The 143,292-nt window shown below is 35.5% G+C and overlaps 10 protein-coding genes across 17 annotated transcripts in view; 7 read left to right on the top strand and 3 right to left on the bottom strand.

Annotated features, from left to right (window-relative positions):
• Window positions 1-8,521: 8,521 nt before the first annotated feature.
• On the bottom strand, window positions 8,522-32,932 carry LOC142610236 (insulin-degrading enzyme-like 1, peroxisomal). The gene is made up of 26 exons (XM_075781997.1): window positions 32,602-32,932; window positions 32,427-32,502; window positions 32,264-32,331; window positions 32,049-32,140; window positions 31,887-31,960; window positions 31,756-31,799; window positions 27,632-27,683; window positions 27,061-27,183; window positions 26,857-26,969; window positions 26,556-26,718; window positions 23,137-23,229; window positions 22,851-22,936; window positions 22,658-22,744; window positions 21,914-22,017; window positions 20,028-20,130; window positions 19,801-19,896; window positions 19,523-19,712; window positions 19,258-19,319; window positions 18,060-18,164; window positions 14,192-14,393; window positions 11,692-11,900; window positions 11,004-11,128; window positions 10,868-10,919; window positions 10,704-10,790; window positions 9,392-9,514; window positions 8,522-9,161 (listed from the first exon to the last, which is right to left on the bottom strand). The coding sequence occupies exons 1-26, from the start codon at window positions 32,722-32,724 to the stop codon at window positions 8,910-8,912; spliced, it is 2,904 nt and encodes a 967-aa protein (XP_075638112.1). The 5' UTR covers window positions 32,725-32,932; the 3' UTR covers window positions 8,522-8,909.
• Window positions 32,933-40,736: 7,804 nt separating this feature from the next.
• LOC142610913 (cycloartenol-C-24-methyltransferase-like) lies at window positions 40,737-47,732 on the bottom strand. 2 transcript variants are annotated; one of them, XM_075782900.1, is made up of 14 exons: window positions 47,642-47,732; window positions 47,411-47,493; window positions 46,741-46,807; window positions 45,730-45,803; window positions 45,523-45,607; window positions 45,353-45,408; window positions 42,989-43,043; window positions 42,771-42,818; window positions 42,465-42,548; window positions 42,215-42,331; window positions 42,045-42,128; window positions 41,794-41,919; window positions 41,268-41,365; window positions 40,737-41,045 (listed from the first exon to the last, which is right to left on the bottom strand). In XM_075782900.1, the coding sequence occupies exons 2-14, from the start codon at window positions 47,491-47,493 to the stop codon at window positions 40,991-40,993; spliced, it is 1,032 nt and encodes a 343-aa protein (XP_075639015.1). In that variant the 5' UTR covers window positions 47,642-47,732; the 3' UTR covers window positions 40,737-40,990. The 2 variants fall into 2 exon arrangements, with proteins under 2 accessions (XP_075639015.1, XP_075639014.1); XM_075782899.1 differs by lacking the exons at window positions 40,737-41,045; window positions 41,268-41,365 and having other exon boundaries at window positions 41,439-41,919.
• Window positions 47,733-51,258: 3,526 nt separating this feature from the next.
• LOC142609622 (protein TEEBE) lies at window positions 51,259-53,371 on the bottom strand. The gene is made up of 3 exons (XM_075781252.1): window positions 53,129-53,371; window positions 52,380-52,877; window positions 51,259-51,979 (listed from the first exon to the last, which is right to left on the bottom strand). Exons 1-3 carry the CDS (start codon window positions 53,214-53,216, stop codon window positions 51,459-51,461), a joined length of 1,107 nt encoding a protein of 368 aa, XP_075637367.1. The 5' UTR covers window positions 53,217-53,371; the 3' UTR covers window positions 51,259-51,458.
• Window positions 53,372-70,335: 16,964 nt separating this feature from the next.
• LOC142611406 (leucine-rich repeat receptor-like tyrosine-protein kinase PXC3) lies at window positions 70,336-73,953 on the top strand. The gene is made up of 2 exons (XM_075783523.1): window positions 70,336-72,969; window positions 73,123-73,953. Exons 1-2 carry the CDS (start codon window positions 70,635-70,637, stop codon window positions 73,446-73,448), a joined length of 2,661 nt encoding a protein of 886 aa, XP_075639638.1. The 5' UTR covers window positions 70,336-70,634; the 3' UTR covers window positions 73,449-73,953.
• Window positions 73,954-74,754: 801 nt separating this feature from the next.
• On the top strand, window positions 74,755-76,893 carry LOC142609531 (uncharacterized). Its single transcript, XM_075781133.1, has 2 exons — window positions 74,755-75,566; window positions 76,506-76,893. The coding sequence occupies exons 1-2, from the start codon at window positions 74,913-74,915 to the stop codon at window positions 76,668-76,670; spliced, it is 819 nt and encodes a 272-aa protein (XP_075637248.1). The 5' UTR covers window positions 74,755-74,912; the 3' UTR covers window positions 76,671-76,893.
• A 1,893-nt stretch (window positions 76,894-78,786) lies between these two features.
• On the top strand, window positions 78,787-82,547 carry LOC142609572 (zinc finger AN1 and C2H2 domain-containing stress-associated protein 13). The gene is made up of 2 exons (XM_075781185.1): window positions 78,787-79,157; window positions 81,486-82,547. Exons 1-2 carry the CDS (start codon window positions 79,059-79,061, stop codon window positions 82,260-82,262), a joined length of 876 nt encoding a protein of 291 aa, XP_075637300.1. The 5' UTR covers window positions 78,787-79,058; the 3' UTR covers window positions 82,263-82,547.
• Window positions 82,548-85,293: 2,746 nt separating this feature from the next.
• LOC142611220 (protein SEMI-ROLLED LEAF 2) lies at window positions 85,294-98,184 on the top strand. Of its 6 annotated transcripts, XR_012839982.1 has the most exons (21): window positions 85,294-85,633; window positions 85,789-86,107; window positions 86,529-86,603; window positions 88,676-88,791; window positions 88,958-89,072; window positions 89,222-89,350; window positions 90,870-90,917; window positions 91,637-91,833; window positions 91,936-92,132; window positions 92,273-92,568; window positions 92,911-93,060; window positions 93,158-93,559; window positions 94,064-94,213; window positions 95,332-95,407; window positions 95,808-95,935; window positions 96,167-96,367; window positions 96,470-96,610; window positions 96,674-96,799; window positions 96,928-97,149; window positions 97,454-97,635; window positions 97,831-98,184. XR_012839982.1 is itself a non-coding variant. In XM_075783267.1 (20 exons), exons 2-20 carry the CDS (start codon window positions 85,961-85,963, stop codon window positions 97,573-97,575), a joined length of 3,096 nt encoding a protein of 1,031 aa, XP_075639382.1. In that variant the 5' UTR covers window positions 85,294-85,633; window positions 85,789-85,960; the 3' UTR covers window positions 97,576-98,184. The 6 variants fall into 6 exon arrangements, 5 of the variants coding, with proteins under 5 accessions (XP_075639382.1, XP_075639384.1, XP_075639385.1 ...); XM_075783267.1 differs by having other exon boundaries at window positions 96,928-97,164; window positions 97,411-98,184; XM_075783269.1 differs by having other exon boundaries at window positions 97,411-98,184.
• LOC142609322 (uncharacterized) lies at window positions 97,659-100,271 on the top strand. The gene is made up of 4 exons (XM_075780893.1): window positions 97,659-97,721; window positions 98,800-98,918; window positions 99,410-99,516; window positions 99,818-100,271. Exons 1-4 carry the CDS (start codon window positions 97,659-97,661, stop codon window positions 99,967-99,969), a joined length of 441 nt encoding a protein of 146 aa, XP_075637008.1. The 3' UTR covers window positions 99,970-100,271.
• A 23,016-nt stretch (window positions 100,272-123,287) lies between these two features.
• LOC142610349 (calmodulin-7) lies at window positions 123,288-125,363 on the top strand. The gene is made up of 2 exons (XM_075782153.1): window positions 123,288-123,550; window positions 124,716-125,363. The coding sequence occupies exons 1-2, from the start codon at window positions 123,475-123,477 to the stop codon at window positions 125,087-125,089; spliced, it is 450 nt and encodes a 149-aa protein (XP_075638268.1). The 5' UTR covers window positions 123,288-123,474; the 3' UTR covers window positions 125,090-125,363.
• Window positions 125,364-131,621: 6,258 nt separating this feature from the next.
• The window catches only part of LOC142610833 (protein root UVB sensitive 1, chloroplastic), a 15,145-nt gene continuing 3,474 nt past the window's right edge, over window positions 131,622-143,292 (top strand). Inside the window, exons 1-6 of one of the 2 annotated variants that reach the window (XM_075782778.1) lie at window positions 131,622-132,071; window positions 132,288-133,332; window positions 133,441-133,497; window positions 133,714-133,912; window positions 135,099-135,214; window positions 142,974-143,150. In XM_075782778.1, the coding sequence (XP_075638893.1) occupies window positions 132,301-133,332; window positions 133,441-133,497; window positions 133,714-133,912; window positions 135,099-135,214; window positions 142,974-143,150 (1,581 nt within the window). In that variant the 5' untranslated portion in view covers window positions 131,622-132,071; window positions 132,288-132,300. The remainder of the gene's footprint in view (window positions 132,072-132,287; window positions 133,333-133,440; window positions 133,498-133,713; window positions 133,913-135,098; window positions 135,215-142,973; window positions 143,151-143,292) is intronic. The other variant, XM_075782776.1, reaches the window with a different exon arrangement.

Consider the following 143,292-nt stretch of genomic DNA (forward strand, 5'->3'; position numbering starts at 1 on the left):
ATGTTTGCCTTTGATTAGAAAATTCGTCCTGATTAAATCACTTTGTACGTGGTGGAGTTGGGAGCGATTAATCATTCTAAATCAAAACATATTGGCCATCTCCAATTCATCACCTTCTGGCTTATGCCCATGTAAAGAAACTCAAGCATAAGTCGTCAACCTTCCTTTACCAGTAGAGCCTTTTTGAAGGTATGGAGATCCCTAAAGTCCATGCCCTCATGTGCCTTGACTTGTCTCCAATTTAACCAATAAATCTTTCTTTCAGCTTGCCTCTAACCCCACCAAAATTGTTGATTATCCTATATTGAGTTCCCATACAAAGTCTGTTTGGTAGCTTCACAAAGTAGCTCATGGAATATGTTGATTTAGTTTAAACAATAGCCTTCACCCGGGTCTCTTTGCTTGTTTGAAATAGAAGCATTTCCTTCGAACTTTGTATTTTCTTCCACTTTTTAATTTTTGTAAATGCCTTCATTTTTATCTCTTAATTAGGGACGGCGATGAGGTGGGACAAGCCAAAGGATGAGCGCATTACTGCCGCCCCGCATGGTTGTTGTCCTGCTCTGTCCCCACCTCACAAGGCCCCATGGAGCCCTGCTCCACTTCACGTTGGTTATAATTTCTTTTTATAATACTTGTCATAATAATATAAATCATACTTGAAATTACAATTAAATTGTTTACTTTAAATTAAACTAATTTTTACTAAGAACTAAATAATATAATCTAAAGTGTTTAGAGAGAAAACACTAGGTTGGAGAGAGGGTTTAGGTAAAGAGGGTAAATTGAGTTAGTGTCTTCTACTTGGGCATAACCATAGTGGCACCATACTCGCTGGAATTGGGCCTATAGGAGCTAATTTATGACGTACTTTCATTTTCATGCTGTATTTTTATAATTTAGACAATTTTTGTACTCATTCTATTTTGACCAAATTTGGTTGTAGCCTAAGGTTACAACCTCCTTTGAAAAATATTAACATTGCTATATTTTGTGAAAAGCTAACAATTGGATTGCATGTTCCTTATATTCTTACACACATGTCATTTTGTGTCAATTGGATGTTATTTATTATATGATTCATAAAATTATTTTTTATGCAAAGTTTTCTTTATGCTCTTAATACACATGTTAAATTTTATGTCAATCAGATGTTATTTATCATATGATCCATAAACTTATTTTTTACGAATAGTCTTAATTAGATTATAAAAATTTTCAATTTAAACAAATTGATTAATGACATAACTATTAATCTTTGAACTTCTGAAAATTTTACAAATATAGAATATATAAGAAGTAAATGTAATCCTCCAATGGAAAATTTGATTGTAATATAAGGTTACAACAATTTACTTAATATTTTTTTATTAGATGTGAATTTTGACAAATTTAGTCAAACTTTATCTTTTTTTTATAAATTTCATATATAGATACGATATTATTTCAAATTTATGACATCATCTTCATAATGAATGTTCTTTATTATTAGATCATTATACCAGTTAGTTTATATATTTCTAATATTTCTAGTCAACGCAACTCTTATTTTGCCAAAAGAAAAGTGTTCATTATCTTCTCTCTTTTTTTCTTTTTTTTAGCATTCACAACCATGGAAATGAGGTTTAAAATTGGCGTGCTTTATTATGGTGTGATTCCAACTCTTTAATTTATTTTCGAATTAAATTTTTGAGGAAGTAACTTTATAGGACAAGTGCTTACTCCTAGCATGTCAGGATGGGGCAAATGTCATTTCCTTTTTCTTTTTCTTTTTTAAGTTTAATTTTTTTTAATTTTAATTGGTTGTATCAGCATTGCTTAAGATTATATATGAGGTAAATGGATTGGTCTAAACTCTAATGCTTATACTCGACTTTGCTCCTCTTTATCCTTCTTCTTTTTATTTTATTTTTAAATTTATAATTTTAATTGAAGTAAGTGGAGAGGTAAAATTTTTTACATGGTAAAAAATTTAAGTAATATGATTTAGATGCAAGTCTTTTGTAATTTTTTTTTTATCAAGATTTTTGTAACTCAATTAATATCTTGATATTTTCAATAATAATATTTGTGGGGGAAATAAGTCCAAGAGTACGTATTTATGTGCATATTGGGCCGGAGGCGAGAACATTAAGTAGTCTGAAGATGGTTATATATCTTACTAAGAGTCCATGTTGGTATATAAAGAAATAAAGTTTGATCATAATCATCCGAAAAGGTGATCCGAGGAGGAATACCTCCTCGTCTCAGCTACGTAGAGGTCGGAATGTATTGTCTACCACCCAGAAGCAACGTCCCATGAGACTCTGTTAATAAAGATATGCACCACGAGAACATAGGACAAAAGAAAACCATAAAATATCTAAAGGGAAAGCTGCTACCACCGCATTGAATACTCTGCAGCTAACTCTCTGGCCGCATTAATGAGGAGGTGATGCCTGTGCATCAGTGTGCAGCCTTACAGCTACTCCCAAAAGTTTCAGGGAGGTGCAAATGGGACAAGTAATCATACTAACAATTTGATACATAGTTGAAGGATAGAGAGAGGAGGAAGGATGGTATAAAAGGCAGAGGAAACCTCCAAAATGGGGAATCGAAAAATAGAGAGAAAAATATTGTAAACTAGATAACAATATTTGTAATCTGTTATTAAGTGAGAGAAAAACATATTAGGTGGAGTGAGCCTCCGATAATTTACCTTATATAAACTTGTTTCTATTGTGATCTTGGCCCATTATAATTGGTATACAAACTCATTAGAATCTAGATTTCAAACACACCCTCTACAAATTTATTGTATTGGACTCTTTGAGTCTATTTCCTCACTATTTTGAGTTTAGGTACAAATTGTGCCCTTACAATATCTATAGTCGAATTTCCATCATAATTACTGAATTATATAAAAAATATATTTCTTAAATTTAATTAAAAATTTTATTATATAACAAAAAAAACTAATTAATTTTTGGAAAATGTTAATTTATTTAAAAATTATTTTTAAAAATATTTTATTAAAAAATAATAAAATAATAAATATTATTAATAACTTTTTATATTTCTTATAAAAAAGAATGTAAAATTTTTTTTCCTATAATTTATTAACTATTGTTTTATTGACATCCATTAACACTGTACTAATTACAACCGCATTTCTCACGTTATTGTTCGAGACAACAGATTTGGAATGGCTCATAGCCTGTGCGTTGGGTGGTGTGTGCGTTGGTTGGTGTGATAGGTAGAGTGTTATTTATTATTTATTAATTAATTAATGGAGGTCATAACCTCTTCTCTGCGCTGGTTCGTGTGGTAGGCAGAGTGCGGTTTCGGAATATCACAAGTCCCCATTCAAATTTTGTTATCTTAAAAAGGAGAAGGTTAACTAGCACCGAAAGTCAAAATAAAATGGTCAGAAAAAGTCAAAAAGATTTCAAATATTACTTACAAAACTAAAAAAATTGATATAAATTAAATATATAAAAAATTATGCAGGAAAAAGTAAAAAAATTTGTGCGGGCACCACGCGGTGCCCTTAACACAACTCTTTTTAAAATAGTAAACCCTAGGGCCTAGACTAGACAGCGCCGTCAATATGAGAAGTACGCGTAGCACCGAAAGTTGAGTAGGTCTTTAGTTGGACTTTCACGAGTCTAAAGTCTTAACACGCCAGCTGGGACTTAGTAAAACTTACTGTATTTATTAATCATAGAATACACAAGGCCCCTGCATTTTGCCTTATTTTTTAAGGCGGTCCTCAAGTTTTTTTTAATTCCATTCTATCCCAAAAATAAATATTCTATACTTATACAACTTCTTGCTTTCATTCTTTTTCTCTTTACAATTTCAAAACAATTTATATCAATTTTTTTTTTTTTTTTTGTAAGGTCTAGCTGCGAGAATGAGATATAATTTCCAATCCAATTTCAATCCCAAAATCATCGGTCATCCAACCTATTGACTTTGAGAGTTTGTAGTAAAAAAACTACTAAATTTTACTGTCTCAATGTTGATAAAGTTTTTTTCCAAAAAAAAAAAAATTTTGATAAAGTGGTTAGACATAGAATAGCTTAAATACTTAAATGTGAGTACAACTTAACCGTGGTGAGTGTACTCAAAAAGAAGACTAAAAAAAAAAAAAAAACAAGAAGCTAAATGTGAGTACAACTTAACACTTGTTTGTGTGACCAAAACAATAATTAATGTCATCTTAGTAATGGAATAATTTTTAGGTACTATAGGGTATAGTGAATTGTGCTTCATTCTCTTACATTCATGATGAGTTCCACTCATTAAATACATGGTAGAATCTACCATGAATGCGAGAATAATAAGCACAATTTCACTATATTCTGAGAGTGTCTAAAAAATTTTCGTAATAACAAGTGAGGATATAATCTATAATCTACGGGTATAATCTACAATTTATATATTATATAAAATAGGATTTTTTTTAAAATTCTCAATTAAAATATTGACACATCATATAATAAAATAAATATTTTCATAGACTAACACAACTATAAAAAATATTAGTTAATAATTACCATAATTATATGTTAAATAGTTTCATATAAAAAAAATTATAGTAAATACCTATTAACAACAACTATAATTATCAAATTTCATATTTTAATATTTTATATACAAATTCAATCATAATAAGTACTTATTAATAACTATACTAAGTATCAAATTATATTTTATTAAACTTTCACGTCCATTGCACTGTTCTATAATTCATCTATCCTACTGTAAAAAAACAATTTTGCTTTGACAAAACTTAAACAAAAACAAATCAAAGTAACCTTAATGATGTGACATATTTTTTTCAACTACACTATATTTTTGGATTGAAAATTTAAATACACATGTAACAAATGTGATTATTATTGATAAAAAAATATTTAAAAAATGATTATAAGGTAAGTTATGTTATTTTGGACAACATTTGTATCAAAAACATGGTATAAACTCTACCATTTAGCTAATTAAAAGCCACAATGTGGGTATATAAGTGGTGCGCTTATTGGTTTGAGGCGCGTGACCTAAATCTAAAAGTCTCATATTCAATCCACCACATTATCAATACATGGAATTTTCGAAGTATTTCATAGAGATGAATTGAAATAACCTTAATAAAGGTTTCTCAAAAAAAAGAAATAACCTTAATAAAGGCTGAGAAACTATTTTCTTATTTATTTTTTAAAACCCATAGAGTGGGTATAAATTAATAAAGAATTTGTAAAAAAAGAAGAATTAAAAAGCAGAGAGGGGAAAAGCGCAATAAAGTAGAAACAAGGAGGCATGTGCAAAAAGACCTTCCTAGAAAGAGGAAGGAAATAGGGAGGAAGGTGAGAAAGGCAAATGATATAAATATAAATGTATGTTATGTTACTTTCTCCTCAAAACGCATTCAGATCTCTATCTCTCTCGGCAACCCACCCAAGATAATATATAGCAGAAGAGAAGAGAAGAGATCGAAAGAGAAGAGAAGTATGTCAAAGTTTGTGGAGCTTTTGGACATGGGGGTCAGAATAGCCGCAAGATTTCACTCCCACTGTCCCCATACGGCGCGCATGTACTACCACCCTCCCGCAGGCCATGAAGATCATCAACAACACCATGATTTTCATAGCAAGGAGGACTTTACTGCTTGGATGACGAGTTGTAGTGCCAAGGGCAACCCAGCTATTGGCTCTAGATTTGATTCCACCGACTTTATTTTTCTTACTGTTGTCTAAAAAGAAAAAGAAAAAGAAAAATATCAAACAACAAAATTTTGGATGTAAGGAATGGAATTCTTTAATATAATCTCATTCTTATTCTTTTTTAGTTTAGTTTTTGCTCTTCTCAATTTTATTAATGTTTTTACATTTTTTTGTTTTTTGGTCTCCATTGTCTTCCTTTTTTTTTGTCCCGCCTACCGCTATTGACTTTGAGGCTTGTGCTTACAAGTGCAATTTAAATTTTTTTTTTTTAGTCTCCATTGTCTTTTATTTTCTGTCCCAACTACCCTTATTCTAAAGGTTACGTTTGGTTGGATGAAACAGGAGGATAGAAATAAGGGGAGAGAAAATAGAAAGAAAAAAAAGTGTGTTTGCCTGTTTGATTGAGAGTGGAAATGAGGAAAGAAAATAGTGGGCCAGATTATGCATATTACTCAATTTTAATGTTTTTTACAATTTTTTGTGTTTTGGTCTCCATTGTTTTTTTTCTTTTCTTTTTCAGGCTTTGATTTCGTTAATGGTTGTGACTTAGTTAGAACTTAGAATTCATTAAAAAAAAAAAATTGATCTTTTTAGATTTTTTTTTTGGGTGGGAAATTCATAAAATTGGGGTTTTTAGATTTTTTTTTTGAGGGAAAATTGATGTTTTTAGATGATAATAAAATTAATGTGCTTTAAAATAAATAATATTAGCATTTCCCATTATTTTTTGTTTTTTTTGGGTGTTTTGTAAAACTATTTATTAAAGTTGTTTTTTCATCCCAAATCAAAAATCCTTCTGTTTGGCATTTCTCCCCAGTTTTTTCCACTAAATTTTCATTTCTCTTCCAATAAAAAATGACCACCTCCCACAATAGTTCAGCACCAACCGTAGAACCCTTGCACCACCACCATCACAAACTCATTGAACAAACCCAAAACTAAACACAAACCCAATAATAGGAGTGTCCACCGGTCGAGTCGAGACGGGTTAGTGCTTAACCTGCACCTAACTTGATCTAATCAAGTGGAGGAAAACTTGGAAAACTTGTCTTGCCTTTGACTGGAGAGGAGCGGTGGACCGGGCTCTTCATGAGTGGCAAGTGGTTTGGTTGACATCGACTCATAGTGCTATTCACAAGTGGCACGTGGTTTGGTTGACATCGACTAATAGTGGAGAGGTGAAGAACTATTTAAAATGGCGAAGATCTATGAAAAGATCTCATTAGATTCGGTGAGATCTCTCCAGATCCAGTGAATAATTGAGTTCATCGATAAAGATCTCATTAGATTCGGTGAGATCTCACCAGATTTAGTGAATAATTGGGTTCATCGTTGAATTTGGTGAATCTCGTTGGATTTGTGGGGTTTTTGCTAGATCGAATAAGGTTGAGTTGGATTTTGGAGGAAGGGACTCGTTGTTGCTAGGTTTTGAAGGTGGACACTCACTAGAATCATCAATCGATCACAAATTGAGTCGGGTGGGTTGGGTTTGGCGGGTCTTTAGACACCCCTATCCAACAACCCGCCACCATTGCTAGAGAGAGAGAGAGAGAGAGATATACATATATATATATATATAATAAATTAATAGTAATAACAAATATTACTAAAATTCCATCAACTTATTTACAAAATTGCCACCCAAAAAAAAAGTTATGAAAAGGGGAAACAACTCCAAGGTGTTCTCAAAAAATTGTTTTGTAAAGTAAAATTTGAGAACAATAAAACAAGTGCCAAACAAATCAATACCGGTGAAGTAAAACATTTTTTTATTATATGAAAATAGAATAGTGTTTTCAAATACACTTGCCAACAAGCTATATATATTTTATGGGAGTGACGGACTTACAGGAAATGAATACACTAAAAATTCCACCACTACTCAAAAGAAATCCAAAAAATTATTAAATTGAGCCATAATCTCATTATTCTTGAGAGTGGGAAACCCTACAAGGATGATGCAGTCCATTATCCAGCAGAATTCTGCCTCATTTCCACAATGGAATTTCAACAAAGTTTTGTGTCTACGCATACAACATGCACTAGCACTAGTAGTACTTTGCTTATGGTGCACCACAACGTCCGTGCGGTGTGTAACGTTCGTTCGTGTGAGACTCTGCAACCAAACAAATGTGGTTGGAGGCAATCTCAGTCTAAGGTGTGATACAAAAGCCTCTATGGTATTGAAATTTCTCCATGAGCACCACACGCCCATGGTTTTTGATGATCAAGATCGTGCGTAGATGCATCACTCCTTATACTCCACTCATGTCTATAACTCGCTACAATAATTTTTATGGTTTTTCATAACCCTTTTCATATATCCACACTTCACTCATTAGTCTAGTCACTCCTAAATTCGAAAGGATTTGTCATTGGGATGATCTGATCTATTTGTGCCACACGCATAAATTTGTGACACCCTTGAGACTTTACTAGGATGTTAATAACATTCATGCTCTAAGAAAATGATAAAATACTAGAATAATGCTAAATTATTATTCACTAGAAAATATTTATAATTTGGACGTATAGAGATGTAACCTCACTTGGCAAAATGACTCTGGCTGAACAACTCTCAAAGTAGCTAATACTTTCCGATTTCGGACTTATGTTTTTAGGCGTTCGACCATCTGTTCAAAAGCTATTCTATGTGGTCTACTAACTCTGCGTCACTTGTTATCAACTTGTTGGAAAAAATATATAAAGTAGAAGTCAATGTAAAAATATGGCAGCAAGAGTCAGAAATTTATATAATCTTAAATGGCAAATTTTTGTGACAACTAGCCACAAGAACCACTTTGACCCACGTCAAATAAACAAAAACTTTCGAACGTCATCTGTCATTTATTTGCTATTATTATAAGTCCAGAAATCAAGCTTTAAAGAATAATTCATATCTGGCCAATTACCATACTGCAGTGAATTTATTTGTAGCCCAAATTTATTCATTTTTAAATGTTTCTATTGTTTCTAAAGTTAAAAATATAATCTGTGCCATTTCTTCAAAAGAAAAACCATATAAGATGATTTTGGTGCAATGCAGGACACAAGTTTTCATTGTTGAGAACAACTGAGACCTGCACCGTGCTCCACCAATGGACTTCCTGGACCAATTTTGCGTTGTTTTGCAGAATTAGGCGTTGTTTCACCACTTTGGAGATTTGAGATGATTCTTCGCCAACTTTGTTGGAGCTTCACTATCTACAACTTGGAATGATCGGAAACTCCTCTGAATGAACCATAAAGAGATTGTGATCTTCTGAAAGAGAATATATCATCAATTTTCATAGAGTAGGGTTGCACCGGTTCACTTTTCTCTGCGGTATACTCCGAATTATGTAGGTTTCCATACACTCCTATACTTAATGTCTTCCTCTGAGGCGCACCAACTTTTATACATTCATTGAAAAAATCTATCAATTCTTGTTGTGTTAGCTGCCTTAAGGCTGCCACCTGTTTCAACATCATCCACAAAGATCAACTACTTGATTCTGTAAATCTTATATGAAGAATAAATTGTCAACTCATTTATGACGTTTTGCCTCTCCAAATTCAAAAATTTCCAAGAAATTCTTTATACTATATTATTATTATTATTATTATTATTACTACTATTACTCTGATACTAGGGTAGGACTACTTGGAGCCTCGACAAAAGAGGATCAGATAGAAGATGTTCATACCTCAGATTCTCTCCTATCAAACTTGAGGGTCCCATCAGAAATTTCTCCCCAGTAAAATCTACATTCTTCTCTTAAATTCTTGTGCTTTTCAAGCTTCATATCAATTAATGCATTCACATTGCTCTGCATGACAAGCAATTCAGCAGTCAATTCACCGTGAAACCAAATCAAACCAGAATTTATATGTATACATATATATATATAATAATAATTATTATTATTATTATTTAATTTCTTTTTTGCTAAGTTAAAAACCAGAATGATGTTAAGGCCATCCCAATCATCAAGCCTCTAAAAATTCTTTCCTTTTGGTTCACATAAAAACATCAAGATTTGAACCCAATTCCATCTATGATGTTCCGCCCAAAAAAAAATTACAATAATTAAACAATAATTTATCTAATTTACACCAAAAAAGGACCAAAAAAAAAAGCAATAACTAAGCCTTAACCCCAGATTTTGGGTTCAATTATGGATTTGCAACAAATTAATCTGGGTCAACAACTTGTTTTTATCTCTACTATTATATCCTTCCAGAGTCTTGCTTTCTGTCATCTCTTTCATTAACAATCCTTTTAATGTGATTGCTAATGTCCTAATATAGCCATACCGAGGCACACAGCCATAATGCTCATCTGTCCAGCATCCTAATCTGATGATCATTTGGAACACAGATTTTATAAAATTGCCAAACCACCTAGCACTGAGGAAGTTCTGGCTGTCTTTTTACTTGGGGTATAAGATATTGTGATCTACCAAATGGACACAAACAATTCATTTGACAACCTTTTAGTAAAAAATGTTCTCAAATGTTACATTATTGGCTTGACTGGCCAATAAGTGGCTATTATAAATAATTACTCAAAATATATTTTAAAATCCACTTAAAGTCAAAAGTCCATTCTCGCGATTAGAAACCCTCCATTTTCATGTTGAAAATAATTGATATGCCTTGACAAACATGAAAAGAAACTCTTGAACTCTATGAGAATGTAAATTGTACTTTTCTAATTACTCTACTCTGAATCTAAATTATGTGTGCACAAATTGTCATCCTAAAGATGATGCATGAGTCATTTCCATTATGAGGAGATTAAAGGTTGTCATCCACAGAAATGCTGTTACATATCTACCACCTATATCTCGAGTAAAGAAACATCACCTTAACATGGTGAACAGGTCATGATAAAGCCCACATACAGACAAAAATTAGATGTATTAAATACTAGTTCTCACCTTAAATTCTTCGTTGGTCGTCATGATAAAGCCCACATACAGACAAAAATTAGATGTATTAAATACTAGTTCTCACCTTAAATTCTTCGTTGGTCATCTCATAAAGTTTACTCTCAAACATCTTGAGAAATGCCTCAACTCTCAAATCAATATTTCCAGGACCCTGTTCATGTTAAGAGAAAGTATATGAGGATTAGGCAAAGGGTCAACATTGAAGAAAGAAAGGGCCACACTATATACCTTCACCGTGGATTGGATGATAAACTGTACTCCACGAATACCAGAATCATTCCTACATTGAGTAAAAATTAGATATTGAAGAGAAGGGCAGATATCCATGCAGCTGTGATAATGAGGGGGAACATGTTTTACAAACCTCTGCATGAGCACAGTTATGTACCCAAGTTGCTCAACTGATCTAAGCTGGTGGAAAGCTGGTTGCTTCGCAATAAGTGCAAAAAGCTGAAGCTTCACATTCAGCACAAAATCATCACGATGAACCTAGACATTGTTTCAACAGGATTGCATAAAAGAACAGTATCAGAGCCACCACTGTGATATTACATCCAGGTCTCAAGGATATAAATTTTTATAATGATGCACTAAATAGAAGTGTGCATTACATGTTCCATTCTTAAAACAATAACATACCAGAGGTGTTGGTGCTACACACATGCTTCCCATCCCACCTTTCTATGCTATAAATCAGTTTGTCTTTCACTTTCTCTTAAATGTGATTAGCTTAAAGGATTGTATGGATTAGTAACAGCTAAGTGCGTACCATTAAAGTTTTCCATAGGAGTCATTAAGTCAAAATATAAAAAACTTAAAATTTTCGCAGAGAAAATGGCAGCTTAAAATATTTTGCCAATTTCAGACAGAACCTTGTTGAGGATATTTTACCATGCTGCAGTAAAGCAGGAGAGAATAAAATGATATAGAAAAGTTAATTGCTGACTTCCCCTAGGAACCATTAAGTTTGTGACAAACTCAGAGAGTAAATATTAAAATAATAAATCACTCCAGCCTTAAACTGAACCACACCATCTTTTATAAGCATGTACCTGAATATAGTGAACAAGGGCAGAATTCTCGTCATTTGGATTAAGGCCTTCTGCAGGGTAGAAGTAACTCATGCCCCTTTCAAGTTTAACAATTCTATTTGTCACATGTTGGGACGGGAATAAAGCTTGGCATAAAGGGTCTGGACCACTAAAGAAAACGTCTTCAATACACTGAATCATCGACTCTGCTTCACTGGTTTCAATGTTTCCTGGGGGGGGGGGGGGGGGGGTAAGAATAGTAACGAAATGAATTAAAATCAAGACAAGGATGTTTGTTCATAATTGTAAAACCCAGAAAAAAAAATTTTAATTAGGTACTTCAATAAATTCACTTTGGGGTTAATAAAAGATTATATTATTATTATTGCTGTTGTTGTTTCTTTAGGGGTTTCTAGAAAAACTAAGATAATAATCCCTTGTTAGTTACTAAACTCATCAAAGTTAACGTATGCTATAGAGAGTTCTATAGAGGAGTCTCAAAATTCACAAAGGAGAGGAAATTGTGGTGGAACATTAAAGCCAAGATATATCAAAGCATCCAAGAACCCTAAGGTAAGAAATTCTAATAAGGACTCTAATCTCTTCACATTTCCATAATCTAGGGTTTTGGAAATTGATTTTTCAAGATTTTGAGGATTTAAGCACATTGATTACATAAAACCTCATACGTCGATTTTGGATTTTAGGTTTAGATCATTGACTTTAGGATGTTAACAACTTAATTTTTTAAGGGAATTAGTAAGCAAATTAAGCCTAAACATGATCTTAACATTGAATTTTCAAATATATATATATATATATATAAACATATATATGTGTGTGTGTGTACTGCATATCGAATTCTACTAGAAAAATTTGAGTGGGAACTTGATTTGGTTCGTAAAAAGGAATTAAAAAATAAAAAATAAAATTCTGGAAAGAAAAAATCTGGGAAATTGGATAAAGATACAGAAGCTAAGGGTTCCTTGCTGGCCACATGGTTGCAGTAGAGTGAGGCTCACTCCTTCACCCAATTAGGCCTGAAAAAAGCCCATTATGGCCCACTTGCCTAGAATAGACTAGTGTACTTGCCAAGAACCTTGTAGCTCAATTGGTACTTTTTGGTGTTTCTAATGAAGATGTCTAGAATTTAAATCCCCCCTCTCCCAATTATTGAATTACAAATAATAAATAAATAGAGAGAGAGAGAGAGAGTAGTGGACCCCACATTGGGCCAAAATTCATCCTAAAACATGTGATTTCTAAATTATTATAAAGTTTAGAAGGCTGTTTTACATAGGTTCTCTCAAAATGTTTAGGTCAAATTTTAAGGTAGTCTTTCTACAGTTCCAGAAGCAAATATATTTTTGGTACTTTTTCAATTGAGGTGCTTTTAAGGGAAAAATTCAAAACACCTCAATTGAACGATAAAATTTGTATCATTTCAAACTCAATTGAGCAATATAGTTCCTTTTGAAATGATAAAATTTTGTATTAAAATGGTTTTAGCTAGCACATTTTTACATCCTTCAAATTTGGAACAAGCATGTGAAGTTAAGTGAGAAGAACCGAAAGTTTGAATGAAATAGAAATATAAGAAGGTTTTTTTTGTTAAATGAGATGTTATCATATATGATTTTGGATATGGCTACAATGAAAATTGATTTGTTTTGGGAAAATGAACAATTACAGTCTAACTATGCTTTGGACCCTACAAATGGGAATGAATGTTGGTATAGTAGTTACTTCGGGGGCCTATCACAAGGATATAGCATGACCAGTTGACCAGTCATAACTATTTATTATATGTAATGTTTTAAAACGTTTGTGCTATTTAAAAAGTTAGGTGAATTTTTTATATTATTCAATTATTGTTAATTGCTTTCAACTGTGTGATTAGTAGTTCTAAATGAACTTAATTATTGATTACAAACCTAAGAACTTTATTTACTGTGAATATGATGTTTTTATTACTGTATTTGATCCAGATAGTTAAGGCTAGTGGTAAATTAATGATTTGTTGAACTCGCCCTTTTCTTTCTCTTTTATAGATCTTGAAGAAGAGCAATCATATTGGACTAGTGTTGTGGGTGGTGTGTGATAGGATCTTAGGCTAGTATCAATAAGTGCTATGTGTCACATTTAAATAACTTTTAAAATTTGTATTTGTGGAACTTCTACTGGTTGTAAGGAGTCTTCAAAACAGCTTCTATTTATTTCCTTAGCAAATAAGATTATTTGAGATGAAACAGTTATTGTAATTTTATTGGATTTGAATAATTTCTAGAACCATGTTTTGGAGGAGAATTATAGCATTTGATCAAGGGCTCTAGCTCAGTTGATAGAGCACCTCGTTTACAGGCACACCAATAGGGCCTTGCACACCGAAAGGTGAAGTTCTTTCATGCCGCGGCTGCTGTCACATGCCTAACTCATACGTTTGGGATCATAATGTGACAATAATAAAGGATGGATGTTATTAAATAAAATTTGCATAAAAAATTAAGAGACTTATAAGAACCTGCTATATAACACTCAAGGAAGGCTCTTGAGAGCATCATTGGAACGAATTTTGCAAGATCTTCAGCTTCAAGATGAGGAAGAACGCCAAGTTCTTCCATCCAAGGCCACGCGTGGTCTTGTAGTATTAAGGAGCAATAGTACATAGCCTGCTGATAGGGTTGTTGGAACTTGTAATTTTGATACTCCTTTGTTACCGTTTCCTGATAAAGAACATGCGGATATTATGTAATATGCTTTTGTCAAATACACTGCTTGAGATTTTTTATGGAACCCATAAGTTATAGGCTCTATGGATGAACCCTTCTCTTTTTAATAAGATAAACTAAAAGGGAAATGGTTTAAGCCCAAATGCACAGGATGTCTACAAAAGACCATACCTTAAAGAATATAGCAATTACATGATAAAGAATAAAAAGAGAAAAAAAAATCAAGAAATTTAAATTTAAACAGAAAAAAAGGGCCATCAAGTGGAGAAAAAGGCCTCCCAGGGAACATGGCATCATGGAAACATCAATGAGCCCATAAAATATATCTAGGCATAAGGAGTTGATTAGAAAAATTGAAAACGCATGAGATATCAATGGGACTGTGTCGTGTATTATTACTCAGATTATTATGAACACCCCCCCCCCCTCCTCTCCCCACAAAAGCCTGCCAAAAAAATGTAAATAAAGTTTGACCACCTTCTTGTGTATGATTATGTTCATAACTTTAACATGGCCTCCCATATCCTTCCACTTCTGGCTAACATCTTAGTGCAAATTAGCTAAATGAGAATAATTGGAAACCAAAAGGGGTGTGATTAGAGAGAGATGTGGGCGAGTGAGTATACGCAGTCATGTGCATCTTGTATGACTAACATCCAGTTTAAGAAGTTGACAAAGTATTTGATTAGACAATTTACATCATAAGGGCTGTGATAAGAATAAATGGAAACCTAGGTGTCAAATAAAACTTCATTATACCATAGAGGATATTGTGCATTTCATTCTAATAATTTTCAAGATCTGGCCTGATGTACTATGACCCTAGAACTATGAAGCACGGGTGTGTTTCCAGATTCGGGTGCGGATGTAGGACTCAGCAATTTTTGAAAAAGTAGGGTGCGGGTGAGGCAGGGTGCGGCGATTAAAAAATTATTAAAAATATTTTTATTTATATTTTATATATATTGCTAAGCATAAATTATAAAATTATGTTTTGAAAATACAATTTTATGATTTTACAATTATAATTGAAATTATATTTTTTAAAATACAATTTCACAAAATATATGCAAAATTATGTGTAACTAATTATTTGCAACAATAATTAATCTATATTAAAATCCCAATTATAGTGCACAACTTCAGTTTCATTGGTGCACAACTAAAAAAAGCCATAGTGTTTCTACAGTTCTTCCCCACACACCACATCAATAAATGCCAGACCCACTCTCCTCAAAAGTCAAAACGCACACCTCCACTCCACACAGTGACATCACTCTCCTCTCCTCTTTCCAAAAAAAAAAAAATCTTCCACACTCTCCTCTCCACATCAGAAGAGATTTTATCCATCCTCGTCCTCAACTGTCTTACATCGGCGGTGAGACTAAGATTCTCATTCTCGCCGTCGATCTCAACTCCTTCATTTCCAAACTCTCCGCTCTCTGTATAGGCGGCGCCGATTCCGACTTGTCGTTCAAGTACCAGCTCCCCGGCGAAGACCTCGATGCTTTGATTTCGGCTGATTCGGCGCGAGTCTACACCGCGTCGGCGCGATTCGGAAAAAAAAAAAAAAAAAAGGACGCGGCACCGACACACAGGCAGCCGCGTCCCTTGCGTGTCGCTGCGTCTGGCCACGGGTGCGGCGGCTATTTTTCCGTGTCCGTGCAACACCCATGGAAAGCTTCCTTTCATGAATGAAGCTCTTGACAAAAGAAACTAATCGTTAATCTTTGCCCGTATCAAGCTTGGTTAGTTTGAGACCTCTTTCCAAGTTCGTTCGGTTGGAGGAGTGAAAAAGTAGGAAGATAGAAGAAATTTAGTTTTCTCCCATTTGTGTTTGGTTGGGAGGATAGAAAACTTATTTGTTCAGTTGAGAAGAAAAATGAGAGGACGAAAGATGAAGTTGGTATAAATTTACAACTATGTCCCCCATTAAATTTTAAAAAAAATAGTAACACATTTTTTTATTAAAAAAATTGTGTATGGACACTTCAAAATTTATTTAAAAAAATAGCACAAGCCAAAGGAAGATGAACACACAAAAAAAAACAAACAAACAAAGAAGTAGAAAAAAAGAATAAAGGAACCAAAAAAAAAAAAAACTGGCAAGAATGACGCTTAGAAGAAGAAACAAAAAAAAAAAAGGAAAAAAAAATAAGAAAGAAAGAAAGAACCTGGCAAGAAGAATGCCCATGTGCAAGTGCACATGGGCATTTTGGTCAGCTCAAAGATTGAGCTTTTCTCCCCATTTTGGGGAGAAAACAGCCCCCCACTTTTTTTCCCTCCCCCCTCCCAACCAAACAACCACTAAAAATGCTCTCTCTCCACTTTTCTCTCCTCAATTTTCCATCCTCCCTAAAATCCCTCCAAACAAACATAACCTAAAGAAGGAACCATGAACAATAATATTCACAAGACATTGGTCTCTCTAATTAAAAGGAATCCTAATATCTTTGAACTTGGGCAATGAACAACTCAAGTTAGTGCTTTTATATAATAGAACAAAAAGTTCACATTAAACAAAAAGAAGCAACAAGTTTCTCTTTTATGCATATTGGATACCCAACACAAGATCATGGAAGAATCTTCTCTGGATGAGCAGGGGGACGATTCTGGAGAACTTTTTTTTTTATAAGTAACGAAGAATTGTATTAGAAAAGGAAAAACCCAAGCACAGCGGTGGTGTACCAAGAGAGAAGTACAATCAAGTCAAAATACATTGATCAAACAAAAATAAAAGAGGAAAACAAGGCGGAGTTTGTTGCCAAGTGTTTTTGCAATAAAGATTGCATCGATATAGTTCTGTTTTCAAAAGTTTGCCATCAGAACTTTGAGATAACCTACGAAGCATGGACATGGACATGATACAACACAAGACATGGCTACACAAAAATTATTGAAATATTAGGACATGACATTGTGGGGATACCAAAATTAAATAGATATTAATTTTAGGACACAACACTGGGGATATCAAAATTAATTAATATATATTTTTAAACATATCTAAAATCAAAGGAATATTGTTTTTTTAAATAACAAATGTTTTTCTCCGAACTCAACAAGGACACGCATGCAGAAGTGACCCTGTCATTGGACATGGACACACCAGGGTTTTTGAAGTGTCCTACTTGTGTTTAGAGAAAAAAAATTTTAAGGAATTCACATTATCAGCTGTACAGTATTGTCAAAATCTAAAGCAGGAAAAACGAAGATAAAGAAATAGAGACTAAAACTAGTTCAATAGACAAACATCAATCTACAGAAACAAATCCAAATGATTGATTCTTAAGCTGATCCATTGGAAAAATTACTTCTATGTTTCGACTGGAAGGGTAATGGGCTCTCTATGCATATGTGACTATGTGACTATGTGCATGGAATTATTGAGGAATGTAAGGAAAGAAAAGGAATCCATGGACCAGGCCTCATTGTCACTGTAAAACCATGTGACCAATGAAGAGTGCAACATAACTAAGCCACATCCAATGGGAAAACAGAACAAGTAGATCACGTCAAAGGCTAGAATACTGTATTCAATAATCGTGCCACACATCTGGCACGTGATTTACTTGTATGCTCAGAGCACTTGCAGAAGCAAAATCAGCAAAATTTGCAGGCGGCAAACAGTTGAGATCTTTTAGGAAGAATGGGAATTACCTTTATCACAGAAAACCTATCAGGTTTTACTTTGAATGTTGCAATTTTTTCCACTACACTTTCCAGTAAAATCCTCAGTTTGTGATTGTAACCAACCAGAGTCACCTAAAGAAGTAAACCATACGGTTAAAACAAATAGCATCATGCTTCCACAGATTTTTTTAGAGAGAGAGAAGTGGAAGGGAAAGATAAAGAAGAGTAATTACAACTGTGATGGTCATAATAATTTTCAGTTTAAAAAATTTTATTCCAATCATGAACATAATGCAAAATGTTAAAATTGAAATAATACAAAATGTGGAAACTACTTTTAAGTCTTATGAATCCAATTCCCTTTGAATTTTCTCAATCAAAATACTTCTATTTACCAACCGGTCCAGCCCAAATCGCTTATATTATTAATGAATGCACACCAAGTGGGTCAAACCCACTACCTCACCCAACAACCAATTATTATAGGAGAGAGTGTCAAATGAGCTATAGTTCATTAGCATTGAAGTGATTTATCAATGAAAAGCATTTACAGAATCAGATTATCCAAACAACTCAAAAAGCTTAATAGTTTTGGACTGTGGGAATGGTTAATAGATATTAGATATTCTCTTTAAAGGCCTAGAAGAGCACATTTTAGAAGCTCTATGACCTAAACCAGTTGATATCACCTTATATCAACCCATTTTAGACCCTCTTTCCAGATTATGAGTCACTCCAGTTAGTCCACAAACATAATGATTCCAGTTCCTTTACTGTATTAAAACTAAATTTTGTCTGAAATAGAGCACTCAGAAACTTCTGTGAAAGTTTCCTTGCTAAAATTCCGAACTTTCATTTGATGATCTGCCACGTACTCCAATCATATTATCAAACTTTAACTTAAACATATATGTATTAATCAAATCAACAATCTACTATTTTTCTAGATATGCAATCATCATATGGACAACGCTTTTCAAGCTTCCTTAGATCCCTATGAGATAAGTGCATTCCAAAATATTTAAAGTTGAGTATCAATTTGGAGTATAAGAATTTGAAACCTAAAAAAATTAGAAATTTTGAAGTTACAATTGTTGGAATTTACACCCTGAGGTAAGGTCAATGCAAGGAGAATCTGGGAGAACATAAAGTATTTGTGTATGAAAATCCAACACATAAATAGAAAATCAACCTATAGGAAATTGACAAAGTTTTGTGAAGATACCTGGAAACCACAATCTGTGTGGCTTATGCCATAATATAGACCAGCAACCTGAGCATAGTATGCTGGAATAAACAACTAAAAATAAGCTCTTCTCCAAAAAAAAAGCCCTCAAAATATAGCATTGAATCTTCTATTTACAGGATATAGTATTAAAATAAAGTTGTACTTCCCTCTTTCTGATAAAAACTACTCAGGGAAAAAAATAAAAAATAAAATAAGAATCCCCGTTTGATTTAAGTAAATCTTATGAGCTTCAGCTTCTTACCATATTCATTCAAGCAATCCATTAACAACCGTGTGAAAATATCAGTTAGAACTTCTGCTTCAGGAGAGTTGCCAGCATGGGGACAATTAAAATCTATCTTAACATATGCCTTAGGCGTAGAAAACATTGTATCAGGCTTGTACCATAATCTGGAATATGATGACTTTCTTAAGAGAACTGGAAATTTGACCTGTTTCAAAGTCAATAAAAAAATTAACAGGAAAAATAAAAGAGAAGAGACAAGGTCACATGAAATTAAATTTTAATATTTATCATACGTTCTCTTGAGCGCTCTTAAGTGACAAGTCAGTGGGAATGAACACATTGGGAGCTGGTAGATGCAAATTTTCATTAGGAGCGCAAAGCATCCATTCCTGTAATTAAATATATATAATTTAAAAGAGCAGTCAATATTTACTTTCATCACAATTTGAGTTTCTAAAGGACATGACAAAATCAATTGAACAAGCAAGATAACTCATTTAAGTCCAACTCGTCTACAAACCTGAATCATGGAGCTCGTAATTTTCTCAATGGAATATGCAGTTCCATACCATGGCTCAACCTTGTCGGTATGACCTTCAAATTTCTTTGATTCCCAAAAGATTCTGTAGAAACAGCTCATTAGGAGAACTACTATGACTCAACCATAATGGAACATGCAAAATGCAAAGGACTATATTGTATAATGAGAAACAACCAAATCCCCAAGTATTAATATCCAGAATAGAAAGGACTGAATACTATAATCATATGAGAAATTGTAATTAACATTGATAAAGTTTGAACTATATGCAAAAATTCTTATGGCTGCATCCATTCCATTTTAGCTGAAGATAAAGCAAACTTAAGAAGATCACAAAAACATGGCTACACCTTTCATCCCCATTTCCGAATGCAACCATCAAATTTTAAATTTAGAATTTTGGCAAAACTGCTGAAGGGTACACATCATTTCCATTGAATTGAATCTGCATTCTTAATATGAGCATGAGCATGAGTGCACAATTATAAGACTAGTGCCATTCTGGCAAAGAAGTGATGTGAAATTCCTATATAAAATTATGTGGCAGCCACTCAGCATGGTCAGGGCGCCAAAGAAAAGGGGAAGGCTGTCTATTACAAATGGCCTACTAATGATACAGATTTGTACAGTATTTCCTAATTATAATAAGGAATCCAACTATTGGTTTGAATGTATTCTGGTTATACACATATTCCCGGTAGTTTTGAGTATCTTTTTAATAAATAAAGGCTTTCTTACTTTATCAAAAATAAATAAATAATGCATATTAGAAGAGAGAAAGCATAAATTCTAATCAATTAAAGATAGGACCCTAGATCAGGGTCGGTCACATGTATTCTTCTACTCCATTCTATTCTGTGCGAGGTCATAGTCTCTATCACTTCCTTAATTGACATGTTCTTTTTAACTACCTCTACTAATGTTATTTTCAAAAAATTAGTGTTAAAAGAACCAAAAACAAAGGAGCCTACAAAGGAAGGAAATACTATAGTTTATTTTTTATATAAGTGCAAAGGAAGGAAATACTATAGTGGAATGTACAAATGTCCCATACTTCAGATTGATGAGAGAAAAGCAGATAATTTAGTCTTATTCAATGTTGCAAGTCAACTTGTATTTTTAATGGGTCAATGGAATTTTATTTTAGGTGTTATTAGTTTTTTGTTTAGTTACACCACATGAATTTGTTCACCATGGTGAACATGATGTACTTTGTTCAATAAAAAATTTATTACCTATCAAAAAAAAAAAAGATAAGATACCAGTGAGGCAAGGTTTTATTAGTTAATTAAATCAATTAATATTTTATTTTAAATCCTAGAGTCGAGGGTATTTTTGTAATTCAATAAGTTGGCTTTCCTAAGTCAAATAGATTTAGGTTTAGTTTTAGTAGTCTATATAAGGGTGCTCTTGTTCACCTATGGAGACAAGTTTATGATAAATAAAATTTCAATTAGAAAATTTTCTAATGATCTAATATCGACCCCACCCTCGGTGCTGACTCTCATGTTTTCTACCCATTTTGTATTGATTTGTACGCTAGGTTTTTTTTTTTGTTCTTTTTCATATTGCATCAACTTGTCAGGGATCATCCTAGCGGTTGGAGGCTTGGGATTAGTTGTAGACCTAGACATCCTAGGTTCAATCCCCACAAGGAGTTCCCTTGTATTACCTAATACACGGTTTTGGTGGGTGGGGTTGTGTATCTTCCCAAGGGTGGGTCCAAAGGGTCCTAGGTTGGTGAGGCTCCATGTCATTAAAAAGTTTATTTAAAAAAATATGATGCTTCAATTTTGGTTTGTCCTGCATCACAAATATGCTACTATAATATATGCAGCTTCTCTGAGCAGTAATAAACAACTCACCGGATTTTGTCAATAGATAGCTGCTCTAGTACCATTTGGATACTGCCTTGACTAAACATAGAAGGCAAGGATGAGCCCACCAGCCAATCTTTTGGGGGATATATCTGCAAAACAATTTCAAATAATCAATTAAAGGGGGGCAAAATTATTAATGTGCCATTCCCATGCAATCAAGATTATTGTAACAGAAATAGCAATTATAAGCTCCAACTTCCTTATTACAAGCTACAATGCTCTCCCTGCCCAACAAATAGACAGAAAAAGGAGCAAACAAGTTTATAAATGTCAATCAGGAATAGAATATAATTTATTTATTTTTTAAATTCCCTAGTTCTAGATCAATTAATATGAACCCGTTATAAGAACTGTGAATGCACTCTTCCAAGCTTCAGGTATGTGAGTTAAGCAAGGATCATTCCACTTTATTTACCCAAGAAGAAATACAATGTTCTGTTTTGGCTGGACCCTTCAACCAGCCGAAGCTTAGTTGACAAAACATGACCTAGGTACAGTTTTTGATAATAGGCCTAGGATGCACGGACACGGGTACAGGTACAATACGACAACATAAGCAATTTAAAAAAAATTATAACATGATATGGCAAATAGGACAATCCTCCCAAATATTAGCACAATGTTTATAGATGAACTTTAACAAACAAATTATAAAGACCACTAAAAGATGATAACATATATAAAGCAAAGCAAAAGAAGTATACAAATAACAAAAATTGCCTACATTACCTGCATATTTGATGCAACATTGACCGCATAATCAATAGGACGAATCTTGTCCTGATAATGGAATTTTGTCTCGCAAACAGCTGAGAGCTTCATTAACATATTGACTTAGTTCTATGAAAAACCATAAAGACAAACACAAGATTTCATATACACATGCATACATAAAAACATACTAACTATATGCACATAATACCTCATCAAATATCCATTTGCAAATTCCGGACTGCTTTAAGAGGTCAATATATTTGAATAGCAATCCAATAATATCTTGCATGTGCTCTGCAGTTTAACAGTAATCGATCAAATATATGATTATATGATCCAGATTATTAGCAGCTCACCACAGTATAAAATGTAGTATGTACAAAAAGTTATGTACCTGTGTCATAATAAAATAAGTCATGCTTATTGAAAAATCCAATAAAAGCTATAGGGGAAAAGAAGAGAGAGAGGGGTGGGGGGGGAGCAGAACAACTAACCATGACCAGCATCAGTAAGATCAATTACTACTTTGAAGAATGAAAACTCCAAAGTCCATTCTGCTTCACCTGCAGACAAACCCGTTGCCCATCCTGGAAATTTTTTTTTTTTTTGGGAAGGGGTGGGGGGAATGGAGGAACTGAATTAGACGGCCTTCAAAGATTATGAGCTTAACATGGACCACAAACTGATAAACAAGCATAAACATAACCTAGAAACTATAATTTGTACACAGTTAACTCAAGCAAGATCATCCAGAGCAATTATGTTAAATGCACCTCATCACTCCCATAAGGTAGGCAGGACAGTCAAAATATTAACATTCATCAATCCCATGCATAAATATACTCCTTCTTTAGGCACTACGCTTTAAATCTTAGAATCTGAATTTGTAGTTCCTAACTTCATTTGATTTCCTTCAAGACTGACACATCCCAGAAAAAATTGCGCCTTAAAATTCCATAAACAACCTTCTTCTAAAACAATCTTGTCCCTTGTCCACTTTGAACATGTTTGCAGCATCTTGAGTGACATATTCAGCAAACAGGGACTACTCTTAGGTTTTGCTTCAAATGATCAAACTAAATTTTACTTTTCCTAGTTTACTACTTTATGAAATTAAAAATAAAATAAAAATTAAGCTATATATTTCCGCAGAGAATCTGTTCTTAGTTGCCCATCACTTAGCTCAGCATTTTTAGTTCATTGGAGGTCAGTAGGCCAATGGTCTACAGAATGATAAGTCCCCCTCCCATCACTAAAGGTCCATCTTTAAAAAAGTGTGATTTACTCAAAGGTCTCCGGTATGATGCCATTAGGCTTTACAAGAAAACTTGTCTTCACCAGTCAAGTCATGAAATGACCGATCAAATGGTGCTGGATCTTGATATGCTCCAGATCCATATGTGACTATAAGCAGGTAAGTCCCTGGCATCATAAGATGCGCCTTAACAAATTCCAGAGGAGAATCAGTCCTTCATTGTTGGCACCCAGATGGTGTGCTGTATATTAAATATGGTCATAGGGTTCTTGACCCTGTTCTTATCGCAAATGAATGCTTGGACAATAAATTGAAGATTGGTATTCCGGGTGTGATTGTTAAATTGGATATTGAGAAGGCTTATGATCATGTGAATTGGAGTGCCTTATTTTACCGTAAGGAGAGGATGGGTTTTGGGGAGAAGTGGGGGAGATAGATGAAGGTGTGTATTTCTACTGTTCATTTTTCAGTGCTTATTAATGGGTCTCCAGCTAGTTTCTTGGGTAACTCTCGTGGTCTTTGCCAAGGGGATCCCCTATCTCCACTCCTATTCTTGTTGGTAATGGAGGTGTTGAGTAGGTTGTTGAAAAAGACAGAAGATGGAGGTTTTCTCAGTGGATTCCAAGCAAGTCTCAATGCACGTGGAGATTTGCATATCTCTCACCTTTTGTTTGCTGATGATACTATTCTTTTTTGTGACGCATCTAGGGAACAATTATTACATATTCGTATGGTTCTAATTATCTTTGAAGCTATCACAGGCTTGAAAGTAAATGTTGGTAAGAGTGAAATTGTGCCGGTTGGTGAGGTTGAGAATTTGGATGCCTTAGCTTGTATTTTATGTTGTAAGGTTGGCTGTTTTCTCATGTCTTATTTGGGTATGCCCTTGGGGGCTCATTATAAGGATTCTTCGATTTGGAACCCTATCATTAAAAGGATAGAAAAAAAGCTCGAAAGTTGGAAGCGGTTATATTTGTCAAAAGGGAGTAGACTTATTTTATTGAAGAGTACTTTATCAAGCCTTCCCATTTATTATTTATCTTTGTTTACTATTCCACAACATGTGGCGGACAAATTAGAGAGGATTCAGAGGAATTTCCTTTGGGGGACATCTACTAATGTCTTTAAATTTTCGCTTGTTGCTTGGAAGAAGGTTGTGTGGCCAGTGGAGGCAGGTGGCTTGGGGATCCGGAAGATTGGGCTATTCAACCAAGCTTTGCTTGGGAAGTTGGCTCTGGCGATTTGGGAATGAGGTTACACGTTTATGGAGGCAGGTTATAGCTTCCAAATATGGAAGGCCAGTGGGGAATGGTGTACTAGAGTTGTTAGAGGGACACATGGATGTGGTATGTGGAAGAACATTACAAAGGGGGCTAAGAGCTTCTTTGGTCATGTGTTGTATGCGGTGGGTGAGGGTTTTCGTATTAGATTTTGGCATGACCCTTGGAGTAGCCCTACTGCTTTGAAAGATTTATATCCAGTACTGTTTGTTGTTGCTATGGATAAGGAAGCTAGGATTTCTGATATGGTTGATTTTGCACCTAATGGGGGTGGTAGAAGCTGGAACTTACTTTTCCGTCATGAATTTCAAGATAGGGAGACGGCAATTTTTTATGATTTCTTTGCACATATCTCATCCAAGTTACCTAGGGGGGTGATGATACCATGATATGGCAATTGAATCGTAGTGGTGTTTTTTATCTGAGCTCTTTCTATATTTTATTGCTAGAAGCTCCGTCGGTGTCTTTTCCTTGGAAGAGCATTTGGTGTGTTAAGGTACCAAAAAGGGTGGCTTTTTTCTTATGGACAACTGGTACGGGTGGTATTCTTACAATAGACAACCTTGTTAAGAAGAATTTACCTCTTGTTAATTGGTGTTGCCTATGTCGATGTGAAGAGGAAACTGTGGATCATTTATAGCTCCATTGTAAGTATGCTCATACCTTGTGAAGTCCTTCATTTGTTTAAAGTTCAGTGAGTGATGCCGAAGACTATTGTTTCTCTTCTCTCTACATGGTGGAATTGGTTGGGGATTCATTCTTCAAATATTTGAAATATGGTACTAGCGTGTCTTATGTGGTTAACCTGGAAGAAGCGCAATGCCCGAACTTTTGAGGAAATTAAGAGACCTGTAGATTGTGTGAAGTCTTTGCTACTTAGGACTTTGTTTGAATGGTCTCGTATTTGGGGGTTTACACATTGTCTCTCTTTGTTTGACATCCTTAATTCTGTTAGTTTTTCCAATTGATTGGTTTGTATTCATTTCTGTGCAATGAGTTTACTATAGTAAATTCATTGTACTTTTATTATCAATAAAGATTGTTATTACCTATTAAAAAAAATTATATATATATGGTCATAGGGTTGTTTATGTGCTGCAAGTAGACCGGATGCAAAGCTTTATAGAATGTTGAGAGATGGCAATTATTAGTGAAGGTCACAGTAAGTACAAAGCTGAAACATGTTACTAATCCTCATTTTTTAATAAATAAAATAGACACAACATCTCAACGCTAAAAAGAAGTGGCTCAATGTGTAGCAATAGAAATAATTATTATATGGGAAAGTTCTAACTACATCAAAATGTCAACTTTTTAGAATATACAAATGAAATCTGCTAGAAATTGATAGTATGAAAAATGGATATGCAAAACCCACCCAATGTCTTCAAGACGTAAAACAAAGATCCTTCTCCTTCATGGCCAATAAGATGACCAAGATATCTGCATGGCCCTTCCTTGTAATGTCTAATCTCCGGAGTAACTGGCCATACAATTCTCAATTTATGACCTTGTTTTATTGGGACAGTTCTGACAAGTATCTGAAACAAAAACACAGCAAAAAACAATCCATACAGAACGTAAAAACTTTACTGCATATGTTCAAAAAAGTTCCTCTAGAAGTTCAATACATGCAACTTTAGGTTAGCATGTAGAAAATTTATCACTTGTATGCATACCTGTAAATGTTCTGATGTGCAAGGCTGACCAGGACAATGGAAACAACTTCGGTCAGTGTTTCGAATGTCCTGGAACTTGTCCTCCACCATGTTTTGAATTTTATCAAGCTTTTCTGTACCCATCACAAAGGGATTCTAATTGTTGATGATTAAAGAAACTACAGCATCCTCAAGCACAGAAGTACTATAGGAAAAGTTAGTTACCTTTTGCATATATAACCAGGTGCATGAGGTTGGCAGAATAATTTTCTTCATAAAATTTAATAAGCTCATGCCTGGTATCCAATCCTTTTGCTTTTGGTCTAACCTCCAAAGTATCCCAGTTCCCTGCACACATGAAAGATATATATATATGTAGAACTTTTATTGATATAAAAAAAAATAGACCACATACACAGGATGTGTGTACATGAAAGATATTTAGCAACCATAAGAGATGATATATATGGTGAACTACAACATAAGGGTAAACATCAGTGTTTCTTATAGAATAATCAGTATTAAATTAATAATTTATATTTCTTTTCATTTTTTGCTCAAGAACCAGAAGTAAAAATGAAAATAATGGACAGCTTCTTTCTTCACACTTATTTCGGTCCAGTGGTCCTTCAATTTCAATAAAAATTTTGTAACTTTTCACCAAAATGAAAAATGACTTCACATATCAGAAAAAATTATACATGCCTACACAATATATGAATTAAACTATGAAATTAAATTACAACTTCGAATTAAAACACAAATCTTCCAAGAAAATAATAATTAAACTACTGACCTGTGCTGAAATTATGATATGGATGGCCCTCCATAGTTAAATGTTTCTGAAGCTGTACATAAGCAACAAATTTCACATGGAGAATGCAATTAGAAGCGTATTTTTCACATGAACACTACCAGTACCACTATAGAAACTAATCAACATGGTTTGATTCACATGAAAATGCGATAATAAAATGAACAAAAATACATAATTTGTAATGGTGGCCATTAAATTTTCCTCTATGCAACTTAAGCACTAGTTTATCTTGCTCAAAAGCTGAAATAAAAGACAACTCTAGCAAGAAGTTACTGCCATTTCCTTAGTCATTCTAACTAGCATAGGAACACCAAGTCTTTAATGGTCCAATTGGTTGGGTGGAAATAAGGGAGGATAGAAAATGGATGAAGGAAAACGGAAGTTTTCTAATGTTTGGTTTGGTGGAAATGGGATGGAAAATGGAGTGGGAGGAGTTTTCCATCTAGGCCCACCAAAATCCATCCTCCCAACTGAGCACCCATAATTTTGGTAACTCCCAAGAATTTTAAATTCTCAACTTAAACTCTTGCCAACTGAACACAACCTAAGAGACACTAGAGGAATGATTATCTATGACCCAAATAATTAGGGAATTCATCTTTATTTGATTAAGTTAAGATGTTAATCAAGACAAGGAATTAGAAACTTCCGTAACAAAGGAGGCTCAAAGTGCAGCCTAGTGCCTTAAAAGGGGAAATCATATCCATTGGAGACTACACACCTTAGCAGAGACATCAGAAAATTATACGAAATACCAGATTCCTCAACCCTTCATGACTCTTTCCACATAAGGTTACTTGATGAAACAAAATTTATCAGAAATGCTAATTGTGAGATCCCACTATTGCTCAATACTAAAAACCATGAAAACATGCTTATTGTGAGATCTCACTAGAGCCCAAAACATGAAAACCATTCAAACATTGATCTTATAATAACCTTCCCATTTTTATTTGAGATTGCTACTTATAGGGAGGCATCTGTGGCTGATATGCAGCTTACCAGGGATCAGCTCCTAGCTTTATTTGCAGGGACCTTGTTTGATTAGTCTTGTGCATGGAGTTTTACTTCTAAGGAATCCATTCCACTGTTTTTAGATTCCCTATCTTCCTGTACATAATTTTCTTTTTCTTTTTTTCTGTTGTTTCTACATATTTTTTTCTGGCTATTTCATTTTTCTAAGGAGGTATTCTTCTCTTAATACAAGTTTTCTAACCTATCAAAATAAAAAATAAAGATAATTTAAACTGAGTACTTGATGTTTCCACACAATCAAATGTAGGTGGACTCTGCTGCTCCTCCCCAAAATAGGCACAATGGGCTAGACTCCAAACAAGGGAGTATTGTTTACCAAACCAGTTTCTCCAACCAAAAGTAGCTCTAAAACACTGTTGGAGATAACCTAATTTTCCAGATGCAACACTGTTGAGCCTGTAAAAGCCTCATTATAAAAAATAAACATTACATATACCATCGCTATTCAACCTCCACCTCATGGAATCAGGAGCCTCATTACTTGGAATATTAGAATATACATATCTAACATAGAGCCTATCAACTCCAACTCCCAATTAAAAACATCACAAATGAACATGATACTCAATGAGCACGTCCTCCCCTTATTTTGAGTCTCCAAGTAGGAGCTAAATGAGGAATATTTCCCAACTACAATGGCATACAACTCAAGATCATGCCATAACCCTAAACCCTAAACTCACACCATAGATCATGCCATAACCTGATGTTATTAACATCCCCTACAGCATACTATACATACCTCACAAATTTATCCCAATCCACTAATACTCTTCCATAAACTACATCCATGGCTGCCCCTTACATCCTAGGAAGCACGTGTGCGGATTCAGGTTCGGGTGTGGGTGCAGTGCGGTGCGGCAACTCAGTAATTTTTTAAAAAGTATGGTGCAAGTGCGGCGGGATACGTTTATTAATAAATTATTATATATATTTATTTATATTTTCTATATATTGCTAAGCATATTTTTTCATATAATGGTAAACATATACCAATTTAAGAGCAATAATAGATAAGGAACTTTTGAGATCAATTTAAAATTTATAGTTGATATTTAGGGGGGTAAATTTTGCAAAATAATATTATTAATTAATGATAAGTAATTATTTAAATTGATACAATTACCAAGTGGTTTGGCTAATATTAAGCTAAATGATATAAATGGTTGAATTTAATATAGTGTTAAAAAAAATCATAATAAAGATATTCAAATTTGGGGGTTTTACAATAAATAAACAAATGTATTGGGATATTTATAAACAAGGAAGCTTCCAAGAAGCTCCATTGCCAAGTCCCACCACTACCAACGTGCATTGCTTTATTAATAGCACATTCCAAGGCTTTATTTGAAAGTCAACAGTAATTTGTCATCAAACTTTTCCTTTTTGAAAGTTCCAGAGGAGAGGGTTTCGATGGTAGCAGCCAGCCGTTGAGCTTCATCCACCACATCTCCACACCATCTTCTTCTTTTCTTTTCTTTTTCTTCTTTCCTCACAAATCATTTGGTAGCAGATTTTTATTCTTCTCCTTCCCTTTTTTTCCTCACAAATATTTTGGTAGCAGATCTTTCTTCTTCCTCTTCTTATTCGGACAGGATCGGACCGAATTGGGGCTGTTTCAGCCCGAATCGGAAATAAAAAAAATAAAAAATAAAAAAGATTCACCTCGGACGCGCGTGCCGCCACGTCGACAGCCACACGGCAGTCTGTGCATGTCAGATGCAGGTGCGGCACACCTAAAGCCGCACCCGTGCTTCCTAGCTTACATCCTATGTAGACCATTGATCCCAATCCTCCCCATACTTTCAAGCCAACAACTAGCCTCCAGAAACAAGTACCTTTAACTCCATGTCGCCATAGCCATTTACCCAACATGGCTTGATTAGAAGTATCCAATATACGCAGCCCCATACTCTGATTTTCAATTGGAGCACAAACTATATTCCGATCCACAAGAAAAAATTTGAACTCATCACTCACACCACACCCACAATTTTTTTTTTTTGCAATCTCCAATCTTTAGTCACAAATGTCAAGATAGTAAACAACGAGAGATAAGTAGGTAGATTGGATAGCAAGCTCTTTAAGAACGTCAAACACTCTAAGAAGACACCCTTCAAGACTCAAATACTAATAGCTAAAATATTGTTTTCGTCTATAAAGTTAGCATGGATTTCAGTTTTCGTCCCTAAAATATTGAAGACCAATCCCAAATTCTTGCTATGGAGAATCATATCAAGAGGAGTATTGTGCTGGCAAATTGGTGTGTGATCAGTGTGATGTGTAGAAGTAATGAAGAAAATCTGGATCATTTGTTATTGTATTGCCCAATAGCTATGGATTAACGGAATTTTAGATTTTGAATTTTTTGAAGTGATGAGTGAAGTAGTGATGCCTAAGACAACCATCGGTTTATCCCAATGTTGGAGGCGAAGTTCAAAGTTTTTTAGTACTGGAGTGTTGAGTCATGAATGTCACCCCTTATCGTTTAATGTGGCATGCATAGAGGGAGAGGAATAGGAGGGTGTTTGAAAATCAAGCTTTATCTATGGAGAGTGTCAAGTCACAATGTATGCCTAGACTGAAGGTATTGATGATGGGCCAACTTAGCAATTCAAAGTTCAATAGGGACACCCTTATAAAAGGCTTCCTATCACCATTGATGAAACAGGGAATGACTAGTAAGTTGGGTTGATCCAACTAACAAAGTGTGGCCCGCTGGGTTAAGAAATTCAAGTTGGGAGCTGTAAAGGGGGCTGACCCAAAAGGGGAAAAGAAAATAAAAAAACCTCATGATGAAATTGGAAAACACTACAAGGCCAAATTCAAAAGTGGCTTATAAATATCTGACCATACAGGCCGTATGGTGTATATCTAACCAATGAATTACATTAACAATGCTAGCACCATAGATATGAGAGTAGTTTCTACACTCATTTCAAAGATCTACTTTTCCTAAAAAACTATCTACAGCCTTGAATTTCACTCATGTAGCATTTAAGAATTAAGATTGATATATCCAGCATCTTGAAGTTATAGATATGCTTAGCAAAGGCAATAACCAGTACCTGGTTCATTCTCCATGCATCAGACAACAAGTTTTTCTGATTCTCTGCATGAGAGGGGGAGAGAGAGATGATCAACAATAAATCAACAAAGAGGGAACTAACGGTGTTAGAGCCAGGAAAGAAGAACAAACCAGAATCAACAGCTTTGATTTCCCTTGTGGTAGCATCAGCTGACATCAAAGGTTTAATGAAGAACTGAGCAAATCTGAACAACAACCAAAAAGAAGACATTGTAGGGTTACATTTTCAGGGAACAGACAGCAGAAAGCAGAAAAAGGAAGAACAGAATCTACCTGTCCAAAGCCTCTTCAAAACCATCAGTATTAACATCAAAATAAAAGTTTGTGTGCTCTGAAGATGTAAAAGCATTTGTGCAGCCTCCATGCTACGAATCAAGAAGATAAAAAAAAGCATAGAAATTTGGGTGTTAATTATGCTAGGATGGAAGGGTATACTATTTGAATCTTGTTAATTCTATTGCTTTTAACATAAATGAAAAGAAAAGTACCTCAGTAATGTACTTGGAGTAACTATCTTCCAAAGGATATTTCTCACTAGCAAAAAACAGCATATGCTCTGCATACAAACAATTAAAATATCTATCTCTAAGAAATTCAAAAATGAAACCCATGGAAAAATTAAAAAAAAAATAAAGAGAGAAAGAGAAAAACCAAGAAAATGGGCGAGTCCTTCGAGGCCTGGGGGGTCGCTGAAGGAGCCAACACTGACACTCATGGAAGCAGCACACTGAAACAAAGAAAGAAAAACCCTAAGATTGAGATTGAGATTAAGAAAAAGAAAATAGTGAATTGTGAAATTGAAAGAGAGGAATAAAGGGGGGGTTGCCTTATCGGTATCGGGATCGGCGATGAGAAGGACCTGGAGGGAGTTGCGGAGGACGATCCTCCTATACTCCCTGGTGTCCGTTCGTGGCTTCACTATCTCCACTTCTTCCTTCCCAACCGCCATCTTTGATGATCAGAGTCGCAACTTCGCTCGCCCTGCCCTCAAAGACTCAAAAGACTTAAGAGGAGACCGAGACCGAGAGCGAGAGGCTTTGGTTTTGAATACAGGGGCAAAATAGCATTTGACGAATGAATAACTAACGGGGTCCTCTACTTTTGGAGTTTGCTACCACCTAATCCTATCACTATCACTCTTCAATGTAATTTGATTTGTTAGCCATTAGAATCAGAAGGGCATATTTATACGACACTTTTTGAGTTTGACGCTTTATTTCCAATATCCTTTTTCTTTTCTTTATTTATGAAAGGTCATACAATTTATTATTTTAGCTACATATGTAACTCTTTTTTTTATAATCGAACTAGATTAAGGACCTTCTTAACAACAACAACAAACAAACAGTATTAAGAATTCTGGATTATTCTAATTTTTAATAAATGAAATTTTTCAGATTATTCATTTAAAATTATTTGGAATACAAATTGAGTTCAAATTTATTACCAAATTAAATTACATATTCAAGTATAGTTTATTTTTCTTGTTTAGAAAACAACTTGTTCACAAGTTAACTTGATAGGTTTTTTCTTTCCAAAATATCCCACTCCCACACTCAGTTGTAAACTTGGAAACTTTGGCAGCAGCATGTAGAGGACTTGAATTCACCCTAGAGCTAGGCTTCAACAAAGCAATTCTTGAGGGAGATTCGATGATCGTCATGGCTGCATTGAGGGATCTTTCTCCTTCACCGGCTTCATATGGTTTGTTAGTTTGGAATGCCCAATTGATGGCACGTTTATTTACTTGTATTTCTTTCCAACATGTTGGTAAAGTAGGGAATAATATTGCTCACAACTTAGCTAGATATGCACATCATGTCACTAATTTTTCAGTTTGGATAGAGAATGTTCCTATCCAAATCTTTGCGGCTTATCAGGCGGATTTGCCTATTACTTAATAAAAAACTTCAAGTTCTTCCTTCTCAAAAAAAAAAAAAAAAAACTAGCACTAAAAATATCTTATCTGTTTATAAATCTATGATAATAATGATAACTAAATTATCATTAATATTATGTTATTTGAATTAATTAAATAATAGTATATTAATTTTTTGGCTAAAATGTAAAACTAACTCTCTAACTTTGCGTTCGTTCATTTCAGTCCTCTAAGTTTTAGATTTATTCAATTAAGTCTTTTCCGTTAACTTTTATTAAAAAATTTTGAAAAAAAAAATCTGGAAAATATTTTTCAATTATTAATTGAATTTTTTTAATTTAAATAATTTGAAGAAAAATTTATAAAATTGAAAATTAACCACAACATATAACAAGAGTTGATGGAAAAACCTTAATTTAATAAACTTGAAAGTTAGAGGACTAAAATGAAATCTGAAAAAACTTAGAGGAACAGTTTTGCATTTTACCCTAATTTTTTTATGAACTTATAAAATTTAAGATTTAAAAACCTTGTATTGTTAAAAATTGTATATAACTTTAGTAAAAATTGAATTATTTATATCATTACTAAATTATAAATAATAATGTATGTTATGAACTTATTTACAAGCTTATATAACTATATTCCAAGTTTATTCAAGTATGTTTAAATTATTTATACATAGGATATTACAAAAGGCAAGATCAACACATACCATATTATATATATATATATATATATTAATCAAGTCTCAAGCTCAAAGGCTTATTTACAAGCACATTATTATATTTGAAACTCGGCTTGTTTAATTATTGAGCCTAAACTTTGGATTGAACTTGTCTCATTCATTAAATAAATCTACCAAAGCAAGTTTTTTTCTCAAGCCAAGCTCAAACTGTTCATAAACAGCTCAATTCTTTTACAACCCTTTCGCTTGAGCCATCACTAACACCACTTCTATTTCATCAATTAAAGAAAGTCATGTCAATAATTGTGGAAAAAACATTATATTCCTAAACATGTTGTTTCAATAATTGGTGTGCTCTTGTAAATTTTAGGGAAAATTACATTTTATTACCTAAACTATACCCCTAATTACACTTTGCACCATAAACTTTTCAAATGCATGTTTTGCACCATAAACTATGATCATTGTTACACTTTGTATCTTAACATCAAGTTTGGTGTTAACTTAGAAGGACAAATATGGCACCACATGAAAAAAAATTTAATTACTCATCTTCTCAATTATTTAAAAACAAATGATAAATTACACTTTAACAACCTAAACTATACTCCTAATTACACTTTGCACCCCTAAAATTTGAATTCCATCCAAGTTAATAGTAAATTTAATATCAAAGTGCAAAGTGTAACAAGGATCATAATTTAAGGTGCAAAACATGCATTCGAAAAGCTCAAGGTGCAAAGTGTAGTATTGGGTATAGTTTAAAGTAGTAAAATGTAATTTTTCCAAAATTTTATAATTGATTTGTTGATATTCCGAAAGTATGTAAAAATACTAACATACTTTTTTTTTTAGAGGGAAATACTTTCAATTTTATTAATCAAGAATACAGAATATTAGACCTAGAAGATGGTAAAATATCTAGTGGAACACGCTCCATCTAGGCTAGTAAAGGAAAAGAAAGTCTTGCTCTCTAAGCTAAGGCATGAGCAACTTTATTACCTTGCCGTACACTATGAGAGAAAGAAAAACTCTGTAAAGAGTTTGCACAAGACCAAAAGTCTTTTATAAGATGTCCCCCTTGGGAATGTTCCATACCCCTGCTCTGTAAGGACTTTACAACCGACTCAAAATCTCCCTCGAAGATAGTAGATGTGAAACCTGTTCCATGGTGAAGCTCACTGCTCTCCTTGCTGCCAGCAACTCCAGGGCTTCCACTGAGGGTGGTTTCTTGATCTTTTCGGAGAGGGCTGCCATAATAGCACCTTTGGAATCTCAAATGAAAATACTAACATAATTAAATGAGGAGGTTTTAATTTTTTTTTTTAAATACAATAAGTTAAATATTTTTATTATTTAAAAAGTCAGCAATTCTTTTTATGTATGATTATTATTAAAAATTAAACATTACCACACATTTAGTGTAATAGACACTCCATAAGTACAAGCTTTTGTGGGAAGGGTTGAGGTTTAAATCTCAAGAAAATAATTTATATATATACACTTAGATTAGACTAAAGTAAAAAATTTATCTCTTCTTACAAGTGACTTTGATTTTTATTTTTATTTTTATTTTTTTTGCATGGGCTAAAATTGTGTTTTGAAGAGTGTGCCTTTTTTTTTAGGGGAAAGTACACAAAACCCCCGATGTAGATTTTTTTGATGGGTTGGGAAAGTACACAAAACCCCCAATGATTGTCACACACTAGTTATTGTACTTGTACACTCACTACACATAAGGTTGTAAATAAGTCAAGTTTTGTCGATGAGTGCATGTTCAAGTTAGGCTCATTGGGGAAAGTCAAAAGCTCATGACAAGTTTAAAAATAACGTTTGAGCTTGAGCTTGTGGAAAAGCCAAAAAGCTTGACCTAAGCTCAAGTTTAAGCTTGATATTAAGCTTGTGCTAATTCTACTTGTGACTAGCCATTATTCAAATTAAAATTTTACATAATTAAATTCATTCATATATCCTTCCTTGTCTACATTTTCAATAATTGTTCAAAATACAATTTTTACATTTACGTTAAATAGTGAAAAACTAGAAAAATACTTGTTTGTAACTATTATGAATGAGAAAATACTGACATGTGTCATAACTTTACATTAGATGATTGATGGAGAAGGATCATATGTAGCCCACTTAATTAATTAATTTATTTTTAAATGTAACTAAAGTGTGAAGTGGTTCTTGGTTAGTTTAGAGGGAAGGAAAAAAATTAAGGTAATAGGTAGTAGTCTCATGTTGGCCATGCTATGAGTATATCTAGCTAACACATATAAACTTATAAATGAGTCTATGCTTAAATTGTTTTATATTAAGCCTTATAGTTCACGAGCTTGTTTGTGAACAATTTTTTTGCTTGGGCTTGGCTTGTTTATTAAACGAGTCTAAAATTAAGGTTCAAGTTTGGGTTATTTATAAATAAACAAATATAAACAAGCTTTTTATCAAGCCAAACTCAAGTTATTCATGATCAATTTGGTTCATTTACAGACCTAAGTGTCTACAATGGAGCTGAAATTGTGTTTTACAGGGCGTACCGTGTATATGGCAGTGTGCAACTTGCGTGCAACAATATTTTCCCTGCAATTGAGATTCAAATCTACCAAGTCAAATTTGTCCCACACACACATTATTATTTAAAAAAAAAAGAAGAAGAGGATTCCTCTAGATTTATAATTTGTACCACGCCTGCTGATTCTCTACAATTCAATACCTTTCTAAACGTTGCGGGTCTTACAAGCTACAACCACAAATAAAAATATAAATAAATAAAAATAAATTGAATCTACAACCACATGTGTCAAACAAAACAAAAATCCACCCAGTTGCTAGCTTTTCTATTTTGACTTGAAAGACACCTTATATGCATTAGCCTCGGTACAATGCATAGCATTAAACATTGATATAAGAGGAATTAATATAAACTCACAATCAGGACACTAAAGAGGGATTCTGCAGAGATATACCTACTCAGGAATCGCACTTCACAATAAAGATTCTAAAACAAAGGAATATCGCCTTTTAACTGAAATATTCAGCCTTCCTAATAAGGTAGTGAAAACCCCCTACGTAGATTTTTTTTTTAATGGGTTGGGAGGGCATATGAGCTCATTCTTCTCATAGACAATGATTATCAAACGCTAGTTATTGTACACTCACTACACATAAGGTTGTAAATGAGCCAAATTTTGTCGAGTAGTGCATGTTCAAGTTTGGCTTATTGGGGAAAGTCGAAAGCTCAAGCTTGGCTTAAACTCGTAACAAGTCTAAAAATAATGTTTGAGCTTAAGTTTGTAGAAGAGGCAAAAAATTTGACTTAAGCTCGAGTTTGACTTGATATTAAGCTTGAGCTAATCCTACTTATGACTAGCCATTATTCAAATTAAAATTTTACATAATTAAATTCATTCATATATCCTTCCTTGTTTATAGTTTCAACAATTGTACAAAATACAATTTTTACATTCACGTTAGATAGTGAAGAGCTAGAAAAATGTTTGCTTATAACTATTATGAATGGAAAAATACTAACATGTGTCATAAATTTACATTAGATGATTGATGGAGAAGAATCATATCTTGCCCACTTAGTTTATTTATTTATTTTTAAATGTAATTAAAGTTTAAAGTGATTCTTGGTTAGTTTAGAGGGAAGGAAAAAATTAAGGTAATGGATAGTGGTCCCATGTTGGCCATGCTATTAGATATGTGTAATGAGTATGTCTAGCTAACACATAAAAACTTATAAATGAGTTTATGCTTGAATTGTTTTATATCAAGCCTTATAGTTCACGAGCTTGTTCGTGAACATTTTTTTTTCTTGAGCTCGGCTTGTTTATTAGATGAGCAAAAAATTAAGGCTCAAGTTTGGCTTATTTATAAACAAACAGACATGAACGAGTTTTTTATTGAGTCGAATTCGAGTCGTTCATGATCAGCTTAGTTCATTTATAGCTCTAACGGTCTACACACACTGTCACATGGGCTAAAATTGTGTTATTCAGGGTGTATACGGCAGTGTGTAACTTGTGTGCAATAATATTTTCCCTACAATTGAGATTCAAATCTACCAAGTCAAATTTGTCCCACACACACGTTATTATTTATAAAAAAGAAAAAAGAAAAAAAAAAGACGATTCCTCTAGATTTATAATTTGTACCACGCCCGCAGATTTTATACAATTCAATACCTTTCTAAACGTTGCGGGTCTTACAAGTTACAACCACAGATTAAAATATAAATAAATAAAAATAAATTGAAGCTACAACCACATTTGTCAAACAAAAATAAAAATCCATCCATTTGCTAGCTTTTCTATTTTGACTTGAAAGACACCTTATATGCATTATCTTTGGTACAATGCATAGCATTAAACATTGATATAAGAGGAATTAATATAAACTCACAACCATGACATTAAAGAGGGATTTTGCACAGTGATTAGTTTTTAGTTGAAAACGTTGAAGAACACTGTGGGAAACCCAAAAAAAAGAAAAAAAGAAGGGGATTCTGCAGAGGTATACCTACTCAGGAATTGCACTTCACAATAAAGATTGTAAAACAAAGGAATATCGCTACTATTCCTAATTACTATATGCAATATGCCTCTCTTTCTCCAAAAATAACTCAGTGTGTGGATAAGTTATGCTGTAATTTCCTTTGGGGTTTTACTGATAATAAGAAGAAACTTCACTTAGTGAATTGGAAGAAAATTACCAAACCCAAATAGTATGGAGGTCTTGAGCTGCAATCTGCCAAGGAAAAAAATATTGCCCTCCTAGCCAAGCTTAATAGGCGCTTTCACCAGGAGAAAGACAGCTTGTGGGCTCGTGTCCTCTCTCATAAATACAAACCTCAGCAAAAGGCAGCCCCTCTCAAGGCCTAGAACCTGTTCTACCATTTGGACAGCTCTAAAAAAAGGAGAAAAAGTGTTCAAAAGTGGCACAAAGTGGATTGTAGGGAATGACAGCAACTTGACCTTTTGGTTTGATAAGTGGATGAGGGAAGGACTGGTTAGAAGCCTCATTATGGGTCCTTTGAATAGGGGAGAGGATTCTTTACTGCTCAAAGACATTGTTCATAACAATAGATGGGATTGGGGGAGGTTATCTTTTGTTTTTCCAGTGGGCTTCTGTCAAAAAATTAACAACTCCGATTCCCATTGTTGCAGGTGGTGCAGACTGGTTATCTTGGTCATCTTCCCCCAGTGGTGATTTTGAATTAAAAGAAGCTTATAGACTAGCTTGCTTGACGGAGAAATCTAACCAATTAGATTCCTTTATGGGAAGTTGGGTTTGGGAAGTTCTTACGCTTCCAAAAATCAAATGTTTTCTTTGGCAATGTGCTCACCAAAGCATGCCAGTTAGAGCTATTCTTACTGAGCGAGGCTGCAACTTATCTTCATCGTGTCCCTTGTGCAATGAAGCCACTGAATCCATTATACATGTATTGAGAGATTGCCCTATAGCACGCCTACTTTGGAACTCCTTTCCACCTCCAATCCAATCTAATACCTTTTATGGTGTTTACTTGGGAGATTGGTTGTGCATTAACTGTAAGTCCCAACAGTCCTCCTTGTTGGGCATTCTGTGGAGTATTATGTTCTCCTTTGGAATTTGGAGTATTTGGCTGCACCAGAACAATGTGATTTTCAGAAATGACTCCCCTCATAAGCCATTGCTAGTTGGAACGTTAGCTAAAGCTACTGAATATGCTTTCCTCGGCTTCAATGGAAGACTGAGGCGTAGCTTCTCTAGCATTCAAGTCAAGTGGCTTCGCCCACCAGAAAATTGGTTCAAGCTTAATTCCGATGGTTCTTCCTTTAAAAATCCAGGGCATGCTGGTGGAGGAGGAATAATTAGAAACTCCAATGGTGAGTGGGTTAGCAAGTATGCTACAGCTATCGGTACCACCACTACTGTTGCAGCAGAACTTTGAGCATTGAGAGATGGTCTTAACCTTTGCATTTCGCTAAACCTTCAAGCGGTGGAAATTGAACTTGATGCCAAGCTTGTTTTTGATCTTATTAGCAAAGAGGGAAGCCAGCCTAACAGCAATGATGTATTAGTTGCGGACTGTAGTGAGGGACTCAAGAAAATACCCAGAGTGAGAGTTCTTCATTGTTATAGAGAAGCCAACAAATGTGCGGATGCCCTCGCTCGAAGAGGGGCCCTCCTTTCCCAAGACTTTGTTATTTTTTCTTTTCCCCCTTCTGATGTACCACTACTGGTCAGTCTTGATGTATTAGGGGCAATGTATGAGTGAGTTCGCTCCAATTGTATTGCTGCTTAGTTAATGATATTTCCTTTTTCTACCCAAAAAAAAAAAATCACCTTTTAACTGAGATATTCAGCCTTCCTAATAACGTAGTGAAAACATACGAGGGGCTTTTGATGAATAGTGGATTTAGATTTTACCACTTATCAAGAATACTACATGGTTCACAAGGCAATTTTCTTAATTCTGCGCTCTTGGTGTTCTGTTGCTTATTTGTACTAGATTTGTTGAGGTACAAGCGTACGAAATGTTGCTGTAATTTGCCAAAATCAATTTTTAAGTTACAAGTGTTCAAGCAATGCAATAACAAGAATAAAAATATAATAAGCCCTGTGAAGCTTCAGTTGCACATGACAAATTCTGGGCTAGGAATGAGGTTTTTGGACCAAGAAAAAGTACATTGGTGAGAAGATCCCTTTCCTAACAATAAACAAATAAACATAGATTATCAATACCTTACACTGAGATGGGATATGAATGTGATCATAAAGGTGATGGAATGTAAACACACACACACACACACACACATATATATATGTATATATATTCATGCACCTCTATGCTTTTAAGGTTCATATTATTATATGGTGTGCGAATAACGGGCCTGAAGAAAACATGGGACATGAGTGCAAAGAAACTCACCATCCACCTTCAACAAGAGCGTCTGCTGCTTGCTCCAAGAAGGACTGAACTCTTTGACTGCCCTCAGGAGCAAGGCCCAAGAACTCTAAGGTTTTGACCTACAGGTTTAAAAGAAAAAGTCTGTTGTAGATTATTCCAAAATTTTGCAGATAAGAAAAAAAAATTGGCAGCAGCTTGGGGTGGAGGAGGGAGGTTGCTCAAATTATGTCTTCTGATCCTCACTTCTTCAATGTCACCAGTACCTTCACTAACACATTGACAGGTTCTTCCTTTTGTTCTCCTTCTTATGCTTTCTCCACCATTAACACAACAATGCTACAGTCATTCCAACCACCAAAAAAAAAAAAAAAACAAAGAAGACAGTATGGAAAGAGAAAATCGATTTCCTTGTTCCACTTTTTTTGTTGCAACTCTTGAAAAAAAACAAACATTGTAGTGTTGTACTGCCTTTAAAGCCTTTGCTGATGCAGCAAATAGATCGTATGAGGTAATTACTAGCAAATAGGACAGGTTTTAGCATTCTTACCATGTTTCGAGTGATAAAACGTCCAAAAGCTGTTACTCGGAAGCTAGCTAGTGAGAACTGATTTTTGTCCAGAGGCAAATACCAAGGGAGAGGCGAGTTGACAGCAACATCCTCCTCCCATATGATCTTTACACAAATTAACAAAACATTAAATGAATGCTTCTCTCATAATTACACTAAAAAATTTGTATTTCAAAGTTCAAACAAGGAGATAAGTGAAAAAGTGAAACTACCACAACCATGCTACTCACCTCAAAGCCTGCAACTTTCAAGGCTTCAAGACATTGTCCCATTGAATTGATGCCAGGAAGTCCATTGCCAAGCTCAACTTCACCCTGTTTCCATGAATATAAGCTTGTTCTCATAAGTGCATTATTACATATTACAACAAAATGGAAGAACATTATTGTCCCTATATGACCTTAATCCTTTGGTGTTCTTGATTCAAGGGATCAAAAGAATCAGTTATGCACCACTCATAAGCAGCAAAACATTGGCCAGGCTTTAACACTCTGTATATCTCTTTGTAACAATCAACCTACTCCATTCACAAACAAAGAACAAAGAAAGTTAAATGTCAAAAAAAAAAATGATGAACAACTAGATGGACAAGACCAGAAAAGGCTAATACTAAACATCAGTAGCCTTTTTAGACTCCTTTTATGACATACCGCATCTGGTGCATGGCATGTGGATTCTATTGCAAATATTGCATCAAAAGTATTGTCAGAAAATGGCATTTTCATGAAGTCTGCCTGAATCAACAAAAAGTATAACCCGCAAAGTCCAACTTCAGTCAGTAGCTATTATTAGTGTCATATTAGAAGTAGCAGTAATTTTATGAGCGAACAAAAGCATAGGCAAAAACACTTTAAAGAAGTAATTCTCTCTTGTGAAAAGTAAAAAGTTCACCCAGCCCAGCACAAAAAGGAAGGACGAAATAAAAATTCATCTTCGTTAGATTAGACATCTCCAACCTTAACATAGTTGCAGGCCTCATCCACCTCTGCAATGCGATTTAGTTCCTGTGAAGTAACCAATCTTCCAAGCATTACTAACATATGACAAACATGACTCAAACCATTTGCATGAATGGAAAAAATTAGTAAAATAGAAATAGACAAGGAGGAGAAGGGTAAGGGGAGAGGAAGAAAATAAACTCATATATTCTATCCCAATATGAAGTTTCATGTACCTTTCCTCTAGTTATTTGATATTCGTTGTTGTTTATCCCGGTAATTGATGCACCACTACACAAAGTTTAGCAAGAAAAAGAAAATAACCAGTATTTTCAAACAGATTCAGTTGATAAATATAGAAAACAATCAAAAGAAATTCTGTGATTTCAGAAACGTTGGTGAAAACCTCTACAGCAGAGTTGAAAGCACTAGCAACCATCGGTTATCCTTCATCACACAAACAATCATTTAAACAGTGAAAATGAGGATGTACATTATGGTCTTCAGTTTTATGTAGACATAATTTCCCTTTCTCGATAGGCTAAAATACAGAAAATGAAAGCATTTGGTAAATTACAACCAAATTTAAATAATTTACCAGGAGCATACTTACTATAACTCAGAGTAACTAAAAGAGAAAGCTGCATGCCACTTGAGAAAATCCTAATGGATATTTGATGATAACATACCAAACAAGTATATGACATTCTTCCTTCCAAATGCAGGCATTGGTCCTTGGAGATACTATTATGATCCTAATATCCCACATGGATTAAGTGTAAGCTTAACCGTGTATTTATAAGCTCTTGGGCATCCTCTCCTTGCTAGCTAGTTTTCAAGGGTGAGTTCTACCAATGGATTTGTATTATTTGGTATCAGAGCCAACCACCATGTCGAGTAATCAGACGTAGCTCATTGAGTATGGGATCAAATGAGTTGCGGCTCTGTGGTCGGATCTCGGAGGGGGCAATCTAGAGGCTAGATTAAAATTACTGATAGGTGAGTAGAGCCACCAAAAAGAGGGCTACCATCGGGTCAATGTCATTAGAGTGACACTTGTAATTATAAGCTCTTGGACACTCTCCCCTTGCAAGCCGGTTTTTAGGGGTAAGTTCTACCCATGGGTTTGTAACAGATACATTAGATTTAGAAGTTAGGTCGGTAGAAAACAGGGGGCTTAGGAATGAATGTTGTTTACACAAGCTCTGTATCTTTTTCCGCTTTCTATTTGACAAGCTAAAACAGTTTTGATACCATGTTAGGAAAGGCAAGACATAGCTCTAGTACCATGATAAAGTATATGAGAAAATATAAAGAAGATAACACGATTCAATCCTAGAGCTTACATCCATAGCGGAAAGCCCTTGATGGTTACATTTTTACTATTAAGCTCTATGTTTTACAATGACCTAATTTGATCGTATTTATAGTAAGCTAAATCCTAGACTTCTAAATACAAACCCAAGGTTACAATACTTGCACTACAAGTAGGATTATGATAAATTTGTTTGTACTCCAAGTAATATTAAGATCAATTTACTTGCACTACAGGTAGGATTAGATATAATGAACCTAGACTAGAATTATATACCAAACTTGGGCCTTCATAGCTCTAATATTCCCTCCCCCCCCCCCCCCCCCCCCATACTCAAATTCAAGGTGGAAGCTTGAAGACAACCTGAGTTTGAAAAAAAAAAAGAGGTGAAACCTTGAAGGAAATTGTGACTGAATTGGGTATGGAATGGACCAAGCATGACCAAATTATATGAAGCATAGATGACAAGCTGGAACAAAGGCTGGACACAAGTGATGTTGGAGGATTAAATTCTGAGAACAGTTCATTCATACCTCTGGAGGTTATTAATCAAATGCATGGACTAAAAGACTTTGCTTGAAAATGATGGAGAGTTTTGAAATTTTTGTCTCTAAGACTCTAACAGAACAGTTGTAACCTCTTCAAACTTGCGTGTCTCCTTACCGACTAACAAGGTAGTCAGCACAGTATCATATGAAGGTAAAAGCAAGGTTGAAGGCAATAAGGCTTAATGGCTTAATCCTCCTCCCCAATCTTGGCTTCCACACTAGACAACTGAGCAGTCAATTTGTTAAAAGCATGTAGAAGATATGCATTGTGCTTTGTCATGAGAAGTCCAATCTCCTGACAAAAGCAATAGTTTAGACTTTAAATGTTATTAGATCATGCCTCTGATTAGTAACCTGCACAAGATCAATGTTTATAACCAAATACATCTTGTAAAAGCCGGAAACACAAAGATAGACAGGACGAGAAATGTATTGGACATGCTATTACCACAAAAAATAAAATAAATAAAAAAAACTACTCTTTTTTCTTCTTGGTATAAAATATGAATTTCTAACTATATCTTTAAAATGAAGAGTTTCCAATCCAGTACCATGTATAATTAAATGCAAGAGCCATCATCATCATCAACAACAAAAAAGTCTTAGTCCCAAAGCTTTGGGGTAGATTATGGATCGTCAACAGAACAATCAAAGTTGGTCATATGTATTTTTTTTCACCATGCTATCCTATCCAAAATCATACTCTCTATTACCTCCTTACTTGACAAGAAAGTTACCTAAATCTAGCAATTTCTCTCAGGGGCCCACCAATTCCACATCCTACATCCAGCACCTGATAATGACAAGAAATTTACTCAATGAACAAACTTGCATTGGATGGGAAAGAATTGTGTTATCTTAGATAATATTATTTTTTAAATTGTAGTAATAGGATAGTGAAAGAAACCTTCTGTCCTGGCTTCAAACCCAGTTGCAGAGCAACAAAGTGCTCATGTCGCTTGATACTCTCTCTTAATGATTCTCCCTTCCATCTGCCAAAATAAGATTCTCACTATTTATTTTTAACAATCTTCACTATGTAGTTATATGCAATTGCATGTATGCATAGAGATAGGAAAGACAAAGGCAACTTACGCCAATAATTCATCCTTACCTAGCTGCAAAATGGAAAGATTCACCCCAGCCATATTCATAAAAGCTTGTCACAAGATCATAGTATTTGTTAACCTAGAATTGAAAGGGCATTACAATTGATCAAATGACTTATCTTTACCAGATCAGAAATGCAGACGCATCATTAATGACGATATGTGCATCATAGTTTCAAATTTGACAAGAGTCAATGACATCCACCCAATATTGTCCAACTGACAAAAAATGACCTACTATAAATTCAGAAACTTAGAAATATAGTATTCAACCATAGACGGTTATCTGAAAAGTTTAAAATTCTGAACCATTTTAAGAATTGTTTATAAATACACATCAGCAGTGATGTATTACATAATGAGGATTAAAAGGAGATCCTGGTAGTCTCCTTCTCTTTATGCATTTTATGTAGAAGAAACAAAAACTGAAGCCTAAATCCAGTGCATGGATGCATAAATGGATGATAAAGAGCATATACAGGCATTATCAAAGAACTTATCAAGTTCACATTCAAATGATCAAACAAACCTTAAACCTATGAGGCCACTTTTTATTTCCCCAAGGAGAAAAATGGAAAGAGAAAACAGAATTTAACAGTATACATATCATTTTCATCAACAGTACTATTTTCTTGCAGTTTGCAAACAGCTACATAAGGGATAATGAAGCATATGGCTTGTCTTTCAAAGTACATCTCCATTGGATAGGTTCATGATAGGCACTTACCACTAATGATAATACCAGATGTTTGAGACAAAAAGTTGGGATGGAAATGAAGGAATGAAATTTTAAATATATAATCATTTAACAAGTATCCACAATCATTTGATTGTAAATAGCCAACCACAACATCACAATATATACTGGAATAATCTTTACTTGTTTCATGTCAATCATCAATATATGCACTAGAATATATTAAAAGATAAATCTCTGAGATGGTTAGTCTAATTAATATTAAATAAATAAATAAAAAAGAAGCTCAACCAGCATCAAATGAAGAAAGTTTTCTTACCATGTCCGTGTAGTTAGCTTTTCTCTCTTCCTCATCCCCTCCATGATGTGCGTGATACTTCTCATATCTGAATTCCACACCAAATTTTTTTTTTTTTTATCACAAAACAATTATACCAGCAAAATGGAAGCAGATTGTGTGCATTGTGCTCAGACCGCCAAATTCTAAAACATGGGCGTGGCTCAAAAGTATCATTTTTTAGCAATCCCTGAAGAATTAGTCAATATGTTCCATCTGACATAACACAAATTGGTAAGATTATTTTGTTTCAACGCCACTTCTTTTACTCTTTTTTGATAAATAAACCCCACCACCTTTGCTCTTACAAAAAGAAACAAGAAATTAAAAAGAAAAGTACATTGTGCGCTGTGAAAGATTTATATAATCTCACTTATTATTTTACTCATACAAAAAGGATTGGTACATTATGCACTGTACTTTTTTGAAGACAGACCCAGATGAAGTAATCATTGTCTGAGAGTTGAATGAATTCAAAACCAACAGGAGGCTAAACTATTATAGGTGCTTCAAAATACAGTAATATTTGGAGATACTTACATTCACCACTGCTTTTGAGAACGCTACCAAAGCAAATTTGACATTCCAAAAAGCAAGAAAAGTACTCTCACTCTCAGTATAAAAACCAAAAACATAGCACAAGGAAAGGTACCTTTGAACAGTTGAAAGCACTTGCTCCTTCTGAAGCTTCCCGCCAACCCCAGAAGCAAGATCCAGTGCTCCAGATTTTGACATCTGGAAACAACAACACACCGATGATCTATTCTACCATATTCATATTCATATTCATTTATCAACAAACAAACAAAAAGACTGAGTGAATACTATAGAGCGTGACATGACATTAGTAGACAGCATTTTAGTTACATCTTATTAGTCTTACATTGGATTTGAGTTTTGAGATAGACACTGCTTTCCTCTTCAATTGCGAGTCAAACGCATCAAATTCAACTACCTGCCGTTTTCCTCTTCCGTCCCATCGTTGGTTTATGCTCCTGGACCTCACCAAATTGGACCCAGACCCGGTAACCGGCTTGAATCCAAACAAAAATCAAAGATTTTTTATATCCCGAGTAAAAACGTGTTAACCCGAGACCGAACTCGTTTTTCTTAAGATCAAGTCAATCCATCCGACCCTTTTTTAACATTGTTTTTATTTTTTATTAGAATTATACTAGCAAATCACTCCAAGTATGAACTCAACTATTTCAAGGTAATAATTACTTTGAATCAAATAGCACCTGATGAAACACGAGTTCGTCAGTTGTAGTGAGGTCGTCCAGACGGGACCAGACTGATGAATCATGAGTTCGTCAGTCATAGTGAGGTCGTCCAGACGGGACTAGAGGTCTGCTTGTGTCGCGACGGAAGAAGAAATTCTCCAGAATGGTCACCGGTGTGGTGCCTGCCACAACGTCTCCGATGCCAAAGTTAGTACAAGGGAGTTTATAATAATAGACTATAAAAATGATTAGGGATATCTTGTCACTATGTTCATACCTTCTGTTGGCAATGCGTGGGCTTTATATATGTTGTTCCAGATTCTAGCCGTTGTGGCAGTTATTGTGGCTTTAATGCCTCTTTCAGTAACGCTTCTTGCTGAGTAATGAGGTTTTAATATTCCTTCAACGGTTCGTCATTTGGTTACTATGTCGTCCAGGGGTATTATTGGTGGCATTGAATGATCCTGATATCCTCGTCAGTGACGTGTATACTTGTTTAGGCTCGTCTCAGAGAGTGGTCTCGTCAGTCCCATCAGATGTCTTAGTCTCGTCTGTAGTTGATCTCGTCAGTCCCATCAGATGCCTTAGTCTCGTCTGTAGTTGATCTCGTCAGTTCCATCAGATGCCTTAGTCTCCTCAGTAGTTGATTTCGTCAGTCCCATCAGCACCCATCACAAAGTTTTCTTTCTAATATGACTGAGGTAAGAAAAATAGAAAATTCAAATAAATTGAACTTACAATATAAATTTTGAGCGTATCAACTATCAAGTAGCTTAGATTTTTTTCATAAAAAAAAAAAAGTAGCTTTTTTTTTTTTTTTTGCTGAATATCAAGTAGCTTATATTGAAACAATATTTCTACATTCTTTGGTATGATAAAAATCATAAAATACTTAGACATGTCCATTTGGATCAATTCTGTGTTTTTACCTTTTTTTTCTTTTTTTACCAGCGCCTCTTATATTGTTCATGAGACATGAACATTACATTAAGACAAAGTTATAGTGTTTTCAGCAGTGAATAGTAACCTTGAAATTATTTTTTATTGTTTTCAACAAAATAAGCGATGTCCAAACACATCCTAAAACTCATAAGATCCTTATCATTTGTCAGTCTTATATACTGCAAATAAACCAACATCTCTTTCGATATCTCAAAGCATAACAAAGTCTGTATATAAGATGACAAGAATTGAAGGAATACGTCGCAATTGCCCAAAAGAATACCACCAGAGTTATGAGCCTTTATTGTTCATTCTTTTTTAAATCTTTTTTTTTTTGTAATGTAAGAAATTTTTAAAACACCAAAACAACATTGTTTTGGCATACTTAACGGCAAATCACCTAACTTTCGTAAAGATGATATCATTAGTTAACTTTCAACTGTGTCAACTTAAGAGTGTATGCACTATTTAACTTTAATTTTGAGTATTTTGTTATTTTTTGACATTCAGTATTTTTTTTTTGTTCATTTATTATTATTTTGCATGTTAAAAAATATAAATCAACTTGTAACCTGGCCTGAATATGGGTTAATTGAGTTTAGATTAACCCGCTTTCGACCCAAACTCTATTAATCCAACCCGATTCAATTGCTAGGTCTATTTGCTCCCAATTGTCTTTAGCCTTAAACTTAAGCCCATGTCCTTTTTTATTTTTAGTTTTCACCTGAAACTGTAACAATTTTTTTTTTTTTAAATTGATAATTGGGGTGGGGAAGACTGGAAAGGGATGTGAAGATGTTTTGACTAAAACACTAGGAGATGTTAATTAGGAGATGTTAATTGGCTATTGTCAAATAGTAATAGAGTTAACTTGTTCATGATTGTCCACGCAATGAAAAACTGTCTTTGATTCTTTCCCCAAATTCAAATTACAGCTTTAACCCAAAAAATCATTTCAATTCCCTTTTTTTAACTTTATTTATTTATTTATTTTTAAGTTTACTATATATCTCTATGAATTAAAGGCTACGTTTGTTTCATATGAAAACCAGTTTCAAAAAGTATTTTACACCATTGTGTGTGTTTGACACTAACTAAAAATATGGTCAAATTGAAAATGTTTTACACTTTGACCGTAAAATACCCCTTCTCACTCGTAAAACCATTTCAATAGTTGTTTTACCTTCAAACCACATTTTGCAGACTGAAAAAGTGGAGAGAGAGAGAGAGAGAGAGAGATTAGAGTCACCATCATAGTCGCCACCGGAAGCTCATCGACTCTGCCATCTAGATCGTCACCACCCAAGACCGATCTCGTTCTCGAGCCACCCAAGACTGAGCTCGTTCTCAACATCGTTCTCAACACACCGATCTCGCTCTCCCTCTTGCTCAATGTCCCCGATCTAGCCGCCGCCGTCCTCCATCCACTTTGATCTCTCTCTTTCCCTCAATCTGTCACTCTTTCTCCCTCGATCTCACTTTCTTCCTCTTACTTAATGTTTTTATTTTGATTTTTGGTTGTGTTAAAGTGTATATTTTGAAATTTTTTGTAATAAAATTTGTTTGGAAGCTAAAAAAATGGCTGAGAAAATGTGAAAAATTTGTAAGAAAATAACATTTTTAGAATGTTACCAAACACGGGAAAGAGTTTTCCGAACTATTTTCCATTGTAAAACCAAATACCTGGATTTCATTTTTCTTACGAGAATTCATTTTACACTCGGAATTCGATTTACAAAAAGCCAAAAGCAGCCAAAGTCTCAACATTAGTACCATTGTATTTTGCCTAATTCTAGTACCACACTCTTTTCAAATTTTCCTTTGTTTACTTAATTCAGTTAATTGTCAGAGTGCCTCCAGTACCAAGACTAGTTGGTCTTTGTTTAGCAAAAAAAAGTCTAGTTGGTCTATAGCCTAGGTCGTTTCCTTTTTACAGGTCCTCAGCCGATGAATCCCAGGTCGTCCAACCTCCTTGCTCTTTTGGAATTATTGTTGTGCTTCTTATTCTCAATATCCACCCACCTCTACATGTGTTACTGAGTTTCTACTGATATTCTCATTCCATGTCGATTCATATGGGGCTTTTTTTTCTTTCTTTTTTTCATGCCAATATTACATAACATTGTTGATCTATGTAGTTTCAAACGCACCAAAATTCAAATTTTACTGCAAATGTCATTCATATGCAATGTCGTACTGCGCAATTGGGGATACATTTCATAAAGTGCATCTTTTGACTGACCAGACAAAGAGGAGAAGGGAAGATGGATATGAAGAATACTACATCACAACGCACTAAACTATAGTATCTTTTTTTATGAAAATAAAGAAAAGCTTTAGAACCCTGAGCATAGTATTGTAACCTGTCGGTCAGATTTTAAGAGAAGCTCAAACCAAACTATGAAGATAAATAAAAACTATATATGAGCTCAGATGACCTTTCTAGACATTAAGAAAGGTGAAACATTTTGCGGTTACAATTAAATTTATTCCAAATTCCCCTGTATTGGTGATAAACAATTACCAGACTAGCAGCTAATAGACAGGAAATACCCTAATATTATCCAAGATAGGGCCACACATTTGACCATAGTCATGAAGCCTTGTGTGATAGTAGGCACTGAAAAATGTTATCCTTGTCCTGGCGGAAATTGCTTGGAACTTGAAACTTGCAGTTTTAAACCCACCCTTTGCTTGTGATTCATATGGAACTTTAAGAGTTTCCTTAGCAGCAAAGGCTTCTACCATCATAGAGCCATGGCAGGCATTCTTTGCATCTCCAATGGTGAATGTGAGGTTGTAGAACTTGTTGGGAACTGTTCTAATGATTTGGGCAATGGCACTTTCTCTCCCTGCAACCAATTCAATTGCAGCGAGTCCTGAGGGTACGAAGAAGTGCTTCTTGTCAACGTACTTCACTGGTTTGAGGGACTCAATGATCCACCCGGGAAGTGGTGATATTAGGTCTAGTTTCTTGGGAGGGAGGAGGATTCCAGTTGAGAAGTTCTTGAACACATGGGGGCCAACTTCAAAGTCACTATTTTTTACTAGGTTACCTGCATGGAGGACACAAATTATCCAAGTTAAAATTAAAAACTTTGATCACGTCTCATAAAGTGGAGTCTACGTTTAGCACTAAATTTCTTTTTCTTTTTTTTGAAAACAGCACTAAATTTCATTTTGTTTTAGGTGGCATACTTATTTGGAAACTACCCTAATTTTTTATTAGAAAAGGGGGACAACCTGTTAACCTTCATCTAATGGATAAAAGAAAAGGCATGATGATTCATGAATTGTTTTGGGCCTAAAATGTGTCCACATTATAAAACATATGCTGAGCAGATCAAAAGTTCAAAGGTAAAGAAATTTAAGCCCACCAAAAAGTAAAAGCATGAATCATAATGTCAAAGCAATCAGACCAACCCAAACCAAAGATGAAGGAATTAGGAAACGTGCCTTTAGAATACTTGAGAGGCAACAGCTCCTTGATTGCAATAGCATCCAAGAGGGGTCCACAAGTGGGGTCCTCCTGAACCCCGGGGTTGTGAAATGTGACCTTAACAACCTTAGAGGTAGCCATGAAAGCCCAAGCATAAGTGTCACCCCCATCGCTACTATAAAGGGTCTGAATAGAAAGGTCTGCTGAGTAACCAGGGACCGAGATCCTTAGAACCTCGTCTTGAGCACAGGTCCTTGTAGCCCCAAATGTGAGAGAGTAGATTGAGCCTGGATTGACGGTCACATTCTGTGAGATGGAGGCCTCATTGCCCAGTCTCACCGCGTGGACCCCACGAGGAATGGCAAAGAAGAAACCACCTGGCTGGGGGCCACCTGACACGTACTCCACCAAGCCGTTGATTTCCCATTTTGGGAGAGAGTATTTCCCTATTATCACTGTCTTCTTCAGGTTTGATTTTGCTGGTGATTCTTCGAAGTCCCCATTTGGGAGGAGGTCTAAACAGCAACACACACAAATATGAGAACGAAGGAAACAACTAATAATGCAGAAAATACTATTACATATTCATTATGGCAGACAGCACACTATGTCTATGTATAAACTCCCTTTTGAGAGTGTCGTTTTTATCATTAAAAGTTATGCTATATCCTTGATTTGTTTCCCTTTGAGGGGGCAAAAATTTCTGCTTACATAAATGACGTACAAGTACAATATGAACAAGTGAAAAAGAGTTAGCGCTGATTACCATCAAGATGTAGAGGTATAGCTGCAGAAGCAGAACCGTTGCACAGAGAGAAGAAAAACACAAAACAAAAAGACAGAAACAAAGCCATATTGTTTTGCGGTGGAAGAAGCAGCTAGCTAGAAAGTTTTTTAAATAGACCAAGAAAAAGAAGGCTTTAAGTAAGTAAGTGGGAGATTTTTTTAAAATAAAAGGCATAGGGTGGGACAATATTTATATGCTAAAGTTTGAAAGAAAGGTGGAGGCAAATAAGAAGATAAGAAGCCCCATGTTATATGGCCACCAAATTAGGCGGGAAATGTGTCGGTCTGTCTCTGTTTTTTTTCCAAAATTCTGACTCGCTTTTCCAACTAGCTAGTTCTTAATACGTATGTTACACACCGACACCACATGAGTCATGAGTCATGACCCTCCATTGGTTTCCGTGATTTGCTGCTATGATATTCTCTATTTCAAGTTCAACTAATTCAAATTCCAATCACGTGCCATGACGCTTGTCTCTTGATTATAGGGTAATTATAGTTTAGATCGATTATCACACAGATTATAGATGTACGAGTTTCGTACAAAGTTTGACGAACTAAAAAAGAGGCATGTGCAAAGCTTTGGTTTCAGCAGTGATGTAAAACGGATTCGGACAAATTAATAGATTTGTTTAGCCGAGTTTGTTGGAAGTTTGGAACTCATTTTGATTTTTACAAACTTACATGCCATGTGATTGTGATTGTGATTTTGATTTCTTTATTCAAGTCAATCTACCTTAGATAGATTGCTTTAGCCCATTGGGCTCTTTTGTTTAAGAAGGTGAGGAACTATCCCAGCCCCTTTCTGGTTTAGAGGTCCAGTGGGCTGATGGGCAGCTCCTCTTGTTTTCTGCATTCTGTTGTTCTTCAATAAAACTTCTTATTATTAACCAAAAAGGAAAATCAACCTTGATTGATCCGGTTCCGCTGTTACGAGCCTTAATTTATTGTCTATGCGGAACATCATGATCACTTTTAGTTTTTGATAATCAAAGTAGTATTATGCATAGAAGCTAATTTGCCTTCCTGATATACAGTCGGGAATGAGACCTGACAATCCTTGAGGGAATCATACATGTGCATTAGATGATGAAACAAAGATGTAAAGTGATTAACAAAGCAGTAATAGTAGACAAATGGAAAAACTACTAAGTGTTGAGACTTGTTGATGTAGTCAACCACTGCACTATTTGATTTCAGCTTCTGCAGCCGCTTCGCTTATTGATCAGATCGATCAGCTTGATCCTAAAGCTTCTAAGTTATTGTTTCAGAGTAGTCTTTTGTACTTCCTCAAAGCTCTCTTTCTAGCTTAAAATCTATTACATAATAATTGAAAAGCTGGAAAATCCTTGATGATGCCAGGCTTTAGCTACCCGCAAATTCACAATTCTATCAACGAGAATAGGACTATGATCCGTGTTGAGTAGACACCCCATTTGTATCAATCAATGAATTAGGTACCTGGCTTTTTTCAAATTTCCAGTTTATCTTTATCTTTATCTTTATCATGCCATTCAAAATAGAGTTTTTTAATGGTAGGATTGGCATTTCTCCATATTTTAACGTGCATATAAGTTTGTGGAAGTAATGCCACAACTGATTCCAGTAGCAGATGATGTATACCAGAATAATATTGTAAAATAATACCACTTCATCAAGGAAAATAAATAAATAAACAACTTATTCTGATATTTGGGTTATTAATTAAGCCCAATACTTCCAAGAATTTTTTGGGTTTGGCCTACGGTATTGGACCCCATACACAATGGGCTGGCTTTCGGGCACTGACAATCTCGATTAGTCTACTAAAACAGCAGTTCGAAATTGTTTTTTTTACGGTAGTATGGTACACATCAGCCATGTCCAAATTCATTTGCAAAATTGTATCCAAGAAAAAAAATCATTATCAAGAGAACATCAAGAAGGGTCTGAAAGCACAATGAAAGTTTCTCTCTTTTTTCGAATTACTCAACTTTTATTAGAAGAAAATAAAAACACCCACCCGAGAATGAAACCCCATCTCCCTCACACCCCAAAAGAGCTACAGGTGGCCCAATTGGCCAAATTATGGCCCAAACAGTTGCATCCTGACACTACATGATTACAAGTCCAAAACCTAACAGAAATAAGAGCTGATGTCTCAATACATTATTATTATTATTGTTATTATTATTATTATTATTTTTGTTGGGTAGAAGAAAATGCGTAGGGGGGGAAGAGTAGCAACCCTTATGCGCCCAGGACAACATGGAGAGAGATTGGCAGTGCCACTAGTGAGAATTAGAGAACTCAAACCAAAGACGTAAGTTTTGTTGTCCCAAGACTTAGCCACTGGAGCACCTGTTACATTGGTAAAAATAATGCATTTGCTTTAATAAAGGAATTTGTTATTACGTAGTTACGTTTACAATCGTCCAATCCATCACTCTTTTTTATCTTTTTGCAAATAAGTTTGAGTGAATTTTAGGCCCTGTTTGGGGAATTATTTTGTCTGGAATATGAGTTCTAACTTGTAGACTTAACCCATCCACCATACAGAACATATAAAGGTGCAAAATTGCGGTCATGTATCATGTATGGGGGCCACTGAAAACTGGGCATTATATAAAATTCGGAGTTTCTTGAAGTGACACTTACAAATTTGTATTAGCCAATAGGTAAGCTGATGTCTGCTGGTCATATAAATTTTAATCCAATCAAATGCTAATGGTGAATTAAGATAAGAAATTGGTTTCAAGGTAACTTCAAAATCCAGAAAATACTTAAAATGGTATTTTCTACTCTCGTATTTATTATAAACCTTACCATGAATTTAATGCAGAGATCTCATTATAAATGTGAGAAGAGCGAACACTATCTACCATGCTCTGAAAGTACCTAAAAATTACTCTCAAAATACACCCTAAGAATTTAAATCCCACAGAGGAGGCTGAGGCTCCCATGACCCTGAGTTGAAACTGGAGAGAGAGGACCCCTGATGCCCCCAAAGGGGTGAGACAATCCATGATACAAGGCTCATGATGCATGTCTAGTAAAGGGATGGCCCAATCTCAATCAATAGAGATTCTACAGGGAAATCGCATTTGCTTTTTCAGTCCCTTTATTTATTTATTTTTTTGTGGTCATATGGATGACAATCTCCTAAAGTGGCTTCCCCACACCCATCACCCATGCACATGCCATTGGTATGAGGTGGTGGGGAAAGGGGAGTGGAGTCATGTCCTTTGAAAGTGGAAAGGTGCCAAAGAGAAAAGCTGGGATATCTATGCCTATAGGATCTATTTTACTTGTTCCTTTGTGTTAGTACAATTAAGTGATTAACACGCAGCACAGGGGATGTAATCACAATTATTATTGTATGTTTTCGGGGGTGTTTTTAAATAAAGGACCCTTTCAAGTGAATATTAGCAAATAAAGGCCCCATACATTTCATAAAGAACTATAATTAAAGTTGCACCCATTTTTGCTTATGATTATGGTATCTAGCTTTTTCGCTCAAAGTATTATTAGACAAACATATAATTCGTACAAACAAACTCATTACGAAACTCATTTTTATATTTCATTTCAGAATCTAAAGAAATAAGAGCCTTAAGACTCACCTTTTTCCTCCTAATAACACTACTATATTAATAAAAGCTTACACGAGCCTAAGAATGAGAGACCATCTACCTCATTATTTGTAGAGCATTCTTTTAGCCAAAATTGGTCTGAAAATCTTTCTTCTTCTTTTTTCCAATTTCAGCTAATTTATTGTTCAAAGCATTTATAGAGCATCCACATTCATTTTTCCTAATTCTATCCTATTTTACCATTCAAAAAGTCACTTTATCAATTATACAATACAATTTTGCAACACTTCCACATCCAAACTTTTATTTTCCTATCCTACTCATTAAAATATTATTTCTACACAATAAAATAATATATCAAACAATCATCATCATCTACAATACAACACATTATTTATTCTTTATTTCTATTCCAGAACCACAATCACTACCACGGTTGCAATACACACACCTGCCACCACCACCACCAGCGGTGACCCACACCTCAACACCAAAAAAAAAAAAACCACACCATGAACACAACAACACCACCTCCACCCTCTCTGTCAACACCAAAAAAAAACCCACAACCAAAACAACACAACCCCCAAAAAAAAAAAAAAACCCAGACCATTAACACCACCCTCTCCGATCATCAACACCACAAAAAAAAAAAAAAAAAAAAAAACACAGCAACCCACCTCCACCCAGCACCACCAAAACGACACAACCCACAATCACCGTGACCCACACCTCAACCACACCCGATCCACCGTGATCCGTCGAACTTGAAACCAACCCACACCACATACCCAGCAACCACCACCGATTTACGCCGGCAAACTCAGACCCACGGTGAGCACCCCCTGATTTCGTTCAACCACCCAATCGCCACTCCAAAATCCATTCCAAAAATCCAACCTAATCAATCCAAACCAACACCGATGCATGTCGCCGCCGTCAACCAGAGAGAGAGAAACCAAGCCACGTCGCCGCCGTTAGCCAGGCCGATCTGCCGTGGTGTGGTGTTTATGGGTTTTGGGTCTGAAGACTGAAGAGAGAAGGAACAGATCAGAGAAATAACGGGAGAGAGAGAGAGAAAGGAGAGAGAAAGAATATGAATTGTTTAATAAAAAGGAAGAGAGAGAGAGAATTAAATACTACTATTTTCATTTACCATTCAGCTACAGTGCATTCTACATTTAGAATTACGCTGTAGCTGAATTGCAAAAAAATTTGCAATTGTTGGGTTTTACCATAATCGATGGAGTGCTGTTTTTGGGCTTCAATTGCAAATTGAGCTTACATTTGTCATATGCCCTATTCAATGTGGATGCTCTTACAGTGATGATTCTAAAAATTATAGTTTTTAGCAACTCATGTTCTATTTTTTTTTACGACTTCATTTAAATATTTTTTCTTTATTATTTATTTATTCTTCCTCTATGTTTCTTTGTCTCTCTTCCTCCTTCCTTTTCTACACCAACAAACTCCCGCCTCCTCCTTCCCAACCTAGCAAACCATCACCCACTGCCAGCCACCACCATCGAAAAAAATCCGCCACCATTAAAGATGAATGGACCACCAAAATCCCACTATCAAACTATTGAAAATCTGACCACGAACCAAACCAACACATTATACCATCACAAAAATGGATTAACTTGATAGAAATCTAGCGTGAATATTCTATTCTTGCTTTAATTGAGGCCGATAATCATTTTATCCAAAAATAAAATCTCAAAAAATAGTTCTTTATTTGCTAAAATTTAATTTAATTTTTTATTTTAAAAAAAGCCTTGCACTATGTATCTTTTCTTTCACACTGTATTGGTCAAGACTCAAAACTACATAAATGTGGAACCGTTACAATCCTACCACAATGGCCTTAATAAGAGATTGATTTGGAGTTGGCACTCCACAAGGATGGAACTAGCACTAGAACTAGAATAGAACTGATTTATCCGAAAGGAGTGGCACCTTCCGCATCCTTGACCCTACCAAAATGGTGTTTATTTATTTATTCCTGAATGGTGTTTAACTGTTTATTCTATCCTACCACAATGGTCTTAGTTAAGAGACTGATTTGGAGTTGTCATTTCATAAGGAATGGAACTAGGGATGGCAATGGGGAGGGGCGGGGCGAATGATGGGATCTTCGTCCCCGCCCCGTATAAATTTTTCTTGCTCCATCTCCGGCCCGCCCCGCCCCGCATGATGGGGAAAATTTTTTGCCCCATCCCCGCCCCTTAAGGCACCGCGAAGCCCCGCCTTACACCATAAAACTTTATTTCTTGTTAATTTACTCAATAACTATTACCATTTTTTCAAATAAAATAACATGTTTCAATATTAAAAATATACTTGAAATTATAAATAAATTTATCCTATCAAATCAAACTAATTTTTAGCAAAAACTAAATAATATTATTTAAATGTTTAACAAGACAATGTCACAACAAAAATCTCATAGTATGACACAAAAATCTCATATTATGTTAATGATGAAAAGTAAGTTGAGAAAGACATATGAATCATGTATGAAAGACAAAAAAAAGAGTTAAAATTGGTACCTTATTTTTAACTTTGCTTGAGAGAAAAGAGAGGTAGAACCACGTTAGGTAGAATAAGATAAGTTGATGATAATTTTGTTTAAATAGTAGGATTTTAGAGTATGAAAAAATTACAACTTAATCCTTATTAACGCGGGGCGGGGCGGGGCAGGGCGAGGCGGGTCTAAAAAGTGTAAACCCATCCCTGCCCCGCCCCGTGGTGTGGGTCTAAAATCTCGCCTCATCACCTTTGCAGGATAGGGAAAACCCGCATGGGGCGCGTTAAGCGGAGCGGGGAAAAATTGTCATCCCTAAATAGAACTTGAATAAAATGATGGTTTGGAAGATTAAAAAAAAAAAAAAAAAAAAAAGCCAAACAAAGGACAAGCATTTGCCCTAAATTGAACAGAACAGAACAATTACATTCCCTCTATTGATTAACTCCTTGGAAAGCTATTGTAGTCCCACATCGCCAGAACACTTTCTCACTTTCTGCCTTATATGCTTAAGCTGATGGTACACTACTCTCTTCGGCTCAAGCTTATAAGGCAGAAAGTGGGGAAGTGTTCTGGCGATGTGGAACTACAATAGTTTCCCAGGGAGTACGTAAATAGTTTCCCTGGGAGTACGCAAATAGTTTCCCTAGGAGTACAAAAAGTAACCACACATATTACGATCAAATTTACATTTTATTCCTATATCAATAAAAGATAAATAAAAAGTAAAATATGTAATACGAAAGTTATATGTTTCTTATTTAATATAGTCAATTGTATGTGTAACGACCCAAGGAAAAGCGCTAGCCACATTGCGCTATACCTCAAAAGGACTAGTCACTATTGAGGCTTCTTGCAGTTGTTAATAAAACCCAGATCTATCCAGTAAATACCCGATGTGGGACTCATCACACATCCACACACATCACACAATCAATCAAATTGGGGCATTACAATCTCCCCCACTTAAATCCCTAACGTCCTCGTTAGGGCCCACTTTGTGGGGTAGTGTCTCCGAGCCCACACGGGGTTACCGGGTTTGCTCTGATACCATATGTAACGACCCAAGGAAAAGCGCTAGCCACATCTGCGCTATACCTCAAAAGGACTAGTCACTATTGAGGCTCCTTGCAGTTGTTAATAAAGCCCAGATCTACCCAGTAAATACCTGATGTGGGACTCATCACACATCCACACACATCACACAATCAATCAAATTGGGGCATTACAGTATGTTTCTAAATCTATTAAAGATCAAATTTAGTTATAGATTTTATTATAGTCAATATTTACAACTCAACTCAATATTTTTTTTTATTGAATGTGAATTTTGATAAATTCACTGTTGGATTACATTTATTTTATAAGATACATTTTCTTTTTATATACTCTATGCTTGCAAATTTTCTAAAAGATTCAAGGTCAATAGTTATTTCATCAATTAGATATTTAAATTTAAATTTTATTTTATAGTATAAAATTATGCATAAAAAAGAAGTTTGTGAATTAAATAGTAAAATTAATATTTGATTGACACAAAATTTGACATATTTATTAAGAATATGAAAAACATTCAATTCCACCGTTAGATTTTTAAAATATGTAACTATGTTAATTTTTTTTAATGGAACTGTAATCATTTTTAATAATCAAATTTGTAGTTAATATTTGTTCATTTTTAAATCCAAAAAGAAAAAGAAAAAAGACCCATCTTTCTATGCTATTCTATCCATCTTAATTTGTTTTTAAATTTCTATTCCTTCTTTCTAACACACTGATAATTTGCTGGTAGGGAAAGAGATTTCCATGAGCCCTTTCTTTAGTCAATAGCGGGGTGCTAGTCAATAGTCAATAGTCAATAGTCATGATGCTATCAAGCGCTATTTATGGTTTTGTGTGATCTTTTACTTTTAAACATAGGTGGCATTTTTTGTAGTGGTCAGTATCAAGAAGGGTTTTAAGAATTCACCCTACAATTATTTAAAAATTTATAAATTAATGTAACCTGCTGTTAATTAATATTTTTGTTAGCTAAATGATAGAATTACCTTGATCAACAAGTCTTATAAATATGTTCAATTAAAGCCTAAAATTTAATATTTAAAATTAGGAAAATTACAGATAGATTACAAGGTTGTGTTATTATCGCATGGATGAACATAAACAACTGAAGTTTAAGGCAACTATAAAAGAGTAATTTTATATGTATAATTGCTTACAGCAAATGGTGGATATAGATCCAAATTTAGGTTTCCGTGATAGAGATGATGTCAATGAAACACAAGGATATTGACAATTAATGCTATATAATTACACAACAAAACTCTCATTGATTATATATAACATGATTGCATGCTTGCATATGGGTAGAGTTGTGGTGTATCACATGTCTTATTTAATAAAATCCTCACATCATTCTCAAAAAATTATCTATTTGTAACAATTTTTTTTTAAAAAGCTTTATAAATATAAAATTTGAAATTTGCGTCCTCACATTAAAAGTTGTATAAAATTTTCCTTCAAATTAGTTTTGAAGAAAGTTTTTACAACTCATTTTTATCAATTTAAAAGATTATTTATATGTACTTTTAGTTGTAATAATCATGTGATTTATTTAAAATTTTAATACATGTTGGAGAATCTTCATTTAAAAAAAAAAAGAAGTTATAATAACAGAGGAGGGAAGATTTGAACTCTAAATATGTTCATGAATAACCCAGTGGGATTGGCCGAGTGGTTGGACACTCAGTCTCAAAGTGGTTGTCTTGGATTTTACTAGGAGCTCCTTAGTTCAAGTCCGGTCACCAGCGCTTTGAAAAAACTCTCAAGGTCGGCGATTTACCTCACTATGGGCCCACCTGTTGCGAACAGTGATTAGTCTCTGATTGAAAGTTTTGAAGAAGCACTGTGGGAAACCAAAAAAAAACATTCGTGTTCATGAAAACAGCATAAAATACTAGTTAAATTACAAGACTCTTGACAATTCGAAAGAAAGCTTTTTCTTAAAAAGTTTAGCAAAAACATTTGCCATTTGTTTTCAAGTCACAAGGTAAAGATTGCAGTATGTTTACTCGGAAGCCGAGGAAAAAGTAAAAAAGTGAAAAAGGATAAAACAAAGAAAATTCTTACAATTTAAAAATAAAAATTTAAAAAAAGTGATAGAAAATCATTAGAATTTAGAACCCTCGTCTTTCTTCTAAAAAAAAGAACCCTTGTCTTTGGTAAAGTGGTGCCATGTTTGATTGCATGTAGTACAAAGTCCTAAATTCATGCACAATTCCCGGCTTGATCAACGTTTGGCTTTGTTGTTAAATTTGATTTAAAGTTGTCGTTACGTTGAAAGTAAGTAACATAATTGATTGATTAATAACAAATAAATTATATATTTTAAAAGTGGGTTAATAAAAAGGTTTAAAGATATTATTTTTGACATTGAAAAAAAAATAAGGGTGTTGTAGTGCATTTACCATAGTCATGAGCAAAAGGTGGTAGCTAGGGCATACATTATGATGATGTTGTCTTTGCTGTCTTTTACTTAAAGTTAATGTAGCCGAAAGATTTTTTTTTTTTTGAGGAGGCGGGAGGGAGGCCTAGATATGTTTAATATTAATGTTGTGACCCTTTTATCTTATATGATGACATATAATAGTGGTGGTCAGCCAGGCCTACTGTCATACGGACATGTCTTGTCCCTACTTGTCTGTGAGATGCCCTTGGCCAGGGTCCCACTCCCACTCCCACACCACCATATCAATATGTATGGAAAAATAATTCATTTTAATTTGTTTTCTTATGCATGGTATGGACTTCAAGGAGCAACAGACATGTTGCAAATCAACAAAGTTACACACTCTGATTCATAGCCGAAAAATGAAAATGATGCCAAAACAACATGTTTTTTTTTATATGGATTATAGTCATGTGTATATGAAAGAAAAGATACACTAGTATTAGTCTTTTGTGAAATTTTAGATTATCCCTTCTTTAAAGCTTCATATGGTGTTGTGTTTCTAATGGACATCTTCCCACTTAAGATATTTAAAAAAAAAACAAAGACACCCTTAAAAATCTGGTCCCTAAACTTATCTCATAAAAGCACTTCTGAAGTTTTGGTTGAAACGTCATACTTTATCATTAAACTCAGTTGCAACTTTTTAGAACTCTATTTTAAAATTTTCAAGACAATCCGTTTTGCAAAATGAAAAAAAAATGGTAATAATTAATTCCACAAACGAAGAAATTAAACGCATGTACACATTATACATGAAAATGAAATAATATAAAGATCACCAATAAACTAAGTGTGTTATATTTAATTAGCTTTTTGCTAAAATTTTATCTGTTGAAAGTTGGTAAAATTATAGTTGTACTTAAAAAAATATGGCAAATTATAATTTATCTACTTATAATTTGGCCGAAATTTAAGTTGGTCAAAATTTAAGTTGCCTACTTATGGTTTGAAATTTGATATTTTACTCGCTTGAAATTTGACCAGTTAGAGTTTTATAACCCACTTTTATTAAAAATATAGTTAAATATATAATTTTGCTCGACTTTTATATCTCTCTTCTCAAAAAACACAAAAACCATAAAAATACTAGATCAAAAAGAGTCCAATGAATAAAAGAATAGCAAACCCAAGATAATATGACGATGTGTTATCAAAGAGAAAATCAGAGAACTAAGTGAAAAAACCTCTTTGCGGCTCTCTAAGATGAAATGATCCACTAGTGAATAAGTTGGAGTACAAAGACACCAAAAAGACTCTCTAAGCCTATTCTACTCGAAGTATTTGAGCTCTCTAAGTTCAAACTACTAATGGATTTCTCGAAGTTTTGTTTTCACTAGTTATCTAGATCTTGCAGTACCACCCGATTGTATATGCCAAGCTTCACCAGCTTGTTTTGAAAAATACCAAATGCTTCTTAAGTTCTAAAACACTCTCTACGCTCTGAATAGGTGCGGGTTGTATTTGGATATAAATCTCATTTTAAGGTATAACAATGGGAGAGGGGAGGAGAAAAGACTACAAAGATTTCTCTCTTAAGGATGAGTAGCTTTCTCTAACAAGGTGGGTGTTGTAGAAACCTTTTTTTTTTTTTTTTTCCCTGATGAATAGTCTTCTTAAAATTTTGTGGGTAATGAGGGTATATATAGTGTGGTTAAGGAAGAGGAAATGTCACACTTAAAATCCAATTATTCAATGCATCTCTTTGGTCATCTCGCGGGTTGACTAAGTTGCGAGATGAGTTGCAAAACACGTTAACTCTTCAGCTTTCAGCATGTGCTCCTAATACGACCTTTGTGGGTTGCACCGCTTGTGAGCCAAGTTGTGAGATCAATTTCTTGAGAAAAATTCACCACTGTGCTCCTAACACTCTCTACGCTCTGAATAGGTGCGGGTTGTATTTGGATACAAATCTCATTTTAAGGTATAACAATGGGAGAGGGGAGGAGAAAAGACTACAAAGATTTCTCTCTTAAGGATGAGTAGCTTTCTCTAACAAGGTGGGTGTTGTAGAAACCTTTTTTTTTTTTTTTTTTTTTCTTCTGATGAATAGTCTTCTTAAAATTTTGTGGGTAACAAGGGTATATATAGTCTGGTTAAAGAAGAGGAAATGTCACACTTAAAATCCAGTTATTCAATGCATCTCTTTGGTCATCTCGCGGGTTGACTAAGTCGTGAGATGAGTTGTGAAACACGCTAACTCTTCAGCTTTCAGCATGTGCTCCTAATATGACCTTCGTGGGTTGCACCACTTGTGAGCCAAGTTGCGAGATCAATTTCTTGAGCAAAATTCACCACTTAAGACTAAACTCATTACAATTAAATTCTACAAAATACAAAGAAATAAATAAATGAAATTACAACACTTTTTGTCATAGAATAAAGCTAACATAAATGTTATGTGAAAAACTATAACTCAATAGATATAAACAACTAAGCAAAAAAAGTTAAAAGAAAAAAAAAACTAATAAAAACTCATTCAATGTTTATAGCTTTAAAGTAAATAATTAGAAAAGAAATTCTATAATGAACTTATTTTAAAACTACTCAATATTAGTAGAAAATTCAACTGTGAAATCATTTGAATTTGAGAATTGTTTGACATAAGTTGATGAATAATGTAATTAGTGTCTTAATTTGCAATATAGAAAATTTGATATAATTTTAGCATGCAAACATATATTGAAAGTGAATCGATAAAAAAGTTAATTTAAAAATGTTATAATAAGGGCTTGATGAGTGGGTTGGGTATAGCTTGATTTGGTCGAGATTGGGTAAAATACTGTAAGACCAAAACGGGTTGCTATTATTATGATCCATACCCTAATTTTTTGTTCAACTTCAAGCGAATTATTGGGTCTGGGTCCAATTTTGCCAAGTCTACTAATTGAGAACTATCCACCTCATTGTCTTTTAGATGAAGAATGCCATTTACAACAATCTCCAAGATTATTTTTTCATATTTTCATTTATTTTCTTCAAATAATAATAAAATGACGGTAAATGAAAAAAAAATAATACACAAATTTGTTGTTTTGATCGTTGCCATCTGATGATTGTCTTACTAATTCCCCCTATAATCGATCGATCATTCATCTTGGTGGGTTCATCTCTATGCGAAAAAACTCTCGCTACCTCTTTGAGACTTTGAGTAGGAGCAGAGTGACGTTGGCATACTGGCTTAATTCCACTGGTGCGACCAACAAAGAGTAATTTGCAACAATTGTCATCTTTTTTTTTTTTTGAAATACAACAATTGTCATCTAAGGATTTAATTAATCATTCTGTTGTTTGGCCGACTCTGACCATTTAATTGGTCCAGGCAGTAGGAACCCCCTGAATGGGACAAAGTAGAAGAAGGAAGGAAAAAATAAGAGGAGAAAAAAACCCTACATTGGCTAGCATTCGCATATTCGTTTTTTTTTCTTTTTAAAAAAAATTATAAACACAAAAAAAATATTTAATTTATGACATTTGTTTCATGTTGACCATAAATAACACATTTTAACGAAATAAACAAACATATTCAATTTCATAAAATACCTAAGGTTGGGAGAATTTCAAATACACATTATCTACCTGTAAGCATTTTCTAAAGATTGTTGTTTTGTTTCATTAAAATTAGTGTGTAATTTTGTACATATACACGGGTATAATTAAAAATAATTATAATTACATGGTATAAATTATATATATATATATATATATTTTAAGAAGATCTTTAAATTATGCATGGTATTAGCTTATATCTTTTTTAAACCATACATTTCTAAAATATATAATGGTTTCTCATGATATATATATATATATATATATGATTTAGAATTTAATTAGATTTAGATTTTTTTCGTTTTGCTTCTAGTAATTCACTTGCCTTAAAAAATAAAATAAAAATTAGATGGATACATGGCGCAAAATTGGATTCTAATTGAAATCCAATTAATTTAAAATTTTATTAGATTTAGACTCTTCAATTTTTACACTCAATAATTTACTTGGGACAAAAATTAAAAATTGGATGAGATACGTGACGCGAGATTAAGAATCCAATTGAAATATAATTGGATTTTCTCTGAACTTTGACTCTCTCTCTCTCTCTCTCTCTCTCTCTCTCTCTCTCTCTCTCTCTCTATATATATATATATATATATATATATATAGGGGACGAGGATCTAAAACAGGTAAACAGGCAGTCAAGGTTATTTCCGAGGAGCTAAAATCCATAAAATGATATAGGGCGGAGATCTCACGACTTGAAGAGAGATTGAGGTAACTTACTTGAAGAGAGATTGAGGTAACTTACTTGATGAAGATCCTGATGGCATACTTCAGACCTCGGAGGGTCGAGCACTAGTTGTATAAAGTGTATAGAGCTAAACCATGAAAAAGAAAGAAAACTGACTTGGTGCGGAATGCGAGAAAGATGAAGAAAGAAGGGTTTAGAAGCCACCCTCTCTGCATTAAATACAAGACAACCACTTCTCTGACCGCATTAATGAAGAAGTAACCATGAACAATGATTGCACAACTAAGATTTTAGTGTAAAATTTACTGGTATGTTCCAGATGGGACAAGAATTCTAGGAGAATAATCCCAACCCTCCAAGTTTAGAATCTAGATGCATTTAAACTGGATATATAAAGCAAGATCAAACATCTGGAAAGGGGGAGGAAAAGAGAGGGGAAAGAAAAGAAAGAGAGTTCATCTATTTTGTAACATTCTCCTTAGACTAGACTCGAGGATCAACATTTTATTTTTTTTAATCAATTTCCAGACTGATCATCAATGGGATAAATACCACTTCTCTCTAAATTCTAGGACAAAAGCCTTCTTAATCTTTGTATTGGATATTCAGAACTAGACTTGATATTCCATCTCTAAAGAAATTAATTGTGATTGCAAATAGCAAACTCGTCTTTTAAGACTTAAAGTTGTTTTCTCACTTTTTTGCCTGCCACAATAAATATATATATATATATATATATATATATGCATATGCGTTTATTAGAATTAAATGAGATGAGTTTAGAAGTATATTTGATGGACTTGATTTACTCATCTCTTTCAAATTTACTCAACAACAAAATTATTGGTCTATATCAAAATTTCTGTGTCTAATTTGTCAGAGGATGTTTTAAAAAGTGGAATTTAAAAGGCTTAAATGTCCATTAAGAATGTATAACATATGATAGCATAGCCCAGAAGGAAGGAATCCTAGGTTCGCGTATGGAATCTGGACAAATTTGTTTCCTTCTTAAATCTACAAAAATCCTCGTACAGTCTCTTGATCTTGGGTTTGGCAAAATTGATTCTTTTAAATAGTGATTCTTAAGTGCCCAAGGAAAACCTGCCCCATATCTCACCCTAATCTTTCTTCCGCTACTTTTAATATTCAAAAGCACACTGTCCTTCATTTTTCTCGATTGAAAGACTTGGAATTTAGTAGTAGAATCTTAAAATCAATTTATTTTTGTTGAACTTTTGAAATAAGGTTTTCTTATGTACGGTAAATTTTGCTCATCTAAACAAAGTTTTTTTGCTTTTGTTTTTAAACTTCATTCGTTTTAAACTATTGAAACAAGGATTTTTTTTTTTTTTTTTGGGTGTGGATAAGATTGAAATAAATTTTTTGAAGTAATGTTTTTGTTTTATTTTTGACAGTTTTCAAGAAAATTAAACTCAGCTTGGCATGAGGCCATCCTTAAACTAAGCTTGAATGCTTGAAAAGAGTAAAGCTTGGGGAGCGTATCACGTGTATTTGGCGAATATGTAATCCATATAATGTTTATTACGTAGGCCAATAAAAATAATACATGTATATTAATCATCTAAGCAATTGAAATCCAACTTAAAAATTACATTTCACATTAAACCAAATGAATAAGTCTTGGGATAATTCATAATTTTTTCACTTCTTGTGTGAAAGTAATAGGTTGTGAGTGTTGGAAAATAAAAATAGTGTTACGTGATTGTTCATCACACTCACAACTTATTATATCAATGAATTATTAAAACAGTTGTGTACATGATAAAGTTGAAACCAAGTACTTCTTGCACTGTTACAGTAATAAAAAATCGCATATCTCCCACACCAGATAAAAACGTTGGTCTCTATTACTCCACATTCAACACTGGATTCAATGCCACCACAATCATAAGCATCGCCACATGTGTTCTTGCCTCCTCCGCTTGATGTGAAAAAATGGAATGGGTTTGTTTGTCTACGAGTTTGTGTCGTATCGAAGCAATGTTGTCTTCCAAGTTATGGATTATTTGTGTTTGCATTGGAAAAGGAGGTTCGAAGCAATGTTCTCCTTTGCCAAAAAATCCTATAGCTCAAATGTCATATTTTTGTGTTTTCGACAGAGTTAAAACCTCCAACTCTTAACTATTGATGATTTGATGTATCAAGAGAAGTGATATTCTCCTTTATAATATTCTTTCAATTTTAGTGAAAAATTCAACAAAATAGAGACACAATATTTTTTGCAATTGTTAACATGACATATTATAATTAGAGCAACATTATTTTGTCTATCATTAATATCATTTTTATTAAACATCAATGACATGTAAGTAATCATATACTCCCTCCGTCCTAAGTTTGTTTGTTCTCTATTTCATTTTGAGATGTCCCAAAATATTATCTTGTTTTTAAAAATAAAAATCATTAATTTATTAATATTTCTATTATACCTCTACTTTATTTTCAAAACTATTTGAAAAGAAAACTAAAAATATATTTAAAAAATCAATCTAATTGAAATACTTTTTTAGTTGCTTTATTAAGAACAATTCTTTAAAAAAAAAGCTAATTAATTTATTTAAAAATAATTATATAAACTTATACATTTTTATAGGATAGACAAGATAATAAATGATATTCCATTCAAAAGTTTGACTTTTTAAACGAGACAAATAAATTGGGAGGGAGATAGTATATTTTAAAAAAAATGGTAAAAAAGAAGCAGTGAAAGATGTTTGTTGGTTTGGCTAAAAATGAGCTTGAGAGTTGAGAGTAAAATATTACATTACCTTTTTTTTATGGTAAAATATTACATTACTCATACATTAGATTTGGTATCCCCCCATGAATGATACATTGATAGTTGCAGTGAGTGAGTGTTTATTATGATTTATGTAGCCTTAAATTGATTCACTCATGACTGCTCAGTTCTCGTGAAAGCCTACGTGAGCAGAATTTCCTTTCTAACCTGTTCTCACAGTCACAGACCCGCAAATCACACACTCTCTCTCTCTCTGTGTTCTTGAGAAAGATAAAAACTCCTGGTCCGTGAAACCTGTACCGATACGTACTCAGTACTCTTTTCCTTTCTCAGTCATTTCTTTACTTTCATTGGCAGCAGAGGCAGAGCAGCCTTACCTCTCTTCAGTCATTTTCTTTGCTTGGCTCTGCAAACCATGTTCTCTTTTTGATAATAGGATTGCCATTCCATGCTAGGCTCAACAAGTTCCGTAAATAATGCAAGTCCTTTTGTAGCTCTTTTGTATTTTAGTTGTTTGTTTCTAAGCCCTTCTTTTTTTGTTCTTTGAAGCTCTTTGTCAAAAACATTAAACATATATGGGTCTTTGAGTTTTGGTCCTAAATCCCGATTGGTTGCTACACTTGCCCCCCCTGAAACTAAGGAATCGGTGTGCTCTGCAATTCACGGGAATCTCAAATGGGTTTTCTTTACAAGTGACTTGGGTATTGGATTTCTGGGTATTATTATTATTTTTTCTTTTCTTGGTGAATGCCTTCTATGATTCTCGCCAGGAGCTCTGATTGTCCACTGAAGTGCAAGTGGGTGATGCAAACAGCAAGAAAGGGAAATTTTTGAGAAAGAAGTAAGTAATTGTAAAGAGAAGTGGTATTCTAATGGCAATTTTGTGCTTCTTCTCTCTTCTGCTAGTTGGGTTTGTTTCAGAGCTGGCGGGTGCTGAGCTCGGTGATCAAACTACATTGTTGGCTATTAACAAAGAGCTTGTAGTACCTGGTTGGGGTGTCAACAGCTCAGATTACTGCTCTTGGACCCGCATTTTTTGCAGTTGGAACCATTCAACGGTGGAAAGGCTCGATCTTTCTCGCCTTCAACTCCGAGGTAATGTGACTCTGATTTCTGAGCTCAAAGCTTTGAAGTGGCTTGACCTTTCTTATAATGCTTTCGAGGGATCGATTCCTTCAGCTCTTGGAAATTTATCTAACCTTGAATTTCTTGATTTGTCATCCAATAAGTTTGAGGGCTCCATTCCTACAGAATTGGCTAGCCTCACAAACCTTAAAACATTGAACCTCTCCGGTAACTCTCTTGTAGGAGAAATACCAGATGAGCTCCAGAGCCTAGAAAAGTTACAGGCTTTTCAAATTTCTAGTAATAAATTGAGTGGCTCCATCCCATTTTGGGTGGGAAATTTCACCCACCTGAGAGTTTTCACAGCCTATGAGAATGTTCTAGGGGGTGAAATTCCAGATAATCTGGGCTCAGTTTCTGAGCTTGAATTGCTGAATCTGCATTCCAACCACCTCGAAGGCTCAATACCTAAGAGCATTTTTGCTTCAGGAAAGCTGCAAGTTCTGATTCTGACCCTGAATGGATTGAGTGGTGATCTTCCTGATGAAATTGGGAACTGCAAAGGCCTTTCTAATATCCGAATAGGCAACAATGATTTTGTAGGCATCATTCCAAAGGCAATTGGAAATATTAGTAGCCTTACATACTTTGAAGCAGATAACAACAACCTCTCTGGTGAGGTTGTCCCGGAGTTTGGTCGATGCTCTAATCTCACCCTCCTAAATTTGGCCTCTAATGGGTTTACTGGTCCTATTCCTCTGGAGCTTGGACAGCTCATGAGTCTGCAGGAATTGATTCTCTCTGGCAACAGTTTGTTTGGGGATATCCCAAAATCAATTCTTGGGTGCAAGAGTCTTACCAAGCTTGATCTGAGCAATAATAGATTTAATGGCACTATACCAAATGAAATCTGCAACATGTCAAGATTGCAGTACTTGCTTTTGGGTCAGAATTCAATACAAGGGGAGATACCTCATGAAATTGGAAACTGTGTGAAACTGCTTGAGTTGGAAATGGGCAGTAACTACTTAACTGGAATGATCCCTCCTGAGATTGGTCATATAAAAAACTTACAGATTGCGTTAAATTTGAGCTTCAATCATCTCCACGGGCCACTGCCCATTGAGTTAGGGAAACTAGACAAGCTGGTTTCTCTGGATGTCTCTAATAATCGGCTCTCTGGTAATATCCCATCTGCACTCAAGGGCATGTTGAGCTTGATAGAGGTTAATTTCTCTAATAATCTGCTCACTGGCCCAATACCCAACTTTGTACCATTCCAAAAGAGTCCAAATTCAAGCTTTTTACGTAACAAAGGGCTCTGTGGAGAGCCATTGAGCTCTCCATGTGGAACATCTAGTGATTCTGGCCGTGAGAATGACCATCACAAGGTTTCTTACAAGATCATACTAGCTGTTATTGGTTCTGGTTTGGCGGTTTTTTTATCTGTAACTGTGGTTGTTCTGCTGTTTATGATAAGAGAGAGACAAGAAAAAGCAGCCAAAGCTGCAGGGATTGAAGATGACGGAACCAACAATCGACCAGCGATAATAGCAGGCAATGTGTTTGTTGAGAATCTCAGGCAAGCAGTAGATCTTGATGCAGTTGTGAAAGCGACATTGAAGGACGCTAATAAACTCATAAGTGGGACTTTCAGCACAGTTTACAAGGCAGTTATGCCTTCTGGGCTGATTCTATCAGTTAAGAGACTGAAATCCATGGACCGGACTATAATTCATCACCAGAACAAGATGATTAGAGAGCTTGAAAGGCTGAGCAAACTCTGTCACGATAATCTAATGCGACCCATTGGATTTGTTATCTATGAAGATGTTGCCCTTTTACTACATCATTACTTACCCAATGGGACACTAGCCCAGCTTCTTCATGAATCTAGCAAGCAACCTGAATATCAACCTGACTGGCCTACACGACTCTCCATTGCTGTTGGAGTGGCAGAAGGGTTAGCTTTCCTTCATCATGTTGCAATTATCCATCTTGACATATCTTCTGGTAATGTTCTTTTGGATGCTGACTTCAAGCCTTTGGTGGGGGAGATTGAGATATCAAAGCTCTTAGATCCATGCAGAGGCACTGCAAGTATTAGTGCAGTTGCAGGCTCATTTGGCTATATTCCACCAGGTATTTCTTATGGCAGTCAGCAGTCAAACTCAGTCATTCTACAATTTATAGCTCATGTATAAATGCTGTAGTCTTGCTTCTATGAAATTGTTACACCACCTGCTCCCTTCTCTCATTTTGACCCTTATTTTGTATGTGTGTTTTTGCCTTCAGAATATGCATATACAATGCAAGTTACAGCACCAGGAAATGTCTATAGCTATGGTGTAGTTTTGCTTGAGATCCTTACTACCCGACTGCCAGTTGATGAGGCTTTTGGTGAAGGGGTAGACTTGGTGAAGTGGGTTCATAGTGCTCCAGCAAGAGGGGAAACCCCAGAGCAGATACTTGATGCGAAACTTAGTACAGTGTCTTTTGGTTGGAGGAAGGAAATGCTTGCAGCTCTGAAGGTTGCATTACTCTGCACTGACAGTACACCAGCCAAACGACCAAAAATGAAAAAGGTAGTGGAAATGCTTCAAGAAATAAAGCAGAAGTGATGGATGATTGTCATACGAGTTTTTATGCTGTGAACCAATAGGAGGGCTCTGGAAATTGCGAAATCCTCATTATCATGAAAGAATGGGAATCATATTTTAAATGTTGAAGCTCAATTTCCGAATTCCATATAGAAGGTGGCATGCATCTCATGTCCTTACACATTGGTTCAGGCTGGTTAGTGTTCTAGAAGATCTGCCCACTTCTTCTTACCAAAGAAAGGGTGGTTTTATGAGAAATCACATATTGTAATCTGTTTTGAGTTGGAAGCAAAATTAGGTAGTAAGACTTAATGCAAGGGGAGTCCTCAAAAGAGAGAAGGACTACTCTATCGAGCTTTTGTCATACTATAGGCTCACAATTGAAAGTAATGAAGTTATTTCAGAAGTTGTATGTGGCAAATTAGATGCATGTCCATAGTCCATTACAATCTGCTTGTGAACTACGCGTATACGTGTACTATTTTTGTTACCTTCAAATGAATTGAATTCTGCCCAAGTCTCTACATATGTTGGATTCTCTATTTTACATAATATGATTTCCCCTTGTTATTTGGTTGGAAGTGACTAGCGAGATAGACGAAAGCTGAACCTAAAAAGTAAGATATATAAATTTTTTTATTATTTGATATGATTTTATTTTCTTCAGCAAACCAAATGAGTGTACTTGCGCAATATGAAGTTCTTCTTCTTTTGATCATATGGAGCTTTACGTCTGAGCACAGGATTCTAGCTTTGATTCATGTTAGGGTATAGATCTTCTTGGGTTGGGTCTTGAAGATAAACTAAATCCCGGGCGTTTAAGTTGAGACAATTATCTATGAAATTTGAAGAACCAATCAATTACATATGAGTGAAATTACAGCTTTGTGCTTAATTACAGGAACAAGTGCATGTACTAGTCCTGGCCAAAACCAAAGCACCAATCTAGTACTAATAGGACATATTTTTGGGAGAAAAAGGTCAAGTATTTTTATTTTATATACTATGACTATCTCCATGATAGTAAAATATGAGACCAAAACCAAAGTAGTCATCATGGAGTGAACTCATGGGTTCAAATCCTAAGTATCTATTCTATAATAATGATAACTAAAAAAGGAAAAAAAAAACCTATGTATCTGTATTAAAAAATAAAAAAAAAACTAGGATTTGATAATTAAATTGTGTTCAAAAGTCGAAATTCAAAACTGGAGAAGTGTTTCTGAATCTGAGTTTTATTTTGGGCTAAGTGTAATAGTTGTATTGGCCCGCTTAGCGAGCCCAACTTAGAAGCTCCCGCCAAAAGCCCTAACATCCACTAATCCGCAGAACCAAACATCAACCTAAACCCATACCTCCAAAACCCTAGAAAGATGATGCAATCCACACCACACCACATATAAAAAACTCTCATATCCTCTGCTAAGGTTTCTCCTTCCTTCATCACTGCGCTCTACTCTCTCTCTCTCATTTCCAAAAGAAATCATGGCCGAGCGTGGTGGAGGAGAACGCGGTGGCTTCGGCAGAGGCTTCGGCGGAGGACGTCCCAGGGGAGACAGGGGCCGCGGTGGAAGGCGCAGGGCCCGTCGCGAGGAGGAGGAGAAGTGGGTCCCAGTCACGAAGCTCGGACGTCTGGTGAAATCCAACAAGATAAAGTCTCTGGAGCAGATCTACCTCCATTCCCTCCCAATCAAGGAGTACCAAATCATCGACGAGCTCTGCCCTGGCCTCAAAGACGAGGTCATGAAAATCATGCCCGTTCAGAAGCAAACCCGTGCCGGCCAGCGTACCCGTTTCAAGGCTTTCGTCGTCGTCGGTGATGGTAACGGCCACGTCGGACTTGGCGTCAAGTGCAGCAAGGAAGTCGCCACCGCCATTCGTGGAGCTATCATTTTGGCTAAGTTGTCTGTCATCCCCGTGAGGAGAGGTTACTGGGGGAACAAGATTGGGAAGCCCCATACGGTGCCCTGTAAGGTCACCGGAAAGTGTGGCTCCGTCACCGTCCGTATGGTCCCTGCGCCACGTGGTGCTGGGATTGTTGCCGCTAGAGTTCCCAAGAAGGTGCTTCAGTTTGCAGGGATTGACGATGTCTTCACCTCTTCCAGGGGCTCAACTAAGACGCTCGGAAACTTTGTTAAGGTTGCTTCTCTCTCTTCTTTTTAGTACCCCATAATAATTTCACGACTATAGCTTAATTTTGTTTATGCGATTCTTTTTAAGTGAATTGGGTTGTATGACTTAACTTCAGAAATGGTGAATCGATTACTCAATACAGATAATGTCTCCATGCCTATGATTTTATTAACTGTTGAAAACATGGTAAAATGTCACTAAAAAATCTAACCCTCTCATTTCAAAATCTAATTTTTAAACCTTGCTACTGGTATCAAGTTTGTTTTCTTATTACTGCAACGTAGTGAATTATGATTGACTTTGAAATACTACTTATTGTTCGCCTTATCATGTAAAGTGAGCATCTGTATGTATGGAATTACTGCTTTTTGAATTGTATAGGTCTTTATCAGTATCCTTGACATCAGTGGGGAAGTTGATGGTTTTACTTAATGACTTTTTTATGTTACAACTGCAGAAACACATTGCCAATTAAGTTTTAACTCCGTGATCTTAGACTCTTTAGTCGATGTTAGATAATCCTTCATAACTAGTAACTAGCATCTGCAATGCATAATTTCTACTATCATCTACAAGATTACTTGCCATTGGAATTAATTAATATCAAGTATCTTTGCTCTTTAGTGCTTAATCATCTAAAGAAACCAAAGAAGGATTGTAAAAATGGTCTAAACTCCATTATCCACCATAAATAGATTATTAAACTTTTCCTAAGGTCCACATTTTGATGTATATTTAAGATGTGTAACCCCTTTTCACCTTCACTTATCACCTTTCTCTGTTGTCCAGTATAGACATTGCTCATTCATCTGTCTGTTTTGTATAAAATTCACTAATTCATCAGGAAGAAAAAAATATACATAAAAGGTGGTTAATGGTTATAAGTTCTAATGTGCTAGTTATAATTCTGTGGGTCATAATGTCTCTGTTTTTCTTTCTGTACAGGCAACTTTTGAATGTCTGCTGAAAACTTATGGGTTCCTCACTCCTGAGTTTTGGAAAGAAACCCGCTTCACGAAGTCCCCATTCCAAGAGCACACAGATCTGTTGTCAAAACCAGTTGGTAAGCTAATCCTGGAGGAGCCTGAGAGCCAGAGGGTTGAGGCTTGAGCTAGTTCAGTTATAACAATGATGAAACAAATATTTTTTTAGAGACTTTTGAGTTTTGAGTACATGTTGCTGGTTGAGAAGTTTTCCATTTCATTCAAAGTTTTGGTATTGGACTATCAAATCCGATGATTTTGTGCGTATTTTGGCTTTATGCTTAGTTTTGTATGGATATTTCAATATTTATGCCATATGAAATCCAATGATACTTGAGTTAATTTGATTCCGTTTGAAATGTTTCACATCATGGGAAAATTAAGGTGCATGGCCACTGATTTCTGTTTGCTTGAACCTTTTCATGGTACATTGCATTTTGGTAGCTGCAGCTGTGCCAGACCGTATAAAGTGAATTGCATTTTGTCACATCAGAGCTGTGGTAAGGATGTGGGACTAGATTTTAGAATTTTTGATGCCCAAAAGGATTGTATAAATAAGCAAAACTCTTATAACATATAATTTATGATTGTGTAAAGTCGATCCACGCTACAGGACCTATGTCAATTTATAAAAATACTATTTAGTTTTTTTTAATTTACAATAGCACTATTTAGTTTTTTGTATTTTTTTTTTCTACTTATTTTGAGAATGAAGAAAGAGGGTGAGTGATAGTTGTTGTATGTGAAAATGAAGAAGAAATTAAAAAAATTTGATATTTTAATGAAATAGAATTCAGAATATATAATTAAATGTGGGTAGTGGGTTCAAGTTCGCTTAGCTTCTAATGAGTTTCAATATGATGATATAGGTTGAATCTATCTATAAAATAAAAATTATGATTATGAGGTGGGTGTTTTTGAAAAAGCTATTTATAAATAGTTTGAGCTAGCTTGAAGAAAAACCTGATTTTGTTTGTTTATCTAGCAAATGATTCAAGCTTAAGCTTAACTTTAAGCTCAATTACCAAGTAAGTTAAGTTCACCGCGATAATTTGTTCGTAAACGAGCGTTTATTTTATTCCTTTGAACTTCTATAGTAGAAACACCAGGAGGAGTTAATTAAGTTACAAAATTCTTGAAATGAGCCTTTATTGTTTTTTTTGAGAAGAGAAATAAGCCTCTATTTAAATATATGTAATATTATATTTTTATATAGATTTGTGATTAGATTGTTAATTAAGTTACAAAATTCTTGAAATAAGCCTTTATTGTTTTTTTTTGAGAAGAGAAATAAGCCTCTATTTAAATATATGTAATATTATATTTTTATATAGATTTGTGATTAGATTATGTTCATAAGCTACCAAGTTATTATATCCAATTGTGAAATGTTAATGAATGCCTTTAGAGTAATGGTTAATAATTTATTTAAAGAAAGTTTTTATGGAAAAAGAAAAAATTAATATTTTTACCTTTTTTATTTTTATTTTATAAAAGTAGTATCAAAATTTTTTTAAAATAAATTGTTAACCATTGCACCCTCGTTAACATGATCCTTTGAAATTTAACCAGGTTGATAACAAAAATATAGTATTTTATATAATTAATTGAAGTAACTCGTACATAAGTTTGAACTTGATTCACAAGGAAATAAATCAAACTTAAACATATAATTTAGTTTGATAAAATTAAAATCTTATTCAAAATAAAATTAACTGAAAATTCCTAAACATGTATGTTTTTGATAGTTTTCCTATTTCACATTAGGAATGGTAGTCCGGTAGCTAACTTGTTAGCAAAATATGTTTTTTTTTTTTTTGAAAGAGTTTCAACCGATGGTGTCTGTTTTTGATGATAGGTCTTTATTATCAGATCAAAACACCAATAAGTTTTTGGTGTAGGCAGGGTTTGAATATCAGATCTCTTATTCAACCATCAGAAACTTTACCAATTAAGTTAACTGGAACCTACTAGCAAAACATGCTTAGAATGTTAAACAATTTATTACTTGAATCGAGGAGAGTCCTTATTTATTAGAATTTAAAACATGCTCTCTCAGCTAATGTAATTTATTTTTGTTCATGTTAATGATTATACACTATAAAAAAACGTAGCTAGAATATGTGGTAAATTGTTACCGAATTTAATCCGAGTTATCCGGGCAATGGACAATCACGGGCTGGGATCTCAACTTAAGGTCGTTTCGTATCATTGAAAGTCCAACACTAATTTTATTTTAATTTGGAATTACGGAGACTTCCGGTCCTGCTCCATTTCCATGTCCGTAAGCCGAAGGACTCTTTCTTTCTCTCTCTCTCTCTTTCTGTCTTTCTTTTCTTTCGGTTCCGGGCCGAAAGCTTCTGGACACCAAAATCCAGGGACAAGTCCACTCTCCATATCTCTGTTTCTATTCTCTAATAATAAGGGTATAGTTTACTTTTACTTACAAAAAAAAAAAGGGTATAGATATAGATAGGTGGATTGGAATATTGACTGAGTTATTTTGAGTGCGAGAATGGGAACTCCGGAATTCCCAGATCTCGGTAAGCATTGCTCCTTTGATGATTGCAAACTCATCGATTTCTTGCCCTTCACATGCGATCGCTGCCGCCAGGTCAACCCAACATTTCTCTTCTCTTTCATTTATGTTTTTATGACTTTACACCTCATTCATTCATTCTATGTTAGTTTGGAATATGGGTTCTCAACTTATGACCATTTCTCTTAAATTAAACCCCTTCTACTTGTTTGATTTTCGCATCAGGATCAGGATATATATATATATATATATATATATATATATATATATATATATATATATATATATATATATATGTATGTTTGTATGTATGTATTTATGTCTGTGTGTATGTATGTATGTATGTATGTATGTATGTATGTATGTATGTATGTATGTATGTATGTATGTGTGTGTGTGTGTGTGTTTTGTTTAATTAATTGTTTAGATCCATGCATGCATGCTTTCACAATTTGAGGAGGATGTGCTCCTCACAATCTCTCTCTCTCTCTTCCCCTAGTTTGTTTTTGATAGATACAAGGATTGGATTCGAAATTTATGACATCTGCTTCATTATGATTTCTTTTTATCTCTAGGCTAACACACCAACTGGTTACCTTTTTTTGTAGGCAGGAATTGAACCCATGTCCCTTATTCCATGATAAGAGACTTAAAAAAAACAGAGAGGATACTTTACTAGTTTAGCTAATTGGAACCCTTTTACTCCTACTTTCTTTCTACTCTATCAAATAGGCTTTTTTTCTTTTATTAGAACCACTTCTTCCTTTGGTCTGTCTCATACTTGCTTTTGCTTTTGCTTGCCTGTATCAAAAATCATATAGTTGGTGGTGGGTAAAGAAGGTTTGTGAATTTTGTTAATGATATGATTAATTGACTACTTTGAATATTGGTGTGCCCCTAGGGAAGTGTATAAATGATTTTTAGGGATCACTGATATATGCATGCAGTAATGTTGCTCTATATCAAAGCACCAATCACACAGTTACTGCCCACAATGACAACTTCAACATTTTTTTTTCTGCATATGATAAATCTTCCCACTCTTGATAATTCAGTTTGTATAGCTCTTGTTTTCTCTCTTTTGTTGTTATGTCATCATTTCAGTGGTTGCTCTTTTGTCGCATGTAACTTGAATGGCTAGAAAGTGGAAGCAGTGGAATTTTTTTTGATAATAAGTTTTTATTCCAGATGGAAGTGTTAGGCATCGCATCGTATTATGTGCTCTATACTTATTTCCGTCTTTGGAAACAAGTTAAAGGATCCTGGTATGCAAATAGAAGTTGGAATCAACTTTGGTTGTCCAAAACCATCGTTTTGGTGTTTAGATGATTTCAGAAATAGTAGTTGTTTTGTAACCAAATAAACATAGAAGAATAACCATATTGATGCTAAAAGTGCAGTGTAAATATGTAGGGGCCACATTCCTTTGTGATGGTATTTGTATTAAGCAAGGTTATCAAAATCGGGATCTACGTAGGATCGTGAGAGGTAAATAGGATTGTGAATCGTAGGATCGGATCGTGAATTATAAGATCTTATATTATTTGAGGAAAAAACAAAAAATACACATTGTTATGTTAAATAATCACATAAATTATACGTTCATTGATATAATTACCATGCATCATTATATCTATTTGTAAGCATAATTTAAAAAGGCTAAAAACCTCAAAACGTGACACTCTATTGAGATATTTTTTATTTTGGTCCAACTGGCATTCTCCCTATATTAGAGTGGAAAATCTTGGTCTATTGGGATTTTATTTTTCATTTGGGTTCAACTGAGCCTTTTATCAAGTTAAAGAAGATTATAAGAAACCAAGGCTGTTTAGGATCATCAGAATTGTACAATGCTACTGATCCTAAACGATCGCAAAGATCCATGAAAGATTTGGACCGTTTTGAGCAGGTGAGATCGTAAAATCGTAGAATTGTAGTATCCAGATTGAGATTTTGATAACCATGGCATTAAGTGATTTGAGATCCTTTATGTCTTCATTGGCATTTTCATTGGTTAAAATTATTACAAACTAGTTAAGGTAGTTGCTATTATCTTGTGCCTGCTCTTTAGTGGGTTAGGCTGGTAATGTGTTTTTATCTTTCGATTCTTTCCTGTTTACTGTGGCATTTGACTTCCACTAATTCATGTGAGATTTAATTTTGTTGTTATTTTGTGCTGGTGCTGATGTCTGAGCTTTAGGGAGGATTGGCTGGTGCTGTGTTCCTTGTGGTTTTCTCACATTTGTATTTTATCTTGTATTTTTTGGATGGGTTTACAAGAATTTTATTTTCAAATCTTTCCTCCTTAATCTTCTCAAATTGTGGACCATTGAGCTCTTGCATTGTATGTTCTTCTTGGGAATTTTTGATACGTGCCACTAAAACATGACAATTTTTTTACAGGTGTTCTGTTTGGAGCACCGAAGCTACATCAAACACAGTTGTCCAAATGCTGACAGGCAAGATGTCACTGTTGTCATCTGCCCACTCTGTGCCAAAGGAGTTCGCCTAATTCCTGATGAAGACCCAAACATTACTTGGGAGACTCATGTCAACACTGAGTGTGATCCGTCAAATTATGAGAAAGTCACAAAGAAGAAAAAATGCCCTGTCCCTGGTTGCAAGGATATCCTAACATTCTCAAACACAATCAAGTGCAGGGACTGCTTGGTAGACCATTGTTTGAAGCACAGGTTTGGACCTGACCACAAATGTCCTGGGCCGAAGAAATCAGAAGCAGTTTTCCCATTTATGGGTCTTTTAAGTAGGAGTAGAAAAGAAGAGTCAAAACCCAACCGAGCTCCAACTTCATCTTCCTCCACGTGGGCTACAAGCTTTCTTAATGCAGCTTCAACAGTTCGAGCCTCAGCTGAAGCAAGTATGTCAAAATTGAGCACTGAAATTAGCCAAAAGTTGCAGATCGCGAAGGATGGGATGGGGCAGAGCAGCAGCAGCAGTGGTGGGATTGGACAAGAGGAGTGCCCACAGTGTGGTGCAAAGTTCTCCTCTGTTACAACTCTGGTGGATCATGTGGAGAAAGTCCATGAAAGGAATGGCAATCGACCTGGGGTGAAGAAGGTGACAATTGATGTCTGCCCAAAGTGTAGTAGAGGATTTCGTGATCCGGTGTCTCTTGTGCAACATGTTGAGAGGGATCATGGTGGTACTTCAAGAACTTAGGTATGGTTGTCAAAACAGCTAAGTGTAGTGTACTTTTGGAAAAATTGCATATACTTTTGCGCATTGCTTGGATTTAAGACTCTGAAAAATGCAAATATTTTCTGAGCGTTCAATCAATCATTGGAATTGTTAAGTCGTAAGTTTAAATACAAAATGCAAAATGCTTTGTTCGTAGTGAAATCAATCGTTGACCGTGAAGTTGTATTTCTAGTTAATTGTTATTGGCGGCCTATTTTCTTGTGAAGAGGGTATAGAAATGAGCAGGGATCATCAACCTATTTGGAATTACTGTGCCATGTCAAATTCTTTTCTTCTCCTATGTTTTGTCGGTGACCTTACTATGAAGTTTTCTGGGTGTTGTAGTAAAATTTTGGTTAGAGGAGTAGAAACAATTTTTTTTAGTTTTACTTTCATTTGAGTCTGTTGTATAAGTACCGAAGAGGAGAAGGACTAGGAGACATGAATAAATAAGTAAATAAATATAGCTATCCTTTTAATGCTTATACAAATTAAATAACATTTCCCCAAAAGCTAAGATAATGGAAGCAAGTAGCAAGTTAGCAACAACTGTTGTTGTTAATTCAGCATCCAGTTGAAAAGATTTTATTTGTTAATGGATTCTTTAGCTGTAGAAGGGAGCAATTTCTAGTTTGGAAATTTCTATATATGAGAAATTTGAGTTTATTGTTTTAATTATACAATTAAGAGTTCAATATTTGACGCATTAACATGGGGGTTCAAGTGATAACCTAGTTGTAATGACATTTTTTGTAGTGCCTCATGTCTGTGGTTTGAACCCCCATCTCATTCTCCCTTTATTTTTCTTAATAATTTGTTAGGAATATTGGAATAGATGGGAGTTTAGGGGTACACGACAATATGATACTTGAAAACATTATGTTGCTCTAGATTATGGCTCAGGTTCTCCAAAAAGAGGAATGGACCTATAATTGGAAGCCATTCAGTCATGACCTATTCTGGGAGCATGGCTATGAAAGTATTCTAAGGCATTGAGTCATGGCCTATTGTAAGGGCTACCCTATCTTAATAATGAAATTGTTGAGGCAATTAATTTTTTTCAATCGAAAAGAGACTTGGAATAGGCAGGGTATGATGGATATCACAACAGTAAATTATTGTTGAGTTTGCTTCAAGGAACAAAAACTAACTTGAGTAATCATCAGTAGTCTCGAATCTTCTCCTTCACATTAACTTGAGTTGTTAGCTGGTGTTGCTATTATTAAAATCTGTGTTCTCCAAATCAATGGAAAGTTAAGAACCAACAAACGCATCAATGAAGATAAAATAAATAAATAAAAGAGAGTTGAAGTCTTAACTTTTAATGGTTCTCTATCGCAAATATGGGATTTAATGAAGCTGTATTGTAAAATAATGCAGTATTTAGTCAATGCATGGGAAATGATGACTAAGGGCTTCATTGGTACTGTTATTTAAACAATAGTTTTTGTTGTTTAAATACTACAATACGTATTTTTACGATACTTTTTTATTCATACGTATTTTTACAACATTTAAACAACGTTATTAAAATTCTCTTACCAAACAAGTTCTAAAATCCATACGCAGTCTCAAGCACTCCAAAACTCTTCAGGATAAGCTCAAGAAATGGCCAAGTTGGGCGTATCTGAAAAAATAAAAAGAAAATGGAATGAGAGAGTGAGAAGGGAAGTTTGTACCTTGGGTTGACCCCAAAAGGGTCTGGCCAAATACACTCCTATTTGTAGGTTAGAAACAATATGTAGGTGCACAATTGCACCTGGCCCCAAGAACAGTTACTGGCTCAGGCCCAATGAGCCTTAAACAATATGAATTTATAGAGTGTGAGTTTGAAACCCAAGTTAGAAGTGTCTGAGGATTAAATGACAAGCCAAAGATTGCAAACACTTGAAAACAACAAGAAATATTGTAAATCAAACTGCTCGGATGTAAGCAGAGAGTTATTCTTATATTATCTCTTTCTCTTTTTTCTTTTTCTTTTAGATTACAAAAAAGGGAGCCCCCAATTCCTGTTCTAGGTTTCTCCTTAAATACTCCTCTTTTTGATACTTTGTACACGTGTTGCCCCAACTCCCCCCTTAGCCTAGATATTTCTTTTCTCAGTGCCTTTGAATAGTAACCAGAAGTTTCCCTTCCACTGTTCAGGTGTCACTTCCCCATTAATGCGGCCAGGGTGGTAGGTGCAGGGTCTTTAATGTGGAGGTGGCAGCCTTTATCTTTGGTATTTCTCTAACATCGGTGCTTCTAGAACATTCAAGGGTTCCCCCGCTTTAACCATTGGTCCTGACCGTGTCATTCCCTAACCTTTACCATGAAGTCCCGGGTTCTCCGGTGTCCGTCCGAAGGGAAATTCATCCTCGGCTGGATCCTCGGATCCTCGGCGTATGGGCCGACCCGTAGTACTAACAAGTTTTAAACCCAAGAGCAGGTCGGCCTTCTTTAGCATGGCCCAAAAACCCACATCCCCATCAGGGTCTTTTTACTCCCCACACAATATTTCCTGGTTTTAAGGGTAGTACGTACTCAATGAAATGAGTTTAGAAATTACAAAATATATTATTATTATTATTATTATTATTATTATGTGAGAGAAGAGAATGTTATTTTGTTGTATTCTCAAAATATTGAATGATTATTTTGTTTAATGGTTGAGTTTAAATTTAAAACTGAACTTGAGACCGAACGGTAAATAAACAGTTGATTTGGTGGGTATAATTAAAATAATAATAATAATACTATGGGTTTAGTTACGAATAGTTATTAATAAGAGAGGGAGATGTGAAAGAGTGGAAGACAGCACACGGTGTTCGTTAAAGACACGTTCGTTCATTCCGGTGCCAAGTCAAGTGCCAAGTAATGGTGGGTCCCACAAATCCTGTTTAACGGCAAGTCAACAGTAAATAAATAATATAAAAAGGCGACAAAGGCAAGTAACATTTGGTTTGAACTTTGAAATACAAATACAAATACAAATATAAATAGAAAGAATGCCCCTCCCCCTCACCCTCGTTTAATAAACGCGTTTGGACATTTTTTAGTTTCTATCAATCAAGCCATTTCATTTGGCAGGGCAGGGCAGGCCACCCAACCGGACTATTAAAACTTACCATATATTCTTTCTTTCTTTCTTTCATTCATTCCCCCACACATTTATCATTATTATTCTCATTCTCATTATTAAAATTTAAAAACAAAAATCAGAGAGACAGAGAGTTAATAGCGGTAGAAAACGCTGGAATCCCGGTACAATAGTACTATTATAATAATATTGTTTACACGGTGGTCGGCTTAGCCGGAATTCAAGCTTCTGCCCTGTCCTGCCCCTTTCCACAGACAGAGAGAGAGAGAGAGAGGTAAAATCCATTTTCCTTTTAATTTTCTAATACAATCTTCTTCTTCTTCTTCTTCTTTTATGTATGCATTGTTTACAGCCAATTGTTATATTAATTTTGTAGCACCCAATGTGAATGTGAATGTGAATGTGAATCAATTACAATTGCAATTACAGGCTTGGCTAGGCTAGGCTGGGTGGTGATTGGTGATTGGATTTGAGAGAAAGAGAGAGAGAGAGAGACAGTCAGTCAGTCAGTCCATTCTCTGGGCTGGGCTGGGCTGGCCTAATAATAATAATAATAATAATTGAATTTGGTTTAGAGGGGAAGGAAAGCAGCAAATCGAAAATGAGCGTGGTTTCGGGTGTGATATCACGCCAAGTATTGCCGGCATGCGGTGGTCTCTGTTTCTTTTGCCCCGCCATGAGGGCTAGGTCTAGACAGCCTGTCAAGAGGTACAAGAAGCTCATCGCTGATATTTTCCCTCGCTTTCAGGTCTTTCTCCTCCTTCTTTAATTTTGTCACTTACACTACTGCTACTACTTATCATCATATATCATGCCTCAACAAAACATCAACACTAGAGATCTATTTTTATTGTATCATACGTAATATTACCAAAATTTGGTCTTACATGCTATTCTTCCTCCAACAAAGGGGGAAAAAGATACATCTTAAAATGAAAATTGGGTTTCCCATCTACACTCTGTTTTCTGCTCTTTCTATTGGACTTTGGTATTTATTATCAAAAGCAAAATTAATAAAAAATTAAAAAAAAGTACTTTTCTCTTTATAAACATGCTTCACGTGTAGCTCAATTAAAGTTGCCAGCACCAGTATTGTTTCTCTTTCATAATTGACTGTTCAATCTTTTCCTTGTGTTAAGTATTAAGATTTGTTCCTTATATTTTGATAGGAGGAAGGACCAAATGACCGGAAAATAGGAAAGCTTTGTGAATATACTGCTAAAAATCCATTGCGTATCCCAAAGGTATAATTGGTTTGTGCAAAGCATTATGTATCTAATAGCGTGTTGATATTCACTGATGTCAAAATCTGCAAGTACAAATTAGCGTTATTATCTAATAGTTGTTGAAAAGGTTCTCCAAGAGTTGTCTCCCATGGAGATGGTGAATTCGGATCTTACATGCTAAACATTCTTATCTTTGTTCATGGAATTAATATTTGTAAGCTTTGTTCCCACTGTTGTGCTCTCTCAATATCTTGATTTGATAACTCTCCAGGGAACTTCATCACACACAAACTCTCTAGAAAGTAAAGCTTGGTTGAAAGTGAAGCGTAAAAATATTAAAGAATTTGAGCATGAAAGATAATGAGATTCCCTCACCCACATGAAAAATAAGTCACAGACCTTTCAACAGCAAGAATTAAATGTTTGATAATTGAAAACAAGGATCCTGGTGTTCAACAAACTTCATAGAATTGTATGGTCTATGGTCACAAACTGATGGTGCAAAACGGGTTAAATCTGCATTAAACTAACCATGGATTGGCCATATTTGGCTGAGCTATTGATAATTCGGGATAATTTTTGGATACTTTGTACTATGGAAGGTTGAGCCAAACCCAAATTTATGTGAAATCCCTTCAATATGATCAAATTACATCAAGAAGCCAATTAACACATGATAGCTTGCATTTTAATGATAACTTTGTTGTTTTATTGACGTTAAACATGCATTATGCATACCTGATACGTGTCCAAGCAGAAGAAAGAGTGGAGTTGAAACATAAAAAAAAGATTTGCTATGAGTACACACCAAAAGCACCTATGTTCCGCTTGCAACCATTACAACCACAGCCTAACTTGCACGAGATTCAACAACCGTAACTAGTGGAAGTCCCAAGGGGGTGGCATCCCCCTTAACCTGGTATCCCTGGCCAAAGAGAGAAATGATTTAAACCTGTGCTGGGGCTGTAAATTGTGAATCACCATGCGCAGGCTTTTGCACCTTGCTCTTATATGCAAGTAGCTTTGAATTGGGAGTAAGCTGGAAGTAAAGTAGTATTAGTTGAAGTGAAGGGCACTAATGAGTAATAATAAGTAGATTGGAACACTGTTGGCTGAGAGGTTGGTGAACTACTATGATCTTTAGATTCCCCACCTATTTCCAATCCCAACAAGAGTAGTAGCGAGTTGCTTCCGGCTTGGCTTGTAGTCAAGGTGGAACTCCAATTGCCACAACAAAGCATTGTGGCATTTCTTCTGTATGAGTGGTGACAGCTCTATAGATTGACAACGAAGTCTAAGGCCAAAGTATTGACTTGATCCCATTGGGCACATAAGTGGCCAGGAAAGGGCAGCTTCAGTTTACTGGTGCATTTGCTTAGAAGTGAATGTTGTTGAGGTCTCTGACACCATGTTAGGAAACCAATTGCAAACAAGAAGGCTTATCCATTTTAATAAGGGAGAGCTTCGGGTATTGATTATAGCGTTACAGATAAAAGACATTATAAAAGTTTGGTCATGTTACATCAGAATGAGATAAATGTGACCGGACTAATAATGAGTTGGAGATCTTCTATAAGGTTGGTAGAAATTATTTCATATCGGTTTCTTCATATTGCCTTACTGTGAGACCATTCAACTGGTTAAATCCTTGTATTATTCTCCCAATGCTCTCCATTGTTCCCATTGGTGATTCAATATAGTGCACCAATGTGTGAGGAATTTCATATTGCCAATGGCCTCTGGTCAACTGGCACATCTGGCGAGTGAGGTCCTAGTTCAAGTCCCGTTGAGTGCATGAGTTACTTTCCAGTTGAAAAAACTTTACTGTTTGGTTTTTTCATGTTATTATATTCCAAAATTTAATCTAGAAGATATGTAAGCAATATGCAAGAAAGTTCTGATTCATAGATTATGCATCACTTCAATTGTTTTATTGGCAATTCTCTATTCTTACAATTTTTATATTTTATATTTTGTAGAAACCATATTATATAGATAGTTCTGATTACTTTTTTAATTAATAGCTCATATGTTATCAATTAGTTGAGATTTACTGCTTTTTTGATGAAAGTTGCAATTATGGTGATCAGATTACAAAGTCTCTTGAGCAAAGGTGTTACAAGGAATTGAGAAATGAGAATTTTCAATCTGCAAAAATTGTCATGTGCATTTACAGGAAGTTATTAATTTATTGTAAGGAGCAAATGTGAGTTTATCCTTCTTCCATGCTTTATACTTTTGTTTGTGTTTTGAAACAGGAAAGTTATATTGGCCCGCTTTAGTTGGAAGAAATTTATAAATTGAAGTCTTAACTTTTTGAAGCTACAAGACAACCTTAAAAGTCTACTAACCCTAGGTTGACAAATTCACAGGCCTCTGTTTGCAAGTAGCTTACTAAGCATTATCCACACTCTGCTGGATCAAATACGGCAAGATGAAATGCAAATTATAGGATGCCAAACACTTTTTGACTTTGTAAATAATCAGGTCGGTTCCCTGGCTGGTGCTTTAGTTATGATCTTTAAAATGTATTCTTCAAATGCAGGATATTCAGCTTCATTTGTAATTCATTTCCTGCTCTTCCTGTTTCTCCCTACAGAAACTTCAAACTGACTTCCTTGTATTGAATTTGGCAGAGTGATGGAATGTATATGTTTAACTTAGAAGCCTTTATTCCGAAACTGTGTCAATTAGCTCAAGAAGTGGGGGAGGATGAAAGGGCACAAAGTCTACGTTCAGCTGGGCTCCAAGCCCTTTCTTCAATGGTACTTTATTCATCATGCTGCTATTGTACTTTTAGATTCACAGCTATAAATCACCCTTTGTTTGGTCATTGAAGAAATGGAGGGTAAAAAAATACACGATCTTGAATCTTACACCTTTAAAAAAAAAATTTTATTTGAAGGTGGGTGGGAGAGAATTTCAAATAACAAAGATCTAAGATTTGAACTTTTATTTTCTATTTTATCAATGTCTAAGCAAACAAAGGCTGTAATTCTGAACTTATGTCGTTTCTGCATCACTAATGATGCTTGGATTCAAATTATTAAAAATGTCTAAGCAAACAAAGGCTGTAATATGAACGTCTTCAATTTTTAAAAATCAATTATATAAATTTTGTGATCAATCCTAACTATTTGATTAGACAAAAAGGATATGTCTACGGTAGCCCCTGTTGACTTTGGCTAACCCTAGTAAAGGAATGTTAGGTGCTTGGTCAACACTTAGTCTCTTAGTCTTGGTGAGATTGGTTAGAGCAAATAGTTGGTTTTTAGGGGAGCACTCTAATTTGGAGATCAGACAGGTAGCCCTTGCATTGGGATTTTTCCGAGTGCAGAGTGGGTTCATTATGGATATGCATACAAGTATTGATCTACCCCTGCAGAGGTGAGTTGTGATGTAAGCCTGTAAGGTTGGCCATTGAGTGTTGTTTTCAAGATGACATTCTTTGCATTGCTTGAAATATAAGGATCTAGGGTGATACCTTGAGAACGTATCTCAAAATTAGTTAGATGTGTGACTGGGCATACTACAGATACCTTGTCACTGCTGTGGCTGGTGGTGGAATTTGAGGATCATGGCACATGTCACTCCTGATGGCCTCCTGGTGTTAGGGAATGTTGCATATGGAATGGGTCAACAGCTCAAAAATATAGGGACATGAGTTCAAGTTGGTTTAAAGCTGGCCTTGGTTTAGGCAGGAATAGAAGGTTGCTGGATGATCATAATTTTGCCTTATGCTTAGTACAAGTTTGGATGGTTGCAATCTTCTTTCTGGATATGCCTTGACGTGTTCTGATAAGTCCAATTAGGAGAAGAAAAATAAAGAGGGCATAATTATTGAATTGCCTTCACTAATGTTCCATTTCTTTGTTTTCTTCTTGCAAAGTTGGGAAAAAGTGCACTTGTGCTCAATTCATGCTTATTCTCAATTTTTGCTGCAAAGCATTATTATGCCGTCATGTATGCAAAATTGATTCTTTCATGTCTCTTTGTTTCATCATGCAACAACAACCAAACCTTAGTCCCAAAATTTTGCAATATCTCTGTTTCATCATAATTATTAATTGACCTCACTGATGTTTCATTTCTTTGTTTTCTTCTTGCGTAAAGATTGGATTCCTATATATAATTTTCCTTAAGAATATGTTGAAATCATTGCAGAAATACCCATATCTTCTGTTTTAATTTTTGTTTTTCCCTTTATAAAGCTATGTATTCTCCCTTGTTAGCATCCCACATACTATATTTTAATGGGATTGGATTATCTATTTTTCTTTGTAGGTTTGGTTTATGGGCGAATTCTCTCACATTTCAGTCGAGTTCGATAATGTAAGGAGATTCAGACTTATGCAAATCTTAATCCAAGTTTATCTACTTCTTTTTTGAACTGCACAGAGCAGCTTCTTGGTTATAAATATATTCTGTGTTTGACGTGCATACACAGCAGAGCATTTAATGTAGAATATATATACACTCACAATCATTCTATTTTTCACTGGGAATCTGCTACATGACTGGTGCACTTAATTGTGTCTGAAATAAGAGTTCAACTTTGGATAAATCTTATGAACCTCTACCTGACATCTATGCCTTTGTGTCCTAGTTCTGTTTTGTAGCCTGTTATATACTGAAATTATTGAGCTATTGTGGTTTGTTGTATCCTCTATAAAATTTTTTTTGCAGCTTCTATAGGACTCTATAGGGTTTTATGTATACACTTAACCGTGATTATTCTGGAAGAATTATTCTACCACAATTAAGATTGTTAAATTTATCGTTCTCTAATTCCTCAATTACTTTAATAAGTAATAACTGTCACATACTTTATCATTTAGCTCCGGATTTACAGGTTGAAAAATATAGGTGTGTCACTGATATTGGAGGGTCTAGAACAGTTTAGCTCACATTTTCTTTATATCTTATTGACATTGCATGTAAATTTGTACAAGTGAAGCAGCTCTTGTTCATTACCATTTCGTTACACAATGCTATTTAGTAACCTATGTGGTCCTTTGACATTTTTTTTCTTTTGATATTCAACAAAACAGGTTGTTTCAGTGGTCTTGGAAAACTATGGAGGTCCTAATAAAGAGTCAGAGAACATGGACCATGACAAGCAAGGTCCCCAGAATCGTTGGGTGCAAGAAGTCCTAAAAAATGAGGGTCATGTCTCTCATTCACCAGATATCATAATTAGGGTTCCTTCTTGGAGAACAATTGCGAACGAAAAAAGCGAAATACATATGTCAGTATAATATCTGTTGGCAGCAAATACTGCAAACGCTTCATAGGAGTTTTGTTTTTAATTCTTCAACTGTCAATGACTCGTCCTGGTTTTCTTTCACAGAGAAGATGCCAAGAATCCTTGCTTTTGGTCTAGGGTCTGCCTGCATAACATGGCCAAGCTAGCCAAGGAGGCTACAACAATGCGGCGTGTTCTAGAATCTTTGTTCCGTTACTTTGACAGTGAGAATTTATGGTCCCCTGAACATGGTCTTGCCTTGCCAGTCCTAAAGGATATGCAGTTTTTAATGGATAATTCTGGTATTTATAACTCAACTCATTTTGGATTTTGAGGTTCTTTACTGTTGTTTTTAAACATTAATACTGTTGCCCTACCCTTCAATTTTAGTTTTACTTTGATGATTAACAGCTCCTGCATTTTTCTTCTTTACCTCTTGCAGGGCAAAATACACATTTCTTGCTTTCCATTTTAATTAAGCATCTTGATCATAAAAATGTCCTTAAAAAACCCAAAACACAGCTTGACATTGTTCAGGTTACCTCCTCCCTTGCTCAAGATGCAAAGGTCAACCCTTCTGTAGCAATGATTGGTGCATTAAGTGATGTCATGAGGCATTTGCGGAAGAGCATACATTGTTCACTTGATGATGCGAATCTTGGAGCTGACATCATAAATTGGAATAGAAGCTTCAGGGAAGTGGTGGATGACTGCCTTGTGCAGTTATCACATAAGGTGGTAATTATATTCCACAGCTCCTAAATCAATTTAATATCCAAAATTTTATGGTCTAGAACTACGCTTGTTATTGTTTTCTATTCACTTTTCAATTTAAAATATTATTGTTTTTTATACTATAAAATACTATAACATGTACTTCAAAAATGTTGATTTATATGTTAATTGATTGAAGTATCCAGGCTATATCATATCCTAAAATTTTCAAGAATTGACATATCCCGATGTATGTATTGTATTATATACATATCCTGTGTTGGTGATTCCTAATTCTGCTGACATTGACTCTCATTAGTTATTATTTGAGTTTTCAAATAAAACTGAGTTGCAATTGGCCCACAGATTGGTGACGCAGGCCCAATTCTTGATAATATGGCTGTGATGTTGGAGAACATCTCAACTATTACAGTTCTAGCCAGAACTACTATTTCAGCTGTTTACCGTACTGCTCAAATTGTAGCCTCCTTACCCAATTTGTCATATCAAAATAAGGCAAGACGCAGCACCTATTTTTCTATTGGTTTTTCATCCTCAACTACTTTTTAGCTTTAGATATAATTCTGCATTTAAAATTTCTTTCTTTCTGTAGGCTTTCCCTGAGGCTTTGTTTCACCAATTACTCCCAGCTATGGTCCATCCAGACCACGAAACACGAGTTGGTGCACATCGAATCTTTTCTGTTGTTCTTGTGCCATCGTCGGTTTGCCCTCGTCCATCCTCATCTATTCCACGGACGCTTTCAAGAACCGTCTCTGTCTTTTCTTCTTCAGCTGCCCTTTTTGAGAAGCTAAAGAAGGACACGTTTTTGTCAAAGGAAAATGTTTTTCAGGACAACAAAGAAAATGGTGTTAGTGAGGAGGAACCAAGAAATCTTAATAATGATATGCTGAATAGATTGAAATCATCCTACAGTCGAGTATATAGTATGAAAAGCCCCCTTGTGTCTATGACAACCGATGGAAATGCTGTGATCAATTCAAATAAAGAAATGGTAAGTTTTTGGAAATGTCTTTACCATCTCAGGTATCCATATCCGTTACATCATAGGGCTTGCTCATTAAGGCATGCCCTGGTTACCCCACCCTGTCATAGAATCATAGTGTAGTTGTTGCTCCTAAGGGTGACTTGTGCTTTATGTTGGTGTTGGATGTCACTGGGCACATAGAAGTAGAGGGTAGTCTCCTTAAATACATTATATTTAAAATCTGTCGCACTGATTCAATTGCTATCTAAAGTTATATATTTACTGGCCTAGGAATCAGTTCAGAGCCAAAAGTTCGGCTGGAATAGGGGCCTAGGCTTTATATGTTAGCTATCAGGGTTACTGGGATTGGATAGGAATGCAACAAATTTCTGGCCCTAATCTATATCAAGCCCCTCTGTAATTTATAGGTCGGATTTCATGCTGTCAGTTATCAGTTGTTAAAAAATGGTCTTACTTTGATGTACCATCAAATCTAATGTGACTTTTTTTTTTATGAATATTAAACTTCAGGAGGTTAATTCCCTGAGGCTCAGCAGCCACCAGATTACTCTGTTGCTTTCATCAATTTGGGCTCAGTCCATCTCTCCTGCAAATTCTCCTGATAACTATGAAGCAATTTCTCATACATACAGTCTTGTAGTGCTGTTCTCTCGAGCCAAGGTAATTGCTCAAATAATGTTAAATAGAGTTTAGCTTTTCTTCTATATAAACTGATGCTGCTATTTTTGGTCAGGTTCTTTTCTTTTGATAATAATCCTTGTTATTAGCATGTTTGAGCTGTACTTTTGAAAGTGCTTCATGCGTTTCTATGTCCCTCAGAAGTCAGAACCAGGAAATACTAATAATTATTGTCATGTTAATCAAAGAAGCCATCTGAAGCATATCTACAGCTAGGATATTAATTTTATAGGGGTATTTGGGTCATAACACTATTTTGTAATTTCAAGAAGCAGTTTTGGGTATGTTCATTTCACTTTTGGGCTGTTTAGATATGATATTAATGCCATGTTTTTGGAGCATAATTTATTAATCAGGTCAATTAGTCTCATAAACTCCTAATTGTGCCTAGGAACCTCAAAACAGTTGTGAGAGTGGCTTTAATCTTTTCTAGAGTACGTTAGTCCAGAAGAATGATAGTAAAGCTTTCCATATCTACAATTAGTTTTGAAAGAGGGCAGGTCATTTACGTGAATTTTGTGAAGATTCTAGTGTGAAATTTTTTTGTTCTTTTTTGCTTAGCAAAATACTTGATTAGTTTGGATTTCTCTACTAAACCTTACTTGGGCTTTATTTATTACTTGTTCTTCTAGAAAGCTTGTTTCATCTTTCATAGATGGTGTTAACAGCAATTTGGATGAACTGCGATTTAAACTTTCAAATGATGCCTGCAACTTAATAGGTTTCCATGGGGTGCAAATAGAGGACATTGCTACTAAATACATATACGTTGAGCCTTAAATAGTTACTTACAAAATGAACTAGTTCTTTGGATGGGTTCTAGTCACATAAATTAGAATAGTATTAGTAATCATATATTCTACTTATCAGAAATGACTTTGGAGGAACCTCCTATGTTTTTCTTTGCCACATTAAAATGTTTCTTTTTTTTTTTTGGACGGGTTAAGAGGTTAGAGGGGTTGTACCCTAGAGATGATAGGAGGTGTAAAGTGACTGAAGGATCATTGGCAAGGAACTTCCTGTGTTTTTTACATTAATTATGTATTAAGTTTTAATGAGCTTTATTGTTCCCTTCTATTATGGTTTAACATTTCTTGCAGAATTCCAGTAATGAGGTTCTGGTTCGAAGTTTTCAGTTAGCATTTACACTGCGAGACATTTCTCTTAATGAAAGAGGTCAGCTTTTGAATTTGTTATTCTACTTTCAATCCCATATGTCTAGATGGACTAGGTTTGAATTTTCTATCCTACGAGTGGACAAGCATGTATTGCATGTTCTAGTTACAGCTTGCACTTGTTGCATAACATGGGGAGAGTAGAGTAAGAAGCTACAACAATGCCATTGGTAGGCATAGATATACAGGCTTTAGAATGTTTAACTATTAAGAACTGATTGGACTTTTTAATTCTCTTTTGACAAAGTGATTGGATTCGGGTATAATTAGCTTGTGGTTTATTCATTTTTCGCTTTTTTTAGTCAATTACACGCATACTCATGAAGCAAAGAATGAACAAGCTAGATCTTACATTTATTGGATCTCAACTCTTCAGCTACCATATCTCACTTCTATTGCAGGGTCACTACCACCTTCATGTCGCAGATCCCTCTTTACCTTGGCAACTTCAATGATTCTTTTTTCTTCAAAAGCATACAATATTCTTCCTCTTGTTTATAGGGCCAAGACAGCACTTACAGATAAAATGGTAGGTATGAGTCATCGCTGGTGAAGCTGTAATCATTGGTTAACATTGTTATTCATTTACTTAGCAATAGCAGGCCTAAAAGTTCCAATATTTTTTGCAAGGACTAGATACATGTAACTTGTTCATGTGACTAATTGTTGAAGTGATGAATATCAAGCACATGGTTTGTGGTGATTAAACACCTCTCAAGTCAAATTTCTTAATGTTTGCCTTAAATCATGCTGGACTCAGGTTGATCCATTCCTATGTTTGGTGGAGGATTGTAAGCTACAGGCTGTTAAAACTGGATCTCACCATCCTGCAAACGTTTATGGATCTGAAGAAGATGATAATTCAGCTCTGAAATTTCTTTCAGATTTAGATATCACTGAAGACCAAACTAGGGAGTCCTTTGCTTCTGAGATTGTAAAGAGCTTGGAAAATTTATCAGAAGTAAAGCGTTTATATAAATTTTACACATCTTAGACTGCCTTGAATGAATAACTTGTTTATACTGTTATCTTCTATTATAATATTTTTTGGCATTTTTTGCAGTCTGAGTTGTCCACTATAAGGGAGCAGCTACTCCATGAATTTTTACCTGAGGATGTGTGTCCACTAGGAAGCCAGTTGTTCGTGGGTAGTCCACATAAAATATGTCAGGTTGATCAGAAGAATAGTGAATCTGTTAAGGAGGTAATGACTTCAAGTTATGTCCATTAATGCTTGGACTTGCATGACTTTGTTGTTGTCTTTCAGGTTGCTCCAATTTTTTCAATGGACGATGATTTGTTGGCAGATTCATTTGAAAGTCAAACCAAACATAATTCAGAGTTGGTGACAGAAACTCCCTATCTTTTGAGTGTCAATCAATTTCTAGAATCAGTATGTTAGCCATTTCATACCCTCTTACTTAGTGTCTACTGCTTTATAGAGTACCAATGTAAGGGATATTCAGATTGAGAAGTGGTTTCTTACAACATAATTTTTAATAGTGTGCTTTATATGCACAGGTCTTGGAAACGGCACATCAAGTTGGAAGAATTTCTGTCTCAACTGCACCTGATGTGCCTTACAAGGAAATGGCCCGCCACTGTGAGGCACTACTCTTGGGAAAGCAGCAGAAGATGTCCAATGTGATGATTATCCAACAGAAACAGGAAAGTGGGAAGAACTTTAGTTTACAAATTCATGAGCCTGAGGTGAAGAAGATGTCAACCTATCCCCAGGTTGATGTAAGTTATTATGGGGTACTTTCTTGTTCTAGTAAACTTGAATTGAGCACATACTTGCATGATATTTGAACCGTGCAACATACATCTCTAGTTGGGACTAGGTTATGTTGTATGCATATGTACTCTTCTTGTTTCCCATTTGCTTGCAAATATATTAGAAGTCTTAAGAAGGTGCACGTTTGGGCTTAAAGGTCTTAAAACATTGCCTAATGCCTTCACTCAAGTGAAGCTTCTAACATTGTGGACTCAAATGATATGCAGGCTGGCAATCCTTTCCTTGACGAAAACTTTGTTTCCAATTCAGGCCAACCAACCCCTGGTCCTGTTCCGATGCTGTGTGCAGCAGAATACCAGCATCATCCCCACTTGTTCAGACTACCGGCATCAAGTCCATTTGATAACTTTCTAAAAGCTGCTGGCTGTTGAGTGTCTTGAAGTGTAAAGACACATTTTGGTGGGTTAGATGAGAAAAACATCAATACTCAAGTGAGCTCTTGGTCTTAAACTCAATGGCTTGGCTTCCCATCCCAGCTATGGGTATCCGGTCCATCTCACTTCTTACTCTACAGCCTGTGATTGCTTCTTAGTATGTTGCAGAATCACTGTTTGTAATTAGCATTTACTGAGGTTGTTACTTGTTCACATCCTATTCTTTAATTGCTATCCATTTTATTTTTATAGATGTCCAGATTCAGGATGAGGTCTTCTTCTTGCTTCTTCTCCTCCCTAGGTATGATGAGTTTCAAAGCTGTGGTTGACAGTTTCTCGTTCCAACAAGTTGAATTCTTTGCCTACAATGTAAAAATTAAAAAAGATCTACCAATTTGGTGTACGTAGAGTTCAGCTTGATTATATGTATAATTTTTTTGGGATATCAAACCCATCTCTCAAAGTAAACTCTGGCTTCAATTCTACTACTATATAGAAGGGAAGAAATTTTTTTTTTTTAATTGGATTGTAAGATTCTTTATTATTGTTATTACAATTTTTTTGAACTGGTGCAATGGATAAAATATTGCATTATGATTGTTATTATAGCGCATGTCATATTATTGCAAAATAGAAAAAGAGATGGTGATAAAAGGTAGGAAAAGGTAGGGGCAAACCTAGGGCTCCTGTTTCTTCTCCACGACGACACCGTCAGATTGCTGGGCTGGAGTTGATTGTAAGGTGATGGGTATAGTATGTTTTAGTAAAGCCCAGACAAGTTCAAGTTCCTTTCCGCAAGCCCAAATATGGCCAACCAGCCTGAAGGTACCAGGCATGAATATAATAACAAAAATGAGCCTCAACCTCAACCTCAACCTCAAAATCAAAAGAAGAATGGATACTGACTTAATTAATTCTTGCCTTGGCGAAGAAGAAGAACCACAACCCAGTGGAGTGACTGGAGAGATTATACCCAGTGGATGTGAAGTCCAATTGTCACCGCTTTTTTATTTTTTAAACTGTTTTTCAACATATAGATGAAATAAATATAGAGTAGAGGTTGGGCCCAAAGTAAAACTAGTTCCTTAAAAAAAAAAAAGAAAAGTAAAACCTAAACCGGATATGTGATCTAGGTCCGGGTCTGGGCCAGGCCCAGCGGTTTACAAGTTGCAAATTACAAAATACTAGTTTTTCGTTTTGGCGGTAGAAACTAGAAAGTAGAGAGTATTATATAAAACCAAATATATACATAAATTGGTAAAGGTGTCATCGAAACGAATTCAGGAAGCTTCAAGAATCAGCAACAGGAACACCGAAACGCAAAGTGCTGTGGTGTGTTGGTCAGTTCTCTTTCTCTTCCATATCTTCTTTTATCTTTATGTATGGTCTGTTTGTTTGAATGATCGTAACTCTTATGCTTTCTGTTTGAACAATTTTAATTTTAATAGTAATAATAATTATAAGAAACATCATCATATTCCATTCCATTCCATTCCTGGGTGGTGTAGGGTTCCAATTTCTCAGTTTAGATTTGTCTTTTTTGTTTGTATGGTTGCGACTCCATGATGTTTCATCTGTTGCAGAATTGAACTTAATAAATAATAGGTTTTTACATTTCAAGCTTTAATTACAAAAGGTTTAGCTCTCACTCTCTCTCAAACTCTACTAAACTTTAGTTGGGAGGGAGTGAATTATTTCTTTGCTTATTATGATGAAATTAGAGTGTTAATTAGTAGACTCTCAAACTCTAAAGTACTATATATACATATATATTTATATATATATATATTAATTAAGTTATTTAATTAGCTTGAAATGGAAATGGATGCAGTTTGAAGATGGGTGGTGCAGCCAAGTACATCATATCTGCAGTTTTGGGATCCTTTGCAATTTCATTTGCATTCGACCATATTCTTGCTGACAAGAAGATTTTTGGGGGCAAGTTCTTTTCTTTCTCAATTCCCCTCCACTCAACTGCTAAAAAAAGTAACTACCCTACCACATGCACATCACATAAGACTATTAGAGTAGTAGTCCATAAGAAAAAGACTACAAACGAAACATCCCCCCAGCCAATTGAAGACTAAACACAGGAGGAGTGCGTGTAGGCGTAGCTTTAGTTTTATGACAGGAAGGGAAGCTCCTCCAATTCACCAGTTTAATTATATATGTTCAACTACTGCATCTCGTGGTTTAAATTAAAATTAATACCATTAGTTGATTTATTTTTCCATTTCAGGAACTACCCCAAAAACTGTTGCAAACAAGGAATGGTTGGAAGAAACTGACAGGAAATTCCAGGCATGGCCTCGCACTGCAGGTCCACCTGTGGTAATGAATCCCATCAGCCGCCAGAACTTCATTGTCAAGTCCCGCCCTACTGAATCTTGAAGGTTTTGTCTTTTCAGTTATTGTTCATATTTAATACAACTTCCTACTCCTAAACCCATGTTTTTCCTGTTTTAAACTTGATTCAGATCTTAATGTCTTTGCTGCACTTTTATTCCTGTACTCGTCCCAGTTATGGGTTTGTTTGATAGTGTGTGAACATGGGTTCGTTTGATAGAGAGCGAAACTTAACTAGAACCCAACCAAATAAATTTAAGTGAGGAAATGTGACCCAGTTATGGGTTGTTTTGATGAAGCTGTGAAACTTAGAACTGAGTAAATGTGAAGAAATCGTGAGTTTCTCATTCTCTCTCTTTTATTTTCATGTTTGATGTTTGCTCATAATATAAATCCATGTAGAGCTAGTTCTGGTACCTAATAAATTTTCAGCAAGATGTGGCTATGATGAGCAAGAAGGAATGGAGATAATTGACTAGTTCTTAGGGCTTACAAAATTTTTTGGGGGCTAATTTTTTACTTTATATTCAATAATCAGCTCTCCAGAGATTCTAAAAACTCTTAAGGAATCATTTTCCCAGAAGTCCCTTTGGTTTCACCCATGTAAAACCACTCAAACAAAGCTTCGCCTTCTCTTTAGTAATCCTTCTCTCTGCCTCTCTTATTTTTGAAATAATTTATTTTTCAGCCGGGGATTGGGTTATAATAAGCTGAACTGGATCTCTCCTAGTCCTTGGTTTGAATTATTTGTTTCTGTTTTTTTTTTTTAGGTCTCAAACTCTCAATATCCAAGCACTATATATCCAGTTATAATATCCAGTTATTCTTCCATGAAATTTTAACCTATCAGTTTCCTTGTGATTTGGTCCATCACGAGAGTTTCACACGGTAGATCATAGCGACTCAAGCGAAATCCAAAGAGCTATCACATTCACAAAATGGTGCACTTGATGAGCACATTCCATATTTTAAATAAGTTGGCGAGGATCTAGCAGGTTAGTCTTAATTTTCAAGCACTTCTTTAAATGAATCTGGTTAGTAAATATCTACATGGGTCTGCTAACCCCTTTTAAATGGGCCATTTTGATGGTTGGACAAATGTGTTCGCCCAAGGTGAAAGCTGTTAGCGCACACATGGGTTTTATTACACACAAAAGATATTCTTTTAAATTTTCCTCTTTTGGTTTATGTATATCCAATAAGCTCTCTGGAGGATGGTTATTTAGGCTTAGAGCACTCACATCATGAGTGCAAAATACAAAAACGTTGTAAAATTTACACAATATGCCTAAAATTCACACGCATTAGATAATGCATTGCATTGTTGTGTAAATATTCAAGCAGCTGTGTATATACACGGTTATTATAGCTTTCTATCATATTATTTTATTATTATTATTATTTATTTTGGTTCATTTCTCTCTCTCTCTCTCCCTCTCTCTCTCTACACAACTAAACTCCTCTCCTTCACTTCTCCCTCTTTGTTCGTTCCGCCTCAACTCTCTCATCTCTCCCATCTCAGCTCCAATGATTCTCAATTGTTCATTCTCTTCACCACAGAGTAAGAATGATCTGAACACAAAATTGACTCAAAATCAACAAAAAATTAAAGCAAAATCAACAACAATAATCAACCCAAAATCAAAAGAAATTCAAACTAAATTCAACAGAAAATCATAGTAGCATTTATCCTCAACGTAGAAAACTCATTTCACCTTAACCCAACTTCATCTTGACCCATTTCATCACAACCCAAAAAACTCATGTTTGAGTCATGTGTGAGATCAAACGATAAACATAGAGAGAGTTGCTGTCGTGGCACGATGTACTCGTGATTCCTTAGAGTTGTTGCCAATTAGATTGAAAGAAAGAAGTTGGGTCTTGGCTGGGTCAAATTAAGAAGAGGATGGTGGATCAAATTGAGAGAGATGGAGGACGACTAGGGTTGTCCACCATTCACCCAGACCCAAAGACCCACCTGAACTTGATGCTCTCCACCCAATAAATGCCCGATCCAAATGGTGGTTCGGTGAGTCGTGGGTTGCCGACGCCAAGACCTGATACTGTTGGTTTGAGTGGCAGTTTTGTTGTCTGAGAAAGTGACGAACTAGACCCGCCCAAAGACTTGTTCTCTCCTAGTTAGAAATTGCTAATTTCGATCAAAAATCTGGTAAGCCCGAACTCAAGCTCCAGCGATCTAAGGAGATCTTAGCCAGATCTCAACAGATCTAGCGAGATCTCGGCCAGATCTCGATAGATTCGGAGGATTATCGATCATATCTCTTTAGATCCAGTCAGATTTGACGAGATCTAGCAAGATTTTGACCAAAATCCAGAAAGATTTACAAACCCGAAACCGACCAATACACACTTGAAACTGATAATACTAGATCCTGCCAATCCAAAACTCCATTCAGGTTGGTTGCGGGTTAAAATTCCCCCCACTCAATACTGTCGGGTCGAGTCTAGGTTGGGTACAAACTTGCCCCAACCTGACCCCTAGACAACTTTAAGGACAACAATGGTGAAGAAATTAAGTTGAGAGAAGAGAGATGTTTGAGATGAAGAAGTTAAGAGATGAGAGAATGAAGAGGTAGAGATGAGAGACACGTTTGAGTCTTTAAGAAGAGAGAGAAGATAACTGAGAGATGAGAGAAAACAAGAGAAAATAATAATAATAATAAAAAAATAAAAAAATAATGATTATTTAAATAGAATGAAGTGTAGAATAGATAATCTGATGTGAGTGTTTTGTAAAAATAGGTTAGTAAAAAAGAAAAAGAAAAGAAAAGAAAAGCAAGTTTTTATACTAAAATAGATAGAAAAATTGATGTGAATGCTTTTACGGGAAGAAATGAGAAAACCATTAGTTAGGCCATAGGGGTCTCTTGATATTCAAGTATATCTTCCAACCCCTAAATTTCTCTTCAAAGCCTAATATATATATTACTCGAGTAAACTTATGTCACATATTATGGCACAATGGGACATTGCATACCAAAACCTAAATACTGATAGCCCAATTAATTTGTCAATTAGTAAAGCAAAGCTTAGGAATAGGTCAAAATAATGTATCATCATAAGATAGACATTGTGGCAGAGTGCCTAACACATTTCTTATGCTTTTTTTTATAGAAAAAAACACATTTCCTATATTTAACCGAACTTCCAGACTCATGTTTCTAGTTTGAAGGGCTCTTTTGGATAGACACCATTGTAAGTTTCTTTAAAAACCTTCTCCCATCTCTCCGTGTGTGTGTTACAAATACTTAGGGGTTGTTTGGTTTTTGTGTTTCCATCACCCATAATTTTGTTTCCATCACCTATAACTCAAAAATGGTGGGACCCATGGAGAGAAAGCTTGATTGGATTTGTTTTCAAGTTTTGTTTCCATCACTCAATTCTCTGATTTTTGAGTGATGAGTTATGGAAACTGAAAACACATTTTAGGTGTTTTCAAGTTATGGAAACAAAGTTTTGATGACATTTTAGTAAATACACACACATTGAGGATCCCACTAGCCGCAACTTTTGACTTCACTCTCCTCTTTTCTTTTCTTTCTTTTTCTTTCTTCTCCAATATTCTTCAGTTTGTTCTTTCTTCTTCTTTTTTTCTTCCTTTTCGCCAAAATCTTGTCATTTCGTTCTTTTTTTTTTTTTGTTCTTCATCACAGAACAAACATGAATAGGTTTCAAAATACCCATTACTTGTTTAGATTTCTTAATTGTACTTCTCAAAACCCAAGAATAAGAAGAACAAGAATAATCACCTCCTCACGCATGCAGTCACTAATCAGAGCTCACCCAACCCGTGCCGCCCCGACCTTGGAAAACCATTCTCACGCCACTGCACTGATCGTCGGAGGTTTAGTGAGATTGGTTCAGGTTGAAAGGGATGTACTTGGTGGAGAAGAGGTGGAAGTAGGTTGGGTTGTTGCAGCGAGCCTCGTTGCAGATGTATTCATCAAGTGGGTTGCGGGGTTTAGAGATTGAGATGGGTTTTGGCTGTTGTTGCGGTGGAGGAGATGGGTTTGTGGAAACTTTGATGAAATGGGGTTTTGGGAAATGGGGTTTTGGAGATGGGGTTTTGGGTTTGATGGAGAAGAAGGAGGAGGTAGATGAAGAAGAAGAACAAGAATAATTACCTCCTCATGGGTAGGCTAATAGAAATCACTGGGTGAGGAGTCAGGCATGGGTCTCACAAAAAAGTAGGAAAAAATTGAGTGATGAGAAGCTAAAAAAATGTGCCAAACGGGTGGGTATATAAAATTGGGGTATTTTAAGTGATGAGTGATAAGTGATGAATGATGAAAATTGAGTGAAGAGTGGTGAAAACAAAAAACAAAAAACAAAAAACAAACAAACAGCCCCTTAGTATTCTCAAAAAAAAAAAAAAAAAAAAAAGGTTTCTAGTTTGAATCACGATTTTAACCTTTACTTAGGTTAGAGCATTTGCATCAGTTCATGCAAAATTTTCTTCTATTTTACACTAAAAAACTTACTTTTTTTTTTTTTTTACACACCCACTTTTACAAACCCCTCACATTAGTTGTTTATTATACACGTTTGCTCAAATAAAATATTTATTTCCTTCCCACCTTCATCTCTCTCACAGCCATCGGAATCCAAAGAAAACCAGTTAAAAAAAAAAAAAACCCAATCAAAAAAATCCAACACAACCCGGCACAGCCACCGTCGACGCCTCCGGCCTCCAATCACATCGGAATCCAAAGAAAACCAGAAAAAAAAACCCAATCAAAAAAATCCAACACAACCCGGCACAGCCACAGTCGACTCCTCCGGCCTCCAATCACACCGGAATCCAAAGAAAACCTTAAAAAAAAAAAAAAAAAAAAAAAAACCCATTCAAAAAACCCACCAAACCCACCGATCCTTCGAGCCTCACCCACACCCACACCCAAACCCATTCGTCGCCCACCGATCAGCCACCGATCAGCCACCCTTCAACAAACCCACCGATCCGTCGAGCCAAACCCACCGATTCGTCGAGCCTCACCCACACCAGAAAAAAAAAAAAAAAAAAAACCAACGAATCGGAGCAAGATCGACGCCTCACAGCACCGCCCCCTCCTCGCGATGGCCGTCCGGCGACTCGGCTTGCTTGACCTTGCTCTTATCGGCGGCGACGGCAATCGGCGGCTAGAGGAAAAAAATGGATGAGATGAGAGAATGAGAGAGGTGCTGTGTCTGAGAGAGAGAGAGAGAGAGAGAGAGAGGGAGGGAGGTGAGAGTCAGTTGGGAGGAGAGAGAAAAAACAATAAAAAAAACATATACATCTGCTACAGTACCCATGTAAATTTACACGGTACTGTAGCATAGTGGATGATATAGATGAGTTTAAATGAGTTTAGAGGGATTGATGTAGGGGCTTTTTTGTTTAAAATGTGTAAAATTAATGATTTTTTCTCATTTTACACATTTATACTCACTTATCCATCCACTGATGTGGATGCTCTTAGGAATCTTTGAGACCTTTGGTAATAAATTTTAAAATCAAATAGATATAAATGATTAATCACACCTTAAAATTTTAATTAATTATTGGTGATGAACATTTACACACGAATTTACCCTAATAAGATCCCCATATCCATAAAGTATATACATCCAAAAACATGTGTTGTCAAATCGTGAAGTCGATCCTGAAATCCAAAGAGGACACATGTATGTCTTTATGCATGTCTGTCTATATAAAATTGTCTGTCTATATAAAATTGTTGGAGGTTCGATAATCGATATCATCGCTGAGAACTTAGAAGTATTTTGTCTTTCTTATAAAAAGAAAAAAAAAAAAAAGAAGTATTTTGTCTTAAAAGTGACATTTCATAGATACATAAAAATACAAGCAACTAAAATAACTTCTTTTATCTTTATCTACTCATGAGTCTGTATTCTGCACATGGTGTGCAGGGCAGGCTGCTTGGACTGCGGTTGTTCTTTGATGAATTACCCTAACCCGAAAAAAGTCATCTTATTAGTTGATTGACCCTTCAGGTGCTTCATACCCATCTGGCTATCCATATTTCTACAAAGTTGACAAATTAGCTGACTGTTCACTGTGTGTGTGGGTGTGTGTATTTGCGTGCGTGACACAGAGAGAGTTAAAAGTTCTGAGTTGCACGTCTCATAAGACAAGGTAACAGCAAATAAGAGCATACATATGACAAACTAGGAAAAGTCACCAAAGGAAAAATAAACATAATTTTCGGGGTCACAAAGTGAACATTGACACGTGATTCACAAAATATTCACTTTTGGCGTCAAAGAGCAATTCAACGGTCAGGTCACGCACTGACAAGGTTGAAATTAGCCTTTGTAACTTTTATTTAATATTAAAAAATAGAAAAGCCAAAGTAGATTAAAAAGTAACAAAAGATGGAAGGGAAATCAAATAATCACCCAAAGAAGATCCAAAGTGCTATTCAGCAACAAAAAAAAAGAAAAGGAAAGAAGAAGATCCAAAGTGCCAAAAAGTAAGTAGAGTCCACTTCCACTTCCACTTCCACGGCCAAAAAGAATACTGGAATCCTATTTCATCTTCATCTTCTACCTTTAAGTTTAAACAAACATTTCGTGTGTCTTTCGGTTTCCACATTATTAATTATGTACCCGATAGCATTTGTTGTTCCAAACTCCTAAACAGTATCTTCACTCTCTCATTTCATTTTTCAACCTCTTTACCTTCCGTGCCTCTCCATAGTTTCAATTTAGAGAATAGTTTCACTCTCATCTCATCTTCTCCTTTTCTTGATTCCATAGCTTTGTGTCCCTATTTGTTTATTTATTTCCATCTACCTACCTTCTCAAGTTTTCAATCGAACTCAATCTCTTTCTATTACCCTCTCCAGTCTTCACTTTCTTTCACTCCTGCCCATATATATATACTCTTTATCTATTTTAGTTACTCCTTGTCACATCTTTCTCTACATCATCTCTTTTGTCTATCTTTATATAAAAATCAATTACAAAATATAGAGGATACATTTAAAAGAGTCCGACACAACTACTTTATGTTCATGGTCATGGTTGTGTCCTTAGTGTTGGGGACTCTAGAGGCAAGGTTACGTGATGAGCAGCCACCACTAACTGAGGCACCACCAACTTTAACGGTGGTGGAGCCAAATCGCTACACACACCGATCAATCGAGACACTGGTGGTAGTTTTAGCAGTGATCACTATTGTAGGTGTCATAGCAGGAATCATTGCCCGGCTGTGCGGTGGAAGGCATGGGGAGAACGATATAGAAGGATGGGTAGAAAGGAGGTGTAGGAGTTGCATTGATGGTGGAGTTCCAGAGGAGCCAAAGCCAGCAGCAGCAGCAGCAGAAGCAGAAGCAAAAAAGTGAAAATGAATGACGTAGCATAGATATAGAATACAAGTTAATGTACTAGGTTAATTTTGAGTGTGAGATATGATCGATGTAGTCCTGCTCCTGCACATCACAAACTTCAGCTATCGTTTAGTTGTCTAAATCATCCAGTGTCTGATCAGAAAATGTGACTGGGATTATTAGCCCTTATCAGTTATCAGACAGCTTTACCTCAATGAGGATTAGGAGGAAGCAACATTGTAGTGGTTCAGCTAGCATATATTATTAGTATTAGTATTAGAAAGTAGAGCTAAATCATATGTGTTCCTTACAACTCATCTTTTCTTTTATAATGAATTGGGTTTTCAGTTTTTTTCTTTAATTTTTATTTTTTATGAACATTTCACTTTTCTTTTTGTTATGCCCTTCTAGTTTCACTACTGTAAACTTTTGGGCATGTTTGGTTATAACGTTTAAACAACAGTTTTCATTGTTTAAACATTACAACATATATTTTTACAATACTTAAGCAACGTAATTAGAACAACATTACCAAACGAGCCCTTATTTTTTCACTAGGTCAGAACTTTCCAGCTTTTTTCTTTTTTGGCTAGTAATCTTCATTCTGCACATGCAAGATTGAACACAGGATTTCTCACCCACAATCCTTATTTTAAGAGAGTGAAAGTACTATTTGGGCTACAGCTTTTTTGTTAAGCCCTTCCAGTTTCACTTGAGTGAAATTTTATGGCCTTCAATATATTGGGAATCTTAAATGTAGCTCTTGACAAATTTTTTGCAATAACCAAATACAACCAATTTCAAATATTTAAATACAAACTTTGTCATGGAATCAGCCTAACACTTTAAAGCTTAACATATCGTAATAATCGTTACTAGGTTACTCATATAGCCCATTTTTTTAATCTCTTCACTTAAGTGAAGAGATAGATAGTGTTTGGATAGTAGTGAGTTTTTCCATAATGGGATTTTAGTGTCTGGCAATCAGTACGATTAAGAGAGTTAAAGTGAGCTATTTAAAGACTTAATTTTTTTTTGTTTTTTTTAACTTAATACTTAAAATGATATTGCTCCCTTGTCACTTTCACTTTTGCCACCTCACAATTCATATCTCTAAAAAAGAACACTTAAACTATATGTTCAATCTATGTCAAAGACTAACATGCAATTCCCATTATGTCTAAATATTTTACTAACAATTCATTAAATAATATACAACATTGTATGGGGTTTTAAATAACGTCATTTTTTTAACTGATGCAAATTGAGGAAGATTTGGCCACACAATTTAACTTGGTTCCGGCAGAGAGAAAACAAAAATTGATATGAGTAGAAAGAGGAAATCAAGCAAGTGAAAGAGAGATTTGTGAGTATGAAACTGTAAAATAAACAAAGTCGTATCTAGATGAGGAAAAATAGATTTTTTTTGTTTTTGTTTTTGTTTTTGTAAATACATTTTTAGTCTCTACATTTTGCACTTTTTTATTTTGGTCCTTACATTTTATTTTTACCACTTTTAGTCTCTAAACTAATTAATACCTAACATTAGGTCATTTCCGTCACTCAACTAATAGCAAAAGCTGACGTGGCTGACGGTAAAATAGAAAAATAATAATCACACAGAATATAATGCCATGTCAGCATAAAAATTTAAAAATTTATAATTTTAAAAAAATAAAATAAAAAATAGAATTAAAACCCAAAAACCACTAAAATTAAGATCTAAAAAGTATCTTGAACAAAGTTAAAAAAACAAAATATTCGAAAAATTCAGAAAAGCATGTTTTTTCCCCAATCTTTGGTTGGAAACATGTTTAAACTATCTCTTTCTTCCAATTCCATTTCCAATTACAATTCCTAACTAAAACCAAACAAATCCTTATAAACCAATTTCTCTTCTCCACTTATAAAAAAAAATAAAAAAAATTCTCTTCTCCTCTCTTTGAGCTATTCCACAATCCCCATCAAATCTCTCCAAACCTCTATCTCTACCTCTCGATCTCGCTCTCTCGACAAGGGTGATGACAACGGCGAAGGCGACAGTAGAGGCTTGAAGACTGAGGGTGACAGCGGTGGCGACTTGAAGATTGGTTGTTTTGGGTTTTGTTCGCATGAGTTTTGGATATAGATCGATGCTTTTGTGCTTGTTCTGAGTTTTTCTGGGTTTCGAATCGACGCTCCACTGTTGTTGCTACTGCTCCACCGCCGCTCAACCCAGTGCTCTAACCCCTCTACCCATTTTTCCCTTCGCAATTTCTCTCTCACGAACTCATATTTGCTCTCTCTTTTCCAACCGAATCCAGTCGAGACAAAGAAAAATAAAAAACAACAAAAATCCATAACAATATCCACGAACCCAAATTTGCTCTCTCTCTTTCATGAACTTAGATTTGCTCTCTCTCTCTCTCTCTCTCTCTCTCTCTCTCCCTCTCTCTCCCAGATTTGCTAACAATATTTATCAGCTCCTAGAAAATTCTTTTTCTTGTATATTATTATTATTTTTTGCTGTCTTTGGGTTTAGATCTGAGTTGCTGACATGTTTTTGTTTCTATTTGTATGTGTGATTTCCATTGTAAGATGTCTGGGAAGTGTGTTGATGTAGTTTGGATCAAATGTGTTTTTTTCATGTGGGTATCTGTAAAAATTTAGGATTTTGTGGTGTCTCGGTGGTGGTGGCGGCTAGCTTATGGTGGTTGGGTTGAGTTTAGGTTGTTGTTGGCTTTGGTGGGTCGTTGGTGGTGGTGGTGATTACTGGTCGTGGGCATGATGGATAGAGAGAGAGGAAGAGAGAGACATGTGTTCTTGAGTTCTTTGATCTAGGTTCGAGTTCTTGTGATCTTCATGTTCTTCCAAAAAACTAATGAGTTTTTATTTCTTATTTATTTTAATATTTGTTTTTAATTTAATTAATTAATGTGTGTGATTATATTATTTTTTTTATTCCTCCGTCAGCCACGTCAGCTTTTACTCTTAGTTGGGTGACGGAAAAAACCTAAATGTCTGACGTTAATTGATTTGGGAATTAAAAATGGTAAAATAAAATGTAAAAATCAAAATAAAAAAAATACAAAATATAAGAACTAAAAGCACATTTAAGCAATTTTTTTTCCCTACAAGATTGGTCGATCCACTTGAACCATGGGTCAACCTCTGACGGTTTAAGTGAGTCGGGATTAATTTAATCCGTCTTTTCAGTGGTCTAAAATATCCTTAATTTTTCTTTCTATTCTGGTTCTGAGGGGCAGGGGCCACTTATTAATGATGGGGAAAACCAGAGGGGCAGGGGCCACTTATTAATGATGGGGAATAAAATCATAATGACTTCAGTTAGGCACGAATTTTGGCACATCATACATGGAACATGGTCGCCAAAGTCGGTGAAACATCATAATATGCAGAGAATTCTTCAACCATTTCACTGAAAGTAACGTACAAAATCTGACCGTTGCTTTCCAAGAGCTTTTCCTGTCTCTAATTGATTTTTCAAAAGCTTTCCAAAAGCTATTCGTTGCAAATTCTTTCCTCATAAAGATAGGGTATGGGCTAGGACACAATTTTTTACTATTATTTTTAAAAAAAAATTCTTTAGCTTATGTTTCATGAAAAAACAAAATAGAGAACACATACATGAATAAATCCCAAAACAGAGCAGGGAAGGAAGCTAAACAGGGGCACCTCAAACTAAAAGTTAAAGAAACTAACAGCACAATAAATCAAAGCAAAACAAAAGCAGCACACCATTGCAGCAGTAAAATGACAGCACTCAGCACTGCACCACAGGGCTGCCTAAGCTCAAACCACAACAAATGGTAGCATTTAAAGTTTCACTTCTAGAACTTTGTTTGAAATACCAGCCGAGCTTTTACATCCTTGATAATGCTTTCTCTTGATCTGTTCTTCGGTCCACATTGTTCCTTCATAAACCATGGCATTCCTTTGAAGTTGACCACTAACCAAGTTTGCATGCTATATGTCTCTCATTCCCTTCGCTTTAAAGTGTATGCACAGCTGCGTGCCACGCTTTCCAATGGATTCCGTTCATTGTTTATGGGACTCATATGTACCTTTTTCTTTTAAAATTGTGTCATATGACACTATTTGCATATTTAAAAATTATTTGCTTTAAAACTGCGTTTTTAATTTTGTATTTTCTCCTTTTTTTTTGATCCACGCGCAACAGCTTTTAGGGGACAGTGCACTATTCATGTACTGTTGTGCACTGTTCACGCACTATTCATAAGACCTATAAGTACTTTATTCAGAAAAAAAATATATTAAAAAAAAATTTCATGGTACTATTTACATATTTAAAAATTATTTTGCTAAAGTGTTAGTAATAAATTTTATCCAAACGGACCCTAAATGTCTAATATCCCAACTTCCCAAGCAACAAATCTTCTCACACAAATTTAATTTCCTTAAAAAAAAAAAACTGAAATCAATAACGAGGGAGACAATTTATATGCATTATTAGTTTCCCTAGACCCAATTTTGCAACTGTTCCATTTATCCCCATTTTGTTTTGCATGAGTGGTAATACGCCAAAAAGTGGCGAGAATTCGATTATTTTGCCAAAAGCCAAAAAAGCAGTTCATCCAATTCAGCAATATACCCATTGTACTGTTTAAAAATTAGGTTCAATGTTCTAGCATGACTATAACAACGTCAACATTCATGCATACTACACTACTTTAATTTTTTTTTTTTTTTTTTTTTAAAAAAAACGTAATTTTGTACTATATTACCTACGTCATTATGCTATATAAAGGCCCTCTAGAATAGTTAATACGTGAAATCGTGAATTAGGATAATTACATTTATATTTACATAATAGGTCAGTTAATATGTACTCTAATTATCTATTTTTGGAAACATTTTTATAGAGAATTAAAAAAACCGTCAAAAAAGTTGGTAACTTCTTTGTTTTTCCCGGTAAAAAAAAAATCGTTTTTCTATAAAAAATTTCCTAAGAACTTTTAGGGCATACATTGAACTTTTATTTGTCATCTTTCACCATTGTTTTCTATTTATGCTTTATAAAATATTTTCCAATTTTACAATACTTGTTTTGTAATAAAATATTTGGTCAAAAGTAAAATATTTTTAGTCAACCAAATCAATCTAAGCAAATTTATATAAAATATTTTACATTTAAAATTTTGGGAAAACATTTTACATTTCAATAAAACATTGTCACTCTTTTCACTCCCACAGTCACTTTACACTCAAACTCTCCCTGATCAGATTTCTCTCCAAAAAACTTAGCCACTCAGATCCCCTTTCCCACCAATCACCAGCTCTAACGTCTGAGGCACCAGCGGACAGCTCCTGCTTCCGTTGGTGTCGCCCATCATTGGCTCTCTCTCCCTTCTCTCATACCCATCTCGCATAGAAAAAGAAAGTCATGAGGAGGGCTTCTTGGTGAGGAGTTGTGATGTTGGTGGTGGTCAAGGAGGCATTCCGGCATGAGTTGGATAAGCGGTGATCAAGGAAGGTGTTGTGGTGGAGATCTAAAATTGGTTTTATTTCGTGGGTTTTGATTTGTCTGAAATGGAGACATGGGTCGACGTTGATTGTAGATTGCAGTTCCATTTTGTCTTTGCAGGTTGTCTCTATGGTGGATGGTGGCCAAGCTCCCCTGATCTGAGTTTTTGGCTTGGTGGGTTTTTGGGTTTTTAATATGGGTTTGTGAGTTTTTTTTGGCTTTCTTTTGGGTGGTTATGGAGTGGTTTGGTTGGATTTGTGGTTTAATGCTCATATGTTGTGGATTGCTAATGGTTTAATGGTCAGATTTTTAGGTGTGCTTGTTGGTGGTTTTTGCTCATTTGGGGGTGGCTGGTGGTGGCTTGCATTCTAACTGATGTATTCCCAATTCGATAACCAACAGAAAACCATCACGTAAAGCCCACCATTCAGCCATGACATTAGTTGTGTGTCCTATAGATCTTGAAAATCCCTTAACCCAACCTCCATGACAGTCCCTAATAACTCCTCCACCCTCGACCTTACCTAAATTTCCACAAGCCGCACCATCCATGTTAAGTTTATGCCACCCACCTGGCGGTTTAGTCCACCTAATAGGGATAGAAACTCGAGAAGAGACCTAGTGGCTTATACTCACACAGTAAAAATGTTCCCTTGCTTGAGCAATGCAGGCTTTGTCCAACCTGGAATTAAGAGTGGTGTTTTCAAACACCACTTTATTTCTATTCTTCCATAGGCACCAAACTGCAAATAAAAACAACATGCTCCAAGGGATCAATGTGTTGTACCTAACAGTGTTTAGACAGTTTGTTTTAATCCAAGTCTCAAAATTATCATTGAAGGAATTTATGTGTGAAGCAGGTACCCCCAACTTATACCACAAGTCACGAGCAACTTCACAATCTCGAAAAAGATGGACAATGGTTTCTTCCTGCCGATTACACAATGGACAAGTTTTTACCACAATTGATGCCTTTAGCTACCAGCACACTGTTCACAGGAATACTATCATGGACACACAGCCAAAGGAAGCTTATAATTTTTGGCAGCTCATCCAGCTTCCAAAGCCACTGCCCTTGAAACTAATTTTCAGCCATGTCATCTTTATTAACTAGCCGATAGGCTGAATTTGTGGAGAATTCCCCATCTTTGGAGTATTTCCACATGATAGAATCTATCCTATTTCCAAACAGCTGAATTGAAATAGCTTTAATTATGTTTTTAATTGAATCCGGCAGCTCAAAGGAAAGTACTTCCCATCTCCATTCGTGATCATGATATAGGTCAGCCACTGTCAATTCTTGATCTTCTTGCCTTAAGGGGCCTTCAACCATACCTCGAAGAGAATTGCCATTAATCTAGTTATCCAGCCAAGCCTTGATCCCGTGGTCATTACCCACTCCCTAATAGATCCCTTTCATAAATATGGGAAACCCCAAGCTAATAGCTCTCTAATTAGGTGATGAAGGAAGTTTTTCTAGTTCCTCAACCTCATTCTCGATGAGGAGCAATATTTCTTTAGTAACACCTTAGCCCACGGAGCATTTTGTTCATGGTACATCCTCCAATTCAATTTTGAGAGCAACGCTATGTTTTTTGCTCTAGCCGCTTGAATCCCTAAACCCCCTTCTTCCTTGGATCTCACAATTTTACTCCAACTCACCATGTGCATCCTCTTTTTTTCACTTGTGGAGCCCCATAAAAAATCCCGATTGACCTTATCTAGTTTTTCACATATATGGACTGGTAAGGCCACCCCTTGCATCACATAATTAGGGATGACTGACATCACAAACTTAATTAACACCATCCGACCAGCAAAGGAGAGGTATTTAGTCTTCCACCCCATTAATTTGCTCATGACCTTCTCCACTATAAATTTGTATGGGTTCCTTGCAGCCCTTCTATGTCTTAGTAGGAAACCAAGGTACTTCCTAATGTCATGAGTCTCTCGGATGCCCAATTTATCACAAACTTCCTCTTTCAAACTTTCATTGACATTTGGAGAAAAGTATATGCAGGACTTCTCCAAGCTAATTTTTTGCCCGGCCTCGACACAAAATTTCTCAAGTACTTCCAATATTGCTTCACAGGCCACGGAGTCAACCTTGCTGAATAAAATGATATCATCCATAAGAAGAAGGTAAGAGAAACCCAAATTTTCTTTAGAGGCCTTCAAAGGGGTCCAAGAGCCATCCACACATTTCTGCTTAATAAGGTGACCTAAATACTCCATGCACAAGATAAAAATGGACAGGGATAAGGAGTCTCCTTCCCTAATGACCCTCGTTGGTTCAAAAGACTCTAATGCACCCCCATTGACCAAGGTGGCTGTGTTTGGAGAATTAATGCAGCTCATTATGATCTTAAGAATTTTTGGGGGAAACTAAAAGGCTTGTAAAACTCTATGGATGAAACTCCATGCCAATCTATCATAAGCCTTTTCTAAATCCAGCTTTATAGCCATGAAGCCTGCTTTTTCATTTTTATTATCCAAAGCATGGAAGAGTTCTTGAGCTATAAGCACATTATTAGTGCCTCTTCGGCCAGATACAAAAGCAGTTTGCATAGGCGAGATCAAGTTGCTAAGATAACGTCTGATACAAGCCACAATGATCTTCAAAATCACTTTAGCCAAAATTGTTGATAGAACCCTGCATGAAGGCCATCGGGACCAGGGGCCTTAAATGGCTTAAGAGCCCAAAGGCCAACTCTGATTTCCTCATCAATGACTTCACAATCAATTTTGGCTCTATCTTTTGATGTTAGGAAACAACAAGAGAAGTTTGAGACATCCGAGGTCCTAACAGACAACTTCAATTCTGTGGTATACAAGGTTTTAAACTTATTCCTGATATACTCATTTATCTCATTTTCTTATGTAAGCCAATTCCCAACAGTGTCCTTGATACATCTTATTTTGTTTCTATGGCGCCTCAAAACTGTGGAGACAGGGTGTGTTACGGTCCCCAAATTTGGCTGCGTTGAGTCTGGACTTAAGAGCCCAAAATTCCTCTTCTTGCATGAGAATTAGAGGATACTCCGAAGCAAGCTATTTTTCAAGTTCTAGCAGAAAATTACAAGGGCTATCCATGAGGGCTATCTGTGAGGGCTTTCTGGGATCCAGATCATCTCCATTTCCCTTTGAAATGGAGAGTATCCATTTTACGGACAAGATTAATTTGAAATGAATCTAAGGGTGAAGGCTATGCCACCTCATTTGAAAGCCAATATATCAACCCAACATATCAATCCAACAACTTAACCCTAGCTAACTTTAACGGAGGAAATAAACTAACCTTAAAAAAAAAAAAAATCACCTTTCCAAATAATAAAAAAATACATTCTCTTTCCTCATTCTCTATCTCATCTCTCTCTCTCTCTTGCCAATCGTTCCCTCTCTCTCCCTTTCTCTGAACTTGCTCTCTCTTTCTCCCTCTCTCCTTTCCCTCTCAGACCTTGCTCACTCCTTCAGATTTGTATAGATCGATGGTGGGTAGTGGTGGGTCTGTAGGCTGAGCGTGGTGGTGGGTTCATGGAGGTGGGTGGTTGTGGCTTGAGTGCGATGGTGGGTTCGTGGTCTGAGCATGGTTTTTGTAGGCTAATCAGTGGTGGTTGTGGGTTTGCTCGTCGGTAGGTTTTTTTTTTTTTTTTTTTTTGAGATGGGTTTGGTGATTGGTGGAGTGGGTTAATGGTGGTGGTTTTAGTTGTGTTGATGGTGGTGTGGGTTCAATGGGTTTTGGGGTTACGTTGATGGTGGTATGGACTTAATGGGTTTTGTGGGTTTTTGTGTGTTGGAGGTGGTGGTGGTGTGTGCATGGTGTAGTAGTGGTGGGGACCATGGGAATGCTGGGTTTTTTTTTTTTGGTGGTTGCTACGGTGTGTGTGGTGGTGGGGTGGTGGTTGTTTGGGTGGGTTTCAATGATGGTTGTTTTGGTGGAGGATTTCGATGGTGGCTAGATTTTTCAAGAACAAGTTCATTGGAAGCCATTTTAGAGCTGGATTCATTTATGTGACTGAAGCTCTACTTGATAGGAAAATCAAGGATTTGATTCTACTATTGCTTTGGGCAATGAGTGTTGAAAGTTGTCACCATAAATAACAATGGATTGGGAAAAGGGTCTCTGTTTCTTGTAATTTCAAAAATCTGAAGATTTTAAACTCAGAAGGATAGAGGAACCAAAAAAAAAGACACGACGTTATATGTAATCAAACCCAATTTTTCCCCTAAAAGTTAAGATGAACCCATTTCCAGGAAAACAAACACATACGCTGAGATTTAAATCATGGCCGCCGCCTGACCATCATCAACAGCCTACCACCGCAACCATTAGCCTCAGCTGGTCAGCCTACCCCTTACGAACGGCACATTTGAAAGGTGCAAAGAGCCTAAAGAGACAGATCAAATTTGGTTGCGGCAGAGTTAACAGTCCATGATTTTTTTTTTTTTTTGGTTTTTTTAAAGGTTAGTTTATTACCTCCGTTAAAGTTAACTAGGGTTAAGTTGTTGGGTTGAGATATTGGCTTTTAAATGAGGTGGCATAGCCTTCACCCTTAGATTAATTTCAAATTGATCTCGTCCATAAAATGGATACTCTCCATTTCAAAGGGAAATGGAAAGGATCCGGATCCGGCTTTCTGCACACCATTCAGTCTTGCCAACACTCTCCTTTTTTTTGCAAAAAGATTCCCAAAAACTTCCACATTCCATATTTTTACTTTATCTACAAAATCAAATGTTGCTATTTGTAATGTTCTATCTTCAGACTAGACTTGTTGCACTACTCTTGGAAAATCCGAATGAAGTAACCGCATTATTTGGAATCGGAAAGGTTTGTTTTGTTGATTAACAGCAGACTTACATAACTCGATAAGCACGGGACAATGGTTCGAGAAAGTTCTAGGTAAATGGGTTACTACGACTTCTTAATAAAGGAGCCTCCACATTGAATTAGCAAAACACCTATCTATTCTTTCCTAAATGAGGCTTGAGATAGGCCTACAGTTTGTCCATGTGTATTTAGGCCCTGCAAAACCCAAGTCTTTCATATTACACCCATCTAAGCACCCCTTGAATTCAAAACCTTTATTCAGGTTCACTTGATTTCCCCCAAACTTATCCTCCCCACACAGAACTTCATTAAAATCTCTCGACAAAAGCCAAGGTAAATTATGGAGATGTGCTATAATTTTTAAAATATCCCATAATATTCTTCTTTCAGCTAATCTAGGACCAGCATAAATTGCAGACATAAGCCAGATTAGGTTAGAAGAATGCACCTTAATAGAGGCATGAATTTCCTGTTCGATAGTTGAAAGGGGAGAAACATCCACATCCTCTGTTTTCCAGAGTATCCATAGACCCCCGGCTTAGCCAATTGTTTCCGTGGCAATGTGTTCATCAAAAGGCAAATCTTCTATTATTTTTTTTGCTCTGCCTCCACCAACCCTCGTTTCCGTCACAACCAAAATAGAAGGGCAATGATTAATAGTTATTTAAAAAATTCTTCTTTTGAAATTAGCATTAAGTGCTCCTTTTCAATTCCATAATAAGATATTCCTTTTGACAAATTGGCTTAGAGGTACCTCAATTTTAGGTGGATTAGCACTCATTGTCGCTGACTCCACCATACTCCATCCTATCCTCCTCAAAAGGCTTTTGGAAGCTACCTACTCTGGTTTCCACATTATCATGTACTTTAGAATACCCACGATCTCCTCCTTGCAGTATAGTAACACGTCACATCTCTGCACTGGTGCCATGAGTTAAATCAGTTTCAACGTTGGGTGGTTCCCCATGTGGGTCGTAGCCATCCCCCGGAAGTCCACTAGCTTCCTTTCCTGAATAATCCACCCGGATTTGTCCTAATAGGGCACGACTGATGGCCGTCATTGCCTGCTCAACTCCTCTGTTGCTTCCTAGGAAATCTTTGGAGTGTCTGTGAGAAATTTCCACCACGGGTTTGGTGTGAGATTCCACGCACTGTGATCCTATGTGAGGTCTTTAGTTCGAATGCTTGTTGGAGTTAGGGGAAAGAGAAGCTTCCACGCTAATCCCAACTCTTCTTCAAACCATCTCGGAGTTTTTGTCGGCGCTGCTCTAATTTGGGCTACTACCTCGTCTGGAATCTTTACTGCTCTGCCCCAATACTAGATGGCCTATCCTGTTAGAGGCCGTGGGGTCAACCCATTTAAGAACCACTCCATTCTCAGCTTGATTCTCACCTTCTTGCGTTTTTGAGTTTTGTTGGAGATCACTCTTGTTTCCAAAGCTGAACAAAGGACATTTTTAAAGCCTAGACCCCTTCAAAAATTTTGAATTTTTGACCCCCAACCCGTTGCTGCCTTTAGTTTTGATTTTTAGCAAATTTTTACTTTTTTTCCCATCGCTTTGTCGCGTCCCCTATAGCGTCCCACTGCTCGAAACTTCTAAGCTATCTTCTACCATACACTCTGCTCCCATCTCAAGGTGCTTTTGCTGAAATTGGGCTGCAGCAATACGTGTGGTTTCAACTATAGGGTCTGCCGAGTTAATGGGATTTGATATCTCAAGATTTTTTCTTGCTTCTACTCTCTCATAATAATGCTCTTGTGAAAGGTCGAAATTACTCCTAGTTCTAATCTGACTCATCTGATTTGGTTTAGATTGCCCATTTGGACGTCCCTATCTCACACTTCTTTTCCTCGTAACAACCATCCATGGGCCATAGTTTGATTCGGACTGAGCCCCGTCATTGGGATCATTGGGCCTTGATGCAGCCAGCCCCTCACTGATCCTCTACTCTTCTTGTCTATTATTCTCGTTCATTGTTTGCTTCAGTTGGAAGCTACAATTTTCCTTTTTATGTCCGAGACAACCACAGCTAAAGCGGAGGGAAGACACGCCTTCATACATTACACGTTGTACCAGCCTACCCACTCAGATAAGGCATATTGATTTTTACAATTTTTAGTCAACTTATTGCCTTCATTTAATTTTAAAATCAATTCATCTTATAAAAATTCAACCTTACTTAATTTTTCTTGGAATTATTTTAGCAATTTTCTGATATTTAAGACAATAAGAAGTTTACAACAAGACTTAAGGATCACGCTCAAGAAATTTAATCTTACAAAGAGTAATTTTGATACCAGTTGAAAAGTAACTTTAGACCCCTTGGTTGATTTTATAGCAGAATTAATCAATTTAATAAATTAGCCAATTATGTAGTCCAATTTTGGCCAGTTTGAATGGAGGGAGAGTAGAGTAGTGTTGGGAATCTGGTGGTTCCTAATGGAGATGTATAAGAATTGTAGGAGAATTGACTTAATTTGAGGTAGTCTCCCTCCATAGAGAAAGAGAAAGGTTAAGGGAGAGAGACATGTACTAATGCACTAAGAAATTGATTTATTCTTTAATGATAGAAATGTGATTACAAGTAGGTATTTATATAACCATAAAATTATTCTATTGGCCCACATAACTTTATCCTAATTGTCATATTATTCCCCATGTGTATTAATAATTTTAACATGTGCTAAATGTGATTAATATGCTTGAAATTGCAACCAACTAACTAACTAAATCTACAATGATTATTATCCATATTATAGCATTCCTAACAAGTAGAGTAGAGTTGGCTGAAAATTGCAACCAATTTCTGGCCGGCTCTACTTTATTTTACTCTCTTCTCTCCCCCTCCATCCAAATTAGTCATTAATATTGGTTAAAACATTATGAGGGTTCCCAAACCCCAAGTACGAAATCAATAATATAATTGAAATTTCACAATCTAAATGATATTCATGATTCTAAACTCTTCTAGTAGAAAACTTATTAATGTGACTCTACGATCAACTCTAAATCACTTGGACTCTTTTTTCTTGAAATCCTTTCATGAGCGTTCGTGACTCAAAAGACCACATTGAAGATTTTGACCCCTACATCAAACACACTAGTAGAGCATGTTTTCGGCCTCACTAATCAACAACATTGTCTTGAGATTTACTTTTTGCATTCACGAGTTATGGTGAAAATAGAGGTTCAATGTTTCTTAAACTTGGTACACGACAATCCTCTCAAAAATCTCTTATGGCCTGTTTGGATGTTTAAAAAAGGAGGGGGAGTAGAGTAGAGGGAAGGGGAGTAATTCAATTACCTTGTTTGGGAGTTTTTTAAGGAAGGAGGGGGAGAGGTTTGGAGGGGTTTGAAGGGGTTTCAACTACTTCCAACCCCCTCATTTTTAATTCCCCCAAATTGGAGAGATTTGGAGGGAGAGTAGAGCACATAAAATTATTGATAAAGTAAATTACCTAATTTACCCTTATTATATTTATAAAATTACAATGTTAAAAACAAGGGGAAGGGCTAATTACTCCCTTCCCCCTTACTAATTATAAAAACATCCAAACAAGGTGGAGGGTAATCATTCTCCTCTACTCTCCTCTCCACTACTTCCCTCCCCTCTACTCTCCTGTGCTCTCCTTCTTCTCTAAACTCCCAAACAGGCCATTAATGAGTCAATAATAATGAACCTTTTAAATAGATATGCATGTAGGACATGTCTTCCAAGTCAATTTTTGTCTTATTTAAAACTTCTTAGAATCAAGATTCATGTGCCTTCGATTGATCAAGGCACAATTGAAGGGCAATCGAGATTACAAAATACACCTTCTTTTGAGTTGGATTTGGACACTTGTTCTTGACCTTATGATTGAACATTATAACTCAAACAAGAATACAAGTCATGCAAATTTTGGGCCTCTATTATTGTTGCTTTTTTTTTTTTTAATTTATTTATTATATATTATAATTTTTTAAATTTTTTTTAATAATTGTTTTTTTTTTTATTAAAATTTTTAGATCTTTCTTAACTTGTTCTATGTTAACACTCATGCTATTTCTTTCAATGCAAAATGGGCAAGAAAATTATTAACTTGTCAAAATGTGTGTGGGTCTAATAGATGGGGCTGGAATAGTGGGAGATATGGGTTTGGGATCCTCTCTTATGACTTCCTTAAAGTGGCGGCTTAAGTTTAGGAGATCTAAGAAGACTCGCACGCATGAGTGACCTAGATCCTTTTTTTTTTTTTTTTTTCGCCTTCTTTTTTCTTCTTGGTTTTTTGGTCTTAGTATCCGTTTGAGTTGTGCGTTTTTGTGTTTGCGTTTGCGTTTTCACGTTTCAAATTTTTTTTTCCTTTGCCGCGTTTCACACTTTGAGGGGACAAAACGCATTGCGCGTACTGTGCGCGCACTACTCACGCACTTTTTTAGCAATTTTTTAATTAAAAATGGGTCCCGCAGTACTATTCACACATTTAAAAATAATTTTGCTACAGTATTTTCAGTTTTTAATTTTTAATTTTCAGCTGTATCCAAACGGACCCTTTATTGTGGTGGACTTAGATGTGTGATTGGGTGGGTTTATTATGAAGGACAAAACTTAGGTACAATATTTTAGGTGCTGTTCTTTTGGTTCTTTACTTAAAATTGAGTCATGTAGCTACTTAACTAAAAAATACACTTTAATCCCATGAGTCAAAATCCACATAATAAAAGATTAAGAGGAAACTTAAAGAACAACACTTAAGTACTGTACTTAAGTCTTACCTATTATGAAAATGTTGTGGTCATTTGTTGTACTTGTAGCTTTATTGTATAAACTTATTGCTATCTAGACTGTTTCCATAAGCATTACTACTGCTACTACTACTACACTTATCTTACTCTTTTTATTTTTTTTATTTTTATAAAACACTTATCTTACTTATTATATACACAAACATGTATAAAGTTTTTACTACATAGATTAATTTCTATACAAGTTAGCATTAATTTTTTTGCTGAATATATTGAAATAAAATAAGAGAAGAAATTCAAGGAGGCCAAGCCCATAAAAGGAATACTCTAACTCTTAGGATAGCAGTTATGAAGTCATCATCCAAATTCCCCCTTAATGATTTGGGAGAATACCTAAGTTTTTTTTTTTTAACGAGTTTGACGTACCTCCAATACTTTTTTAACTAGAATCTCCTTCTATTCTAATGAAAAATTGTCACATTATCTACTAACTAAATAAAAGGTGAAAATTAAAACCCACATTACTTGTTATGGTATAATTAAAACAAAAGAATATGTTCAATTAAAAAAGTACAAGGAATAAGCTAGAATATTCTTTAACTAATAAATATGTTTAGGAAGAATAAAAAGTGATGAAAAAGGTCCCCTAAGCGTAAATCTCAAGTCTACCCCCATCACTACTCAATTCGTGAGGGGAAAAAAAATCTCTTAGACATTAATAAAGAAAGAATTATTTATTCTTATATCTCTTTCGAAGTCCTCAAGATAAGTTATATACTGTATTAAATAAACAATTAGTTTACAAATTTAAAATGATTGATTTGATGTTTAAAGTTGGGATTAAAGAGAAAAAATGGTTAGGATTGTATTGATTGGAGGAATTAATTAAAATGGCCTATAATAAAAATAAAAAAAAAAAGCTAAAAATAAAGAAAGATTCGATAAGGGCGCCTAAGAAAAGGGTGACGTGGCAGTCAACTTGAGCTCTGTCTCACATACTCCGCGTTCAAACCGCGTCTTTTTTGTCCTAAACTAAATTGAAATTACACAGTACACAACACAGCATACCTCATATGTTATCTCTTCTTCTCTCGTAGAAAAGAAAATTAGAAAACAAAAAGAAAATTTGTTTCTTTTGAAAGGAAAGAATTGAAAATGGCAGACCAACTCACCGACGACCAGATCTCTGAGTTCAAGGAGGCTTTCAGCTTGTTCGACAAGGATGGCGACGGTCCGATTCTCTCTCTTTCTCTCTGATTATTATTATTATTATCAGATCTACTTCTTTGATAGATCAACGTTTTTTTCCGCCTTCCATGTATTTTTTCAATAATATCTGCATCGTTGATTTAGATGATTATTTCTGGGTTACTAGACAATTTAATTATTATTTCCCCTTTTTATCTGATTTTGATTTTTTATTTATTTATTTGGACCGTATTTGTTGTTTCACCGTTTCCTTGCTGGGAAGTAAGAGATTGACTGAATCTCAGATTTGTTTATTTTTTGGAATTTGCCATAAAAAAATTTCCAAAAAATCTTGAATCATTTCAATCACCAGACTGCTCAATTGTGTGTTTATTTTATAAAGGAAACAACATTAACCTTGGAAAAGTATATATGTGTGTTACATTGTGATGATATTGTTAGCTGATTTTAATTTTTTTTAGATTTTCATATTGAGAAATTGTGATATATATATAAAATTTTGTTAATAGAAATTATTTTACCTGTTATATGATTATTTGTCTGGACACTCTAATGTAATTTGTGCATTTGTTTTGCATGACTCAATGTTTTGAAGACCATGTTACTATAGGAGCATAAGATCTGCCGTTGTAGATCATAAGTTTGTTCCTATGTATTGAAATTGGTGGTGTATTTTTTAATTGATAGATAAATTAGCAGTGCATAGAGATACTGCAGCAACTGGAATTTAATTTTTATTTAGTGTGATTGCTATTGTTTTCATTTCCAACATGAGCACACACTCACAACTCTTGAACTTCATTCATCATCTTTCATTGTTTTGGTGTATCTGTCTGTCAGACAAATTATTTGATTTTGTACAATTTTGTGTAATTAGTCTGGGTAGCAAACATGTTTTCAGTGATCATTACATTAGCGTTAGCAACCAGATGGGCCAAAATTGTGGTTGTTCCTTCAGATAAAGAATATGTTTCTTCAAGTCCAAGGATTTTTAAATAGGTTTTTCCACTTCTGCTTTGTTTGCTTGTTAAATTTGGGTTTTGATAGAGGTTGAAAATGATTGTAATGTTTTGGACGTAGTCTGCGTGTAGTTAATTAGCAAGTTTGAACCTATGTAGACTTGGTGTTTGTTTCTCTAACCGGAATAGATGGGAATTAAGGGCTGATTTTAATAATTTGAAATGCAGGTTGCATCACTACTAAGGAGCTTGGAACTGTGATGAGGTCATTGGGCCAGAACCCAACTGAGGCAGAGCTCCAGGACATGATCAATGAAGTTGATGCTGATGGTAATGGAACTATTGATTTCCCTGAGTTTCTAAATCTCATGGCTAGGAAGATGAAGGACACTGACTCAGAGGAGGAACTTAAAGAAGCCTTCCGAGTTTTTGACAAGGATCAAAATGGGTTCATCTCTGCTGCTGAGTTGCGCCATGTGATGACCAACCTTGGGGAGAAGCTCACCGATGAAGAAGTTGATGAGATGATTCGGGAGGCTGATGTTGATGGTGATGGCCAGATAAATTACGAGGAGTTTGTCAAGGTGATGATGGCCAAGTGATGAATCTGCCTTCATTACTAAAACCTTAATGAAAAATATCTTTATTAAAAAAAAAAAAAGGGAGAACAGGTAGTAGTATGTTCTGCTGGTGGTGTTGGTCGAAGAATTAGAATCTTCTATGTTCATCCTTAGTGTGTCTTGTGACAAAGTGTCTTGGCAGTTTTATTTTATTTTTAATTTTGTTGGTCTCATGTGAACATGAACTACCTGGGAGAATTCGATGTTCTATGTTGATTGGATGACTCATTTTATTGGCAACCTATTTCTTAATGCTCTTTACTGTGTTCAAAGGCAAGTCTGCATAAGAATTTATATGTTTTGTGATGTGATGTTGTTAACCATACCATTCAAATGCATTTTAAGATTGCAGGGGAACCAAATAATCCTGGCTTAGGAGGTAGGAACATGGATTTGTGTTGCCTGATCATAAAGAGATTTGCATTCAATGACATCATAAAATTTTATTGAATTTTTTTTACTTCATGTAAATGACAAATGAACACAAAAGGGTAAAAGACAGAAAAAAAAAACAGAGAAGAAAGAGTGCTTATAGGAATTGAGAGAGAAAAAAAAACTTCTAAAATTTCTCAGTAATTTTTGTATTGAATTGATTCAATTGAAACACTGTACAAAGCTTCATATATATACTAACAGAATGACCTAAAACCAATCTACCAAATTATGCGCTAAACAGTTACAAAGAAGTTATATCAAAAACAACGTGTATCACTCACGTGTGAATATAAATAACAAAACTATCTAAACTACAAGTCACTTAGCTCTTTTGTCTAAACTACAAACTAGTCACCTTCATATGTCGTTTTGCACTTCACTTTGAAACAGTTTGCTCCACCTTGCTGGCATTAACTGTTGCATCAGTAACCTTGCCTCTAATATCTTTACATCCCCCCTCAAGGTTAGCATCGGATCCATGTATATTGATTATGCTCATCTTGTCAAGTAAGGAAATTAATTGGTGAGCATTAAGAGCTTTTGTAAGTAAATCTGCTAGCTGAGTATGAGTGGGAGTATAAAACAATTTGATCACTCTATCTTGCACTTTATCTCTAACCAAATGGCAATCTATTTCAATATGCTTCGTTCGTTCATGGAACATAGGATTCTCTCCTATGTATATTGCAGCCTGGTTGTCACAGAAAATCAAGGCTGGTTGTGGATGATAAACTCCAAGATCTTTCAACAATGCAAGTAACCAGGTTATCTCACACACTGTCACAGCCATTGCTCTATACTCAGCCTCTGCAGATGATCTGGAAACAATGGACTGCTTTTTAGACTTCCATGAAATCAGAGAATTACCTAGGAAAAAGCAATAGCCAGTTGTTGATCTTCTAGTGTCCACACATGCAGCCCAGTCTGCATCAGTATACCTTTTTAAATGGAGATCAGACCTTGAAGACAATAGGATTCCTTGGCCAGGACATCCCTTAACATACTGCAACACCTTGTAGGCTGCATTTAAATGGGGTTTTATAGGCTTAGACATAAATTGGCTAAGCTTATGCACTGGATATGCCAGGTCTGGTCTTGTGATAGTCAAATACAATAATCTTCCAACTAGTCTTCTATAAACTCCAGGATTAGGCAGCAACTGTCCTTGATATTTACTCAACTTTAGATTTTGATCCATTGGAATTTTGCAAGGCTTACAAGCTGTCATCCCTGCATCTTTAAGTATCTCAAGAGCATACTTTCTTTGACACAGTGTTATCCCTTTTTCTGATCTAGCAACTTCAAGACCAAGGAAAAATTTCAAATTTCCAAGATCTTTAAGTTTGAACTTCTGATCTAAGTATACTTTTAGTTCTTCCACAGCCTTGACATCATTATTGGCTATGAGAATGTCATCAACATAAACCAATAAAGCCAAAAATGAATTGTGAGTCTTCTTAGTAAACAAGGAGTAGTTTGACTTAGATTGTTTGAAACCATTTTGCAAAATAGTGGATGAAAACTTGGAGTACCATTGTCTGGAAGCTTGCTTGAGCCCATATAAGGACTTATTTAGCTTACAAACCAGCCCCCCCTTGCAGTGAAAACCCTGTGGAAGCTGCATATATACATCCTCATGCAAGTCACCATGGAGGAAGGCATTATTGACATCAAGTTGAGTCAAATGCCAACCCCTAACAGCAGCAACAACTAACAGAGACTTGACTGTAGTCATTTTGGCAACAGGGAAAAAAGTCTCAGTAAAGTCAAGACCCTCCTGTTGTGTGAACCCTTTAGCAACCAGAAGTGCCTTATACCTCTCAACACTGCCATCTGATTTATATTTCACCCTATACACCCACTTACAACCCACTGCCTTCTTATGAGGAGGTAAAGAGGTGAGAGTCCAAGTATTGTTAGACTCCAAAGCAGCAATTTCTGCATTCATAGCTTCCTGCCATTGGGGATGTTTGACAGCCTCAAAGTATGACTTAGGTTCAGGAATGGAAGTGATAAGTGAACAAAAATTGGCATAAGATGGGGATAGTTTAGAAGTAGACAGATAAGAAGACAAAGGGTATTTAGTACTTGAAAGTGGAGTGGATGGACCTGGCCTGATGGAGGATGTGAAGTGGGCAGATTGATCACAATGAACTGAGCTGCATTTGTAAGATTGCAAATAGGCAGGGGGTTTAGAAACCCTTTGTGACCTCCTTAGAGAGGAAGCAATATCAAGAGAGGGAACAATATCTGTAGCTGGAAAAGGAATATTAGAACTAGGCACAGGAATAACCTCATGTGTAGGTATATTATCAGAAATAGGAATAGGCATATCTGTAATAGGATCTTGTGTAGGTATAGTATTAGAATTATGATCGGAATGGGGAAAAGAAGCTAGAGGATCATGGGGTGAAGCCACTGAAAGAAACAAATGAGGTAAAGGAATATTGGAATGAGGAAAAGAAGAATATGGAGTTGAAACAAAGGGAAAAACAGTTTCATAAAAAATTACATCCCTTGAGATAAAAACCCTTTTAGTTAACAGGTTAAGAAGCTTGTAACCTTTAACCCCAAAAGGGTATCCAAGAAAAACACAAGGGATAGATCTAGGATCAAACTTAGACCTATGATAAACCAAAGTTGAAGCAAAACAAAGACAACCAAAAACTTTAAGATGGTCATAAGAAGGAATTTTGCCATAGAGTTTCTCAAAAGGAGATTGATTATTCAAAATAAGGGAAGGTAATCTGTTAATGATATGTACAGCAGTTAATACACACTCACCCCAAAGATAAATAGGAACATTTGACTGAAATTTTAAAGCCCTAGCCATGCTTAAAACATGCTGGTGTTTCCTCTCCACAACTGAATTTTGTTGTGGAGTGGCTACACAAGAATGCTGGTGAATAATACCATTGGCAGAAAAGAAGTCTTTTAAGAAAAACTCAGGAGCATTGTCAGTCCTAAAAAGAAACAAGGAAAGGTCTGGTATCTGATTTACTTTTCATGAGATAGACCCAAGTTGATCTAGTGGCATCATTAACAAGAGTCAAAAAATATTTGTAACCTTCTTGAGTAGGTTGAATGAAAGGACCCCAAACATCACAGTGAACAATATCAAAGGCATTATGAGAGATATGATTAAAAAATGGAAAGGGGAGCTTTTTCTGTTTAGCAATAGGACAAAGAACACAATTTTTATTGCGTTGGAATTGAATTACATCAGGATTATGATTGTGCAATACACTGAGTTTATTGTCAGAAACATGCCCTAGTCTAAGATGCCAAAGATATGGCTTAGAAACAACAGGAATGCTAGAAACAGAGTGTACAAGGGAACTAAAAATAGATTGCAAAATGGAAGAAACCCTTGATAAAGATGTGCAATTTGATGAAGCTTGCAGCAAGTAAAGATTGTTGTGCAATTTACCCACTCCAATCGTTTTCCAACATGACAGGTCCTGTATAAAACACAAGTTTGAAAGGAAAACAAGACAACAAGATTGGGATTTTGTTAATTTGCTAACAGAGATTAGATTGAATGTGAAAGAGGTAACACAAAGGACATTGTCAAGAACTAAAGTAGAGGTTACTTGAACTGTTCCTATGTGAGTGACAGTGACCTTTTCACCATTAGGCAATTGAACAAAGGTAGAAATGGAACTAGTGATCTTGGTGAATAAAGAAATAGAATGAATTATATGGTCTGTGGCCCCAGTATCAAGAACCCAAGTCTCACTATTGAAGGCAGTCATGTTCACAGGATTGACAGAAAACATAGAATGTTGCATACTTGACATATTTTCTTGGAACAAGTTACAAACATTACCTGATGTAGTAGTATGATTGATCACAGAATTTGTTGAATGAACACCTTCACACAAACCAGAAGCAAAAGCATGTGTGTTGAGCAAAGAGATTAACTGTTGACACTGCTCAGAAGAAAAGGGAAAATTGCCATTGCACAGGTCTTCAGATTGAGATTGATCACCTTCAAGACTAATCTGGTTTGCCATTGGAGCCTTTCCCTTCTGCTTGTAACCTGGTGGAAAACCAACCAGCTTGTAGCACTTCTCCTTAATGTGACCTAGTTTGCCACAATAACTACACATAGGCCTGCCTTTCCCAGTGTTGCCTCTGAAATTCTTACTAGCATTACCAGAACCCAGATTTCTAATAGCTAGAGCAGTCGATTCAACTGATGAGCCAAAATTGAAACCCAAGGATCTTTGCCTCTCTTCTTGAATAACCAAAGAAAAAGCCTTATCTATTGAGGGAGTAGGTTCCATCATGAGAATCTGAGTTCGCACTTGAGAATAAGCATCATTCAACCCATTGAGACATTGCATGAGTGAATCTTGATGCTGAAGAGTAGTAATCTTGTCATTCACACCACAAGTGCATTTGCCACAAGAACAGCAAGGCAAAGGCCTGAAGTTCAGCAATTGGTCCCACGAAGCTTGAAGCCCTGTGAAGTAGGTAGTAACAGTTGAATCACCTTGCATCACAGTAGAAATTTGCTTCTGTAGCTGTGAAATTCGTGGTCCATTAGCTTGAGAAAAGCAATTCTTAAGTGCATTCCAAACCTCAAGAGCTGTGTCCCTATAAATCACGCTTGCAGTAATATGAGGTGAAACACAATTCAAAATCCAAGAGGAAATCATTGAGTTACACCTAGACCATGCCTTCTTCTCCAAAGGAGTAACTGCCATTGAAGCAGTAATTGATCCATCAATAAAACCAAATTTGCTCTTAGCAGCGAGAGCCATCTTCATCGCGTGAGCCCAGGTAGGATAGTTGTCCTCTGTTAATGGTTGTGGAACCAAGATTGCACCAGGTGATTCACCATGATGCAAGAAGAACGGGCTACGAGGATCCTCCATTGGTGTGAGCTCACGTTGTGAGATTGAAGACGAAGTTTGTTGAGAATTGGACGCCATTGAAATAGATTCAAGCTCTGATTCAAGCTTTGATACCATAAAAGGCAGAAAAAAAAAACAGAGAAGAAAGAACAGAGAAGAAAGAGTGCTTATAGGAATTGAGAGAAAGAAAAAAAAACTTCTAAAATTTCTCAGTAATTTCTGTATTGAATTGATTCAACTGTATTGAATTGATTCAATTGAAACACTGTACAAAGCTTCATATATATACTAACAGAATGACCTAAAACCAATCTACCAAATTATGCGCTAAACAGTTACAGAGAAGTTATATCAGAAACAACACGTGTATCACTCACGTGTGAATATAAATAACAAAACTATCTAAACTACAAGTCACTTAGCTCTTTTGTCTAAACTACAAATTAGTCACCTCCGTATGTCGTTTTGCCCTTCACTTTGAAACAGTTTGCTCCACCTTGCTGGCATTAACTGTTGCATCAGTAACCTTGCCTCTAGTATCTTTACAAAGGGGTCTAAAGAGAATTATGTACGACTCTGAAAAATTAGTGATGGAGTTATAAAGACAGTTTGAGAAAGAAGAATTCTTCGTAGCACTTAACAGTATGAATCGAGACAAAGCCTTGGGCTTCAATAGATATTCTAGCCTCGGTTGACTTATATTCTTGATTGCATCGCCTATGAAATATTTGGGCTTACAATTGGGGCGCTAAATATAAGTCCAACGAAGTATGGAGATGGTTCTTGGAGAAAAGAGCATAAATGATGTTTAGTGTCGTTTATGTTTAGGAAGGAAATTGAATATTTTTGAAAGGTGTTGGAAGTACTTAACATTAGCCAAATTTCGGGGTGACTTTTGTATTTGACATTTTTTTTCCTTCTTTTGAAATAGAGAACATACATTCCTTTAAAACAAAAAAAAAAAAAAAATCATGAAGTATTTATTAGTCAACCCGATTAAGCTGATCCCGATGGTAAAAAAAAAAAAAAAAAAAACACACATTTTCCTTAAAAAACAAAAAGGAAGCCCCAGGTGAAGGCCTACAAAAGAAAACCCAGCCCACAAATCAAATATTAGAAAACCTAAACCCGCATTAAAGCTTATGGCTGCTGGTGACAGGGCGGACCCAGGTGGGGGCCCGGGTCCCCCTGGCCCAAATTGTTTTTTATTAGTTAAATTTTGACACTTTTAAGATTGGGCCCCCCTATTCAAAAAATTAAGCACCCTCCCCTAGCCCAGCCGACCAGCCCAACCCAAAAAGTTTAAAATCCCAATTTAGTGATTAACCCACACCACAGTTACAACCTAAACCAAATTCAGGAAAAAAATTATAGAGGAAGTCGAGAGACAGAGACCGGAGAATCTATAGAGGAGAGTTCGCCACGCCGTTGCCACCTCAGCCATCGCCGGTCACTAGCATGGTGGTGATAGATACACATTTCCCTCAAGAATAATAAACCGGGAATTGAGACTGAGGCTGTTTGAAGTTCGAACGTGGTAATTGGCAGTGAGTGATTGAGATGTTCACTTGAAAGTAGAGAGAGAGATTGAGCATTCTTCATGGACTGAGTCGTCGAGTCGGCACTACTATTTTCCTTCTCCGGACAACTCCTTTTTCATCTCAAAGGTAAGAAAACCAAAAAACAACCCTATTTACATATTCCTTCCTTATCAATGTGTTGGGAGAAAATTCTGAAGATGAAGTTTATTATTCATTAATAGCTGCTGCCTATTAGTTTGATAAGTTTGAGTTTTGAGTAGTGACTAGCAGTACGTACATTATTGTAAGTATTGATTTTGATATCTGCCCTGTCTGAGTATTTGGCATAATAAAATGTTTCAGGACTTGTCTGTCGATGGAGTGCTTTGGTTGTTGTTGTACTAATTATAGTAGTAGCGTTGGGCGGCCAAGTTTTGTGTTCCAATCTTTTAACACAAAAAAGAGATTGCCATTTCTCTTTTCACCTGCTCTCCACCGCTCATCTCCATTTCTTTCCATTTCCACCCCTTGTATTATTAATAAACAAATTCATCCTTTTCAAAATATCAAACTCAAACCAAACTCTTCTCTCTTTCTTCCTCTGCTACTCGGGGGTAATGGCAACGATGACAACAAAAACAACAACGGCAACAATGGTGGTTCGGGTTCTTGGTGGTGGCATGACAATTCCTCTGGAGGAGGCTCTCATTTCCCCTTTCCCCTCTTCTCCATCATCTTATTTTGCTCCTCTATCTTATGCTGCTTGTGCTACCTCCATTTCTCCAAATCTGCTTTTGCAAGAACTACTACTACTACTACCACCAATTCCTCTACCTTTCTGGACTCTGATTCAACCAAGTCTTCTTCTGTTTGGGAAGTGAGCGGAGGTAAAAGGACCAAGCTCATCCCTGACCCTTTTCAAGATGCATTCATTCTTGCCAATGCTAATGCTATTCTTAGCCCCCAATCCTTCCTTCCTCACAACTTGTGGTTGTGCTGCACTGAACTCTTCTCCAGTTTCATGCTCCCTCAAGGCTTTCCCTACAGCGTAACCAATGATTACCTCGAATACTCTCTCTGGAGAGGAGTCCAGGGTATTGCCAGCCAAATCAGTGGTGTTCTCGCCACACAGGCCTTGCTCTATGCGGTTGGCTTGGGGAAAGGAGCTATTCCTACAGCTGCTGCTGTCAATTGGGTACTCAAGGATGGAATTGGTTATCTCAGCAAAATTATGCTCTCCAGGTATGGTCGTCATTTTGATGTTCATCCCAAAGGATGGAGGCTGTTTGCTGATCTTTTGGAAAATGCTGCTTTCGGGTTGGAGATGCTGACTCCTGCTTTCCCACATCTTTTTGTTCCTATTGGTGCTACTGCTGGAGCTGGACGCTCTGCTGCTGCACTCATCCAGGTTATTCAATTCTTATTATAAGCATCCTGCCCTCCCCCCCCCAAAAATTACTTGATCCAAATAATGGCTCTGTATATTGACTGAGACTTGAAACCTATCATTGCACAGGCTGCTACTAGGAGCTGTTTCTATGCTGGTTTTGCTGCTGAAAGGAACTTTGCTGAGGTGAAACATAGTTTTTCCCCTCTTCTTATGTTTCAAATTCTTAAATTTAACTATCTTTCAGGATGCATGGAAAGCTAATAACTTCTTTTTACTAGCATGGAATTGGATTTGCAGTACAAATGCCACATCTATTTTGCTGATACTAGAATGTGACTTTAATGTGCTTTTCAAATTGGTCTGTCATACCTCTTTTCTGAAGGGAGTTATTCTCTGTAGGTAATTGCCAAGGGTGAAGCTCAAGGAATGGTGAGCAAGTTTATTGGTATCATGCTTGGAATAGGATTGGCTAACAACATAGGCTCCTCTACATCTCTTGCCCTTGCTTCTTTTAGTGTGGTGACTTGGATTCACATGTTCTGCAATCTGAAATCATATCAATCAATTCAACTCAGAACTTTAAACCCTTATCGTGCAAGTAATTCTCTTGCTCTCTCTCTCAATTTTATATTAGACGAAAATGTTGTCATTGTGATCTCCTTAATGTGGTAATTGGAATGAATTAGTTTATTGTGGGGGAAGAAAGGTCAATTCATGAGTTGAAGCTCTTCTTCTTTCAGACGTTGTTTGAATGGGCAAATGCTTCGGGTGTTGTTAATTTCATTTCTCTTCCTGATATGATGGATTTTTGTACTTCCATTCCTGTTTGTTTGTTTTTTTTTTTTGGCCTTTTTGCACACTGCTTGTGTGCCTTGTTTATTTTTTCGTAATATTGATTTTCAATGAATTTTATTACTTATATAAAAAAAAAAAGTTTATTGCGGATGATATACTTACTATAACGTTCACATCATTTATACTTTGAAAACTAGAATTGGGTTGTTTTTATGGGCATAAAGGAGTTAGACAAGTGTCACATAATAGGCCTTCATAATGATTTAGAAAAGGAGCATGTGGTACATTACAATCATACAGAGGGATTGCATGGAGTTGAGAGAAGCGCTAGTGGGTCTATTCAATTGCAATGCAGAACTGCCAATTCTATTGTTATTTAATTGGATATAAAGTAGATAGGGCTTTTGGGAGGTGTCAGAACATGTTCAATGTTCCCACCCCTTACTATAACATGGCATTAGGTAGGGCCTTTGAAATTTGGGTTTGACTTTTCTAAGTTTTTTCTCAAGTTGCACCCAGCCAAACCGCACCCGGAGTTGGGGGAATAAAATCATTGATTACCACGTAAGCATTATTAATATAAAGCAGAAAAAAGTCATGTACACTGTTTTTGATCCAAATCTTTGACCTCATAAAAGCATAGTTCTCTCTACTCCCTCTAATTGACTTTCCCTTCTTTATGTTGTTCATCTTCTTTAGTCCCTTGTCCCCTTACCATTGAACTAGATGACATCTTAGAGGTTTGCTGCCATTACATTGTTGATATCTACTGTTGACACAAGTGTGCTACCAGTTCAGCAGTGATTATTTGGAATGGTTGAAAGTTGCTTATTTAACAAAGTGAAAGCTTCGTCTATTTTTGTCCATATCAAGGAGTAATTTAGACGATTCTTATGAACATTACCATGATGAATTTTATAATTATTGTTTGGGAAATATAGTTCATTGTACAATGGCCAACTTGTCTTTAATTTTAATTGTCTTATCAGGTTTGGTCTTTAGTGAATATCTCCTTAGTGGTCAAGCACCTCCAATCAAAGAAGTCAACGATGAGGAACCACTTTTCCCAGCTCTACCATTTTTAAATGTAAAATCCTCATACAAAGTGAGTAACTTCTGCACTTCCTCTATGTGGCTTGCAATTCTTCTAACGTGGGAAAATATAAGTGTTGAACTTGAGAAATTCTATTTGACTTTTGGATAGGTTAATTGCACTTGGCTGTATCTTTTTTTTTTTTTTTGATAAGTAATAAAGCTTTATTGAAATCAAAAAGAGAGAGACACCCAAGTACACAGGAAGTATAAGGGGGGGGGAACAAATCAAATACGAACATTACAAACATCAAGCAAATCCAAATGGAAGAAAAATGATGATTTCTCCACATGGAGAACCAGTCCAATAAGGTTTTGAAAAATAGAAGCTTGAGATCAGGCATGGAATGCACAATGTCTTCAAAATACCTACTATTTCCCGACCTTGCCAGCAAACAAATAGCCCAATAACAGACATTGACATAACCCAACAAAGTCCAAATAAACTAAAAACCATATCCCTCAACTCCAAAGCAACTGGGCAATGAAGGAATAGATGGTCAATAGTTTCACTCTTACGCTTGCACATATAACACCAATCCAAAATGCAAACCTTTCTTTTCCTTAAATTGTCAACTGTCAGACATTTCCCCAAGGCAGCGGTCCATACAAAGAAAGCCACCTTAGAGGGAATCTTCTGCTTCCAAATGCTTTTCCAAGGAAAAAACTGCTCACTATGGCCAACTAGAAGATGGTAGTACGCATTGATCGTGAACCCATTGTGTGATATATTTTTTTTGTTGATAAATAACGAAATTTCATTAATCAAAATATTCAGTTTCACTGAAAGTGTACATGGGTAGCAGTACATCAAGCTCGTAAATTACAATGATCAAGCATATCTAAAAAGTTAGAACATGAAAAAGAATAAAAAACATAACTCCAATCCAGCAAAGAGTGGAAAAGGAAAGATTTAATCTTGAGAATAGACCATTCCTTTCCCTCAAAGCATCTAGTGTTCCTTTCTTGCCAAATATGCCATCAAATGCGGGGCAGCCCTCCACAAATATATGTTTTGATGTCTGCCGAAAGGGCCATGCCAAGCTGAAAATAAGTTAGTAACACTTTGTGGCATAACCCAAAGAACTCCAAAAAGGGCCCACACCATAGACCGTAGCTCAAAAGCAATGGGGCAATGAAGAAGAAGATGATTTACCGATTCCCCGCTCCTTTTACACATATAACACAAATCCATAACTGGGACTCCCTTATCCCATAATCTATCAAGAGTCAAAATCTGACCAAAAGTAGCAGTCCACTTGAAGAAAGAAACTCTAGGAGGGATCTTTGAGTGCCACACATGTTTCCAAGGAAAAAGAGTGTCAGGGGTCGAGGAGAGGGATAAGTAGCTCACTAACCTTAAAACCTTATTCTTTGCCGGCTTCCAACAAAGTTTGTCATGTCCCTCACTAGTAAGAGGCATAGAATAAATAACGTCCAAAAAAGAAGTTAAATGTTCCATCTCCTAATCTTGGACAGCTCTACAAAATTGAAGATCCTAGTGAAGCCTCTAATTAGGAAAAAACATGACATCCGCAAGAGAAGATTCCTTGTTAGAACTAATGCTATAGAGTTCTGGAAATGCCTCTCGAAGAGTTCAGCCCCCACACCACAAATGATGCCAAAACCTAACTCTATTACTAGTACCAACCTCGAAAATGATGGATTTAGAGAAAGCTGACCAGCCTTGTCTTATGGTTCTCCAAAGACTAACACCATAAGTATTTGTTTCTCCTTTTGTACACCAACCACCCTAATTATTCCCATACTTAATCTCAATAACCCGCCACCATTCATGTATTGTCTCCGAACCATACCTCCACAACCATTTACCTAACAAAGCTTGATTAAAAATTCTCAAATTCCAAACACCCAAACCACCAGACTTCAGAGGGCTATAAACCTAAGCCCACTTAACCAGACGGAATTTATGGGACTCATCAATACTACTCCTTAGAAAATCCCACTAGAGCTTCTCAATACGATTAGCAATATCCACTGGAATAGGAAAGAGGGGTAGGAAACAAGTTGGCAAGGTTGAGAGAGTGCTTTTGATTAAAGTAACCTTACCACCCTTTGATAAATATAAACGCTTCCAACTTGCTAGTCGCTCAAGTTTTTCAAGAATAGGGTTCCAAATTGCCTATCCTTGAATTTAGCGCCCAATGGAAGCCCCAAATATGTCATTGGCAGTGAGGACTGCCTACAACCCAATAGGGCCACAAGCTTCCCCATATTGGACACCTCTCCAATTGGAACCAATTCTGATTTAGCCAGATTAATATGCAACTGAGACTGCCTCAAAGGAAGATAAAATTTCTCTCAGTTTATCTATTTGACTAGGAATAGCATCATAGAAAATTAAGGTATCATCCGCAAAAAGAAGATGAGACACCATATGTGATATTCCAGGAGACATGTTTTGTTTTCATTGGAACTTTATATGTGAAAGCATATTTTTTGGTAAGTAATATTATTTTAAACTCTAAAGTTTTAGGACTAAGACTTGGTTATTGTTGTAGTAGTTAGTTTTTTATTCAGGGGAAAAACAGTAAGTTTTGCAATCCCTATGAATTAAGGATATTGGTAATTGACTTGAGTCTAGAATATTCTATGAGATTTTAAGCATCTTATGTTTATTTCCTTTGAGTCCAATTTAGTTTTTATTTTTGATAAGTAAATAAAAATTTTATTGAAAAAAGATTACTGCATGTACATGAAAAATGAACGCAAAGAGTATAGGGAATTACAAATAAGAGAATTAAATATAGCAAGGAAATGACTACAAAATTAGTGGTGGACTTGGAAAGACAGTTTGAGAAAGAGGAATACTTCACAGCAATTAAAAGTATGAATGGAGACAACACACTGGGCTTGAATGGATTTTCTTTGGCCTTCCTCTAGGTTTGCTGGTACATTTTTAAAGAAGATATCATTTTTGTATTCAACATTTCCATACGCAAGATACAATTGAAAAAGCCTAATTGCTACTTTTAGTGCTCTTATTCCTAAAAAGGCTGGGGCGTTTGATTTGAAGGACTATTGACTTATTAGTATGGTTGGAAGTGTTTAAAAAATTATGGCTAAGGTGCTAGCAAATAGACTGAAGTTGGTGTTGGGGGAGCTTCTATCAGAATCTCAAAATGTGTTTATCAAGGGGAGACAGATTCCAGATTCTATTCTTATTGCGAATGAATGTGTTGACAATAGACTCAAATTTGGCATTCTAGGGGTATTTATCTAAGTTGGATCCAGAGAAGGTATGTGACCATGTCGATTGGAAATATTTGGTATATATGTTGGAATGATGGAGAAGCTAGATCCAATTTTGTGTTTCCACTGTTAAATTTTCTATCCTTGTTAATGGTAGCTTAGGTGGATTTTTTAAATTATTTATTAATTATTTATGGTTCATTGCGCCTTTGGCAAGGCAATTTGTTGCCTTTTTTATGTGTGATAGTGATAGATGCTTTGAGTAGATTGATCTCAAAGACAGTAGATGGACACTATATGAGTAGGTTTACTATGGGGGGGGGGGTGCAAAATAAATGACCTGCTGATATTATGGAGTTCCCTGGACCAACATGGCTATTTAAAATGTGTTTTATTGTGTTTTGAAGTAGCATCTAAACTAAAAATGAACTTAGTTAAGTCTGAGATGGTTCTTGTTAGAGAGGTTCCATATATTGATTACTTAAAAAAAAAAAGGTTCCAGAGATTGAAGCCTTGGTTGATATTCTTGGTTGCAAGATATCTAACATGCCTATAAAATATTTCAGCTTTCAATTGGGGGCTAAATATAAGTCCAATGCGACATGGAGATAGTTCTTGTTGGAGAGGTTTTAGAGATTGAAGCCTTAGTTGATATTCTTGGTTGCAAGATATCTCACTTGCCTCTGCAATATTTGGGCATGCAATTGGGGGGCTAAATATCATTCCAATGCGTTGTGGCAACAGTTGTTTTTAGAGAGCGATAAATTACTGATTCTTTCCAAAGTTTAAGCTTTTAGGATATGGTGAATTTAATTATTTAACCATAGTTCTAACACGACTCCCCACCGTGTGGGCCTAAGCTATCCCTTTAACAACTGGGGCCCAACACGTGGGATTTTAACATTTTAAATGAGACGTAGAGTAATGCTAGGGATCAAACTTAGAATCTCTTGCTTTGATACCATGATAAATTACTGATTCTTCCAAAAGCTTAAACTCTTAAGAAATGGTGAGTATTATCATTTAACCATAATAAAGAGGTTCCAAAGGTTGAAGCCTTGGTTGATATTCTTGGTTGTAAGATATCTAACTTGCCTATGAAATATCTGGGCTTACGATTGGAGGGCTAAATTTAAGTCCAATGTGATATTGATCTGTTTTAAGAGAAGATGGGAAGGAGTTTATTAGGGTAGAATAAGATTTATTTATCGATGGGAAGGAGAATCACTTTTTTTTAGAACCTAGTGGTTCAATAAATGGAAATGTGATTACAAGTAGGTATTTATAGAATCATAAAACTATTCTATTGGTCCACATGACCTTATTTTGATGTTTTTATTATTCCCTATGTGCACTAATAATTCCAACATTTGTTAAATGTTAATTAACATGTTTGGAGTTGTAACTAACTAACCAACTAACTAACTAACTAAATGCCTAACTAACTAAATGCGACATTACAACAATTATTATCTATATACCTATAGGAGTTTCTAACACTTTGATTGAGAATACTCTTTTTAGCTTATCAACAAATTTCCTTTCTTTGTTTCCCCTGCTTGTTATTGTTGCATGTTGCGGTGAAAAGTTGCAATGGAATTTTATATGTGTATTATTTCAAATTCCATTCGGTAAATTGGAAGAAAATATACAAACTAGTACAAAGTGGAGGTTGGGCATCAGAAGCTTGACGTGCTTTAATCAAGCTTTATTGGGGAAATACTTTTAGAGTTATGCAATGGAAATAGAAGCTTTATGGCAAATTGGGATGGTTGGTCCTTAGGGGCGGTGATTAATGAACCACTTGGTGTTAGCCTTTGGAAACATATTAGTAGCGAACGAAAATTTTTTTCAAGGATTATTACATTTTTTGTTGGCAATGGTATTGGAATTTGTTTTTGGCATGATTCTTGGTGTTGGGGTATGATACTTAAGGATGCCTTTCTGGATCTATTCCGTATAGCATGAGCTAAAGAGGCCTCTACGGCTCATTGTATGTGTTGGAACAATGGGGATGTTTGTTGGGATATTTTGTTGATCGGGAGTTGGAAGTCCTTCAATCTTTTTTTGATCTTCCCCGTTCCATTAATATCAAGAGGAATAGAGAAGATTGCATATTTTGTACTTCTACTAGAAGTAGCACTTTTGAGGTAAAATTCTTTAAAAAGGTTCTTTCTACTAGAGGCTCTCAATCCTTTCCTTGGAAGAGTATTTGGAAGGTAAAGGCTCACATAAAAGAAGGTTTATTTATTTATTATTTTTATTTATAAATCTAATTAAAATTTTTTTATCACACGAACAATAGCTAGGGGAAAAATTCTTATGATGCATAATCTTTGTAAGAGTAGTATTTTTACAGTGGATTGGTGATGTATGTACAAGAGAAGTGGAAAGTTATTAGATCATCTTCTCCTTCATATGCGCATAATCTATGGTCACTAGTGTTATGATCAAGTTGCAACTCCTGCTTGTTTAAGGATGCTTAAACATCCCTAGATCATTTGAAATCCTCTTTGATTTGTACCTTGTTTGAATGGTCTAGGGCTTGGGGCTTTACACATTATACTTTTGCTATTGAGTTTTGTTAAATTACCAATTCTTCCAAAACCTTAAGCTGTTAGGCAATGGTGAATTTAATCACTTAACCATAATTCTAACATTCTCTCACGTGCGGGCCTATATTTCCCCTTAATAGGTGAGAACCCAACATGTGGGTTTTTTAACATTTTAAATGGGAGGTAGAGTAAATACATGGATCTAATTTAGGATCTTCTGCTCTAATACCATATTAAATTACTGATTGTTTTAAAAGTTTAAACAATTAGAAAATGATAAATTTAATCACTTAACCGTAATTCTAACAAGTTTCATAGTTCTCTTAGCTTTTCTATTTGAGTTTTTTGCTAGATACTTCACGTTCATCATTGTGAACATGAAGTAATTAAATTATTAATAAAACTTTCTACTTATATAAAAAAGGGTCTTATGTTTGTTAGAGATACATTGGGTTGTGCCTAAAATGGTCTTGGATTTGTTGGAGTGTTGGAGAGGAGGTTTTGGAAGATACTATGTTGTTGATATTTGGGCATGCTATTTTGTTTGTTCGTTATGTGGACTATTTAGAGAGCACAACAATGGCACGTTTGAAGGGAAAGGTCGATCATCTTTGGGGTTATAATTGTTGTTATTACATTCTATGTATGATTGGATGGCTGCCCTAAGTATCCATTCTTTTTCTAGTATGTAGGAATTTTTTGGAAGTGTTTTTTCAGATGATTTTATTGACACTATGATGATTTTAAGTAGTCATTCATTTTCTAATATGCTGGGATTCTTTAAGGAATGTTACCATTCTGAGCTTTCCTATCTTTTAATAAAACTTTTTACTTATATAAAAAAAAGATTTTATCAGCAACCCTTGTAAACTTCCTGTGTACATGGGTTGTGATGCTTCTATTTTTTGAATGAAAAGTTTCAGTTAGTTATATACAAAAAACCCCTACGCAGTTCTCATACACTTTCTAAAACTTCAAGTTTTCAAAGCCTATGGAGGTTTCTTTGGGGGGATATTTTTTCCTCCTTTTGGACATACCAACTAATTAAAATTATGATGGCATTACAAAAAGTTTTAAGTACATAGCAAATATTATTATCTTTTCTTGTGCATTATAATTTATCTCTTGCATGTGCATTCTCCTTGTAGTTATTGTATTTATTATTTCCATTAGTTTCCTCTTAAGTACCATATGTTTCAAGTGACATACAAAGGGTAGTGATTATTGCAGAGTGTGTATTTACAGACTGTATGCAAACAACAAAAATCGTTTCAAGTTTGAAATTGTGACTTAAAGTCATGATTTCTGTTGTTGCACGCAGTGTGTATGTACGCATTGTGTGCAAAAGAATTATCCTTATACAATTCCTATTTATCCTAATTTTACCCTTGTCCGTCCATCAAAGTGCGAGAAGCCTTGCCCAAATTTCTATTATACTCAGGCTCTGATGTAGCGTGACAATGATAAGGAACTTCCAACATAATCCCCCACTTCTCTCTGCATTTGGAGTCCAATGTAGTGTGTTGCTAATAGGAGATCCTCCCAACTTGTATGTGTAAAGGATCCACTCTTGATGAGTGTTAGATTTTATGCTAGCCGTCAACTTACCTCTTCATTTTTTTTTGGGGTTTGAGACTGATTTTGAGCAAAATACACCAGACTAAGCACTGATAAAGACATAAATTAATGATGCAAAATAACTTATATTTTGTATATGATGCAGCAAATTAATGATGCCTCTGATATTTCTGATTTTTATAAAATTGTATTCTTTGATTAACTAGGCAATTTAAGGTAGGATAGACGTATAAAAATGTATGTTATAGTTGCCAATGAGCTCTAGCTCAAATGATAGTTCTTTCTACCATAATAATGGAGGGTAAGGTCATGGATTCAAGATCCATTGGGCGCATGTGTAACATATTAATAAAAAAAATAATGTTTCTAATAGTTGCCGCATTGTCTGATTTTTATGCATCATATTTCGTGGATTTTCCTCCTTAGGCACAACCAACTGTATTATCTTCCAAGGCAAAGGATGCAGCTGCTGAAATTGAGCATCGGCTGCAGTTAGGATCTAAGCTCAGTGATGTTGTCAGCAAAAAGGAGGATTTACTTGCACTGTTCGATTTGTATAGAAATGAAGGCTACATCTTGGCTGAGCACAAAGCAATTTTCTATGTAAGTCAACCGTTCCCTTGGTTTTCAAATCTTCATTTTCTCTTTATGTTTTTATTTATTTATTTAGGGTAAAGTATTATTTTGGTCCCTAAACTTTTCTAAAAGTTTTTTTTTTGGTCCCTAAACTTTGCAAAACGTTTTA

Source organism: Castanea sativa, chromosome 9, assembly GCF_040712315.1.
Source record: "Castanea sativa cultivar Marrone di Chiusa Pesio chromosome 9, ASM4071231v1".
NCBI lineage: Eukaryota > Viridiplantae > Streptophyta > Magnoliopsida > Fagales > Fagaceae > Castanea > Castanea sativa.

Excerpts from the sequence above, each read along its gene's own strand:
- LOC142609622 (XM_075781252.1), bottom strand. The coding sequence starts at position 53,216 with ATGGCTTTGTTTCTGTCTTTTTGTTTTGTGTTTTTCTTCTCTCTGTGC. Across the intron at positions 52,878-53,128 it reads TATACCTCTACATCTTGATG|ACCTCCTCCCAAATGGGGAC; the intron begins GTAATCAGCGCT and ends GTTGCTGTTTAG. Across the intron at positions 51,980-52,379 it reads GCCTCTCAAGTATTCTAAAG|GTAACCTAGTAAAAAATAGT; the intron begins GCACGTTTCCTA and ends TCCTCCATGCAG.
- LOC142609572 (XM_075781185.1), top strand. The coding sequence starts at position 79,059 with ATGGGAACTCCGGAATTCCCAGATCTCGGTAAGCATTGCTCCTTTGAT. Across the intron at positions 79,158-81,485 it reads CATGCGATCGCTGCCGCCAG|GTGTTCTGTTTGGAGCACCG; the intron begins GTCAACCCAACA and ends ATTTTTTTACAG.
- LOC142611220 (XM_075783267.1), top strand. The coding sequence starts at position 85,961 with ATGAGCGTGGTTTCGGGTGTGATATCACGCCAAGTATTGCCGGCATGC. Across the intron at positions 96,368-96,469 it reads GCTTGGAAAATTTATCAGAA|TCTGAGTTGTCCACTATAAG; the intron begins GTAAAGCGTTTA and ends CATTTTTTGCAG. Across the intron at positions 96,800-96,927 it reads TCAATCAATTTCTAGAATCA|GTCTTGGAAACGGCACATCA; the intron begins GTATGTTAGCCA and ends TTATATGCACAG.
- LOC142610913 (XM_075782899.1), bottom strand. The coding sequence starts at position 47,493 with ATGTCAAAATCTGGAGCACTGGATCTTGCTTCTGGGGTTGGCGGGAAG. Across the intron at positions 42,129-42,214 it reads AAGAACACCAAAGGATTAAG|GGTGAAGTTGAGCTTGGCAA; the intron begins GTCATATAGGGA and ends TCATGGAAACAG. Across the intron at positions 41,920-42,044 it reads TGAAAGTTGCAGGCTTTGAG|ATCATATGGGAGGAGGATGT; the intron begins GTGAGTAGCATG and ends ATTTGTGTAAAG.
- LOC142610236 (XM_075781997.1), bottom strand. The coding sequence starts at position 32,724 with ATGGCGGTTGGGAAGGAAGAAGTGGAGATAGTGAAGCCACGAACGGAC. Across the intron at positions 31,961-32,048 it reads TTTGAAGAGGCTTTGGACAG|ATTTGCTCAGTTCTTCATTA; the intron begins GTAGATTCTGTT and ends GTTGTTGTTCAG. Across the intron at positions 10,791-10,867 it reads TCATCCAATCCACGGTGAAG|GGTCCTGGAAATATTGATTT; the intron begins GTATATAGTGTG and ends TAACATGAACAG.
- LOC142610349 (XM_075782153.1), top strand. The coding sequence starts at position 123,475 with ATGGCAGACCAACTCACCGACGACCAGATCTCTGAGTTCAAGGAGGCT. Across the intron at positions 123,551-124,715 it reads GTTCGACAAGGATGGCGACG|GTTGCATCACTACTAAGGAG; the intron begins GTCCGATTCTCT and ends TTTGAAATGCAG.
- LOC142609531 (XM_075781133.1), top strand. The coding sequence starts at position 74,913 with ATGGCCGAGCGTGGTGGAGGAGAACGCGGTGGCTTCGGCAGAGGCTTC. Across the intron at positions 75,567-76,505 it reads CGCTCGGAAACTTTGTTAAG|GCAACTTTTGAATGTCTGCT; the intron begins GTTGCTTCTCTC and ends CTTTCTGTACAG.
- LOC142609322 (XM_075780893.1), top strand. The coding sequence starts at position 97,659 with ATGGCTTGGCTTCCCATCCCAGCTATGGGTATCCGGTCCATCTCACTT. Across the intron at positions 97,722-98,799 it reads CACTTCTTACTCTACAGCCT|AGAGTATTATATAAAACCAA; the intron begins GTGATTGCTTCT and ends ACTAGAAAGTAG. Across the intron at positions 99,517-99,817 it reads TGACAAGAAGATTTTTGGGG|GAACTACCCCAAAAACTGTT; the intron begins GCAAGTTCTTTT and ends TTTCCATTTCAG.
- LOC142611406 (XM_075783523.1), top strand. The coding sequence starts at position 70,635 with ATGGCAATTTTGTGCTTCTTCTCTCTTCTGCTAGTTGGGTTTGTTTCA. Across the intron at positions 72,970-73,122 it reads ATTTGGCTATATTCCACCAG|AATATGCATATACAATGCAA; the intron begins GTATTTCTTATG and ends TTTTGCCTTCAG.